The sequence below is a fragment of the Chiloscyllium punctatum genome, chromosome 15 (assembly GCF_047496795.1).
Source record: "Chiloscyllium punctatum isolate Juve2018m chromosome 15, sChiPun1.3, whole genome shotgun sequence".
Taxonomy (NCBI): domain Eukaryota; kingdom Metazoa; phylum Chordata; class Chondrichthyes; order Orectolobiformes; family Hemiscylliidae; genus Chiloscyllium; species Chiloscyllium punctatum.
In genome coordinates this window covers 79,210,838-79,355,016 of record NC_092753.1, presented here as the reverse complement: position 1 = coordinate 79,355,016, position 144,179 = coordinate 79,210,838, and the positions used below count along the sequence as shown (strand labels likewise).

At 42.4% G+C, this 144,179-nt stretch overlaps 1 protein-coding gene across 10 annotated transcripts; it reads left to right on the top strand.

The window, feature by feature from the left end:
* The first annotated feature begins 43,690 nt into the window (after positions 1 to 43,690).
* Positions 43,691 to 126,679, top strand: LOC140486433 (potassium voltage-gated channel subfamily E member 2-like). Of its 10 annotated transcripts, none has more exons than XM_072585559.1 (9): positions 43,691 to 43,778; positions 75,796 to 75,891; positions 77,228 to 77,271; positions 77,765 to 77,842; positions 78,185 to 78,332; positions 97,667 to 97,747; positions 118,707 to 118,793; positions 119,982 to 120,107; positions 125,940 to 126,679. In XM_072585559.1, exons 8-9 carry the CDS (start codon positions 120,076 to 120,078, stop codon positions 126,349 to 126,351), a joined length of 444 nt encoding a protein of 147 aa, XP_072441660.1. In that variant the 5' UTR covers positions 43,691 to 43,778; positions 75,796 to 75,891; positions 77,228 to 77,271; positions 77,765 to 77,842; positions 78,185 to 78,332; positions 97,667 to 97,747; positions 118,707 to 118,793; positions 119,982 to 120,075; the 3' UTR covers positions 126,352 to 126,679. The 10 variants fall into 10 exon arrangements, with proteins under 10 accessions (XP_072441660.1, XP_072441666.1, XP_072441658.1 ...); XM_072585557.1 differs by lacking the exon at positions 43,691 to 43,778 and adding an exon at positions 64,093 to 64,153; XM_072585556.1 differs by lacking the exon at positions 43,691 to 43,778 and adding an exon at positions 64,102 to 64,189 and having other exon boundaries at positions 75,796 to 75,886.
* Positions 126,680 to 144,179: the final 17,500 nt, after the last annotated feature.

Below are 144,179 nucleotides of genomic sequence, written 5' to 3'. Positions count from 1 at the left end.
ATCCTGGCAACATCCTGGTAGATATTTTTCTGAACCCTCTCCAATTTAATAATGTCTATCTAATTGCACACAGTAATCCAAAAATGGCCTCACCAACCTCAACTTAGCATCCCAACCCCCTTAGTGGACCATCTCAAAAAAAAGGCACTACAAGTCTCTTGCCAGTTCTCCAACCAGCAGACGAGACTCACAGTACCTCAAAAAGACTACCCCAGTCTGACCTAGAAACCTAGGAATATTGGGACAGGAGTAAGCCATTCAGCTGGTTGAACCCTCTCTTCCATTCAATTAGATCCTGGATGATCATTTACCTTCATGCCATTTCCCTGCACTAATTTCAAATCCCTAATCTCTTGAACATGCTCCATGACCAAGCTTCCACAGCACTCGGGGATCGAGAATTGTAAAGATTCAACTAGCTTTGAGCACAGGACCTCCTCGTTGTCACTATCATAAATGGTCTGCTCCTTATTCTGAGACTGTGTTTCTTAGTTTTAGATTTACTAGCCACTGGAGAAATCCCACCCATTTCCACCTTGTCATGCTTTGTAAGAATTTTGTAGGATTCAATTAGGTCAAAGTCATATAGCCTACAGTTCAGAGAAAGGCTCTTCAACTCAGAGTCTGTGCAGGTCAATAAACAAAAACCTACCATAACTACTCTAATCCCATTTTCCATCTCTTGACCTTGTATGGCTTGACATTGCAGATGTACATCTAAGTACTTCTTAAATGTGACAAAGATTTTTGCCTCTGCCATGCTTATGTCTCACATTTCCACAGGCTAATTTTTCCTAATACCCCCTATAAACCTCCTACCTCTTATCTTAAACTTGTGCCCTGGTCATTGATCTCTCTACCAATGAGAAAATTTCCTTCCTGTCTATCTATCTATGTCCACCATAATTTAATACATTTAAATCATGTTCCCTCCCAATCTTCTCTGCTCCAAGGAAAATAATAATCTACTCATTCCTTCTTTATAACTAGATCACCTCTCATTCATCAAAACTGTGGGGAATAGTATCCCTCAAACTCCTCAAAGGACAATCCTAGGGAAACAGGTTCCTTTGAACACCTTCTCATGTATGGAATGTGATTTCACTAAAGATTACTTAAGAAATCCATCATTGCCTCCACACTCATCAGTTTTTTTTCTGAAAGGCACTTTTGGAGAAATCCAAAAAGAATGTTTCATTGACACTTTGCTAAAAGACGAATGCAAGTTTGAAATCATTGGAACAGGCCAGCAGGATTTTCATGTGCTTGACTTGGGAACAACTATTGCAGCCATTAACAGACTCAGCAGAGATTTTGTACAAGGTGTGGCTTTTCTCCTCCACCAATTGTGTCCTCCACAATCACCTGATGAAGGAGCGGTGCTCCAAAAGCTAGTGTGCTTTCAATTAAATCTGTTGGACTATAACCTGGTGTTGTGTGATTTTTAACTTTGTACTCCCCCACCAAGACAATGTTAAGCATTTTGTGACATTTACAAGCTTCGATCCACAAGTGAACCCTGGGCAGAAATGCATATGAATTCTAATCACCTCTGGAGCAATAAAACAATGTTCTACATCAGCATTTGAGCAAAAGCAACCAGAAAACAATGCCAAAGAAGGTTATAAATTTCCTTCCATGGAATGCAAACATGTCAATGTAGTCCAAGAGGTCCAGTCCAGCTTTATAGCTTGTAGACTGAGATCAGATAATACAAGTGGTTAACTTGACACACTACATGAACTTGTCAGGAATGCTGATAGATCCAAATAATAGATCCCAAATAGGAATGGGCAAGATGTACGATGTGCAAAGATTGCCATCGGTGCAAGTGCAGATATCATTTCTTTTCCCTTCTTGTGTGAGATGTACTCAGAAAACAGAAAAGGTCATAATTCCATAAACCCTACATCAGGCTATGCTAGACCATACACAGTACATTCGGGATGCATAGACATGAGCACGGAGAAAAAGCAAGCAATTGGCATGTTTATGTTTCTGTTGGCTTGGCATTAATCAAGATATTGATGGACTAATCAAGTTGTGTGAAACATGCCAAAGCAATCAAGGTGCAAGGTGAAAACTGATAATTCCCATGTCCATGGACACATTGAAATCATTGGAACAGGCCAGCAGGATTTTCATGTGCTTGACTTGGGAACAACTATTGCAGCCATCAACAGACTCAGCAGAGTTTTTGTACAAGGTGTGGCTTTTCTCCTCCACCAATTGTGTCCTCCACAATCACCTGATGAAGGAGCGGTGCGCCAAAAGCAAGTGTGCTTTCAATTAAACCTGTTGGACTATAACCTGGTGACTGACTATTTCAACAGGTTTCCTTTTCTGCAACAAATTAAAGATATTGTAGTGAAGCAGATATTTATCACTATGTTCGGTGTGCCTAAACCAAGCATGTCCACTGTGCAGGAAATAGAGCGTCCAACACATTACCTCTTCTCACTACCCTGAGTTGCATGGTCTCATACAATACACTGTTTGTACTGTAAAATCTATGATCATTGATTATAAATGGTCTTACTTTCAGGCAGCTATGTTAACTCTATGAACGAATCCTCTAGGCATTGGTTTATCCTCTTTGGTAGCCCTCTTGTTTGCAAATCTTTTTCCTCACATTCTCACTAGGCAAGTGCATGTGTATGACTCTTTGTTATACAGGACGTCAATGAGCATGCACGTGATTATCACAACTTAAACTAGGTCAAAGCAAATGAATTCCAGATTTTCACATGAACACAAAAATATCATTGTGTCCAGTCAACGTCAAATGACAATGTAATGAGAAACATGCAAATCTTGCAAAGAAAAAGACAAATATCTGAACTAAATATCATCAATCACCCACCACATAAGATAATGAGTTAGATATTGAAGATATTATTCCAAAAAACCTCATGCCAAAAAACAAATTATACACATATATTCACAATGATTGATAGAATAGAATCCCTACAGTGTGGAAGCAGACCATTTGGCTCATCAACTCTCTGAAGAGCATCCCACCCAGATCCACCTCATCCCTGTAACCCTGCATTTCCAATGGCTAATCCACCTAACCTGCATGTCCCTGGACACTATGGTCAATTTAGTATGGCCAAGCCACCTAACCTGCACATCTTTGGACTGTGGGAGGAAACCAGACCAGCTGGAAGAAACCCATGCAGACATGGGAAGAATGTGCAAACTGCCTATAGGCAGTTGTCTGAGGATGGGATTGAACCCAGGTCTCTGGTTTGTGAGGTAGCAGTGCTAACTGCAGAGCCACTGTGTCACTCAAAGAATAGCATAAAGTGAAGTTCCACTACCAAGCTGTAATAACTGTATAAAGACTAGATCTTGTAATATGGTATATCCACCAAAGCATAATCTGAATATATAAAGACAATAGAGAGAAAGTGAGGACTGTGGATGCTGGAGATCAGAGTTGAAAAGTGTGGCACTGGAAAAGCACAGCAGGTCAGGCAGCATCCGAGGAACATAAACTCGGGCATAAACTCTTCATCATGAATGTTGGGAGGTGGAAGTGTCTGAGAGATAAATAGGATGGTGGGGTGGGGCTGCAGACAAGGTAGCTGGGAAGACGATAGGTAGATGCAGGTGGGGGATGTGGTGATGGGTTGAAAGGGAGGGTGGAGCGGATAGTTGGGAAGGAAGATGAGCAGGTAGGACATGTAAGAGGGCGTGCCGAGTTGGAGGGTTGGATCTGGGATAAGATGGGGGAAGGGGAAATGAGAAAACTAGTGAAGTTGATGTTGATGCCGTGTGGTTGGAGGGTCCCAAGGCGGAAGATAAAGTGTTCTTCCTCCAGTCGTCGGGTGGCTTAGATTTGGTGGTGGGGGAGGCCCAGGCTTGCATGTCCTTGGCGGAGTGGGAAGGGGAGTTGAAGTGGTTGGCCACAGGGCGGTGGGGTTGTTTGGTATGTGTGTCCCAGAGATGTTCCCTGAAACATTCTGCGAGTTGATGTCCTGACTCCCCAATGTAGAGGAGACCACATTGAGAGCAATGGACGCAGTGGATGAAGTGTTTGGATGTGCAAGAAAATCTCTGCCAGATGTGGAAGGATCCTTTACAGCCTTGGACGGAGGTGAGGTGGGAGGGTTAGGCACAGGTTTTGCATCCCTTGCAAAATGATTCAGGAATCATTCCTGAAGGAGGGCTCATGCCCGAAACGTCGATTCTCCTGCTCCTTGTATGCTGCCTGACCTGCTGCGCTTCTCCAGCAACACATTTTCAGCTCTGATCTCCAGCATCTGCAGTCCTCACTTTCTCCTCCAGGGATTACTTGGGTGGGAAGATGAGGACCAGGGGGAGTTTCTATCCTTATTGCGGATAGAGGGGTGGGGTTTGAGGAATTTTGAATATATTCATTTGGAGAAGGTTTCCCATTCTTTTAAAGAGAAAATGGGGATGCTGTGTTATGGCACAGGTGGACCTGTAACTTTAACATGACATCGTGACAAGGCAAATTCTATGAGGTATGTTAGTACTCACCTCACCTTCAGTCAATCTCTCTATGGTGTAATACAGCTAGTGTAGTCAGTTGGTATTATGTGTTCAATTACAGTAAGATCAGTATGCCCAGTACCCAGACTATATGAGGTAAAAACAATGACTGGAAACCAGATTCTGGATTTGTGGTGCTGGAAGAGCACAGCAGTTCAGGCAGCATCCAAGTAGCTTTGAAAACGACGTTTCGGGCAAAAGCCCTTCATCAGCTTTTGCCCGAAACGTCGTTTTCGAAGCTACTTGGATGCTGCCTGAACTGCTGTGCTCTTCCAGCACCACTAATCCAGAACCCAGACTATATGTGCAAGCCTGTGATATTGTAGTCATGTAAATGGTTAACCTTTTAAATAAGATAGCTGTGGAGTAAAATTGGAGTATTTCTGGTATGTTACACAGGCTAACACACATAAAGACATAAAGAAGAACATGAGAGTCAATTCAGGTCATTGTGTTCATTCTGGCTGTCTGCAAGAGTAACTCAGCTTGTCCCACTTCCCTGTCCTTTCCCCAAGCCTTCAAAATATTTATTCTTCAGATAATCATCCAATTCCCTTTTGCAAGTCATAATTGAATCTGCCTTCACCACGTATTCTCAGACAGTGCAATCCAGATCCCAACTACTCGCTGCATAAAAGGATTTTTCCTCACGTTGCTGCTAATCCTTTTGCTATTCACCTTAAATTGTTCTCTGGTCCCTTACGCTTCTGACAATGGTTACCTGTTTCCTGTGATCTACTCTCTCCTCGCCTGTCATGATTATAAAGTTTGAGATTAAGTTCATTCAAAGCAAAAACAAATGAATGGACAAATAAGATAACCATCTGAACAGCAGTGATGCATAATGGTGAAAAATACACCACAAGTACACACATAAAGCCCTGACAAATGTGAATACTATTCCTCGTGCTACTCTGATATTAAGAGCATAAATCTTAAATGGAGGAGGCCGATCATGCAGTGCCTGTTTTATGTAAACACTGGGAGTCAATAATTCTGTATTCAGGCTTTAGAGCTACATTATTGGACGTAGCTTTAATTTTCATATGCTGAAGGCATTGATGAATGCAGCACATGATTACTAAGCAGATCTCAGGTTTCAGCTCTGTTGTAAAGAGGCAACACCTGGTAAGAAGCAGCAATATGGCCATTAAATAATGCTTTATTGCTCTCATGACCTGTAATGTATGCTGCTCTTTAAGCTGAGGTGAAAGTGGAATTGTTAAAATGTTCGTATGTTAACTTTTATTTTGCTCAAGTGTGTATAAACAGAGTGGCAATGCAGAGAAAAACAGGTCTGAACCTGTAAGTTATTAAGGGAAAGTATGTGCCAAACAGGAAACAGTTGCTTATTGTAAGGCCCAGTGGTACTTTGATAAGGAGCAACATAAATGTTTAATTTTGAAGTTGATCTTGGCGAGCTATGCTCACTCGTTTTATGTGTTGTGTGAAGCTGCTAATAAAAATAACTACCAGAACCAAATATGTTGTGTTTTAATAAATTCCCTCTTCAAACTGCTCAGCATTCTCAAATGTTAGTCATATTCTGTAATATAGAATTATGGACTGCTTTTATCATTTCACATTAATGGTGGCAGGTGCTAAGATGTGTGATTAAAATGGCGAAGGAGAGATTTGCACTGTTTTCCTGAAGCATTACCACCGTCTATTTTTACTCACCTGAATTCGGAGTTGGGAAAATTGCCCATCAGAGACAAGGAAGAGGAACCAAATTTAAAGGACAGTGTTGCATCCTGATTACATCACTGGGACATGCGCATCATTTTAACCATGGCTTGACTAAGCTCTATGGGACTGGAATTTGTGTGGTCTCTGGGAGTCCAACATCAAGGTCAAAAGTCCCAAGACCTGGTGGAAGTGTCAATAGCAAGTCTGGTTCAGTGATCTCCCAGGAGGCAGGTTTCTGATTGGCTGTTCCTGAGCTCTATGACCAATGAAGGATGTTGAATGGGCTCTTGCTTGGGCCTTGCAAATCAGCAGCTGGAGGCTCTTGTGCCTTGGCAGCCTGACCAAGGTAGGAACTGCTGAGACAAAGTGAAGATATAGATGGTGTCTCAACACAGAGAAACCCTTTAAAGAAATGAAAAAAAACTGTTGCCATTGAAATCTATTTTATCACTGTTTTGTGCCTTCACTTAAGTTAACAATCTCTCTTTGTAATGGTATGTTTCTACCTATTTATAATATATTCAGGCTATTACCCTGAAATTTAGTCACTTCTTTTAAAAATATATAGATATTTCAGATATGACTATTCCTTTATAACTCCATGCTGGCTCTCTCAGATCAGTTCAACATTTTCAAGGTTTTTAGTCACTGTATTCTCAACTATAATTTGAGCAATTTCTCAACAATGGATATTTGGTTAATTGGCCTATAATTTATTAATTTTCCTCTGCCACCTTTCTTAAATAATGGAGTGATGTACCGCTTACCAACCCAAAAAACTGATTCTGGTATTGAGAGAACATTCGAAAGTTCAAGTTAGGATATCCATATTGTTGTCACCTATTTCATTTAAAACCCTAAAATGGAAACTATCAGTGCTTAGAGATTTGTCAACCTTCAATGCTGTTAATTTTTTTGTTACTGGTAACTTGTTTGCATTAGCTTTGTGGAATCCTTGTCCCTGATTCAATAATACTGAATTAAAGGAAAGAGGTTTAGTATTACTTGCGCTAATATTAAAGAGCATTATAAGGCTGCAATTCTACTTGATTTCTTCTGTATTTTAACAGCGCTATGCATGCATGTTACTCATTGCAATACAGAACACGGCACGGTGGCACAGTGGTTAGCACTGCTGCCTCACAGCGCCAGAGACCTGGGTTCAATTCCCGCCTCAGGCAACTGACTGTGTGGAGTTTGTACATTCTCCCCGTGTCTGCGTGGGTTTCCTCCGGGTGCTCCGGTTTCCTCCCACAGTCCAAAGATGTGCAGGTCAGGTGAATTGGCCATGCTAAATTGCCCGTAGTGTTAGGTAAGGGGTAGATGTAGGGGTATGGGTGGGTTGCGCTTCGGCGGGGCGGTGTGGACTTGTTGGGCCGAAGGGCCTGTTTCCACACTGTAAGTAATCTAATCTAAAGAACAAGAAGATAAGGGAACTGAAAATCTAGACAAGACAGCTGAGTTATGTTGGAAACTTTCAGACCCAAGGCTAAAGGTTTGAGATAGCAGCAGCTTGTATGCTGTTGAGAATCATAAATACTGTTTGTCCTAAAAGTTGTATTTTTGAGCAATTGTTTCAAATGAACTTTCTCCCTGCATATGGTCAAATGAATCTTTGCTTGCTGGTACCATGTTGACTTGAGAGTGGTAATATTTCATGGTAGCAATATGTTCCTAGAATAGCTGATATACTAAACCTCTTTCTCTAATGAACATACTGAATGAAAATATTCATTCAGCACCTCCACCGTGTCCTTGTTTCCATTGACAATGTCAATGTTATCATTAATAAGGGGCCCACGTTGCTTCAGATCACTGAACTTTTGCAAATGTTATTTTATGTGGATTTTGATAATACTTGATTCTTTTCATGGCCCATTTTGCAGCTCTTGCTATCTATATTGTTACTCTTTGCTGTTGTTTGTAATTCTGAGTGGTGGTTTGGTGTGGTGGTGGTTTTCACCACAGGAGGTGATCAGTATTTATTACGATACACTACATAACATGTATGGAGATCTTGTGAAATAGTGGGTTCTGTTCCTGTCACTGAGTCAGGAACTCTGAGTTCAAGTCCCACTCCAGGACAGATGACCATTGAAGGTGAGTTTGCTACATGAGCAGACAGATTGAGGATGTCTGCAGGTCCTTTCTATACACACCAATAACATTAAGAGCATTGACAAATAGAATGCTGGAATCTCCACGATCACTATTCATATCTCCAGAGTACAACATTTATAATATGCATGTTGCCACAGCATCTCAGGCTCTGTGAGTGACTTGTAGCATATCATTATCATATTACATGCACAGTGTTCATTTCTGTGTCATGAGGTCATTATCAACAATATGAGATTATATTGATATAAATTAATAAGAGCACATGTAATGTTAAATAACAACTGGGCAACAATAACGTCTGAGAAATTCAATGAATTTGTTCATGAGAAGGGCTGTACGAGTTGGACTGAAGGGTCTGTTTCCATGCTGTACATCTCTCTGACTCCATTACTCTAAGTATGACCAATTTTATTTGTGATGGGAGGATCAGTAAAAAATAGACTACAGGACACTTAATACTCCAGCGGTCATGAACCTTAAGAACGTGGTTTTGCCTCAGGATTTGTAAAACCACAGAAATTTGTAGGTTTACCTCTTGGGAATTTTATCCTGATGAAATCATCTGAAACCCTGAACAAAGGCAACAAAAAAAATTAAAACTGAAAATGGACCATGAGGTGAGCAACATAGAACAATTGTAAAATGAATAGAGTTGCGCCTTTTGCCATGAAAGGCAAGAGAGAACTCTTATTTATAGCTCCAGAGTTTTAAGCTTAATACAAATGAATAATTCCTTTGTCTTTTCTGTGTAAGATTTTAATATATGATTTAACATATGTAAATATCAACGGGTAATTCTGTTTCTGGGAGATCTGGTTCTGCAAGTTTCCATTTCATGCACTGTGACATTGCTAGTGACACTGAGATCAGAATAGCATTCAAGCAACAATAGGTGGAAGATGGGAAGAAAAATGGATAGCCCCTCCATCAATGCATAATTAATCCACACTCATACAAAGGTATGAAGCCAACACACAAACCAGAAGCTGTCTGTTTATTATAACGAAAGTAGTATAGCATGCAGTACCGACTGTGTAACTGCAAGGCTGCTTGCTCTATAGGGGCCCAGTTCATGGGAGACTTACTTCACTTAAATTGAGCCTGCAGTGCTTAAAGCCAGACTGCATTGCTTCAAAGTGAGATATGTTCTGCCAACAGTGTCTGTCGGCAGTGAAAGAAGAAAATAAAGAGCAGGTTTAACCACCTTGTACTAGCAGGGGACAGGCATATTTACTTTTCAGGTTTTACAACAGCATTAAGATATTGTGATGTGGAAACTTTATCATATTACCAAATGCTTCAACTAAGACAAAATTTCAGCAGACAGAGACTTGTCTTTACTGCAGGTTTTGGAGGTCTTTTCCCTACTGACCTCCGAGGATTTCTAAACAGTTGCTAAGTAACCATCAGTACAGGGCTTGTTGTCGCTTCCAATCAGTTTCCCAGCAATCAAAGGAAATTGACCCATCTCTTCTTTCCCTAAATGTCTTACTTGGCTGTTTTTCCAAAGTTACTTGACTTTCTATAATCGGTTTACAGCCCATATTCAACTGTTGACCTCAATCCTTGATAAAACCGTGTTTAATCCAGAAAGTTCCCAAAACAGTTCAGTATCTCCCAGTTTTTCACATATAGACTTTTCTGCTATAATATATGTTGTGTTAAGGTGAATTCACTGTAACGTGGTTGACAAATAGGTGTCACTGTTTCTAAAGTGCAAACATTTAAAACGTGTGTTGGCTGTAACACAAGGATACCGCCAACACTTTAAGCGCTGTTTCTAAAGGACAATTTTTCGACAATGCGGGGTTGCACAAGAATGCAAATATCACATTATACAAGTGTACCTGTAGTTTACAAATATAGATATGTGGTTGCAACATTATCATCCACAAATTTTTAAATTGTCCCCTGTACCATTAACCTGTGCCATGAAGAGCAAAGCTCCCAACATTGACGTCTGGGGAACTTGACTATGTACCTTCTTAGATAAACATCCATTACCCATCGCAATCATAGAGTCATAGAGTCATAGAGATGTACAGCATGGAAACAGACCCTTTGGTCCAACCCGTCCATGCCGACCAGTCATCCCAACCCAATCTAGTCCCACCTGCCAGCACCCGGCCCATATCCCTCCAAACCCTTCCTATTCATATACCCATCCAAATGTCTCTTAAATTTTGCAATTGTACCAGCCTCCACCACATCCTCTGGCAGCTCATTCCATACATGTACCATCCTCTGCATGAAAAGTTGTCCCTTAGATCTCTTTTATATCTTTCCCCTCTCACCCTAAACCTATGCCCTCTAGTTTTGCACTCCCCGACCCAAGGGAAAAGACTTTGCCTATTTATCCTATCCATGCCCCTCATAATTTTGTAAACCTCTATAAGGTCACCCTCCAGCCTCCCATGCTCCAGGGAAAACAGCCCCAGCCTGTTCAGCCACTCCCTATAGCTCAAATCCTCCAACCCTGGCAACATCCTTGTAAATCTTTTCTGAACCCTTTCAAGTTTCACAACATCTTTCCAGTAGGAAGGAGACCAGAATTGCATGCAATATTCCAAAAGTGGCCTAACCAATGTCCTGTACAGCGCAACATGACCTCCCACCTCCTGTACTCAATACTCTGACCAAAAAAGGAAAGCATACCAAACGCCTTCTTCATTATCCTAGCTACCTCCAACTCCACTTTCAAGGAGCTATGAACCTGCACTCCAAGGTCTCTTTGTTCAGCAACACTCTCTGGGACCTTACCATTAAGTGTATAAGTCCTGCTAAGATTTGCTTTCCCAAAATGCAGCACCTCGCATTTATCTGAATTAAACTCCATCTGCCACTTCTCAGCCCATTGGCCCATCTGGTCAAGATCCTGTTGTAATCAGAGGTAACCCTCTTCGCTGTCCACTACACCTCCAATTTTGGTGTCATCTGCAAACTTACTAACTGTACCTCTTATGCTCGCATCCAAATCATTTATGTAAATGACAAAAGGTAGAGGACCCAGCACCGATCCTTGCGGTACTCCACTGGTCACAGGCCTCCAGTCTGAACAACAACCCTCCACCACCACCCTCTGTCTTCTACCTTTGAGCCACTTCTGTATCTAAATGGCTAGTTCTCCCTGTATTCCATGAGATCTAACCTTGCTAATCAGTCTCGCATGGGAACCTTGTCGAACGCTTTACTGAAGTCTATATAGATTACATCTACTGCTCTGCCCTCATCAATCCTCTTTGTTACTTCTTCAAAAAAACTCAATCAAGTTTGTGAGACAAGATTTCCCATGCACAAAGCCATGTTGACTATCCCGAATCAGTCCTTACCTTTCCAAATACATGTACATCCTGTCCCTCAGGATTCCCTCCAACAACTTGCCCACCACCGTGGTCAGGCTCACTGGTCTATAGTTCCCTGGCTTGTCTTTACCGCCCTTCTTAAACAGTGGCACCACGCTTGCCAACCTCCAGTCTTCCGGCACCTCACCTGTGACTATCGATGAGACAAATAACGCAGCAAGAGGCCCAGCAATCACTTCTCTAGCTTCCCACAGAGTTCTTGGGTACACCTGATCAGGTCCTAGGGATTTATCCACTTTTAACTGTTTCAAGACATCCAGCACTTCCTCTTCTGTAATCTGGACATTTTGCAAGATCTTCCATATCCTTTTCCACAGTAAATGCTGATGCAAAATATTCATTTAGTATCTCCCCCATTTTTTGTGGTTCCACACAAAGGCCGCCTTGCTGATCTTTGAGGGGCCCTATTCTCTTCCTAGTTACCCTTTTTTCCTTAATATATTTGCAAAAACCCTTTGGATTCTCCTTAATTCTATTTGCCAAAGCTATCTCATGTCCCTGTTTTGCCCTCCTGATTTCCCACTTAAGTATACTCCTACTTTCTTTCTACTCCTCTAAGGATTCACTCGATCTATCCTGTCCATACCTGACATATGCTTCCTTCTTTTTCTTAACCAAACCCTCAATTTCTTTAGTCATCCAGCATTCCCTATACCTACCAGCCTTCCTTTTCACCCTGCCAGGATAATCAGTTTTGCTTTTATTCAGCTAATTTTATATTAATGTTGCTACTGTCCCTTTCTGAAGAAGGGCTCATGCCCGAAACGTCGATTCTCCTGCTCCTTGGATGCCGCCTGGCCTGCTGCACTTTTACAGCAACACATTTTCAGCACTGTCCCTTTAATCTCACAAACCTTAACTTTCTTCACTTGTCTTCTCCTCAGCACTGCACCAAATACCTTTTGGAAGTCCATTTCAACAGTACAAGCCTGACATAACAGGGGAGCAGTGGGCATGTCCACCATCACCTTCGGAAGCTCTGAAGTTGAGAAAGATCACTAACTCCTTGGGCTGTTTTCAAACTAGTTGACTGTGTCAGTGAGCCTTCTTGTTGGCAAAGTGAAAACCTCATGACCCTTTGGCTCACCCCAACCTAGCAGCAGTACACTACAATCATCAATGTATATGTCCCAACTCCAAAAGTAACAGATGATGCTAAAGAGGAACTCTCTTCCAACACCAGTTTTGTGTTCCCAAAAGGAGACAAGCTGATTCTTCATGATGATTTCAACACCTTTTCAACACAATTTAGAGGGACACAAATCTCTGGAAAGGCCAAAGTGGTGAAGAAGGCATAGGAGAGATAAACCCATCTGGACAAATACCTAAAGCATGGCCTGATTGTATTAAAAACAGAGAGACAATTACAAGACCTCATGGCAATATCTTACACTCTGGACATTGGCACCTGCTCAACTATATCATTGTCTGAATGAAGGACTATAGAAATTTCATATCATCTGTGCCATGACAGGAGCTGGTGACTGTGGGACTGACCACCACTTAATCCAGTTCACTGTCTCCATTAGGGCTTTGAAAAATTTGCTGTCAAGATGACAGTGGAATAGGAAGCTCCACCTGGAATTCCTCCGGTCCTTCTATTTATTTCCAATTTCCTTTTTTTTTTCTTTTTTTGGCGTTTTCCCCTGACATAGAGCAGGCTGAAGACATGGAGTGGAGCGGGCCGAAGGCCTGAGCGGATGGGGATGGTCAGCAAGCTGGAGGCCCGAGCAGAGCAGGGACAGTCAGTGGGCTGGAGGTCTGAGCAGAGCAGGGACAGTCAGGGGGCTGGAGGCCCAAGCAGAGCAGGGTCAGTCAGTGGGCTGGAGGCTCGAGCAGAGCAGGGACAGTCAGGGGGCTGGAGGCCTGAGCAGAGCAGGGACAGTCAGTGGGCTGGAGGCCTGAGCAGAGCAGGGACAGTCAGGGGGCTGGAGGCCCAAGCAGAGCAGGGACAGTCAGGGGGCTGGAGGCTCGAGCAGAGCAGGGACAGTCAGTGGGCTGGAGGCCTGAGCAGAGCAGGGACAGTCAGGGGGCTGGAGGCCCGAGCAGAGCAGGGACAGTCAGGGGGCTGGAGGCCTGAGCAGAGCAGGGACAGTCAGGGGGCTGGAGGCCCGAGCAGAGCAGGGACAGTCAGTGGGCTGGAGGTCTGAGCAGAGCAGGGACAGTCGGAGGCTGGAGGCCTGAGCAGAGCAGGGACAGTCAGGGGGCTGGAGGCCTGAGCAGAGCAGGGACAGTCAGGGGGCTGGAGGCCCGAGCAGAGCAGGGACAGTCAGTGGGCTGGAGGTCTGAGCAGAGCAGGGACAGTCGGAGGCTGGAGGCCTGAGCAGAGCAGGGACAGTCAGGGGGCTGGAGGCCCGAGCAGAGCAGGGACAGTCAGGGGGCTGGAGGCCCGAGCAGAGCAGGGTCAGTCAGTGGGCTGGAGGTCTGAGCAGAGCAGGGACAGTCAGAGGCTAGAGGCCTGAGCAGAGCAGGGACAGTCAGTGGGCTGGAGGTCTGAGCAGAGCAGGGACAGTCGGAGGCTGGAGGCCTGAGCAGAGCAGGGACAGTCAGGGGGCTGGAGGCCTGAGCAGAGCAGGGACAGTCAGGGGGCTGGAGGCCCGAGCAGAGCAGGGACAGTCAGGGGGCTGGAGGCCTGAGCAGAGCAGGGACAGTCAGGGGGCTGGAGGTCTGAGCAGAGCAGGGACAGTCAGGGGGCTGGAGGCCTGAGCAGAGCAGGGACAGTCAGGGGGCTGGAGGCCCGAGCAGAGCAGGGACAGTCAGTGGGCTGGAGGTCTGAGCAGAGCAGGGACAGTCGGAGGCTGGAGGCCTGAGCAGAGCAGGGACAGTCAGGGGGCTGGAGGCCCGAGCAGAGCAGGGTCAGTCAGTGGGCTGGAGGTCTGAGCAGAGCAGGGACAGTCAGAGGCTAGAGGCCTGAGCAGAGCAGGGTCAGTCAGTGGGCTGGAGGTCTGAGCAGAGCAGGGACAGTCAGAGGCTAGAGGCCTGAGCAGAGCAGGGTCAGTCAGTGGGCTGGAGGCTCGAGCAGAGCAGGGACAGACAGGCGGCTGGAGGCCTGAGCAGAGCAGGGACAATCGGAGGCTGGAGGCCTGAGCAGAGCAGGGACAGTCAGGGGGCTGGAGGCCTGAGCAGAGCAGGGACAGTCAGGGGGCTGGAGGCCCGAGCAGAGCAGGGACAGTCAGTGGGCTGGAGGCCCGAGCAGAGCAGGGACAGTCAGGGGGCTGGAGGCCCGAGCAGAGCAGGGACAGTCAGGGGGCTGGAGGCCCGAGCAGAGCAGGGACAGTCAGGGGGCTGGAGGCCCGAGCAGAGCAGGGACAGTCAAGGGGCTGGAGGCCTGAGCAGAGCAGGGACAGTCAGTGGGCTGGAGGCCCGAGCAGAGCAGGGACAGTCAGGGGGCTGGAGGCCCGAGCAGAGCAGGGACAGTCAAGGGGCTGGAGGCCTGAGCAGAGCAGGGACAGTCAGTGGGCTGGAGGCCCGAGCAGAGCAGGGACAGTCAGGGGGCTGGAGGCCCGAGCAGAGCAGGGACAGTCAGTGGGCTGGAGGTCTGAGCAGAGCAGGGACAGTCGGAGGCTGGAGGCCTGAGCAGAGCAGGGACAGTCAGGGGGCTGGAGGCCTGAGCAGAGCAGGGACAGTCAGGGGGCTGGAGGCCCGAGCAGAGCAGGGTCAGTCAGGGGGCTGGAGGCCTGAGCAGAGCAGGGACAGTCAGAGGCTAGAGGCCCGAGCAGAGCAGGGACAGTCAGGGGACGGGGGGCTCGAGCAGAGCAGGGTCAGTCAGGGGGCTGGAGGCCCGAGCAGAGCAGGGACAGTCAGGGGGCTGGAGGTCTGAGCAGAGCAGGGACAGTCAGGGGACGGGGGGCTCGAGCAGAGCAGGGTCAGTCAGGGGACAGGGGGCTCGAGCAGAGCAGGGACAGACAGGGGCTGGAGGCCTGAGCAGATCAGGGACAGTCAGGGGACGGGGGGCTCGAGCAGAGCAGGGACAGACAGGGGCTGGAGGCCCGAGCAGATCAGGGAGAGTCGGGGGTTGGAGGCCTGAGTGAAGTGGGGATGGGTGTTGGATTGGGGATTGGTGTGGGTGATTAGTGGTTTGTGAACCTACACAAACCACGTGTGGAAGACCCCTGCACAGATCAACTGCAGGCCCTTTATGGAAAAGCTGTAATGCTTATCTTTTTAACTTTATTTTCTATTTTTGTAACCGATGCTATCATTTACTGTGAGAAATGTAACTTTTTTTCCATTTTTTCCCCTTTATTTCTCCATTTTGTATCGGCAGTCCATACCTGCAGACTGTGTACATAAGATGGCACCAGGGGGTGTGACATTGTGAACTTTTCACTGTATTCCTGTCCTTTCATACTTGGGTACACGCGGCAATAAAGGATATTCTATTCTATTCATTGTCCAGGTCTACACCTCATACAGATGGGTAGGTAATACTACTAGGACAAAGTGAGGACTGAAGGTGCAGGAGATCAGATCCTGATGAAGGGCTTATGTCCAAAACTTTGACTCTCCTGCTCCTCGGATGCTGCCTGACCTGATGTGCTTTTCCAGTGCCACACTTTTTGACTAAGTAACACTGCTGTCCTGTAAACTATGATCTTCATTTGATTTGATTTATTCTTGTCACATGTACCTAGATACAGTTGTTTTGTGTTCCATACAGGCATATTGTACTGTACAAAGTGCATCAGGATAGCAGAACAGAGTGCAATGTTACAGCTGCAGAGAAGGTGCAAAGAGAACGGGATCAACATTAACATTTGAGAAGTTTGTTCAAAAGTTTGATAACAGCAGGGAAGAAGCTGTTCTTGAATCTACTCATATGTGTATTCACACTTTTATACCTTCTGCCTGATGGAAGGGGGTGGAAATCTGCCTCTTCTGAATTTTAAGAGGAATTTTATCTTCTAAGTTTTCAATATAGCTGTCCGCTTCAGCAGCCAATTAACAAAAAAACAACTGAAAGTCCTTGAGGTCTGTGTGGGCCTGACCCACCCCACTCATGATTTTTTTGACATCTAAAAACAAACACTCTGGGGGAAACCCAAAGCTATTTACAAACTGTCTGCTGGGAGGAGACACCTCGATACCACTGTGACAAAACTCCTCTGCAAGAGAAACAGGCCAGAACACATCTTAAAAGCACAGTATCATCACAGTGGGATTAGACAAAGTCAGCATGGATTAATGAAAAGTTCATAAAGCTTCACAAAATGTGTGAGTTTTTCTGGAACTAAATAGTAGAGTTTATAACAGGGTCCAGAGATGTCATAGAATCATACAGTCATAGAATTGTATAGCATGGAAACAGATCCTCCAGTCCAATTTGTCCATGTCGAACAGATATACTAAATTAATCCAGTCTCATTTGCCAGCATTTAGCCCATATCCCTGTAAACCCTTCCTATTCATAAAACCGATGCAAATGCCTTTTAAATGTTGTAATTGTACCAGCCTCCATCACTGCCTCTTGCAGCTCATTCCATACACGCAACATCTTCTGCCTGAAAACGTTGCCCCTTAGGTCCCTTTTAAAATTTCTCCTTTCACCTTAAACCTATGCCCTCTAGCTTTGGCCTCCTCTACCCTGGGAAAAAGGCCTTGGCTATTCATCTTATCCATGCCCCTCATGATTTTATAAACCTCTATAAGGTCACCCTTCAGCCTCTGACACTCCAGAGAAAACAGCCCCAGCCTGTTCAGACTCCCCCTGTAGCTCAAACTCTCCAACCCTGGCAACATCCTTGTAACTCTTTTCCAAACCTTTTCAAGTTTAACAACATCCTTCTTACAGCATGGCAACCAGAATTGAATGCAATATTTCCAAATGTGGCCTAACCAATGCTCCATACAGCCACAATTTGACATCCCAACTCTCATACTCAATGCAATGACTAATAAAGGTGAGGGTATCAAACGCCTTCTTCACCACCTTGTCTACTTTCGACTGCACCTTGTGGTGTATTTGGACTTTCAGAAAGCTTTCAATAAAGTACCAAACAAGAGGTTAGATTGCACAATCAAAACATGTGGGATTAATGGTAATATAATGGCATAGATTGAGAATTGATTAGAGGACAGGAAACAGAGAACAGGAAGTAATGTACTTTTTTCAGAGTGCAAGATGATAATAATCAGGGTACTACAGGGTTCAGTGCTTTGGTTGGAATTATTCACAATATATATCCATCAATGATTTGGATTGGTGAATACTTTCCAAGGTTGCTGACGCTGAAAATCTAGGCAGGATTGTGAGTTGTGAGGAAGATGTAAAGAGGTTTCAGGATGAGACAAGTTGCGTGAGTGAGCAGATGCTTGGCAAATGCAGTATAGTGTGGACAGGTTCCACTTTGGTAGGGAAAACAAAATGGCAGAGTTGGATTTAAATGGTGTTAGGTTGGTAAATGTTAATGTCCACAGGGATCTGTGTGTCCTTTTACACTAGTCATTAAAAACAAATATGCAGGTGCATCAAGCAGTTAGGAGAGCAAACACTATGATGGCCTTTATTGCAAGAGGTTTGAGTACACGGCAAAGGAGGTCTTACTGCAGCTGTAGGGGTCCTTGGTGAGACGACACCTGGAGTGCAGTTTCAGTCTCTTTCTGAAAGGGGAGATTTACTTGCCAGAGAGAAAAAAAGCAGTGAATGTTCATTAGGCTAATTCTGGGGGATGGCAAGATTGTCATATGAGGTGAGATTAGGTTAACTCGGCCTGTATTCAGTGGAGTTTAAAATAATGACAGAGGATCTAATTGAAACATATAAGGTGTAACATAAAATCTGACTGTACAGATTGGATACGAGGAATATGTCTAAAGAGCCTAGAACAAAGAATCACAGTCTTAGGATATAGATTAGGCCATTAAGTACAGAGATAGGAGACATTTCTTCAACCAGAGGGCTGTGAACCTGTGGAGTTCTCTCCCATTTTAGGCTTTATGCATTACCTGAGTGCCTCTCATGCCTTTGCCTGTTCTAGTGCTCCTCATAGAGTGCTATCCTGGGGGTTGCATTATCCCCAGTGCCAGAGCTGTTTCCTCATGATGCCCAGGTTGTGATGGATAGTGATAACCTAGAAGAATTGGCACCCTCACTCTGCTCCTTGGGAGTATTCAAGATAAGAGATACGTTGCTTTGGTGCTCTCGTGTTCTGTGATATGATGTTTTCTGTAGCAACATGGCTCTGTTTACAGCTTATACAGCCAATACACAATAAATGCAAAATGATGCACAATTTTGGTACCATATGTCCTGACATTTATATTCCATCCTACTTAACTTCCCTAATAATTTGCTACATTACTTGCATGCTAACGTTTTGCAATTCACTTGCCAGGATACCCAAACATCGCTGTACCACAGAATTCTGTAACTGTCTTCATTTAAATAATATGCTGCTTTTCTACTTATACTGCCAAAGTTGATATAGAGTCATAGAGATGTACAGCACGGAAGCAGACCCTTCGGTCCAACTCATCCATGCCAACTAGATATCCCAACCCAATCTAGTCCCACCTGCCAGCACCTAACCCATATCCCTCCAAACCCTTCCTATTCATATACCCATCCAAATGTCTTTTAAGTGTTGCAATTGCACCAGCCTCCACCACATCCTCTGGCAGCTCATTCCATTCACGTCTCACCCTCTGTGTGAAAAGGTTGCCCCTTCGGTCTCTTTTATATCTTTCCCCTCTCACCCTAAACCTATGCCCTCTAGTCCTGGACTCCCCACCCCAAGGGAAAGACTTTGTCCATTTATCCTATCCATGCCCCTCATGATTTTATAAACCTCTAAAAGGTCACCCCTCAGCCTCCAATGCTCCAGGGAAAACGGCCTTAGTCTATTCAACCTCGCCCTATAGCTCAAATCCTCCAACCCTGGCAAAGCCCTTGTAAATCTTTTCTGAATCCTTTCAAGTTTCACAACATCTATCCAATAGGAAGGAGACCAGAACTGCACACAATATTCCAACAGTGGCCTAACCAATGTCCTGTACAGCCTCAACATGACCTCCCAACTCCTGTATTCAATACTCTGACCAATAAAGGTGGAAGTATACCAAATGCCTTCTTCACTATCCTATCTATCTGCGGCTCCACTTTCAAGGAGCTATGAATCTGCACTCCAAGGACTCTTTGTTCAGCAACACTCCCGAGGACCTTACCATTAAGTGTATAAGTCCTGCTAAGATTTGCTTTCCCAAAATGCAGCACCTCACATTTATCTGAATTAAACTCCATCTGCCACTTCTCAGCCCATTGGCCCATTTGATCAAGATCCCTTTGTAATCTGAGATAGCTTTCTTCACTGTCCACTGCATCTCCAATTTTGGTGTCATCTGCAAACTTACTAACTATACCTCCAATGTTCACATCCAAATCATTTATATAAATGATGAAAAGTAGTGGAACCAGCACTGATCCTTGTGGGACTCTGCTGACCACAGGCCTCCAGTCTGAAAAACAACCCTCCACCACCACCCTCTGTCTTCTACCTTTGAGCCAATTCTGTATCCAAATGGCTAGTTCTCCCTCTATTCCATGAGATCTAACCTTACTAACCAGTCTCCCGTGGGGAACCTTGTTGAATGCCTTACTGAAGTCCATATAGATCACATCTACTGCTCTGCCCTCATCAATTCTCTTTGTTACTTCTTCAAAAAACTCAATCAAGTTAATGAGACATAATCTCCCACGCAGAAAGCCAGGTTGACTATCCCTAATCAGTCCTTGCCTTTCCAAATACAGGTACATCCTGTCCCTCAGGATTCCCTCTAACAACTTGCCCACCACTGAGGTCAGGCTCACTGGTCTATAATTCCCTGGCTTGTCTTTACCACCCTTCTTAAAAAGTGGCACCACGTTAGCCAACCTCCAGTCTTCCAGCACCTCACCTGTGACTATCGATGATACAAATATCTCAGTAAGAGGCCCAGCAATCACTTCTCTAGCTTCCCACAGAGTTCTTGGGTACACCTGATCAGGTCCTGGGGATTTATCCACTTTTATGCGTTTCAAGACATTCAGCACTTCCTCCTCTGTAATATGGACATTTTTCAAAATGTCACTATCTACTTCCCTACATTCTAAATTTTCCATGTCCTTTTCCACAGTAAATACTGATGCAAAATACTTGTTTAGTATCTCCCCCCATCTTCTTTGGTTCCACACAAAGACCGCCTTGCTAATCTTTGAGGGGCCCTATTCTCTCCCTAGTTACCCTTTTGTCCTGAATGTATTTGTAAAAACCCTTTGGATTCTCCTTAATTCTATTTGCCAAATCTATCTCATGTCCCCGTTTTGCCCTCCTGATTTCCCTCTTAAGTATACTCCTATTGCCTTTACACTCTTCTAAGGATTCACTTGATCTATCCTGTCCATTTCTGACATATGCTTCCTTCTTTTTCTTAACTTAGTCATCCAGCATTCCCTATACCTACCAGCCTTCCCTTTCACCCTAACAGGAAATACTTTCTCTGGATTCTCGTCCTCTCATTTCTGAAGGCTTCCCATTTTCCAGCCATCCCTTTATCTACAAACATCTGCCCCCAATCAGCTTTCGAAAGTTCTTGCCTAATACCATCAAAATTAGCCTTTCTCGAATTCAGAACTTCAACATTTAGATCTGGTCTATCCTTTTCCATCACTATTTTAAAACTAATAGAATTATGGTCGCTGGCCCCAAAGTGCTCCCCCACTGACACCTCATTCACCTGCCCTGCCTTATTTCCCAAGAGTAGGTCAAGTTTTGCACCTTCTCTAGTAGATACATCCACATAGTGAATTGGAATATTTTCTTGTACAGGCTTAACAAATTCCTCTCCATCTAAACCCTTAACACTATGGTAGTCCCAGTCGATGTTTGGAAAGTTAAAATCCCCTACCATAACTCCCCTATTATTCTTACAGATAACTGAGAACTCCTTACAAATTTATTTCTCAATTTTCCTCTGACTATTAGGTAGTCTATAATAGAACCTCAATAAAGTGGTTATCTCTTTCTTATTTCTCACATTTTTCCAGTTTTAAAACAAGTGCCAGCTTTAAGGCCATTCACTTAATCTTTGCAGATTGTTATGTCCTCTTCGCAGCTAATTCTCATACCTTGCTTTGTGTCCCCAGCATATTTAGCAAAAATATATTTAATTCTTTCATCTCAACCACTGATACATTCAGATCCCAGCACTAATTCCTGTGGCATTTCACATCTTGCTGACCTAAAAATGACCTACTCTCTTCACTCTGTTTCCTGTTGGCTAACCAATTCCCCTATCCATGTTAATATACCAACACCTTCTAGCCTGCGCTTTCGTTTTGTGTAGTAAACTTTGATGTGGTACCTTGTTAACTGCCTTTTGAAAATCCAATTGCAACCATGTATGGAATGAGCTGCCAGAGGATGTGGTGGAGACTGGTACAATTGCACCATTGAAAAGGCATCTGGATGAGTATATGACTAGGAAGGGTTTAGAGGGATATGGGTCAAATTCTGGCAAATGGGACTAGATTAATTTAGGATGTCTGGTCGCCATGGATCAGTTTGACCGAAGAGACTGTTTCTGTGCTGCACATTTCTATGACTCTATGACATCCTGGCATTCTCATTACTTGTTACTTCATCAAAGAATTCATGAATTAGTCAAAACATAGTTTTCCTTTAACAAGACCATGTTGACTCTGCCTGACTACATTAAGATTTTCTAAGTGCCCTCTGTTTTAAAATCCTCAATGATAGATTCTATTACATGCTTTGTGCTAGATTTTAGACTAACTGGCCAGTAGTTTTTTCTATTTCTGTCTGCCTCACTACAATCTTGAATAAACAGTAATGCCAACATAGCCTAACTGGACCATAAGGATGCTTTCTCATCAGAGAGAGAGAGAGAGATGACTGGTGGTAATTTAACCTGAGGTCACCATGCATCAAGCCAGGAGAAATGGTCAGAAGGAGACTCTTTCATGGTAACCTCAGCCATGTCCAGGAATCGAACTTGCTGCTATTGATGCCTCTTTGCATTGCAAGCCCGTTATCTTGTCAACCATGCTGTTTCCCTCATCTTGAATAGAGAAGTTGCATTTGCTATTTTTCATTCTGGTCAAACCTTTCCAGAATTGGGTTCCCATTTAACAGAAAGCAATACATTAAGCAGGGTGGCATGGTGGCTCACCTTGCCAGGGACCTGGATTCAATTCCACCCCTGGGTGACTGGCTGTATAGAGTTTGCACATTTTCTCCGTGTCTCTGTGGGCACCTTTCAGGTACTCTGGTTTACCTCCACAGTCCAAAGATGTGCCGGTTAGGTGGATTAACAATGGGAAATGCAGGGTTACAGGGGATAGGACAGAGGGATGGTTTTGAGTGGATGCTCTTTGGAAGGTCAGTATAGACTCAATGGACCAAATGGCCTGCTTGCACACAGTAGAAATTTTATGAAAAGTCTGCTCAAAATACTTTGAAATGTAAATAGTACAGATAGAACCTTGCAAGGTCTGGGCAACTTGGGCTGTGGCAATTTTGAGGTAGAATGGGACGAGACATCTGGGGGATTGATCTTGACATTAGAAACATCTCAGTCTACCTTTTATGCTTTTGACAAATGGTATGCAGAGATTTTCATGAGGCAGTGGCAAGTTGTCAATGAACAGGAATCATTCCTCGTTAAACATTTTATTGTCAGCCCAAGTCATCTCATTAATAAGTTATTTTCTACCTTACCAATCTCACCAAACAAGCTAGATGTTGAGAAAACTGAACACGGCTATCAGAGTGGGATTTGGTAAATTCACCTCCAAAAGACTTCCATGTCGAACACCAGGCACCAGCATCTAGGGACACACTCAGTAGAAAGGGTGGCACGGTGGCACGGTGGTTAGCACTGCTGCCTCACAGCGCCAGAGACCTGGGTTCAATTCTTGCCTCAGGCAACTGACTGTGTGGAGTTTGCACATTCTCTCCCCGTGTCTGCGTGACAGTGGTTAGCACTGCTGCCTCACAGCGCCAGAGACCTGGGTTCAATTCCTGCCTCAGGCAACTGACTGTGTGGAGTTTGCACGTTCTCTCCCCGTGTCTGCGTGGGTTTCCTCCGGGTGCTCCGGTTTCCTCCCACAGTCCAAAGATGTGCAGGCCAGGCGAATTGGTCATGCTAAATTGCCCGTAGTGTTAGGTTAGGGGTATGGGTGGGTTGCGCTTCGGCGGGTCGGTGTGGACTTGTTGGGCCGAAGGGCCTGTTTCCACACTGTAATGTAATGTAATGTAATGTAATCTAATCTAATCTAATCCAGCCACCCTCATGGCACATCACTGATCCACTTACAAGGCTCTATTGAGCCTCAGTGCTTCACCTTGGACTGCACTGTCAACCATCATTGGAATGCTGCAGCGAGGACACAATGCATTCAGGGACAACCACTGACCTCATGGTCTGGCCCAGGCTGCATCTCTGTACTCTTTGCTTGATGTCACTTACTCTGAGCCTACCTGGATGCTTGCAGTACGCCTTGCATTGCCTAGCTTTGCTTTGTCATTTTACACTTTGTCCACTCAGCTGAGCAATACCAGGCTGATTTTACTTTTGTTACACCTTGCAAGTTTAGTGCAGATGCAAAGGAAGGAAGTTTGGAATGGTTGTCAGCTGGCCTCAGTCAAATCAAGTGAGATAACCATCACCCAGTCCAGAGGCTAGGGCATGGTGAATCAGCCAGTCAGGGTGGTCAGGCTCAAAGGGTCTGCACCTCTCCAGTCCTGGGGGTGGGCCACGACTAGTCCTATTGGTCCAGTGCAATTGCAGTAAGTCATTCAAGAAGCTGTGTAGAGATCAGTCAGGGGTCTGGTCAGGGGTCTGTGCATCCAAATTGATTGGTGGGGTGAATCATGGTCAATCCTGAAGGTCAGCTCAGTGTAAGTCAAGGAGCAAACACTGCTGAGGTAGGAAGTTGAGGAACTCAGTTCTTGGATTGGAGGCAGCATTAATTGGAGCATATATCTGCAGAAATCTTAAGGAAAGTACATTAATAACATAACAGTGTGCATAAACATAAGATATGCCTTGGTTTGCAGCTGATAAGCACACAAGTCAGTAGAATCTATTTCTGGCCAGAATCGCAGCTCTTGTTAGATCATGGTATTTATTTTTACATATGTTCATACAAGTTAGGAGCAGAAATTGTCAGTTCAGTCCCTTGGGCTGTATTTGCCATTTCGTAAGACCATGGTTGATCTGATTGTAACCTCGAATCCACATCCCTGCCCACAAATCCATGTTCCTGCCTCTCCATGATAATCTTCCAATTCCTTCCTTAACAAGAATCTATCGACTTCTGTTTTGAAAATATTCAGGAATTCTCCTTCCAGCAGTTTTTCAGGGAGAGAAACCAAAAGATTCATGACCCTCGAAGAGGAATACATTCTCCTTGTCTCTATTTCAGCCATTATGTTTGCATTCACTTTATTGGTTATCACTTGCTAATTCTGTTTTATTTTGGAAACATTGTTCTCCCAAGTCCAGAAAGACTTTGTCAATTAGGATGTCTAACTTGAACCTTAGTTACACTTACATGTCTGTAACAGAGAGAACTTCTCTTCAACTATCACTTCTCAAGGTTCCTTCCTGCACTGGCAGAATTCTTTCAATGGATCAATTTGATACTTATCATGAAGGATTTGTTTTTCTTATCTCTTTCACAGATTTTTCCACAGCCCAACTGAACTTTACTGGATTTGCCTAATCTCCCAACTAATGCTACTGCATGTAATTAATCGTATGTGTTTATGTCAGATACAGCCACAGGAAGAAGCTATTCAGCCCAACCAGTCTATGCTAATATTCATGCTACACTCAAACTTCATCCCATCTTCTCTCATTTAATTCTATCACTGTAACCATTTTCTCCTTTCTCCCTCATGTAAGAGACCATAAAGTTTTCATTTTTTGGGACTCTGAAGTGAAATGAAAGTAGTACTTCTGTAACTGAAAGACCAGGAGCTCTTTGCAATTTGAACATCATGTGCTGTATATTGTTGAGCTTTGCAATACCATGATGTTTTCTGGAAGCAGTAAGAGGGAGAATTTGATACTAAATGGCACTGAGAATCTTTTGTCTTAATGAAATTCTGCCTGGTAACAGCCCTTTGATTGGTTTGGCTGTCAATGTTAAAAAGCTGTAAATGCCAAGAGCAGCAGAGAACGATAAATAAGCAGACTGAAAGCATCCCTCTTTCCTTCACCCCTCTCCTTGGGCAAAAGACAGAAAATGCAAGAAATTTTAAAGAAAATAATTCATACAAGCTAGGACATAGGTTCACCTGCTCAGCCATCAAATCAAAGGACAATTTTTATGTCAAGACAACAGCGCATCATCATTGAAAAAGTTAGAAGAACACTGTGAGGAAAATAACTTGCTACCTTTTGGTCTGGACTTCTGATCTTTGGAACCTTGTTTATCCTGCAAGTATTCTTTATGTTACATTGTTTGTCCTTTGTCTATATTGATCATTATTGAGAGGGTGTGTATATGGGTTTCTGAAGGGTTGTAGCTCAAACTGCATGAAGTGTTCCAATAAATATATTACTTTTCCCAGTTACTGAACAAACTTGGTGTGAATGACTTTGTCCTCAGTAGCAGTCATTCAGGCAAATGGACCACTTTTGTGGCCACATTTGTGTTTTATCCATTTATACATTTGTGAAAACTTGTGAAATGATTATAAGCTCACTCAATCCAGTTAAGCTCTGACATTCATATTCTTGTCGAGGTTTTCCTTAAATGCTTCCAAAATATTTGCTTCAACTACTTTCTATTATAATTAGTACCCATCACCATTTGAGCAAAAAATTCATCTGGGTTCCCCACGGATTTCTTAGTGACCGTCTTATATTGATGACCTTAGTTATGTTCTTCATAACAAAAGGCAACATTCTTCCTGTAACAACTCCAGTAAAACTTTTAAGTACAGTGTGAATTTCCAGTCATCGTGTTCTAGGAAGGATATTATTAAGCTGGAGAGGGTTCAGAAAAGATTTACCAGGATATTGCCAGGAACATTGGGTTTGAGTTATAAGGAGAGGCTGGAAAGGCTGGGACTTCTTACACTGGAGCGTAGGCGGTTAAGGGATGACCTTTTGAGGTTTATAAAATAATAATAATAAAATAGATAAGGTCAATGGCAGATACCTTTTCACTGATTTTAAGAATGGGGTCATTTTTTTTTTAGGTGAGAGGAGAAAGATGTCAAAAAGACATGAGAAGCAATTATTTTACACAGAGTTGTTCTTGTGTGGGATGAGCTTCCAGAGGAATAATGGATGCAGGTACAGCAACAATGTTTAAATGACATTTAGATAAGTACAAGAATAAGAAATGTTTGGAGGGATATGGACCAAGCACAGGAGGTGTTTAAATTGGGATTATGATTGGTAAGGACCAGTTGGACTGAAAGGTCTGTTTCCATGCTGTATGACCTCGACTTTCAGGCTGGATAGAAAATATATTGTCTGGGGAGCAGGATGGAGTGGGAGCAGAGAGCTCATGCTTGCCTATGCTCCTTTTGATCAAGAAATGGTTAATTTTAATATTTGTTAATAAAGACAGAAAATCACTGAACTGCCCTGTACTGACATTCTTCACTGTAATGAGTACAATAATACATGACAACAAATTACAGATGTTTGATCAAAACGTATGTCAATATTTAAAACCTTGGTTGCTACTAACTATTAACCTGAAAATGGACCAAGAGCTTGCTGACAACTGGGAATATTGGCTAATAATTACCACAAGGACAGTGAAGAGAAGACTTCAGCTACCAAAGGTTAGTAAAGGAATAGATCAACCGAAAAACACATGAGAAAATTGCAAAGTCTTGGAAAGGAGCTTTGTGATCCTCAATGAAAATAGCTAAGGAGAAATCCTAATCTGCAAAACTAAAAATTTTTATTGGTAAAAAGAGAATTCAGGAATATTACCCCAAAATAAAAGGATGTAAAAATAAATTCATGAGAAACACAGAGGCGCATAGTCTGAGAACTTGAACCAGTCTGTCAGGAGAACATTAGGAAATACCTCTTCACATAAAAGGTGATAGATGTTTGGAGTTTTCTTCAACAAATGGCAATGGATTCTAGGTCAGTTGTTAACTATGGAGTTAGGCCACAGATTTGCCATGATCTCATTGAATGGTGGAACAGGCTTGAGGGGCTGAATAGCCTACTCCTGTTCATATGTTCCTATTTACAACAAATAGCAGAAGAACAACCAAATATCAGTAAGGTTTAAGGAGGCTGTCACAGAGTCATAGAGATGTCCAGCATGGAAACAGACCTTTCGGTCCAACCCGTCCATGCCGACCAGATATCCCAACCCAATCTAGTCCTACCTGCCAGCACCCAGCCCGTATCCCTCCAAACCCTTCCTATTCATATACACATCCAAATGCCTCTTAAATGTTGCAATTGTACCAGCCTCCATCCTCTGGCAGCTCATTCGATACACGTACTACCCTCTGCGTGAAAAGGTTGCCCCTTAGGTCTCTTTTATATCTTTCCCCTCTCACCCTAAACCTATGCCCTCTAGTTCTGGACTCCCCGACACCAGGGAAAAGACTTTGTCTATTTATCTTATCCATGTCCCTCATAATTTTGTAAACCTCTATAAGTTCACCCTTCAGTCTGTGTGGAGCATCAGCACCAACCAATTGGGCCCAATGGCTCTAAATTCATATCTTACATATGTTTTGAATTATTAGAAAAAAGTGCTTTAATGAATTCCTCTGATGATACTTTGCATGCCAAAGTCAAAAAACAGCAATATTAATGGTAGAAATGTTGAAGGAGGGGAAAAAGGAAATTCATATAAGGGCTTGAAAGGCTTTGTCTAATGGTGAGCATTGCTGCCTCACAGCACCAGGGATCCAGGTTCGATTCCAGCCTTGAGTGACTGTCTGCGTGGAGTTTGCACAATCTCACCATGCCTGCGTGGGTTCCTCCAGGTGCTCCGGTTTCATCCCATGTTCCAAAGATGTGCAGGTGAGGTGAATTGGCCATGCTGAATTGCCCATAGTGTTCAGGGATGTGTAGGTTAGGGGCATTAGTCAGGTGTAAATATAGGGTAGGGGAATGGGTCTGGGTGGGTTACGCTTCAGAGAGTCGGTGTGGACTTGTTGGGCCGAAGGGCCTGTTTCCACACTGGATGGATTCTAATTCTAATTCTATTGTAGGGATTATATAAATAAAGGGTGATTTGGTGATGGGATACTGGCTTCTGTGTAGTTATTTCGTTAGCAATGAGAGAAAACAACGCAGTCCTGAAGAAAATTTGTTCATGATAGCTTTCTTTGAGTTTGGGTAAGCATTTCTGGCATCATGCCTTTATTTGGGAATCTTGGCTCATTCAGTCATGCCATTGAAGACTGTGAACAGTATGTGGAGAGCATGCATTATTTTTTCTGGACAAATGACATTCAAGCAGATAAAAAGAAATAAGTAATTCTTCTGACTGCTTGTGGACCCACAGCATTTTCGGTTCTTAGTCTTTGTGAGGATTTTAAGCACATGGTAAACTGTTTCTCACAACTGGATACATACCCAATCTTTTTTATAGAAGACTTGCATGCAAAACTGGCAGCGGACAATTGTTATCTTTCATGAAGCTGGACATGAATCTTGCATACCTGTAATTGTGACTAGATGAGGAGTCCTAGAAATATACCACTATTAATACTCATAAATGTCTGTACCAATATACAAGACAGCTATTTGGGGTATTATTAGCGTGTGCCCTTTTCCAGCAGATGTTAGAAAACATTTTACAAGGGCTACCCGAGGTTGCCATTTATCTGGATAATGTGCTAATAACCGGGACGGCCAATAAAGAGCACTTGAAGAATTTGAACATAGTTTCTCTCACATGGGTGTACGCATTAGATGGGAACATGTGTGTTCCAAGAGATCTCCTTGGGCGACAGAGTTGACAGGGTTACATCTGTTGAAAGATAAAGTGAGGGCAATCAAAGGCGTCCTGACTCCCAAGTCTCCACATGGCCTCCATCTTGGCATCCTTATACCTGCTATTAAAAAAAGGTCAGCCTTGGTAATAGTCAGGTAACCAAGATATAGCCTTTATGGAACTGAAGAAGCAACCATTATCTGCTAAGTTCTTGGTTGACTGCAATCCCAAACGAGATGCTGTACTGACATGCGATATCTCCCTTTTCGGTATCGAGGTAGTGTTGGCTCATCAGTGGCCAAAGCACCTCTTTCTTCAGACTGAGAAAAAGAAGAAAAAATACATAAACAGGAGTAGCAGGGCTTTTGGCCGCTCTGAGGACTGGCTCTGAGCAGGCCGGTAAGAGTCCATGTATGCTGCATGAGTAAATAAAGGATGACTTGGTTACAGGATACTGGCCTCCATGCAGTTATTTCAATTATACAGAATGAAGCCAGCAGTGCAATACATGCTGGGAATAATTGGCCAGGTTGGGTGGAAACATTAACCTGATTTTAAAACATGGCTGGAGTACAAGTTTGGGTGTGCAAAGCTAATGGAGGACTGACCCTCAATAATCCTCAAAAAAAAACACCGAAGCACTGGACAAAGTGGAACAAGAGTTTACAAGGAGTAAAAGATGATGCAAAAACTGAGCAATTAACTATCTGGACAGACCAAACAAGTTGAGAGAAGACTCAACTCCGAGACCTGATAAAGGCCTTCTGAAGTGCAAGTGGATTAGCCAGGTCAAATGGGAAAAGATCAAATTTCCACTTGTGTGAAACTCTAAACTAGGGTGTAAGAACCAAGAAAATCCAATCGGGAAATAAGGAAAAATAGAAGGAATGTGGAACTCTCTGCGGAAAAAAATGAAGTAGAGAGCTATGTTAAAAGCAGGGGATGGGCCAGTTGATAGGAGGAGATTCCTATGTGGTATTAATACCAACATAGACATTTTGCTTCTGCTTCTGCTATGTCAGTTCTGTAAAATTCGATGTAAAAGTCTGAATGAACATTCATTGTCCCCAATATTTTATTTTGTAATGTTAATGATTGACTGGGTTGATCTTTGTTCAGCTGTCAGTATGACCCCAGGTCATGTTTGATTTAAGGATTCAAACAGGAGAACTAAATTTTATTTTTTGAACAGGAAACCAAGTTGGATTTTTATTTTGCTTATTTAATTAATAAAGGTTAGTCTGTCTGCCTTAATATACAGTTCCTATATTTAGTAAAAACTACAATCCCAAAGAATTTAATTGGCTTTAATATGCTTTAGAAAAACTAGAGGTGCTGAGGAGCATGTTTTTAAATGCAAGCTTTTTTTAAAGTCAAAGTTTGATTGGCCATTTCCCATCAAGTATAATAATATTCATAGGAGTAGCAGTAAATTGAGTTTCACCTTTGAAGTCTGCGTTAATTCTTGCACCTCATCTTTGATTGTTTCCTTGACAGCTTTCCAGGTTCACCATTAAGTTTAACATTTTTAAAATGTAACCACTGTCCACACTTTGTTTTTTTTTGTTTCTTGGTTTGGTTTGTCTTTTTTTAAACTCTTTTCTTATTGTACTTTCAGATGGCAGCTGTTCACGACCCTATCATTCACATCTCCTTTCAACACACACTTTGTTTCTTTAACAAAAATAGAAATTGCTGGAGAATCTCAGCAGGCCTGGCAGCATGTGTAGAGAGAATGCAGAGTAGACGTTTCAAGTCCAGGTGTCTTCAGTTCTATGGATGCCACCAGACCTGTTGAGTTTCTCCAGCAATTTCTTATTTTTGATTAAAATTTTCAGCATCCACAGTTCTTTGCTTTGTTTTATCTTTACCTGTCTTTTTAGCACTCCTTTTGCCTTCCACCATTGCCTTTATGTCTTTTAATCTCTGAAGTCTTCTAGCCTATCAAAATTGTTCTGGAGGGGATAGATCAGGAAAAACTGTTCCCTTCTTGAAAGGGTCAAGAAATGGAAGTCAACAATTCGAAAAATAAAGCAAAAGGACCAAAGATAGCACAAAGAAATGCACACTGGTGGAGACAGACTCGACTGTGGCTTCTAAGAGAAAAAGAATCACAGGTCTGTGGGGAAAGGGTAGGGTAATGATATTGGTTGATTTGCTGTTGCAGAGAGATGGCATAAGTAAGATGAGCTGGATGGTGCAATCTGTGTTGTAACCAAGCTATGAGTTTTCGCCATCATCTAGGTAAAGAGAAGGGAAGAATATTTATTTTTAATCAACCTATTTGTATATACCACAAGTATGGCACAGGCTGGGAATTAAACCCAGACCTTGGGTCAGCGGTAGGGACATTACAACAATCACAAAAGCCAGGGATAAGTACATCTCCCTAACATTAAGTGTCGGTTCCAAGCTGAGTCATTCCTTACACCTAGGTAATAAGTGCAAAGGACAGCATGTTATCATTCCATACGCACAAGAACTCAAGTTCGGTTTTGTAGGTCAGTTTGATCTGGACAGACTCGCTGTGTGTCAGAATTGGCTCATCAGAAAAGGTGATCTTGTGAAATCTGACCCACACCAGAAAAACATTAATTGAGGAATAGGCTAATAGATAACTAATTAGATTGTCGCTGAATATTTTGTAATAATCACGCATTCTCATCATGGTCTGTAGTTTATCATTTACAGAGTGTCTATTTTTGCATGTAACACAACTTGCGGTATCTTGCATGGCCATTATTATTGTAATAGGTCACTGTCTATGACTACTCCATTGACTTCATTCAACTTGTCTCATTGCTGATGGTTAGAAACAGGAGAAAAAGAGGTTATTAGTTATGAATAATAGTACTTTGTCCTTGCTGTCAAGTTTCACAAATGTTTATCATTCTCTTATACAGCTTGAGGCATTTCATAGCTTCTCAAATAACATGCAATCACTTGCCAAGGACATCCAACATTTCAGTGGCAATAACTCTTGCTTTCACTGAGTTACTTTTAGATGCAATGTGTATTCTAAAGGCATGCAAATACATTCCTTTTAAATGTGGAAGTTGTGACTGTTTGAATATTTTGTGGCACCATAACACCTGAAGCATTTTTTGAAAAGTTGCAAAACATTATGTGTGTAAGACCTAAGCAATAACGGGAAAAACAGTGATATGTGATTAATGTAGAAGAACTTTGCCACAGTGCCTTACAGGGTTTAACAGTGGAGAGATAGAATGTGGGCTGGATGTGGTTAAGGGAGAGAATTTCAGTGCATGGTACACTGAAAATAAAGAGACCAATGTCAAGTCAAAATAATGGAATAATTTAATAAGATCGGGGTCAGAGAAAATTAGCATTTGCAACAGATGTACTGTGGAATTGGAGGAGATATAATCAGGCCAGGAACAATATAAGCTATACATGGTCTGAAATATTAAGTATTTAGGTGTATGCTGTTGTCATGTTATTATGCAATAAACTGCACCATGTGTTAAGATTCACTAGTGGGTAATCCTATTAACCAAACAGGCTGTTCGACTGACTATAGCAAGGAGAATTGGTGACAACACTTTAATAGGCTATTGGTAATTGGTTCTGCACACATTTGCAAGTGATTCATGATAGGATTGCTGCTTAAACTCCTCAAAGGAGCAATGCCAAAAACTCATTCAACTCAGGAGAAAACAAATTCAGAACACAAGTGAGTTTACCATCTTAAAAATATTAACCCTTTAAGAATATTTGGACTATCAGTCAGCAGCTGCTGGGTTGTTAAGCTGACATGCAGTCAGTAAGGTAAAAACAATGACTGCAGATGCTGAAAATCAAATACTGGATTAGTGGTGCTGGAAGAGCACAGCAGTTCAGGCAGCATCCAACGAGCAGCGAAATCAACGTTTCAGGCAAAAGCCCTTCATCAGGAATAAAGGCAGTGAGTCTGAAGCATGGAGAGATAAGCTAGAGGAGGGTGGGGGTGGGGAGAGAGTAGCATAGAGTACAATGGGTGAGTGGGGGAGGAGATGAAGGTGATAGGTCAAGGAGGAGAGGGTGGAGTGGATAGGTGGAAAAGAAGATAGGCAGGTCGGACAAGTCAAGGAGACAGTAACTGAGCTGGAAGTTTGAAACTAGGATGAGGTGGGGGAAGGGGAAATGAGGAAGCTGTTGAAGTCCACATTGATGCCCTGGGGTTGAAGTGTTCCGAGGCGGAAGATGAGGCGTTCTTCCTCCAGGCGTCTGGTGGTGAGGGAGCGGCGGTGAAGGAGGCCCAGGACCTCCATGTCCTCGGCAGAGTGGGAGGGGGAGTTGAAATGTTGGGCCACGGGGCGGTTTGGTTGATTGGTGCGGGTGTCTCTGAAATGTTCCCTAAAGCGCTCTGCTAGGAGGCGCCCAGTCTCCCCAATGTAGAGGAGACCACATCGGGAGCAACGGATACAATAAATGATATTGGTGGATGTGCAGGTGAAACTTTGATGGATGTGGAAGGCTCCTTTAGGGCCTTGGATAGAGGTGAGGGAGGAGGTGTGGGCACAGGTTTTACAGTTCCTGCGGTGGCAGGGGAAAGTGCCAGAATGGGAGGGTGGGTCGTAGGGGGGTGTAGACCTGACCAGGTAGTCACGGAGGGAACGGTCTTTGCGGAAGGCGGAAAGGGGTGGGGAGGGAAATATATCCCTAGTGGTGGGGTCTTTTTGGAGGTGGCGGAAATGTCAGTGGATGATTTGGTTGATGCGAAGGTTTGTAGGGTGGAAGGTGAGCACCAGGGGCGTTCTGTCCTTGTTACGGTTGGAGGGGTGGGGTCTGAGGACGGAGGTGCGGGATGTGGACGAGATGCGTTGGAGGGCATCTTTAACCACGTGGGAAGGGAAATTGCGGTCTCTAAAGAAGGAGGCCATCTGGTGTGTCCTATGGTGGAACTGGTCCTCCTGGGAGCAGATGCGGCGGAGGCGGAGAAATTGGGAATACGGGATGGCATTTTTGCAAGAGATAGGGTGGGAAGAGGTGTAATCCAGGTAACTATGGGAGTCAGTGGGTTTGTAAAAAATGTCAGTGTCAAGTCGGTCGTCACTAATGGAGAACCCATTCAGGGAATGGTCAGACAAAAGCAATACTCCAGCGTAAGACTTCTACCTCAGAACTGGTAAGAGGAAAGACAACATAAGTTAGAAAGCAAGTAAAAGAACTAGTCACACTTGGATATAAAAAGGTTCCAAGAGAAGAAGTATCTGTAGATCTAGTCCTACAGAAGACTTGCAATTAAACTGATGCAGCAGAAGCAACTTTATTGCCAGATGGTAAACTATAACAAGCTCAACAATAACAGTTAAATACTTTTGTTTTTCAAAGAATAATTATCAGCAACTTTCACAGAGATAGTGCTAAGTAAGTAGGATCTCTCAAGTCCCACATAGTATTGATATTGATAAAATTATATTGTTAATACTGTGCTATGGAAGAATTCCACAGAGGATGAATAAGGCCATTCAATACTCAACAACAGAGACAAAGAGCCTATATACTTCAACACATATGTATCAACAGAGTGAAAGTACATTTTAAAAAATGAATTTATGGAATGTGGGTGTCGTTAGTTGCGCCAATGCTTAATGTTCATTCCCAGATGCCTCTGACGGATGATGGTGAATTATCTTCTTGAATCATATGCCTTATGTAGATGCACAATGCTGGAGGGGTTTTAGACTTTCAGGATGCTATGTGCAAAAAGTAGAGATAAGCTGCCGACTACTCAACGGGGGTCAAACCAATGTCCACAGGTTCAGGTCTTGGTAAAAAAAGGGAAAATTACCTATGCTGAAAATCTATGATGCCGTGAAGAAGAGCAGCCATCTTCCCTGAAGGGCATTCATGAGATTTAAGTTCCACAGATAATGCTATGGGGCATCTACTTATGTTAGGATGGGTGAATTCTGCTGAAAAGGGAGTTTAGGTGATTAAGAATTCTCTAGAGAAGATAATTGATCAACTATTGGGTTTAGCAGTCCTCTATGAAGAACAGCCATGAGATGAAAGATCCTCTAGTGGAGAAATGATTTACAGAAGATCAGAATCAAGGTCAAGTCCTCAAGCTAAAGACCAACCAATCTTCTAAGTCTTAAGAGGACACATTCCAGAAGAATTGTGAAACTTCCAGACCACCTGAATTTGTGAAATCAGAGAGTTGGGGGTGGGTGAAATTGAGGGTGGGGGTGTTGATTTGGTTAATGGGATTGTCGTAAATCTAATATAGTTATGTACCTAAATGTCTAACTGTTAAGTATTAAAGGGGGGAGAAAAGCTTGCTTGAGATGTTACACAAAGTAGTGATTTTAAAAGGGTTAATATTTAATTCCATAAGCACCTTGCAGTATGAACAGTTTGCTTGGCAGGCTATTTAACTGTGGAGATCATCACAGCCTTCTCCAGACAGTGGTAGCACTGGTATCTCTGAATGAGAAGGCTGTGGGTTCAAACACTAATTGGTATATCGCCTCAACTGCCATTTCTTTACAACTTTAAGGGCGTGTTACGCTGCTAGGTATACCATCTCTCAGTTGTGATAAAATTATGGCTCTTTATTTCTTTTCAGATATACATAAAAGTCCCCATAGCACTTTTCACATGAAATCAGGGAGCTTCTCCTGGATTCATTTGGACATGTCTTGTGAGACCTTTTCTTGCTTGGAGAATTTTCTTAAAATGAAAGGAGGCAGTAAGGATCTTTCCCTCATGTTGGCTCCCCAATCATTTATTTGCTGTACAAGATGGTGCAACCCAACAAGACAAGTACACAGTGCCAGAGGACACTCAACCCCTCCTACAAATTGATGTCACCAAAACACCTTCCTTAGGGTTATGAGTGAGGAAGTGATGGCTATCTACCCTGTAAGACCATTGCTGTCGTAAAATCTTCACACTTTATCAAGAAACAGACTAATACTTAGAAAACCACAACGACAGTAGTTAATTCTTTAGAATCTTGGTCTTCTCAGTCAGATTGGCAAATTATTGATGCCATTTTCACTAGGGTTACCCAGTCCATTAGATTTGACTGAAGAACTAGATAATTGAAGTGAGCAAAACACTACTTGTCACTAGATAATTGGATTTTCATGAGTATTTTGAGCAACAAGTTCTTCTTCCATAGGCAGCCCCTTGGGATTAAGGATAGCTTTCACTCATTCTAGTTTGATAGCTTCTGAGATGACTAATACATACTGGAAAACCAACTGGAAAGAAACAATGTTCATCGTTGAACACCAAAATAGAACCAATCTCCTGGCATACACACAATAGTACCAGCCTGGGACAGTCTGTTCTATATGCGAGTCTACCCTATAGATATTTTCCTCATCAAACTGTTCAGAGATGTTAGTACACACCTCTGCAGCTGGTGGCACTATAACCAGGCCTTCTGGTCCAGGAGTAGGAGGCCTACTACTGCATCACCATAGGGTCCCTTGGTCTGCTTCTTCTTTTTATCACTAACCTATTTTTCGAACCAATTTGTTTAGAAACATTATTAGCAGGAGACAGTGAGGACTGCAGATGCTGGAGATCAGTCGAGATTGTGGTGCTGGAAAAGCACAGCAAGTCAGGCAGCATCTGAGGAGCAGGAGATTGCCATTTCAGGCATGAGCCCTTCATCAGGAATGAGGCTTGAGCGATAATAGAAAGGGGTTGGGGTTGGGGGGAGGTAACTGGGAAAACGATAGGTGGATGAAGGTGAGGGAGAAAGTGATAGGCCAGAGGGGGCAGTGATGGATGGGTCTGGAGGGCGGTGATGAGTTGGAGACTTGGGAATGGAATAATGTGGGGGGAGGTGAAATGAGGAAGCTGTTGAAATCCACATTTATCCTGTGTGGTTGCAGGGTCCCAAGGCAGAATATGAGCATTCCTCCTCCAGGCATCAGGTGGTAATGGTTTGGCAAGGGAGGAGGCCCAGGGCCTGCACATTCTTAACGGAGTGGGAGGGGGAGTTGAAGTGTTCAACCACGAGGCAGTGGGGTTGGTGGGTTCGGGTGTCCTAGAGATGTTCTCTGAAACGATTCGCAAAAAGACGTCCAGTCTCCCCAGTTCGAGGAGACCACATTGGGGGCAAAAAATGCAATAGATGACATTGGTAGAGGTTCAGATGAATTTCTGACGGATGTGGAAGAATCCCTTGGGGCCTTAGACAGAGGTGAGGGGTGTGGTGTGGTGCACAGGTTTTGCACTTCCTGCAGTGGCAGGGAAAGTCGCCTGGAGTGGGGTGTGGGCTGGTTGGGGGTGTGGACTTGTCAAGGGAGTCGTGGAGGGAATGGTCTTTTTGGAACGCTGTTAGGGGTGTTGAGGGAAATATATCTCTGGTGGTGGGGTCCGTTTGGAGGTGGCGGAAGTGACGGGGAGATGATTCATTGTATGCGGAAGTTGGTGAGGTGGAAGGTGAGGGCTGGGGTTCTGTCCTTGTTGAATTGGGAGGAGTGGTGTTCAAGGGCGGTGGTGCGTGAAGTGGAGGAGATGTGCTGGAGGACATCGTCAACCATGTGGGAAGGGAAGTTGCGATTGTGGAAGAAGAAGGCCATCTGGGTCTTTCTGAGGTGGAATTGGGAACAGATGCGGTGGAAGCAGAGGAATTGGGAATAAGGGATGGCATTTTTACAGGAGGTAGAGTGGGTGGAGGTGCAATCTTGGTAGCTGTGGGAGTAGGTGGGCTTGTAGTATATATCTGTGGTCAGTCGGTCGCCAGAGACAGTGATGGAGGGGTCCAGGAAGGGAAGGGAGGTTGCTGAGATGGTCCAGGTGAATTTGAGGTTAGGGTGGAAGATGTTGGTAAACTTGATGAAGTGTTCAACTTCCTCATGGGAGCATGGGGTGGTGCGGATACAGTCACCGATGGAGCGGAAGAACAGTTGGGGGGGTGGAGCCGATGTAACTGCGGAAGATGGATTGTTCCATTTATCCGACAAACCGGTAGGTAAAGCAGGTGCCCATTGCTACCCCTTTTGTTTGGAGGAAGTGGGAGGATTGGAAGGAGAAGTTGCTGAGCATGTCTGGAGCAGGTGGGACTTGAACCCAAGCCTCACTGTCCCAGGTCTGCTTCCTAAAGGGCCCAGCTGCTGAATTTCAGCTGGACAGGCCATTGCCTGTTACCAAGGGAAGACATACTCAATGAGCTCCCGTGGTGGGCCTTACAGAGGTTATCACATATACAATGAGTGAATTTCAGACTGTGGAATTTCCCTGCCTTGATGAGCTCCTTCTGTGCTTGGCTTTCAGTGGGCTGGGCTCTTGAGTGTTTGGGCCATGCACCATCCTTGGTATCATGTGTTGAGGCATCTTCTTTGCTTTTTCCACCCATTATTTGTTCTTTACACAGCAAGTTTCATGTTGTACAGATTAGACTTCAATTCCTACTGCCAATCCAGGTCAGTATTTCATCTGGAAGGGATTTCTCATATTCAGAATTAGAGTTTTGCCTAGAGAGGGTTGGAGGGGAAACTGAATCCAGAACTGGTATTGAACCAGGCAACCTCTAAATTAACTAAAGACACTGAGATAAAATTTGAATTATTTGAGGAAAAGGATCTTGGATCTAAAAACATGTTATGAGGCAAAATCATCAGACTGATTTTCAATGTTACAAGAGCAAAATACTGGGGTGGATACTAGAAATCTGAAACAAAAATATTAAAATATCAACAGGTCTGGCAACATCTATGGAAAGAGAAACAGAATGTGTATTTCAGATTGGTGACCATTCATTAATTATTTTTTAGATTGATTTTCAGTACTATAGTTATAGTACTATAGATTATAGTTATATAACATCTGTAATAACCAGGAAATTCCACAGACATCGAATGCACATTCTTTCAGATTATCACAATCAATAACCAAAATCAAAATTCAAAGCACCACAAGGACCTTCAAACTTTTCCACTTTCAGTGAAACCTCATAAGACCTTGACGTTTCCAACAGACTGAGATGCGAATAGTTGCTCCATATGTCAGGGAACTTTTCAAGGTGAGGACTGTTCTTTGAATTGAATTGAATTGAAGTTATTGTCACATGTATCAAGGCACGGTGAAAAGCTTTGTCTTGCAAGCAATACAAGTAAATCACAGAGTTAAGTAGCATAGATAATAAATAATACATTAACAGTGACAAAACAAAAACACAGGTGCAGTTGAATGCTAAGAGTTTGTTAGTCCATTCTAACAACAGTAGGGTAGAAACTGTTTTGAAACCAGCTGGTGCACACATTCAGGCTTCCGTCCCTTCACCCTGATGGTAGAGGTTGTAGAAAAGCATTGCCAGGGTAGGATGGATCTTTGAGAATGCTGGCAGCCTTTCCTTGGCAGCAGGCCTGGTAGATGGAGCCTGAAAGGTTGGCAAGGGTATTCACCGTCATGCCAAATTTCCTCAGCTGCCTGAGGAAGAAGAGACTTTGTTGGGCCTTTGTAACCAGTGCGTCCACATGAAGAGTTCAAGAAAGCTTGTTGTTGATGACCACTCCCAGGAGCTTGACAATCTCCACTCGTTCCACCTCTGTGCTGTTAATGTGTAGGGGGGCAAGAGTTAACATCCTTCCAAAAGTCAATAATGAGTTCCTTGGTTTTGCTGGCATTGAAAACTAGGTGGGTTTAATGCACCATTTTTCCAGGTCTTTCACCTCCCGTCTGTGGTCTGCTTTGTCACCATCTTTAAGCTGCCAAACTATGGGATGGACCCTTCACTGATGGGCATTGGGCTTGAAATTATTATAACCTTGACCTTATGATTTTCCCAACATTTGAGAAGGCATTTTAGGTGCTCCTGCCCTGAGGGAAAACAACATGCTCCCAGCCACTTCCTCCTCTCTCATCAAGTATTCAATAAGAATCTTGATTTCCAATGATCCATAGGAACCTAGAACTTCTGAAATTTCTAATAGTTTGAATTCTCCAGCAGAAATGAAAATGTATTCTGAATATCATGAAATGGTGCCAGGATATGTTGGTTTACATTGTATTTGACAGAAGCTGAGACTTCTGCAATTTTCATTTGGGCCTAGGCTCCTTTTCATTTATGAGAAGTCCTCCCAACTGTTGTCACTGTCAGTGGCATCTGGCACCACTGCCAACATTGTTACTTGGTGCATAGCTTTATGCCACAATCATATGGTAGCATTTCTCTTTGTGCCATGAGATAAATGTCTAAATATACCCACCTACCATAGCTTCCACTTTAGCAGCACCTGCTGCTCTTCAACTGCTTTTTTCTTCTCGCTTTCTTGAATTTTATTTGTAGCTGACCCGAAGTCCAGAGCTGACCGATATGACCTCAGTTCATCCCTGACGACAAAAAGGAAAAGAAAGTTTTGCATTCATACAGTACATTCCTGGATATCGCAAAGCCCTTTTATGTCTGATGATGAGCTATTGAAGGTCAGTCGCTTTTATAAAGTAGGAAACGAGAGGGTCTGGGCTCGGAGGAGACGGGAAAATACTTTTCCAACTTTCAAACGTTTGGCTGCTAAACTTTTCTTCTGGAACATTCACTAGATTTATGGAATAATCATTGCTTTTAAATTAACCTTTCTACTCAAGGGGAAGAGGAGACTAGAAATATTAATGAAGATATGGTGACACTGTTTTCAGTTTTAATGATGTAAATGCCCAATTTGGAAAGTCAAGGAAGTCTAATATTATTCACAACAGCAAATAAGATTAAACATAACCACTTTGGAAGCACCTACGCCTGTTCAACTGCATTTTTCTTCTAGCTTTCCTGAATTTCATTTCTAGCACTCAATGTCATCGTCACCACAGGAAACAAGCGTACATGGAATTCATTATTAAGAATTAAACCACTGAACTCATGTACCTATTGTGTTCCTTTATTCCATAATTTCCTTTTTCTTCCAGAATTAGCAAAGCTATTCTGATGATGTCTGTGCTTCATCTACTAACTCCGTTAATGTTTCATAAATCTCTCTTTTCTGAATCACTTACATCTAATTTTATATCAGCATCAGCACCTTTTCGGAAAAAGGGTAGCATCATAAAAGGGAGTTGTTGAACTAGTAATCCACATGTTAGGTGTAGTGATTGAGTTGTGAGTTCAAATCCCATCATAACTTCTGAGGGATTTAAAATTAATTTATTAAATCAGATTAAAATGCCTATCTCTGTAATGATGACAATGAAACATGCAAATTGTAGTAAAAACCCATTTGGTTTTCTAATATCATTGAGGGGAATAGATCTGGCAAACTGACCCAGTTTCGACTACATGCCTCCAGACTCACAGCAAAGCGATTGACTCTTAACTGCCTAATTAGAACTGTCTAGCTCACAATTCTCTCAGTTGCTTTCAAAAAAGCTGCTCTCTTTCTCAAAGTCTGTTAGTGGTGAGCGATAAATGCTGGCCTTGCCAGTCATAGTAAATGAATGAATTGAAAATAACTGGGAACAAGTCTGTTGCTATGTATGAAAAATGCTGTAAGTACTCAGCAGGAGAGAAGTAAGAGTTGAAAAGCGCAATAGATTAGACAGCATCGGAAAAGCAGGAGATTCAACATTTCAGGCATAAGCCCTTCAACAAGAATGTTGGTGGGTAAGGGTGCTGAGAGATAAATAGGAGGGTGGGGCTGGGGCTGGGGGAAAGTTAGTTGGGAAGGCAATAGGTAGATGCAGGTGGGGGATGATTGTGATAGCTTGGTGGAGAGGGTGGAGTAGATAAATAGGAAGGGAGATGGATAGGTCAAGAAAGTGGTGCCAAGCTGGAGGACTGGATCTGGGATAAGGTTGGGGGTGGGAGTGGGAGGGTGGGAGTTACTGGGAGTAGAGGAAGCTGTGAAATTGATTCCGTGTGGTTGAAGGGTCCCAAGGCGGAAGAAAGGCGTTCTTCCTTCAGTTGTCGGGTGGCTTGGATTTGATGGTGGAGGAGGCCTTTAGTGGAGTGGGGGAGGGAGTTGAAGTGGTCAGTCACAGGGTGGTGGGGTTGTTTGGTGCGTGGTCCAGAGATGTTCCCTAAACTGCTCCGCAAGTTGGTGCCCTGTCTCACAAATATAGAGGAGACCACATTGAGGATAATGGACACAGTAGACAAAGTGGGTTGATGTGCAGGAAAATCTTTGCTGGATGTGAAGAGATCTTTTGAGGCCATGGACAGAGATGAGGGGGGAGGTGTGGGTACAGGTTTTACACCTCTTGTGGCACCAAGGGAAAATGCCAAGTGTGGAAAGTGGATTGGTGAGGGATATGGACTTAACGAGGGAGTCACGGAGGGAATGGTCTCTGCAGAATGCTGATAGGGGTGGGGAGGGAAATATGTCTCTTTTGGTGGGGTCTGATTGTAGGTGATGGAGGATAATGTGCTGTGTCCGAATGTTAGTTGAGTAGAAGGTGAGGACTGGGAGGTTCTGTGCTTGTTGCGGTTGGAAGGGTGGGGTTCATGGGTGGAGGTGTGGCAAGTGGAGGAGATGCACTGGAGGACATTGTTGACCACATAGGAGGGGAAATTGTGGTCTTTGAAATAGGATGCTATCTGGGATGTCCTGGAGTGGAATTGGTCCTCCTGGGAGCAGATACAGAGGAGGTGGAGGAATTGGGACTAAGGGATCATGGTTTTATGGGAGGCAGGGTAGGAGGAGGTGTAGTCCAGGTAGCTGTGGGAGTCGGTGGGTTTGAAATAGATCTCCATGTTGAGTCAATCACCCAAGATGGAGGTGGAGAGGTCCAGGAAGGATAGAGGGATTCACAGTTAAGAAGTTTAGTTTTTACTTTAGACTGATTATTAGACCAATTGAGGTAGGCCAGTGCAGCCATTAGGATCTGGTCAATGGTGGATAGCAACTCTGCTGAGGCTGGGTGTCAGTTTTGAATTGGAGAAGGATTCTGTGCTGCAAGCCTGAGTTAGGATCCACTAAGACCTCTTTTTCATTACTTCAGCTGTGATTACCTCCACAATGATAATTTTACAGTTGTGCTTGTGCTTGGGTTTAAATATTTTGCAAAAATGAAGACAATGTATCCATTTTGAGGTTCCTTATTTTGTCTCTCTCTCCCTTTCTTGTACAGTAGGATTACGATTTGCCAAATTACAACCTGTGAGAACCATTCCAGAATCTAGAATTCTGAAGGATGACCACCATTGTATCTATTATTTCTAGGTATCTTTTCCAACAGCCTGCAATGTAAGTCATTGAGTTGAGTGCATTTATCTACTTAAAGTCTCAGTAACTTGTCTACTACTTTTTCAAATCAATATTAATGTCTCACAGATCCTCCTTTCCACTGATCCCTTGATTCTCTATTGTTTCAGGGAAGTTTTTAGTGTTATCTTCTGTGAAGGCAGGCACACAATATTTGCTTCATTTCTCCAATATTTCATTATTCCCCCAATACAAATTCTTGTGACTCCACTTGTTATAAACCCATAATTATTTATGTTGATCTTTTCTATTTTACACACCCATAGGGTATTTTACATACATTTCTATGTTTTTCGCTCGTTTACCCTAATATTCTGTTTTTTCTTTTTTAACCTTTTTCTTGGTCCCTTTTTGCAAAATTCTCCCAATGCTCAGACTTGCCATTTTTTGAGCAACTTTATTTGCCTCTTCCTTTGTTCTAATATAATCCTTGATTTATTTCATTTGCCACCATTGGAATATTTTCCTTGTTGGAATTTTGTGCATTAAATAGAAGTATTTTTATTATAAAATTGGATTAGTTCTTAAATGCTAACTATTGCCTATCTACCACCATACCTTTTAATGTAACTACCAATCCATCATTGCCAGTTTGGTCCTCTTACCTACATAATTTCCTTTGTTTAGGTTTAACACCCTACTTTCTGTTAAAACATCATTGCCAAACTTTTGGAACACTCCATCATATGCTCTTTCTTGCCTAAAGGCTCCATTACACATGATTATTAATTAACCCTTTTCCATTACACAATACTGAATTAATATAATCTGTTCCCTGGTTGATTCCTCAATGTACTGTTCTCAAAAAAAGCATCTTGCATGTATTTGAAAAATTCATCCCTCACAGCATTTATTCTAATCAGGTTTAGGCTTATGTTCTATTTTTGTTCTATTTGCCTTGTTAAATGCACTCTTAATTTCCTGATTAATGCTGTGATTTACCAACAAACAACTCCCCCAATGTTTTCTACCCCTTGCTGTTTCTTAGTTCTACCCAAACTGATTAATATCTTAAATTTTAGAACTTATCTCTAACTATAAAACTAATTTACCCTATATAACAGACCCAACTCCCCACCCTACCATTTCTTCCTAGATTTACAACTTGTGTGAATTTCATGCAGTCTTGCATATACAAGTCCCACATTTGGTTTCCTTGTAGCCATGTTTCTGCAATGTTATCAGGTGACACATAGGAGTTACCAATTAAGCTGACAATTTCATTGTGAATGCCTTAATATTGTCAATTTTTCACTTTAAATATCTCCTTGTTGTATTCTCCTTGATCAAAAGAGCTTAATTTGCCACCCGGCAGCCTGTAATCTTCTCAGATGTGAATATTGCCAGGAGAGTCAGACCACTAAATTAAATTCTCACGCTTTTAGTCAAAATTTTGAATTGTCAATGACACATGGAACCTGTTTTTTCTTGACTGAATCCGCATTGTACCTGAAAGTTCTATTTCTTCTTGAAGTCTCTAACAGAATATTGATTGGTTACATGTTTGAGAAGCATTTAATTACTGCTTTGGATTAAACTATTTCAGAACTATCATAATGTGTCACTAAAGACTTTGGTTTTAACTGAAGAATTCTGATTAAACTTTACAATATAAAAGAACAATCTGACCAGTTATAGCCTTTTGGTATGAGCCTGTATGCGATGGAGAATATATAATTATTCTCGGTTACATATTAAGTGCCTCATGGTACTAAGAAATGTCTGACTTGACAAGCAATTCATTTAATTATTATTTTCTACTAATAGAGATCTGAGAACTTTTTACCATTGTAAGGAACAAACCTTTTACCTTGTGAATACTGAAGCACTCTACTAACACATTTCTTTTGGCCATTTCAGAGTGCAGGGACTGGGGACAGATTATAAAAAGTTGGGTTTTGGTTATGATTGATACGGAGTTAAAAATGAACTGGAAAATGTGTATTTTTCACTAAAGGTCTTTATTATAATTGGAAAACCAAGCTGAAAGCTGAATGTACCGGAAATCATCAAGGCTGAAAGGAGTAGACACAGACTGAAGCAGATCAGCAAATATTCAGAAAGATTGAAAACCTAGAGCAGAAACAATATTACCATCTCTAATATTACCAATATGATTAAAGATTCCCTTTCTGAATTACCAGGCTGCTAGGGGAGCCGATGCTTACGCTATGACAATGTCTCAGTGAATGAGAGTTGACTTGGCATCTCCTGTTGTATAAATTGTTGTGATCATTTGAACATTAGCATTCTTGTGTTGGTCCTGATGAGTACAAGACTAAAAGCTTTAGCAATCTGTCTCTTTTCAGCAAGATTCAAGTTTTGGGTTATGTTATGACATAGGGATAATAAGCCAAGCCAAAACAGCCTCACTATCACTGGATTCACAACACAGTGAGAATAAAGCATTCAATGATCCTCAAATTTGTTCAGTTGTTCCTAACAGATTTTATGAATAACAGATCTTGGACCCATCTTAAGCAAGAGTTCACAATTTATTATAGACAATGAAACTTTAGCAGAACACAAATAAACAACAGATAAACAATCTAATTAACATCTATAATCTAAGCCCAATCTTTTTTGATCCTAACCATCCCCTGCTCACACGCTGACAGACAGAGTTAAGGAATTTATTTTTCAGATTGAAGGCCTGTGACCAGTGGTGTGCCACAAGGATAGGTGTTGGGGTCCTCTACTTTTTGTCATTTTCATAAATGATTTGGATGTGAGCATAAGAAGTACAGTTAGTAAGTTTGCAGATGACACCAAAATTGGAGGTGTAGTGGACAGCGAAGAGAAATACCTTAGATTACAACAGGATCTGGACCAGATGGGCCAATGGGCTGAGAAGTGGCAGATGGAGTTTAATTCAGATAAATGTGAGGTGCTGCATTTTGGGAAAGCAAATCTTAGCAGGACATATACACTTAATCATAAGGTCCTGGGGAGTGTTGCTGAACAAAGAGACCTTGGAGTGCAGGTTCATAGCTCCTTGAAAGGGGCATGGATAGGGTAAATAGGAAAAGTATTTTCCCTGGGGTTGGGGAGTCCAGAACTAGAGGGCATAGGTTTACAATGAGAGGGGAAAGATATAAAAGAGACCTACGGAGCAACTTTTTCATGCAGAGGGTGGTCCATGTATGGAATGAGCTGCCAGAGGAAAAGGTGGAGGCTGGTACAATTGCAACATTTAAGAGGCATTTGGATGGGTATATGAATAGGAAGGGTTTGGAGGGATATGGGCCGGGTGCTGGCAGGTGGGACAAGATTGGTTTGGGATATCTGGTCGGCATGGATGGGTTGAACCGAAGCGTCTGTTTTGATGCTGAACATCTCTATGACTCTATGACTCTAAAATGAAAGAGCTTCGAATTACCAGTTCAACAATGCATACCAGGCCTTCATGAAATCCTTGTATGATAGCTAGTATTACAATCATGTAGAACTGAATATCTTGTTAAAGTGATAGGTTAATGCAAGCAAGTCTTTTACAGACTTTTTACTTATTTCTTACAGACTGAGTTTCTTTTCTCAGAACATTCAACAAATTGATAAATGGAAAGAAATTATAGAGAGCAAAACCAAAAAAAACTGCAGCCCAGAGGCTACTTTGACAAAACTTCCTTCTGTCCAAAACCCACTCAAAGCAAGTTCACTCTTTGTTTTTTGAAAGAATTCAAATGAACTGCGGATGTTGGAAATCAGAAACAAAAACAGAAACTGTTGGAAAAACTCAGCATGTTTGGCAGCATCTATGGAGATAGATCCAGTGACCCTTCTTCAGAACTGTCACAAAACTGAAACATTAATTGCACGGATAAGATTTAGATGCTATAATACATTACCTGTATGTCCAATATGCCATGTAGGAACCTTGGGTTTTTTACTAAGCTAGTGAAAAGGGTGGATATGAGAGCTGGAGGTGGATCAGTGCCTGACTTTAGCAAGAGTGACCATTTTGTTGGGGAATACTTGATAAGATTGAATTCCTATATGATATGAAAGTATTGCTCATTGCAAATGTGTTCACACTGGAATCATATATCACTGCAGCATTGTTGCAGAGTCCAATATTACATATTCTCATTGTGATACATTCTCCAGTGAGGAGGAGAGGTGAAGAAGAGATGGAAGAAGCCAGCAGAGCAAGACCAGGGGTCACAGAAATTGGATGAAAGAAGCCAACAGTCTGAGGAGTGAGGATTCTCCCAGGGAAGATGGCTGCAGCAGGCAGAGATGAAGTTAGAGGCCATACCGTATCAATCATGTGGATAAGACAAACCTGCAAATCACTTACAGCGCTTCACAAGACCGTGCCTTTCATGAGTCATAATAATATCCTTGTGTGGTACAATTGTCCCAGAGATACCATCTAACTGTTTTGGGGGGTCATCCTTTATCTGTAGCATTCAAAGCCATAATGACATTCGCCCTTCTGCATCAGGGTCATTTGAGGCTTCCTGGTTGACATTATCCAGCATTCACACCTCTTTGTGTTACAGTATTTACATGATACTATCTTTCACTGTGTTTAGCAGTTCATTGCATTCAGCACTGACAACATGAGCCAAGTAGAATCATCCAGAATCTTTGCTGCCATAACAGGTTTTCCAAGGGGACAATATATAATGTTGCTGGTTGTAGAATATATTTGGAATGATTGAGTGGTGCTCACTATGAGCTGCAGTTCCTTATTCCCCTAGTCCTCAATGCCTTTGATTGCTGTCCCCTGGTTACTTGCTGCAAGGCACAGCATGGGAATCTCAATCCATTCAGCTAAGCTGACTCTGCTTGATCATATTATGTATTTCTAAATGCTCTGCTATTACATTCTTTATAATAGGCTTGATCTCTCCAAAATCAAGACTCACTCACTCTTCAGATCTTAAAAAATTAATTGAAATGTTTGCAGCACTCATTCAAGGTTCTCTGACCCCGAAGCTGCTGACCTCCATTGCCTTTTCTCTGTCCAGGCTGCTTTGGTCAGGCTGTGAGTTCTCCTCTTTCCATCAGTAGGCATGAGGAGCTCCAGCCTGGGGGAGGGCTTAAAAGAAGTCATTCTGGATTAGTGGTGCAGGAAGAGCACAGCAGCTCAGGCAGCATCCAAGTAGCTTCGAAATCGACATTTCGGGCAAAAGCCCTTCATCAGGAATAAAGGCAGTGAGCCTGAAGCATGGAGAGATAAGCTAGAGGAGGGTGGGGGTGGGGAGAGAGTAGCACAGAGTACAATGGGTGAGTGGGGGAGGAGATGAAGGTGATAGGTCAAGGAGGAGAGGGTGGAGTGGATAGGTGGAAAAGGAGATAGGCAGGTCGGACAAGTCCGGACAAGTCAAGGAGACAGTGCTGAGCTGGAAGTTTAGAACTAGGGTGAGGTGGGGGAAGGGAAATGAGGAAACTGTTGAAGTCCACATTGATGACTTGGGGTTGAAGTGTTCCGAGGCGGAAGATGAGGCGTTCTTCCTCCAGGCGTCTGGTGGTGAGGGAGTGGCGGTGAAGGAGGCCCAGGACCTCCATGTCCTCGGCAGAGTGGGAGGGGGAGTTGAAATGTTGGGCCACGGGGCGGTGTGGTTGATTGGTGCGGGTATCCCAGAGATGTTCCCTAAAGCGCTCTACTAGGAGGTGCCCAGTCTCCCCAATGTAGACGAGACCGCATTGGGAGCAATGGATACAATAAATGATATTAGTGGATGTGCAAGTAAAACTTTGGTGGATGTGGAAGGCTCCTTTAGGGCCTTGGATAGAGGTGAGGGAGGAGGTGTGGGCACAGGTTTTACAGTTCCTGCGGTGGCAGGGGAAAGTGCCAGGATTGGAGGGTGGGTTGTTTGGGGGCGTGGACCTGACCAGGTAGTCGCGGAGGGAACGGTCTTTGCGGAAGGCGGAAAGGGGTGGGGAGGGAAATATATCCCTGCTAGTGGGGTCTGTTTGGAGGTGGCGGAAATGTCGGCGGATGATTTGGTTTATGCGAAGGTTGGTAGGGTGGAAGGTGAGCACCAGAGGCGTTCTGTCCTTGTTACGGTTGGAGGGGTGGGGTCTGAGGGCGGAGGTGCGGGATGTAGACGAGATGCGTTGGAGGGCATCTTTAACCACGTGGGCAGGGAAACTGCGGTCTCTAAAGAAGGAGGCCATCTGGTGTGTTCTGTGGTGAAACTGGTCCTCCTGGGAGCAGATCCGGTGGAGGCGAAGGAATTGGGAATACGGGATGGCATTTTTGCAAGAGGTAGGATGGGAAGAGGTGTAATCCAGGTAGCTGTGGGAGTCGCTGGGTTTGTAAAAAAATGTCACTGTCAAGTTGGTCGTCATTAATGGAGATGGAGAGGTCTAGGAAGGGGAGGGAGGTGTCAGAGATGGTCCAGGTAAATTTAAGGTCAGGGTGGAATGTGTTGGTGAAGTTGATGAATTGCTCAACCTCCTTGCGGGAGCACGAGGTGGCGCCAATGCAGTCATCAATGTAGCGGAGGAAGAGGTGGGGAGTGGTGCCAGTGTAATTACGGAAGATCAACTGCTCTACGTAGCCAACAAAGAGACAGGCATAGCTTGGGCCCATATGTGTGCCCATGGCTACCCCTTTGGTCTGGAGGAAGTGGGAGGATTCAAAGGAGAAATTGTTAAGGGTGAGGACGAGTTCGGCCAAACGAATGAGAGTGTCGGTGGAAGGGTACTGTTGGGGAATCTGGAGAGGAAAAAATGGAAGGCTTGGAGGCCCCGGTCATGGTGGATGGAGGTGTAGAGGGATTGGATATCCATGGTGAAGATGAGGCGTTGGGGGCCAGTGAAACGGAAGTCTTGGAGGAGGTGGAGGGCGTGGGTGGTGTCTCGAACGTATGTGGGGAGTTCCTGGACTAGGGGGGATAGGACAGTGTCGAGGTAGGTAGAGATGAGTTCAGTGGGGCAGGAACATGCTGAGACAATGGGTTGGCCAGGGCGGTCAGGCTTGTGGATCTTGGGAAGAAGGTAGAACCGGGCAGTGCAGGGTTCCTGGACTATGAGGTTGGAAGCTGTGGGTGGGAGATCTCCTGAGGTGATGAGGTTCTGTATGGTCTGGGAGATGATGGTTTGGTGATGGGGGGTGGGGTCATGGTCGAGGGGGCAGTAGGAAGAGGTGTCCTCGAGTTGACGTTTGGCTTCAGCGGTGTAGAGGTCAGTGCGCCAGACTACCACTGTGCCCCCTTTATCTGCTGGCTTGATGGTGAGGTTGGGATTGGAGCAGAGGGATTGGAGGGGTACGCGTTGTGAGGGTGAGAGGTTGGAGTGGGGGAGGGAGGTAGACAGGTTGAGGCGGTTAATGTCCCGGAGGCAGTTGGAAATGAAGAGGTCGAGGGCAGGTAATAGGCCAGCGCTGGGTGTCCAGGTGGATGCAGTGTGTTGGAGGTGGGCGAAGGGGTCCTCGGAAGGTGGGCGGGAGTCCTGATTGTGAAAGTAATCTCGGAGGTGGAGGCGACGGAAGAATTGTTCGACATCACGGCATGTATTAAATTCATTGATGCGTGGACGGAGGGGGATGAAGGTGAGTCCTTTGCTGAGGACTGATCATTCGTCCTCAGTGAGGGGGAGGTCTGGGGGGATGGTGAAAACTCGGCAGGGCTGGGAGCTAAAGAAGTCATTGTTGAACCTTGTAGCCATTCTAGACCTTTTGCCCTTCCCAACACTCTGCTCTTTTCTCTTGATCACTTGCAGAGACAGGCACAGATAGATACTGTAATTAGAGTCTATTATAAAGAATGTAATAGCAGAGCATTTAGAAATACATAAAATGATCAAACAAAGTCAGCATAGCTTTATGAAGGGAAAATCATGCCTGACAAATATATTACAGTTCTTTAAGGAGGTAACAAGCAGGATAGAAAAAGGGGAACAACTGATTACTGCCCACAGCTAATCCTACCCTTGATCATCAACAAACAGATGGAAGGTGTCATTAGCAGTGTTACCAAGCAACATCTGCTTAACATTAACTTACTCAGTAATGCCTAGTTTGTGTTCCACCAGGGCCACTTAGCTCCTGACCTCATTATAGCCTTGGTTCAAACATGGACAAATGAGCTGAATTCCAGAGGTGTGGTAAGAGTGACAGCCCGTGACAACAAGGCCGCATTCAACTGAGTTTGTCATCAAGGAACGCCACCATAACTGGAATCAGTGGGTATTAGAGTCAAACTCTTCATTGGTTGGAGCCATGGAGAGAGTCACAGAGTCATACAGCATGGACAGAAAACCTTCAACTCAACTCATCCGTGCTGACCAGGGTTCCTAAACTGAACTAGTCCCATTTGCCTGCAGTTGGTAGTTATCCCTGTAAATCTTTCCCATCTATATACATGACCAAATGTCTTTAAAACGTTGTAACTGTACTCCCCTCCACCACTTCCTCTGGCAGCTCATTCCATATATGTACCATCCTCCATGTGAAAATGTTGCTTCTCAGGACCTTGTTAAGTTTTCCCTTCTCACCTCAAACATATGCCCAGTAGTTTTAGACTCCCTATGGAAAAGACCTTGGCTATTCATCTTAACTATGCCCCTCACGATTTTCTAAACCTCTATAATATCACCCCCTCAGCCTCCAATGCTCCAAGGAAAAAGGTGTAGCCTATCCCATGCCTCCTTGTAACTCAAACTTTCCAGTATCAGTAATATCTTTGTCAATATTTTTTGTACCTTTTCCTGTTTACTAATGACCGTCCTGTCGCAGGAAGACCAGAATTATATGCAATACTCAAAATGTGTCCTCAGCATTGACATGTACAGTTGCAACTGAAGTCCCAACTCTTGTGCTCAATGGTCTGGCTGTGGGAGGCAAGCGTGCCAAACACCTTCTTTACCCCCTGTCTACCTGTAACTCCACTTTCAAGGAACAAGATACTGCAATCCTAAGTTTCTCAGTTTGCCAACACTTCCCAGGAGCCTGCTATTAACTGTGTAAGCCCTGCCCTGATTTGACTTACCAAAATGCAATACCTTACATTTATTTAAATTAAACTCCATCTGCCATTCCTTTGCCCACTGGCCCAGCTGATCCAGAACCTCCTGTACTCTTAGATAACCTTCTTCACTGTCCACTATACCACCAATTTTGGAGTCATCTGAGCACTTACTAACTATGCCTCCTATATTTACATCCAAATCATTTATATAAATGACGAACAACAGTGAACCCAACACTGATCCTTGAGGCACACTGCTGGACACAGGCCTTCAGTCTGAACAACAACCCTCTACCACCAGCCTTGTCACCTACAGTCAAACCAATTTTATATCCAATTGGCTTGCTCTCCCTGGATCCCATGTGATCTAACTTTACTAATCAGTCTACCATGAGGACCCTTGTGAAAGGCCTTGTCAACGTCTACCGCTTTGCCTTCATCTATCTTCTTGATCACGATTTCACATGCGCAATGTTATGTTGACTATCCCTAATCAGTCCTTGCCTTTCCAAATACATGTAGATTCTGTCTCTCAGAATCCCCTTCAACCACCTATCCACCACTGATATCAGGCTCACTAGTCAGTAGTTCCCGACTTTTCCTTGTGATCTTTCTTACAAAATGGCATTACACTAGCCACCCTTCCGGCACCTCACCTGTGGCTATCGATGATTAAAGTATCTCTACTAGAGACCCCACAATTTCTTCCCTACCTTCTCACAGTGTCCTGAGATACACTTGATGAGGTCCTGTGGATTTATCTACCTTTACGCATTTTAAGATATACAGCACCTCCTCTTCTGTAATGTGGACCTTTTCAAGCCATCCCGATTTATTTTCCCAAGTTCCCTAGCTTCCATGTCTTTCTCCACATTAAATTTTGACACAAAATATGCATTTAGGACCTCACCCATATCCTGTGGTTCCACATACAGAAGGCCTCGTTGTTCTTTAAAGGGCCCAGTTACTCTTTTGCCCTTAGTGTACTTGGAGAACCTCTTTGGATTCTCCTTAACCTTATCTGCCAAAGTTATCTCATGTCTCCTTTTTGACTTCTGATATCCTTCTGAAGTATGTTCCAAAACTACTTATACTCCTGAAGGGTTTTGCTTGATCCAGCTATCTATATCTGACATATGTCTCCTTTTTCTCAACCAGAACCTAAATATCTCTAGTCATCCAGTGTTCCCTACTCCTACCCACCATGCTCCTCACATTAGCAGGAACATATCAGCCCTGAGCTCTCATTATCATGTATTAGAATGCCTCCCACTTGCCAGAAATCCTTTTACCTGTAAACAGCCTTCCCAATCAACCTTTGAAATTTTCTGTCTAATAGCATCAAAATTGGCTTTGCCTCAATTTAGAACTTGTGGAGCAGGCCTTTTTTTTCATAGCTAATTTAAAACTAATAGAATTGTAGTCACAGGTCCCAAAGTGAGATTAGATTACTTACAATGTGGAAACAGGCCCTTCAGCCCAACAAGTTCACACCGATCTTCCAAAGAGCAACCCACCCAGACCCATTCCCCTACATTTACTCCTTCACCTAACACTATGGGCAATTTAGCATGGCCAATTCACCTAACCTGCACATTTTGGTTTGTGGGAGGAAACCGGAGCACCCGGAGGAAACCCACGCAGACACGGGGAGAATGTGCAAACTCCACACAGACAGTTGCCTGAGGCAGGAATTAAACCCAGGTCTCTGATGCTGTGAGGCGGCAGTGCTAACCACTGTGCCACTGTGCCACCCAGTGCTCCCCCATTAACACCTTAGGTACCTGCCCTACCTTATTTCCCAAGAGGAGGTTGAGTTTTTCCACTTTCTAGCAGAGCCATCTACATATTGATTGAAAATGCTTTCTTGAACACACTTAGTAAATTCCTTCCCATCCAAGCCCTTAACACTATGGCAGTCACTGTCTATGTTTGGAAATTTTAAATCCCTTACTATTACAACCCTATTATTCTTACAGCTATTGACAAACTCCTTAAATATTTGCTCCCCAATTTCTCTCTAACTATTAGGGGGTCACATAAGTTGTGATTGTTGGAGGTCAGTCATCTTGGATTCCACCAAGGCCATACATGACCATAGTACAGTGTTCAAACATGGATAAAGGAACTGAATTCCAGAGGTGAGATGATAGTGGCTTCTCTTGAGATCTAGGTTGAATTTGACCATGTATGACATCAAGGAGCCCTAGAGTAAGCAGGAATTGAAGGAAAGATGCGCGCTTGTCATACTTGGCAAAATAGATGATTTTCGTTGTTGGAAGTCAATCATTTCAGCTCCATGGCATCTCTGCAAGAGTTCCTCAGGGTAGTGTCCTAGGCCTGACCATCTTCAGCTACTTCATCAATGACCTTCCCTCTGTCATAAGCCTCAAAGTGAGAACTTTGGCTGATGATTGCACAATGTTCAGCACTATTCATGATTCCTCAGATACTGAAGCAGTCCATCTTCAAATGCAACAAGATCTGGATAATAGCCAGGTTTGGGCTGACAATTGGCAAGTAACATTTGCATCAGACAAATTGGTGGGTGGAGTCCAGAGCCAGGGGTCATAGTTTAAGGATAAGGGATAAACCTTTTAAGACTGAGATGAGGAGAAATTTCTTCACCCAGTGAGTGGTGAGCCTGTGAAATTCTCTGTCACAAGAAGTATTTGAGGTCAAAATATTATTGTTTTTAAGCAAATGATAGATACAGTTCAATCTCTAAAGGGGTTTAAGGGACATGAGGAAGGGTGGCACGAGGGTGTTGAACTCAATGATCAGCCATGATCATTTTGAATAGTGGAGCAGGCTTGAGGGCCTACTCCTGCCTCTCTTCTATGTTTTTTTTATGAGGGAAGTGACACTAAATTGTTGGAAAGGCAAGTGGTGAGGATAACACAAAGATCTTTAGAAAGATATAGACAGGTTAAATAAGTGGGCAAAAACTTTGCAGATGGAATATAATGTGGGAAATGTGAGGTTGTACACATTGTCAGGTAGAATAAAGGAGCTGAATAGTATTTTTAATGGAGAAAGACTGCAAAAGCATGTTGAACAGAGGCATATGGTCCTTGTCTATCAATCACAAAAATCTAGCATCCACATTCAACAGGTAATGGGAAACAGCAACCTACCCAATGGCTATCACTTTGCTGATTCACATGCTATATACTGTCTTTCAAAGGCAGAGGGTGGGGGCCATTGACCTATTCCAAATCTGAAACTGACACTGGTCCACCTCCAACATTCGTCAAATCCCACCCATGGTGTCCAACTTCACTTTCTCCATTTATATGTACTGCAGCCATAATTTCTCAGCTGTGAAAATACGTGTACCACACATAAAATGGACAGAAATGACCTTAATTTCTTCACCCATCCCCTTTACAATGGGATTTACCTTGTTGCTCTCAATCGATAAACATGGCCAAATAGTTTCAAAGAGGAAAGGGCTGCTGATTTGCAGATGAATTCCCCAACCAGACTCAGATCAAGATTTTTTTTTCAAACATCACTGTGCCTGGAGGACCATCAATACAGAGAAAGATGCTCTTTCGTCTGCATGAAACTTCTTGGTCTTTCAGAACAAAGAGCTGACCTCTACCAAGTGTTGCAGACTGGCACATTCCAAGGTCCAGGACTACGTGCTGAGGGATGCAGTAAAGCTTGAGGCAGCTGCTGCTGGGCAAGACCACTGTCTGAGCTCCTTCTACTGAAGTTAAATTGCAGTCCATTCAGTTATCAAAGCCTCACGTGCAAGTGAACATAGTCTCTTTCAAGTAAGAGATTCCTATGGCTTGTGGGGATAGAGTCAACCTCCACTGCTTGTTTGTTTACAGAACCAAACTGTGCTTGTGACTGTGTCTATATATAGATATTTCATGAATAAAAAGTATATTTTTGAATACTCTTACACCAGCTAAATTTTTTTAATTTCAAAAATATACTTTATTCATAAAACATTTTGATGATCTGTACAATTGGTCGTGCCATACATACATAAACATTCCATACAGATATTAAGTAATCATTCGTATATACAGGTCTGTACATTTACTATCCATATATTTAACTTTGCTCAAAGTGAACTAAGAGATAAACCTGCAGGTTTTATTGAGCATTTTATGATCCAATGTACTACCAATGTCTGTTAGGTTGTAGTGGACTTTGTTATTTGCATAGTTTTGGCAAGGAGGATCAAACAGTTATTGTTACTTAGTTCTCCTATATGAGTTCTTAGTATTGAGCTATTTGCTAATAATCTTCAAAAGAACTATTTCTGGACTGGCAAGCATTAAGACAGTTTAATTGTGCAGGGTGAACCAATCAAGCCCCACACTGAGGTTCACTGTTTTCTGTCACGCTCTTGGCACAAGCTGAACTGCTTTATTCAGATGTTAGTTGAAAGTTTCTGGAAATTTACTGAATGTACCTATAATCATTAAATACTTGCCCTGTGCAAAAGATCTTAGTTGAAGCAAATGAACTAAACAAAAAAGTCACTAATTGCAAAAAAAAAATGAAACCCAATTCTGGGCAGAGAAACTATTGAAATCTGCCAAAACCAAAAAGAATCTTTTGCTTAATCAGAGAAAGCACTGATTTCACATCCCATGGCAACACCAAGTGTACAACAGCATTGCTCAAGGGCTAAATTGTCAATTATTAATGGAGGGGGAGATGATGGTGCAGTGGTTTTGTCACTGAGTTTGTAATCTAGCAGGCCCAGGATTTTCAATTTAGATTGAGGTTTTGCAGTCATGTGTACTCAGGTATGGGGTATGAGAGTACAGTAAAAAGTGTACAATGTTGCCACACACAGTGCCATCTTAGATAAAAAGCATGTAGGTCCAAAATCTTCATTACAGAAGTAGAAAAATAAAGAAATAGGTTAAAAAGTTCAGCACTACAGCCTTAGTTTAAAAATGGAAAATACAGAAATAAAGTTAAAAAGTGAAACACAACAGTCCTTTCTTAAGTCATGGATCTGCAGATGCTCCAGGCTTGGCTTACCCTGAGACATCTCACTCTCCCTGTGCTAATGATACAGGATTTGAACCACCACGATAGCTGTCAGAATTCAAATTTATTTGATAATATCTGGAATTGAAAACTTGAATTCAGTCTCAGTAAAGGACCTCGAGACCATTAATGTTGTCAAAACTTATCTGATTCAACAATGTCCTTCAGGGAAGGTAATCTGTCATTTTTAGCAGGTCTGGCCTACATACTTAATGTGGTAGACTCTGAATTGTGTGAGCAAGCCGTTCACTTCCAGGGTAATCGTGGATGGGCAACAAATGCTGACCTTGCCCAGTGATGCCCACACACCATGAAAGGATAACTACTGCCTAAAGAGCAACTCACCTCAAAAAACAACTTGTGCTAAGTATAAATTGATCAAAGTGCTATCATTTGCTGACAGATAAGGATTCAAAATACTGCTGACAAAGCTTCAAAAGGTGTACCAGGATTTTTATGGTGGAGGCTAATGCCTCACGAAATAATTGGGACATTTTTATGAGGACTAAGAATGACTATTGACAGATTTTTATGTGGACATGATAAATCATTTAAAAAATCTCTGACGTTTGTAGGATTTGAGGATTAATCTCCTGAACATTGCAACCTAGCAGGAAAAGAAATCATCGGGCTATTAACTAAGTTATAAAACTTTTCTTCATCAATTACTTTGGATACTTTCATTTGTTGATTATAACAATGTTGGCGACAGCAGAAATGGTCATTTTACTGTCGGAACCATTTGTATAAGTCGAGCACTGAGTTAACACTTCTTTGAATGTTACAGTAAAATCAAGCCGATATAGCTTTAATGCGTAAGGCAGCTCACCTGAATTCTCCTGACGACTGTCCAATTTTAGAACGACTATTTAACTCAAAACTGCCTGGCATAGGTCCTGGTGCATGGGAAAACAAATGTAACAATATAAATAAGATTTGAGGGGGTCTTGGGAGTATTTCGTTCGTAATTACTTGGAGATAAGAAAAGTGAGAGCTTCCAGCAGCTCAGTGTCCCTATGGGATCTCTCTGAATACCAGGGAAGCTAGGTTGGAAGCTTAGAGCTAGAACAAACAGAGTTGTTATCTCTGGTTTGTTGCCTGTGCCATGTGCTGGTGAAGCAAAGAACAAGGAAAGAGTGGAGCTGAACACGTAGTTGCAAGGATGGTGCGGGGGGGGAGGTTTTTGGATTCTTGGATAGTTGGAGTCTTTCTGGGGAAGGTGGAACCTTTACAAACAGGATGGTCTTCATCTGAACCAGAGGGGTACCAATATCCTTGGGGGATATTGGAATGAACCCTGCTGCATTAGTTTAAAGCCCCCACCCCAATTAGCAAATATCCCCCCAAGGATATTGGTACCCCTCTGGTTCAGATGAAGACCATCCTGTTTGTAAAGGTTCCACCTTCCCCAGAAAGACTCCAACTATCCAAGAATCCAAAAACCTCCCCCCCTGCACCATCCTTGCAACTACGCGTTCAGCTCCACTCTTTCCTTGTTCTTTGCTTCACCAGCACATGGCACAGGCAACAAACCAGAGATAACAACTCTGTTTGTTCTAGCTCTAAGCTTCCAACCTAGCTTCCCTGGTATTCAGAGAGATCCCATAGGGACACTGAGCAGCTGGAAGCTCTCACTTTTCTTATCTCCAAGTAATTGCGAACGAAATACTCCCAAGACCCTCTCAAATCTTATTTATATTGTTACATTTGTTTTCCCATGCACCAGGACCTATGCCAGGCAGTTTTGAGTTAAATAGTCGTTCTAAAATTGGAGGTAGGTGAACACCTTGGTGACAGTGACCATAATTCAGTTATGTTCACAATAGCAATGGGCAGGGATAGGTATACACTGCAGGTAAAGAGGTATAACTGGGGCAAAAGAAATTATGATGCGATTTGGCCAGATTTAGGATGTATAGGATGGGGAAGGAAACTGCAGGGGATGGGTACAATTGAAATGTGGAGCTCATTCAAGGAACACCTACTGCCGGTCCTTGATAAGCATATATCTGTCAAGAGGGAGGTAGTTGTCGAGAGAGGGAGCCTTGGTTTTCTAAAAAGATTGAAGCTCTTGTCAAGAGGAAGAAGAAGGATTATGTGAGGATGAGGCATGAAGGCTCAGTTAGGGGGCTTGAGAATTATAAGTTAGCCAGAAAAGATCTAAAGAGAGGGCTAGGAAGAGCCAGGAGGGGACATGACAATTTGTTGGTGATAGGATCAAGGAAAACCCTAAGGCCTTCAATAAGTATATCAGGAATAAAATAATGACTTGAGTAAGATTCAGGCCAATCAAAGATAGTAGTGGAAAATTGTGGAATTGTGGAAAAACATATGTGGAATCTGAGGACATGGGGCAACGCTTAATGAATACTTTTCATCACGATTCATATTGGAAAAGGGAAATGTTAGTGAGAATACAGAGATACTGGTTACAGAATTAGATGGGATCAAGGATGACAAAGAGGAGGTTTTAGCAATTTTGGAAGATCTGAAAATAGATTTGACCCCTGGGCTGGATAGGATTTATCTTCGGATCCTCTGGGAAGCCAGGGAGGTGATTGCAGAGCCTTTGGCTTCGATCTTTATGTCATCATTGTCGACAGGAACAGTGCCAGAAGACAGGAGGATAGCAAATGTTGTTCCCTTGTTTAAGAAAGGGAGTCAGGACAACCCTGGTAATTACAGGCCAGTGAGCCTTACTTCAGTTGTGGGTAAGGTTTTTGAAAAGGTTATAAGAGATAGGATTTATAATCATCTGGAAAGGAAATAATTTGGTTTTGTGAAGGGTAGGTCGTGCCTCACTAACCTTACTGAGTTCTTCGAGAAGGTGACAAAACAGATGGATGAAGGTAAAGTGGTTGATGTGGTGTATATGGACTTTAGTAAGGTGTTTGATAAGTTTCCCCATGGTAGGCTATTGCACAAAATATGGAGTTTCAGGATTGAAGGTGATTTAGCAGTTTGGATCAGAAATTGGCTAGCTGAAAGAAGACAGAGGGTTGTGGTTGATGGGAAATTTTCATCCTGGAGTTCAGTTACCAGTGGTGTGCTGCAAGGATCTTTTTTGGGACCGCTGCTGTTTGTCATTTTTATAAATGATCTGGATGTGGCGTAGAGGAGAGGTTAGTAAATTTGCGGGTGACACTAAGGTAGGCAGAATTGTGGAGAGTTCCAAAGGATGTTGTGGGTTACAGAGGGACATAGATAAGGCACAGAGCTGGGCTGAGAAGTGGCAAATGGAGTTTAATGTGGAAAAGTGTGAGGTACTTCACTTTGGAAGAAGTAACAGGAATGCAGAGTACTGGACTAATGGTAAAATTCTTGGCAGTGGAGATGAACAGAGATCCCGGTGTACTGGTGCATAAATCCCTGAACGTTGTCATCCAGGTTGCTAGGAATGTTAAGAAGGCATATGGTATGTTGGTGTTTGTTGGTAAGGGAATTAGTTTTGGAGCCATGAGGTCATGCTTCAGCTGTACAAGACACTGGTAAGGCTGCTCCTGGAGTATTGTTCTGGTCAGCGCATTATAGGAAGGATGTGGAAGCTTTGGAAAGTATTCAAAGGAGACTTACTGGGATGTTGCCTGGTATGAAAGGAAGGTCTTATGAGGAAAGGCTGAGGGAAAGAAGGCTGTTTTTGTTGGAGAAAAGAAAGTTGAAAGGTGACGGCGTATAAGATAATCAGAGGATTAGATAGGGTGGACAGTGAGAGCGTTTTTTCCTTGGATGGTGAGGCTAACATAAGGGAACATAACTTTAAATTGAGGGGTGATAGATTTAGGACAGAAATTAGGGATAGTTCCTTCACTCAGAGAGTAGTAGGGGCATGGAACGCCCTGTCTGTAACAGTAGTAGTAGACTCGCTGACATTAAGGGCATTAAAATGGGCATTGGATATACATATGGACAATAATGGAATGGTGTAGGTTAGATGGGCATCAGATTAACTTCACAGGTTGGCACAAAATCGAAGGCTGCAGGCCCTGTACTGTGCTGTAACATTCTGTGTTCTATATTCTATGAAGCAGTTGTCTTTAGGGCCTAAGCACAGTGTGGTGATGATGGTGGTGGTGGGGGGGAGGGAGTTGGTTGCAGTGTTGTAGGGTAGGATGAAGGGTAGGATAGTGTGGAGGTCAACAGCTTTGGGATCACATCAATCCAGAGCTGCCACGTCTTCTGTAGCTGTTTCCAAAGACACAAGGAGAAATGCTGCCAAGTTAGATAGTGAATGTTTCTGATATGGAGCAGACTGCCAGAGAGAGTTGTTAATAGCTGTGTATATATTTGATGTTCGAGCAACAATCAACTTCCTCATTCCTCTAACTGAGTAAAATATACATGAGCAGTGCAGCATTTTGGTTGAAGGTTTCTTAAGAGAACTAATAGCAAATAAAGGAGGAGGAGTAAAGAAACAGTTACAAATCTCTGACTTAATCAGTGCAGCATATTTATAGTAGATGTGGCTGGCTCTTCTTACTTTGCCTGACCTTGTAATGCCATTAAACTTTATTGAAGTTCATATTTGTCATGGGCAATACAAGAGAAGGTGAACCGGCAGCCCAATTTGCAACTGACAATTCTTAGTTTCCATTCATTTTCCTGACCTCCTGCTGATTCCATGGATTATATTTGCTCTGACCAGTTGGACTTAAACTATATGTTCACCGAGGAACCGGGAATCACACTTCAGTCATAGGTTCATAGAAATGTGCAGCATGGAAACAGACCCTTCAGTCCAAATTGTCCGTGTCGACCAAATATACTAAATGAATCTAGTCCCATTTTTCAGCATTTAGCCCAAATCCTCTGAACCTTTCCTGCTCATGTACCCATCCAGATTCCCTTTAAAGGTTGTAGTTATGCCAGCCTCCACCACTTGCTGTGGCAGCTCAGGCCATACACTCACCACCTTCTGTGTGAAAAAGCTGCCCATCAGAGCCTATTTTATTTTTCCCCTCCACTTTAAACCTATGTCCTATCATTTTGAATTCTCCTATCCTGGGAAAAAGACTTTCGCTCTCCACCCTATCCACGCCTCTCATGATTGTAGACCTCAATAAGGTCACCCTTCAACCTCCCACGCTCCAGGAAAACAAAACCCAGCCTATTCAGCCTCTCTCTATGGCACAAACCCGCCAACCCTGCAACATCTTTGAAAATATTTTGTATCCCTGACTCCCCATGCAATGAATTGCCTTTCCCAGGCAGGTGGACAAAGGAAGGTGCAAAATTGGGAGGATGGTTTTGTCCACAATTAGCAGTTAGCGAGTGAGTGTCAGTGGTAGTTCCTTGCTTGCACTCACTATGGATGAGAAAAAGTGCAATGATCCCAGTATAGAATAAGACAGCTGGGTTTATTAGTGTAAATGCAGTTATCAAACTCACTGAAGCTGGGAGCCATTGACCCAAATGTAGACAGTGTCAACAAAAGCAATAAAAATAATTTGTTTTTAATAAATCTTGGAAAGGGGCAAACTGAAAAACAAAGTTGTTTGATGCAAAGTGCTTTGAATTCCCACAATGATCACGAAGATGTCTTCAAACTCATCACTGCCAGATTCACAAATTCCATCCGTTCCATCAGCATGATTACCTGCTCTTTAAAAAAAAACAATAAATTTGCTTGTGAATTTCTTGGGGTATCTGGTGGACTTGACAAGGTGTTATAAAGACATCTGAGCAAGGAGAAGGCAGACTAATGCTTCAGTTCTGAATCTCCAGAGGAGTCTGTTGGCTTCCAGCTTGTTGCTGGGACATGTTGAGCATTTCCAGCAGTGCCTGTTTTCGGTTTGAGGTTTCTAACATTTGTGGTCTTTCATTTTAGTTCTACGTCCTATTATTGACAAGGCCACTGTACTGTGGTTTCATGAAAAATGAATAGAATTACTGAATGTGATCCTGAAACATTGGTAAAAATCCTAGTGGGCAGAGATAAATTGGATAGACACCGAAAACAGGCCTGGGGTTTAGGATGTGTGATTGACCAATATTATTTCAAAGTAATGCAGGCATGTTGCCAATTTTATGTTGCCCACAAATTTGAATGATTTCTACATGCAGTTATTGCTAACTGTGCTTGTCATTGCTGCAGGGGGACCCAAGCTGAAACTAGATGAGACTAATTAAAGCCAGCCTGCACTATTTTTGTATTTATTTACAAGGCATGGACATATTAACAAGGCCAGCATTTATTTCCTATCCATAACAGGAATGAACTGCCTCTTCAGCCTCTGCAGTTAATGTAGTAAATGTACACCCACATGCTCCAGGGTGTACAATTCACAGAGACAGTGAAGGAGCAGCAATATATTACCAGGTCAGGCAGGGGGATTGTAGGGGAACCTGGTGGTGTTCCTACGCATCTCCTGTCCTGGCTCTTCTAGATGCTAGAGGCTTCTGCTTTGGAAGGTACTGTTGAAGTAGTTGCAAGGTATCAAGTAAATGGTAAGTTTGTGGTCGAGGGAGTGAAAGCTGAAAGTAATAGATGTTTTATTCTGGATGGTGCCTTTGAATGTTGTTGGGTTGGGCTTATGAATCAAGTAGATAGTATTCCATCATCGACTGATCTTATGACTAGTAGGTAATGCACAGGTGTAGGAGAGTCAGCAGATGAGTGCCTCACCACAGAATTGCCAATCTCTGACCTGCTCTTGTAAGTGAAAATTTATCTGTCTGGTCCAGTACAATCTCTAGTCGAGGACAATTGATCTGGATGTTAAAAATTATATTGATAACCTTCCATTTGTCTGGATGAGTGCCACTCCAACATCAAATTGAAATTAGCAATAACAAAAGTTATTTGTTAATGCACGGCTTGAATATTGCTGACAAATTAGATATTTTGTTGAAGCACTTAGGACAATTCACAAGAAATACCAATGTAAGTGGAAACAATATTTAAACCATCTAAAAGGGAGTGCTGATTGGTTGGCCATCAAGGACATCAACTGGCATCTGTACAGAAAGGATACCATTGACCTACTCAATTTATGCTGTTTTATATCTTCCTTCTCCTCCCTCTTCTAGTTTGGCCTCATATACATGACCTTACCAAAATTAAAGGCTGAATCTTATGGCATGAGAGTTGAGCACACGTTGTGTCAAGGTTGGTGGATTTAATCTTGGAGCAAGACAGTGTGAGATTTCTCATTTTATCTCACAAAGCTCAACATTAATTGGCTTTCCTGTCCCCCGAAAGTGATTATCACATATGATTTCTGTCTATCCTTACTATGTGCTGTTCATGGAGCATCACGCCATTCACAGGAGGTCCCTGAATTGACTCATGATAGAGTAGAAAGAGTGCAGATGGATAGTGCACTGCCTGGCATTGAGTTCCTCACCCTTGTGATAAGATTACCTTGATGCTGACTGCTCCATTAAGGGCCTGGACTGGCATCAGAAGCAGTCCCTGGCTTACTGTGCCAAGCGCCCCTGCTTGAAGGCTATCCCATTTGACTAGACTGAGGACCGCTGACAACAATGGCAAGCTTCCTGGCTTTGTGCCTTCACTAAGTGGCAAGAAAAGAGAGCAGTGATAGTAACCTGGTTTCTCTGGTTGAGGGGGCAATGCCCAAAAAAAGACAAGATAAGATAATACAAGGCAGAGATATTGTGAGCATCCTGGTAGGCCCAGCTAATGAGCATTATGACAGCAAGCAAAGAGCCCAGAGATGCAGCCAATCCAGTCCATGAGCTGTGTACATGTCCCTGAGTGCAAAATGTCCTAGCAGCATCATTACAATGCTCACAAGGTGCAACACTGAAGTGCAGAAGCATCCTGCAAATGGAGTGGAGATGTTCCAGGAAGGATCTTAGAGGCTGGCACATGTTGTATGTCAATGTCTGTGGATGTTGAGTATCCATAGACCATGTCCAAGATGTTGGTGTCTGGTGATCAGTAGGGGAATCCCTTTGGAGCAAGAGATGAATTTAACCTACCAAGACCTGCTTTGGTGTGCATGTCAAATTTTGCCAATGGATAGATTGTGTGGTAAATTTGGCAAGATTGCATCCCATGTCAATTTGAACTATTAGCAAGGTGTTTAAGTGGCAACAATGAATGATAATTGTGAACTTTCTGCTGTGTCATGAGAAATTTGCCACACTACTTGAGTAAAGTGTGTAAGATGTGGTGAGATGATCTCGATGTTAAGGTGGGTCTTGGCTGCCCGATTCTGACACACATCTCACTGTCCTTGTGTCACTCAGACCTTGATAAATTCTGCAACTAATTCTTTTATTTAATTCTCCAAGGATTCCTCCTTATTGAGGGATCCTCTTCACTTCTGACCTGCCTCATCAGTGCCCATCTCCCAGCAGACCTTTTGAAGTTGCAAAACAGCCAGCCCTGTTATTGGGCTTGTGGCATCTATGAGACAGTGAGGTCTGCAGATGCTGGCGATCAGAGTTTGAGAGTGTGTTACTGGAAAAGCACAGCAGGTCAGGCAGCATCCGAGGAGCAGGAAAATTGACGTTTCGGGCCGGAGCTCTTCATCAGGAATTTCTGATGAAGGGCTCAGGCCTGAAACGTTGATTCTCCTGCTCCTTGGATGCTGCCTGACTTGCTGTGCTTTTCCAGCAACACACTCTCAACCCTATGACATCTTTATCATGCATGTCATCCTTAAGTAGATGGCAATTTGAGTAGCATCCAAAAGGAAGCCCCTACTGGGAATGCCAGTCTTGCTGTTGTAAAATGTGGATACAGGCCCACTATTTTCCCCTGGTTTCAAGGCCCTGAGGCCTGCAGGGAAGTCCAACACTTTAATACCCAAAATTGAGGTTAGTAACCCTTAGCAGGACCGAGGGTATATAGCCACAGGAATGCTAACCTTTGAATGACACTTTTAACTAATGCGCTTCCTGCCCTTTCAGGTGGGTGTAAAAGGCATCATGGTAGTACGTTAAAAAAGAAATTGCCCCTGGTGACCTTGGGAATATTTATTCCTCAACCAGAAACCAGTGATCATTATCACATTGCCAGTTGTCGGAGATTTTCGGATGAAATTCAACTACCATTTCAGGAATCACACTTTTAAATGCACACTATTGGCAATGAAGCACTCTTGGACATCCTGATGTTGTGAAAGACTGGATATATACATATTCCTTCACAGCATATTTCATTGCAAATTGCTAATTTCCTTGAATTGATTTTCCTTAGCTGAAAATGTTGCAAACAATTTCATGTGATTACTTGTCCACTCACTTATCTGCCGCATCCATCATAGAAGTTGTGTGAGAACAAAGTATGTTTTTATTACAAAACCAATAATTCATTACAATTGTTGGCTTGTTGTTGAAACCAGTTTGGCAGCTTCATGGTGAGTGTTTTCAGCTGCGTGTGGGTGGGAGAGGTCAGGTGGTTCTGTTTGATCCAGCTTGACTTATGGTACAGGATAAAGTACAGGAGTCCCTTTGATCACTAGATAACATTCTGGTTTATCAGAGAAGAGGAAGGAAAAGGAAGTCTTTTTGTGATCACTGGACAGCTCAATGCATTTTGCTACTGATGAAGTTCTTTGAAGAGTAGATATTATTCTAATACAGGATATTGAGTATAAGAGCTGGCAAGTCATGTTAAAATTGTATAAGACATTGGTTCGGCTGCATTTAGAATACTGTGTACAGTTCTGGTCACCACATTACCAAAAGGATGTGGACGCTTTGGAGAGGGTGCAGAGAAGATTTATGAGGATGTTGCCTGGTATGGAAAGTGCTAGCTATGAAGTGAGGTTGAGTAAGTTAGGTTTATTTTCACTAGAAAAAAGGAGATTGAGGGGGGACCTGATTGAGGTTTACAAAATTATGAAGGGTATAGACAGGGTGGATAGAGACAAGCTTTTTTCCAGGGTGAAGGATTCAATAACGAGAAGTCATGCTTTCAAAGTGAGAGGTGGAAAGTTTAAGGGGGATACACGCGGCAAGTACTTCACACAGAGGGTGGTGGGTTTTTGGAACGCAGGGGTGGTAGAGGCAGGCACGGTAGATTCATTTAAGATGCATCTGGACAGATGCATGAGTAGGTGGGGAGCAGAGGGATATAAATACTTAGTAATTGACCGACAGGTTTAGACAGTACATTTGGATCGGCTCAGGCTTGGAGGGCCAAAGGGCCTGTTCCTGGGCTGTAAATTTTCTTTGTTCTTGTTCTGTGCAACAGCCAATTTGCTCACATCAAAACAACACAAACAGCAATATGATGATTCCCCGATGATTTGTTTTTCTGATGGTGATTAAGGTATAAATATTAGGCAGGACATCACAGATGACATCCTGCTGTTCTTTGAAATATTGCCATGGGGTCTTTAAACATCCACTTAAGGGGAAACATATAAAAGGCAATACTCTGACAGCAGTCTTCCCTCAGTTCTACGTTGCAGTGTCAGTTTTGATTTTTATGCTTAAATCCTGGACTGAGACTTGATTCTATTCGGCCAGCACAGACCTTGCCATTATTACTAGTCACCCTTTTCAAATTCTGAACAGTGGTAACATTTGATAAATTTTATTTGAACTTGCTTCTCCTGTGGTGAGTGTTTATAATATGTTATTACTATTATTTAGGGATTTGTGTTCTGAAGTAGAGATAATTGAGTAAATGGTTTTTAGTTTTGTGAGAGTGACTTATTTTATTCATCAAGAATTGATTTTTTTTAAGCATTGGGTCAAAACAGAATTTCAAATAAATCACATGATTTAAACTAAAAGAGCTACCTGGTGAGATAGTTGCTGAAGTGTTTATGAAGGTGAACTTTTGAGACTCAGAGAAAGATAGATGGAAAGAAATCAGAAGCAACCCTGGCTCAGAGAAAAAGGATCCATCCCAGCAAAAGGCAGTTCAATTTTGGCAATTTTCAGGTGTCAGATCTGGTAAATAGGCTTCAGCTGTTTCAGTATCAAAGTAGATAGGCCTGGAAAAAGCCCGAAGCCATTCTTATGGCTCCATGAGCAAAGACCAATGGGTTAGCCTGAGTCTGCTTATCTTGAGGAGAAATATTACTGAAGGGAATCACAGATGGTAAATGTGCAAAAAGACATTGAAAGGAAAAGTCTATGAACGCATTAGATGATTAAAATTCGAAAGAGTGATACTACATTGGAGTTGAGTGTCTGTAAAGGACTTTGCTGGGAAAAAAACAGTTGAACCTTTTCCTTTGCCACTTATGATACAATCTTTTCTTACTTTCTTCTGTGTGATAAATGTGTGTGTTGTTTGAAAGTACAATGCTGTCTTTTGTGAATGTGATTGACTACTGTGGTAACCAGATTGCAAAAAATAACACTGATGGTCAATCAAGCCAAGTTTCACCCTGGAATCTGATTTGTTCAGTACTGCCATCAACTGGAAGCATAACACTTTCCAAACAAAATAACACTTAGAGTCATTGAGTCATAGAGATGTACAGCATGGAAACAGATTCTTCGGTCCAACCTGTCCATGCCGACCACATATCCAAACCCAATCTAGTCCCACCTGCCAGCACATGGCCTATATCCTTCCAAACCCTTCCTATTCATATATCCATCCAAATGCCTCTTAAATGTTACAATTATACCAGTCTCCACCACATCCTCTGGCAGCTCATTTCATACACGTACCACCCTCTGTGTGAAAAACTTGCCCCTTAGGTCTCTTTTATATCTTTCCCCTCTCACCCTAAACCTATGCCCTCTAATCTGGACTCTCCAACCCCAGGGAAAAGGCTTTGTCTATTTATCCTATCCATGCCCCTCATAATTTTGTAAACCTCTATAAGGTCACCCCTCAGCCTCCGACGCTCCAGGGAAAACAACCCCAGCCTGTTCAGCCTCTCCCTATAGCTCAGATCCTCCAACCCTGGCAACATCCTTTTAAATCTTTTTTGAACCCTTTCAAGTTTCACAACATCCTTCTGATAGCAGGGAGACCAGAATTGCATTCAATATTCCAATAGTGGCCTAACCAATGTCCTGTACTGCCGCAACATGACCTCCCAACTGCTATACTCAATGTTCTGACCAATAAAAGAAAGCATACCAAACGCCTTCTTCACTATCCTATCTACCTGTGACTCCACTTTCAAGGAGTTACCATTAAATGTATAAATCCTGCTAAGATTTACTTTCCCAAAATGAAGCACCTCGAATTTATCTGAATTAAACTCGTTCGGTCACTTCTCAGCCCATTGGCCCATCTGGTCCAGATCCCGTTGTAATTTGAGGTAACCCTCTTCGCTGTCCACTCCACCTCCAATTTTGGTGTCATCTGCAAACTTACTAACTGTACCTCTTATGCTCGCATCCAAATCATTTATGTAAATGACAAAAAGTAGAGGTCCCAGCACTGATCCTTGTGGCACTCCACTGGTCACAGGCCTCCAGTCTGAAAAACAACCCTCCTCCACCACCCTCTGTCTTCTACCTTTGAGCCAGTTCTGTATCCAAATGGCTAGTTCTCCCTGTATTCCATGAGATCTAAGCTTGCTAATCAGTCTCCCATGGGGAACCTTGTTGAACGCCTTACTTAAGTCCCTATAGATTACATCTACTGCTCTGCCCTCATCAATCTTCTTTGTTACTTCTTCAAAAAACTCAATTAAGTTTGTGAGACATGATTTACCATGCACAAAGCCATGTTGACTATCCCAAATCAGTCCTTGTCTATCCAAATACATGTACATCCTGTCCCTCAGGATTCCCTCCAACAACTTACCCACTACCGAGGTCAGGCTCACCGGTCTATAGTTCCCTCGCTTGTCTTTACCACCCTTCTTAAACAGTGGCACCACGTTTGCCAACCTCCAGTCTTCCGGCACCTCACCTGTGACTATCGATGATACAAGTATCTCGGCAAGAGGCCCAGCAATCACTTCTCTAGCTTCCCACAGTGTTCTCGGGTACACCTGATCAGGTACTGGGGATTTATCCACTTTTAACCGTTTCAAGACATCCAGCACTTCCTCCTCTGTAATCTGGACATTTTACAAGATGTCACCATCTATTTCCCTACAGTCTATATCTTCCATATCCTTTTCCACAGTAAATACTGGTGCAAAATATTCATTTAGTATCTCCCCCATTTTCTGTGGCTTTACACAAAGGCCGCCTTGCTGATCTTTGAGGGGCCCCATTCTCTCCCTAATTACCCTTTTGCCCTTAATGTATTTGTAAAACCCCTTTGGATTCTCCTTAATTCTATTTGCCAAAGCTATCTCATGTCTCAGTTTTGCCGTCCTGATTTTCCTCTTAAGTATACTCCTACTGTCTTTATACTCTTCTAAGGATTCACTCAATCTATCCTGTCTGTACCTGACCTATGCTTCCTTCTTTTTCTTAACCAAACCCTCAATTTCTTTAGTCATCCAGCATTCCCTTTACCTACCAGCCTTCCTTAGCACAGCTGTAATGCTATCCCTTATCAAAAATGCCACTCCCCTCCTCTTTTGCCTCCCTTTCTATCCTTCCTTATCCTGGATTGCGTCTTGCGGAGTGAACGATATTTTCTCTAACAAAACATCCTACATCCTACAAATCTTAGAGTTCAATGTTATGAAACAAGTGTGGGACTCTGAGACTAAATAAAAGGATGTATCCATCTTTACGTCTGACCATATAAAAATGTTCATGAAATTTGTTTCTTTTCATTAACAATTCAAGTACTTTTTTCTTGAAATGTTGTCACTATGGTAATGTCTGCAGTCAATCACTGTACTGTAAATTTTCATGAACAGCAATCTGACAGTGAAAGTAACAAATGATTGGTTGAGGCATACGTGTTGGCCAGGAGAATAATTAAGCCCTTGTCATTATTCAAAATTGGACCAGAGGACTTTTTAAAATCCATTGAGCGGGTGGTCAGGGCTTTAGTTTAGTGTCTCATTTGTAGGCTTAGCACTCTGTCAGTATAAGTTTGAGTGTCATGCTAGAATAAGCACGAAATTTATACAATTTGGATGTCAGGAATTAAATATGGAGGGTGGAGTACAGATCAGACAAGACCTAACAACTCAGATAAACATGAATTAAATTTCTACTTTGATAGTTTGAGAATTTTAATTCAATTGGAAAGTTTGAAAATAAAAATTCTGCCTCAGTAGAATTGAACGTGAAACTGACTGACATCCTTTAGGAGTCTCCTGACACTAGGTTATAGTCCAACAGGTTTGTTTGAAATCACAAGCTTTCAGAAGGCTGATCCTTCATCAGGTGAAGTCACCTGATGAAGGAGCAGTGATATGAAAGCTTGGGATTTCAAACAAACCTGTTGGACTGTAAGCTGGTGTCGTATGACTTCTGACCCTGTCCACCTAGTCCAACACTGGCACCTCTACGTCACCATCCTTTAGAGAGGAAACTTGCTGTCCTTACCCTAAATGTGACTCCAGTCCACAGCAATGTGAGGTGGTCTTGCTAGCTCCTAGTGGCTGAAGAGAAAACCCCAGCGTTTTCCCACTGAGGGACAAGGTGTACTTTATTTTTGCTCTTCTTCTGGAGTGTTATTCACGGCACAATGTTTGATGCATTTTTCTTCTGAGAGAGACGATAGGGAGTAATAACGTTATTGGGCTAGTAATCCAAAGCCCAAGCTAATGTGCTGAGGATGTGGGTTCAAATCCCACCATGGCAGAAGGTGAAATTTGAATTCAATACAATCTGCAATAAAGTGCTAATCTATTGGCAGCCATGTAACCACTGTCGATTGTTATAAAAAAGCCATCTCATTCACTAATGTCCTTTAGGGAAGGAATTCTGCCTTCCAAACCTGGTGTGGTCTACATGTGACTCCAGCTCCACAACAATGTGGTTGATTCTGAACTGCCTTCTGGGGAATTAGGGGTGGGTAAGAATTGTTGGCCTAGATAGTGACACCCACATCCTATGAACAAATGAAAAAAATCCTTAGGACAATAGCGAGCCTATGGGAATCCCTCTTTCTTCTGATGGAGTGTGAAATACTTGATTTAGGATCCATTGGAACCTTTTTTGGCACCATTGTGTTGTAAGATAACTGCTGTAAACTAACAGTGAGTGATTGATTACTATGATTTGCCAGTTTATCCTTTATCAACCTATCATGCAACTACCAGATGGACCTTGGACAATAGTTCCTATGTAGGTAAAAACAATGACTGCAGATGCTGGAAACCAGATTCTGGATTAGTGGTGCTGGAAGAGCACAGCAGTTCAGGCAGCATCCAAGGAGCTTTGAAATCGACGTTTCGGGCAAAAGCCCTTCATCAGGAATAAAGGCAGTGAGCCTGAAGCGTGGAGAGATAAGCTAGAGGAGGATGGGGGTGGGGAGAAAGTAGCATAGAGTAGTTGCAGTTTATCTCTCCACGCTTCAGGCCACTGCAACTACTCTATGCTACTTTCTCCCCACCCCCACCCTCCTCTAGCTTATCTCTCCACGCTTCAGGCTCACTGCCTTTATTCCTGATGAAGGGCTTTTGCCCGAAACGTCGATTTCGAAGCTACTTGGATGCTGCCTGAACTGCTGTGCTCTTCCAGCACCACTAATCCAGAAAATAGTTCCTATGTGCTATTTGGAGGAAGAGAACTGGAGGAATGGGCTTATTAACTGTGAGTCAGCTGAATTCATAAATGGAGTATCATTTATTTAATAACTGCAGTTATAAATACTGGTGGAACTTGTCTTACCTAAGGAACAATGCACAGAATGTGGAAAATATGATTCACTGATAAAAAGACATGATAACTTTGTGTGTGATGTAAGCTAACCTATAACCAGCTCATGAAACAGATATGAGATTTCCAACATCACCTCAGCTCCGATTTCTTTTACTTCAGCTCATCTCAAGCCACCACTGAAACCAAATAGCCAATATCAATCATTTTCTACAGTCCAAAATTTATACATGAAGTATATCGGAAAAAGGACCAATATGTTGTTTTCTAGAGCAAAGATCTCTCAATAGTTTCCCAGTGGACAACTTACAACATTGAGAAAGAGTATTGTACTGAGATGGTAGGATTTCTCAAAGTGCAGGGTATCATTGTCTGTATACATGTTCTTCAATAGCACCCTCACATTTTAGTGGTATCTAGTCGGCATGGACTAGTTGGGCCAAAGGGTCTGTTTCTGTGCTCTACACCTCTATGACTCTATGGTGCCATGCTGATCCAGAACAACTTCCAATCACTCAGTGCACATTTCATTCATGACCATTGATGACTTTTGGAGTACTGTGTTGAATTCTGGTCTCCTGCTACAGGAAAGATGTTGTGAAACTTGAAAATGTTCATAAAAGATTTACCAAGATGTTGCCAGGACGAGAGGCTTTGAGTTATAAGGATAGGCTGAATAGGCTGGGATCTTTTTCCCAGGAGTTTCAGAGGCTGAGGGGTGACCTTATAGAGGTTTATAAAATCGTGAGAGGCATATCCAAGGTCTTTTCCCCAGGGAAAGGAGTCCAAAATTACAGGACATAGCTTTAAGGTGAGAGGGGAAAGATTTCATAGGAACCTAAGAGACAACATTTTCACACAGAGGGTGGTGCATGTATGGAATGAGCTGCCAGAGGAGGTGGTGCAGGCTGGTACAATTACAACATTTAAAAGGCATTTGGACGGATATGTGAATAGGAAGGGTTTAAGGGGATATGGGCCAAATGGTGGCAAATGGGACTAGATTAATTTGGGATATCTGTTGAGCATGGACAAGTTGGACCAAAGGGTCTGTTTTCACTTTGTATAACTTAGAGTCATAGAGATGCACAGCACGGAAACAGATCCTTCAGTCCAACTCATCCATGCTGACCTGATATCTCAACCTAATCTAGTCCCATTTGCCAGTATGTGGCCCAAATCCTTCCAATCCCTTCCTATTCATATACCCATCCAAATACCTTTTAAATGCTGTAATTGTACCAGCCTCCACCACTTCCTCTAGCACATCATTCCATACATGCACCACCCTCTGCATGACAAAGTTGCCCCTTAGGTCTCTTTTATCTCTTTCTCCTCTCACCCTAAACCTGTGCCCTCTAGATCTGGACCCCTCCACCCCAGGGAAAAGACCTTGTCTATTTACACTATCCATGCCCTTTATGATTTTATAAACTTCTATAAGGTCAGCCTCCGACGCTCCAGGGAAAACAGCCCCAGCCTATTCAGCCTCTCCCCATAGCTCAAATCCTCCAACCCTGGCAACATCCTTGTTAATCTTTTCTGAACCATTTCAATTTTCACAACATCCTTCCAATAGGAAGGAGACCAGAATTGCAAGCAATATTCCAAAATTGGCCTAATCAACGTCATGTACAGTCACAACATGACCTTCCAAGCTCTATGCTCAATGCTCTGACCAATAAAGGAAAGCATAGCAAATGCCTTCTTCACTATCCTATCAACTTGCGACTCTACTTGTAAAGATCACTATGAACACATGATTCTATGACTGTATCTGGTGTTAAATGTGGCATGTAACTCAGGAGCAGCCTTGAAGTATTTTCTTTAAGGCAATCTTAGTCCATTCACTACTTATTGCAAAAGGAAAATGAAGACTTTTCTAGGATAAGGGTTTTGCAGGCTAGGGCAGAATTTATTACCCATACCTTATTGCTCAGAGGATGGTATAAGTTAACTACATTGCTGTGATTCTGCAGTCATGTGTTGGCCAGACCTGGTAAGGAGAGCCGATTTCCTTCTCTAAAGGACATTAGTAAACCAGATGGGACAATTGACACTAGTTATATGATCACCATTAGACAAGCATTTTACTAAATTCAACTTGGATCATCTGCCATGGTGGAATTCAAACCTATGATCCAAGAATGTTAACCTGGGCATCTGGATTATTAGTCCAGTGATATAACCGTGATGGCACTGCTGTCCTAATGTTACTCTCTGTAAATATGATTCATGTCATGTCTATGACAGTTGCTTAGCCTGTTAAATATTGAAAATAAGTTATCAATGTATGTTTAATAGAGTACAGCCAAGGCATGGTGAATTATACATTCAATATAACAAGTCAGTCAATGCTCTATATTCCTGCTATGAAAACACACAATATTGTAATTTGCTGCTTGTTTGTAACTTTACAGGGCAAAGAGAAATTAGCATAGGCCAAAGAAGATTGTTCCTGACAATCAAATCTGGAGGTTCTTCCTCATGATCTTCTGGTTATAAGAACTGGTGAGGTAATGGCTATATGAGATAGTTCACAGTCTCTTTAGACACTTGCCTAACCTCACTCATCCATTGGTGATGCAGGGTTATCTAGATCAGCAGGATATGGCAGAACTGTCTGATATTAATCCCTGGTCTGTTCCACTCTTGCTGTCTCACATTTGATTCAAGATAAGTTTCCAAACTCAAATTCATGCTGTTATGTTGAATATTCATTTTCAATCTATACCATCACCTGACATCACGCTGTCCCAATCTGTTGCTGAAACGTTCGCTCATGCCTTCGTTACTTTGAGAGTGACTATTTCAAAGCTTTCCTGGCTGCTCATACACATTGTAACCTCTGCACACTTAACGGCATCCAAACTTTGCTGCGCATTTTAACTCACTTCAAGTCCTATTTCCCAAATACCCAAATACCCACATTGACACAAATCAAGCAGTATCTTGGAAGCTTTTATCCTTATTTTAAAGTCCTTCCATGGCTATGTTACTCCCTACCTCTGTAATCTCCTCCAGGTCCACAACCCTCTGGAGATACCTGTGCTCCTCTAATTCTGGCCCCTTGTACTTCCCTGGTTTTAAATGTTCTGTTATTGGTGGCCCTGCCTTTAGTTACCTAAGTCCCGAGCTCTGGAATTCCCTCCCTAAACCTATCTGCCTCTTTACATCACTTTCTTCCTTTAAGATACTCCTTAAGATCTAAGTTTTTTTTGTTATCTGACCTTTATGTTGCTTTGTGTTATACTTTATTTTATAAACACAACCTCTACCACCTAGAAGGACAAGAGCAGATGATACATGGGAATGTCATCATCTGCAAGTCCCTCTCCAACCCACTCTCTATCCTGACTTGGAAATATATTGCTGTTCCTTCACTGTCGCTGGCTCAAAATCTTGGAATTTCCTCCATAATGGTATTTGGGTCAACTTACAGCACATGGGGACTGCTTTATTTCAAGTGGCAGCTCACCACCACCTTCTCTAGAGAAACCAGGGATGGCAATAAATGCTGGCCAGCCAGCAACACCCACATCTCACGAATGAATAAAGAAACAATCATTTGTGCTGAGCTTTGGATGTTTTATTCTATTAAAGGTGTTATATCAATATAGGTTGTTATTAAATTGGTGAGCAGATGTTATCTTGAGAGACAGAAACATCATCCAATGCCCACTGGAAACATCCCATTTTAGTCACTGACAACGATGACATGGTTAAGTCACTATTTCCACCACATCCCTGACAGCCATCAGACCTGTCCAATGTAGAGGAGGCCATTTATTACATTGGAACCTTTGTCAAGAGTGCAAAACTGGTCTCAGGGATTCTCTCATGTCATTGCAGGCTTCTGCTCATAGACTTACTACAATCCGAAGAATCTTTCACAGGTAGGTGGTAAGTGGTCACATAAACCTGGGGAAACATGTGAATGAAGCCTTGTACCTATTTATAGATGTCCTCAGCATAGCCACACTCTCCATGGTCTCTCCACACTGGCCTCAATTTGCTTTGTGCCATTTCCAGTGATTATAGTAATCTCTGATCCTGAGAAACATCTTTTATCCAAAAACGGGACTCTGATGTCCAGCTCCCTCTCCTCACCAGCTGAGGATAAACTTTGAAATGATCCTTCTAGCAACAATTTGATGCTTCTGCATTCAAACTGCTTACCACCTAAGTTTCCTCATGCCTAAATGACTCATCCACCTCTTTCAAACTATCTCCCAAATTTTCCCGATATGGATTTATGTCTCTGGTACTTGTTGGGACAAGTCAGGATTGCAAAACCTCTATTTAATTAAATTAATTTTCGGGGTACTGTTACTACCAGCTGGGAGAAAAATGACAATTAGAACTGCTGTGTTTTCATTCTATTTTTAGCTGTAAAACTAAAGCAAATAGGAGAAAAGAAAAACTATCTTATGTCAAGATGAAGCCAAATGGATAACAAATTTAAAGGTGAGGTTTTGACTCAAACTCTTCTGTAATGTTAAAATCGGACTCAATTTATATTGTTAGTGTGGGAAAGCAGCATGCCTGAAGGACTGGGCTAATGGTGAGAGTATGTTTGGGTTGGGGAGATAGTTTGGAAGCTCTGGATTAAAAGGAGGGTGGAGATGGCCAAGCTAGGAGTCGTGTTATGTAACATACACCTGAACAGAATAGACAACCTTGACACAGACGTGGCCGCCAGTGCTTCACATTGACTCAGCTTTGTGGAACTTATCTAAAAAAGAGAAAAGAGAGAAGAAACAAATGCTGTTGCCATGGCAGCTGTTGTGGTGTCACTTTATCTTGCAGGTTTGCCTTGACCATTGGCTGGATTTGAATAGGCTGGAAAAAATATGGCAGGAAGAGTGCAGTATAAAGCCTGAGCACGACCTGGTCCTTTCAGCTGTTTCCTCATGATTTCCAAATGGCACAAGACTAAAAGTTGAAGAATTGACCTGTGAGTATTTTCTCTCCCATTCGTTGCGCACATTCTTCTCTTTTCAGATGAACATAAAGAGATTACCAATTTGAGGACAGTGTGCAGGGATTAAAAAGACGTGCATTTCTATTGTGCCATTCATGACTTCAGGATATTTCAAAAAGCTTAACAGTCATAGAGTCATAGAGATGTACAGCATTGAAACAGACCCTTCGATCCAACCCGTCCATGCCGATCAGATATCCCAACCCAATCTCGTCCCATCTGCCAGCACCCAGCCCATATCCCTCCAAACCCTTCCTATTCATATACCCACCCAAATGCTTCTTATACGTTGCAATTGTACCAGCCTCCATCACTTCCTAATTTTTTCAGTACAGTCAATAGTTGTTATTTAAGAAACACAACAAGTGCAGAAGCACATAATGAAATACCGCATACAACAATGTGAATGACCATAATCTCATTGAATGGTGCAAACATGCTAAATAATCTGTTTCTGTTTGGAATGATCAGACGGCCTGACGGTGTGACATTGGTTGATGTATAAATATTTGTCAGGGTACAAAGAAATCTTCTGCTGTTATTCAAAATAGTGTTAATGACTATTATACATCCAGGTGGATACGTCCATTATGAAATACAAAATCTCAGACAATGCAACGCCCCCCACAGTCCTTCACTGGAGTCCTAGCCCGGATTTAGCCCTAACAGCTTAAGCATCGAACCCCATAACTTTCTGATTCAGTTGTAAGAAAGCTGCCAACTGAGGTCTATACATTAGCTGGCTTCCTTTGGGCAAGTCTTTCTTATGTATGAACCATGCAAGTAGGAACAAAGGATTAGAGAGAGCGAATAGGAATTGAGAATGTGAGTGAAAGATAAGGGGTGGCTGTGAAGTTTAATGGAGAGTTTCTGGCAAATCTAAACTGTACAAGAACGTGGCAATGAGATAACTGCATGCCATGCATTTTTATCACATTACATTAAAATAGGGAGGTGTCTCACTCTTTGGCACACTTGCTGAATGAATTAAGTTGTTATTTTTCTTATTGTAATCCACTGTGTTGATCTATGCCACTGCCATTACAGAGCACTGCCATCTCCTGGCAAACAACCTCAGACAGTGGTTACATGTGATTAGCTGTTGGAAAGTGGGTTTCCTTCTTCTGGCAACATTTAACGGCATGATGCCTCTCGCAGTTGATCAGTAAGTCAGGACATTGCAATGCTGGAGTGACCGTCAGTTGTGGGAAGGATTTCACTCTGATCATATATTGTTCTCTTGGACTACAAGAGCAAGGCAGCGGCTTGGTGGTTTATCACTGGATTATTAATCCACAGACCCAGGTAACGATCTGGGTACCTGGGCTTGAATCCTGCAGTAATTGAATATATACAAGGCTGAGTTAGGCACGTTTCTGACTGGCGATTACTCTGGCTCCAAACTCTTATATTCTTTCACTCACCTGAGTTGCTTATATGTCGCTGAGGGAGCTGAATTTCTCTTGTTTGAGAGACAACATGTACACTCATTTGAAAACACTGATTTGGTTGACCTGAAATACAGTGTGTTAATGGGATGGAATATAGGCTTGTAATACACTATCTGGTAGCTGCCATACTGGAGCCCAAGATTAAAATTACTCCCTTTCCCCCAGCCCCAACAGCCCCTTACTAAATACAAGCCTTTTTTCAATGCTGTGACTGTTCAAAGAGTGTTACAATGATCTTAAGTATTAATCAAAATATTTTCTCAAATATGCAAACATAGACAGTGAAGGCCTTTATAATTACCTCCTACCTTCCTCAACAAAATGTCCTTCTAATCCAACATATTAAAACATAACATTTTCCCAACTGCTGTTCTGAATTAGGGGGTAATTTCACCACTCCTCCAACATTCCACACTATCAGCAGTGCCTTCTTTCGAATAAAAGGTTACAGTATTTTCAGTCAGACCGGAAAGCCAAAAAAATGTTTTAAGAATGCTTTCAATGCTTTTGATAACATAATTTATCCAAGGACTGTCTGTGTTGAATTAGTTAATCTTAACTTGTGGTGCCTACAAGTGGCATGGCAATGGGTATCATGCCTCAGGCTTGAGAATGTAATTAGTCTGATTAGCTAGAATCTGCATGTGTGTGGGCTGTGGATGATGAGACAACAGACCCAGCTTTCATTCCCGTGTTGGTGGCTAGAGTGTCCATTGTTGTGCATAAAAGGAGGATAGGAATAATCACATTCTACTGAGGAAGGCTAGCAACTTTGGAACCAATCTCAAAAGGTGAGGAGAAAGTCAGAATGGAAAAGAAAATAACTCATCTAGAAGTTTCTTCCTGAGTGGGGGTGGGATGGGGATAACTTTAACCCACAAGATTGGGTGGAACATCTGTTTTAATCCCCACCCAATATTAGTCGCTGTTTATTTGGAAGTAGATTGAACTCAGGTGAAATGTAAAACTAATATTACAGCCAAACCCACCCCAAAGGGTGGATTAGGTTAAAATTGCTTTTGCAATTCAAACCTTACATTGTTTTATATGCTGCATTGTTTAATCCAAACAAAAGAGTCTTTGTACATGATAGAATCTAGGCTGCAGTTAAATCTCATTAGAGAGAGAAAAAATGTTTAATGACAGTGTGAATTGGTAAGCTACAGATCACAATTCCTTGAACACCAACTGAGTAAAAATATGACAACACAGAACAAAGATAACAAAGGAACTTTGGAGAACATGGAAAAAAGGTTAGGTTTTTAACAAAAATTGTAGGATGAATTTTCCACTCGAGTGGCATAGGCAATACAAGAAAAGTGGGAAAATGAGGCGAGAATGAGAAAATCAGACTCTTGACTTTGTGAAAAAGTTCGCAATTTTCCCCTTCATGTTTAAACAACAGTTTCAGAATCCAGCTATTAAGTAGGGAGTATCTTTTTTCTCGGCAAGTGCATTTCATTATTAGTGCAATTTGTTTCTCTTATATGCCACTTTACAATTCTCTTCCCCTACTCTGAGAAACTAGATGGTGTCAATTCACGGCATGAAAGTCAGAGAGTTAGCTTTCCACCTGCTTGATCAGGTCTTTATAAAATTCTGTCTTCACCATACCATCCCTACATGTTTTGTGGACGTTATCCTCCTCCATCCTTCATTCACTCAAGTTGGCATTGGTAAACCATCAATCTCACCACATCATCTTGCCTCCTCCTGATCCAACTGTCACACATCATATTGGCTCTTTAATACATAACTACTTGACTTTGAAGTTTTTTTTATGACTTCCATGTTTCCACTGGGTCACTTTTGATGCAGGGACATGCATGCTTCCCAGGTAGACACACAGGATGCATCTGATGGTTCTTAGCTCACCTTCTTAATCATTCACTTTGTGATTACTTGCAGGCTGCTAGCTGTTATGGCGTCCATTGGTTTTTAGAGATTAGTTGTCACATTGAGGAAACCTGAACAGTCAAGGGTGTGGACTTGTTGCTGTATGTCACTGTGTTACATCATTGACACACCCACAGCAGAAGCCAGCAACTTACCCAACAAACACTTTGCATGTGCTTCAACAGAATGGCCACATTAGAAAGTCAAAAGGAGGCAGATGTTAGTGGGGTAGGGGTAGGGGATAGGATTAAAAGTTAATTGAATTAGTCAGAGAAGGGGCTAATCCAGTACTGGGTTTTTAAAAGTTAATTCAGGGAAATATGGGTGTCAATGGCTATTTCCCTTATTTCCAATCCCTAATTGCTCTGGACAAGGTTCTGGTGAATTGACTTTCCGAACCACTGCAATCCTTGGAATACCCACACTGTTGTTAAGAGTTCCAATTCACCCAGCGACAGTGAGGGAACTGCCATATAGTTCTAAGTCAGGGTGGTGTGTAACTTGGAGGGGAATTTGCAGGTCATGGTCTTCCAGATTGCAGAAGTCATGGGTTTGGAAGTTTGCATATTTAGCATAGCCAATTCACCTGACCTGCACATCTTTGGACTGTGGGAGGAAACTCACACAGACACTGGGAGAATGTGCAAACTCTACACAGTCAGTCACCTGAGGCGGGAATTGAACCCGGGTCTCTGGCGCTGTGAGGCAGCAGTGCTAACCAATGTGCCACCGTGCCACCCAGTGGTTGGGAGTGAATGTTGAAGGTGGTGGAATGAGAACCAATATCATGGGCTGCTTTGTCCTGGATGATGTCAAGTGTTTTGGGTGTTTTTGGAGCTGTACTCATCCAGGCAAGTGAAAAGCATTCCTCTGCACTCCTGATCTGTGCCCTGAAGGTGGTGGATTGGCATTGTGGAAACACATGGACCTCTTAGCATCTGACCACTCTTGTAGCCACAGTATGTATAGAACATAGAATATTACAGCACAGTACAGGCCCTTCAGCCCTTGATGTTGCACCGACCTGTAGAACCAATCTGAAGCCTGTTCCATTTTAATCCAGATATTTATCCAATGAACATTTAAATGCCCTTAAAGTTGGCGAGTCTACTACTGTTGCAGGCATGGCATTCCATGCCCCTACTATATCACCCTGCAATTTAAAGCAATATCCCCTCGTGCTAGCCATCACCATCTGAGGAAAAAGGCTCTCCCTGTCCACCCTATCTAACTCTCTGATTACCTTATATGTATCAATTAAGTCACCTCTCAACATTCTTCTCTCTAACAAAAACAACCTCAAGTGCCTCAGTCTTTCCTCATAAGACCTTCCCTCCATACCAGGCAACATTCTTGTAAATCGCCTCTGAGCCCTTTCCAAAGCTTCCACAACCTTTGTGTAATGCAGGGACCAGAACTGTATGAAATACTCCAATTGCGGCTGCACCAGAATTTTGTACAGCGACAGCATGATCTCATGGCTCCAAAACTCACTGCCTCTATCAATAAAAGCTAACACACCATATGCCTTCTTAACAATCCTATCAACCAGGGTGGCAACTTTCAGGGATCTATATACATGGACACCGGGATCTCTCTGCTCATCTACACATTTCCACATTCAACTCCATTTGCCACCTCTCAGCCCAGCTCTGCAGCTTATCTATGTCTCTCTGTAACTGCAACATCCTTTGTCACTATCCACAACTCTATCGACCTTAGTGTCATCTACAAATTTTCTACCCATCCTTCTACGCCCTCATCTAGGTCATTTATAAAAATGACAAGCAGCAGTAGACCCAAAACCGATCCTTGTGGTACATCACCAAAAACTGAACTCCAGGATGAACATTTCCTATCAACCACCACCCTCTGTCTTCTTTCAGCTAGCCAATTTCTGATCCAAACCACTAAATCACCCTCAATCCCATGCCTCTGCATTTTGTGCAATTGTCTACCGTGGGGAATCTTATCAAACACCTTATTGAAATCCATATTCACCACATCAACTGCTTATCCCTCATTTACCTGCTTGGTCACCTTCTCAAAGAACTCAGTAAGGTTTGTGAGGCATGACCTACCCTTCACAAAGCCGTGTTGACTACCCCTAATCAACTTATTCCTTTCTGGATGATTATAAATCCTATTTCTTATAAGCTTTTCCAACACTTTACCTATAACTGACGTAAGGCTCACTTGTCTATAATTACCTTGGTTGTCTCTAATCCCCTTCCTGATCAACAGAACAACATTTACTATCCTCCAGTCTTCTGGCACCATTCCTGCAGACAATGATGACATAAAGATCAAAGCCAAATGCTCTGCAATCTCCTCCCTGGAATCCCAGGGAATCCTAGGATAAATTCCATCCAGCCCAAGGGACCTATCTATTTTCACACTTTCCAGAATTGCTAACACCTCCTCCTCGTCCACCTCAATGCCATCTAGCCTAGTAGCCTGTATCTCAGTATTCTCATCGACAACATTGTCTTTTTCTAGTGTGAACACTGACAAAAAATATTCATTTAGTGCTTCTCCTATCTCCTCAGACTCCACGCACAACTTCCCACCACTAACCTTGACTTGCCCTAATCTTACTCTTGACATTCTTTTATTCCTGATATACATATAGAAAGCTTTAGGGTTTTCCTTGATCCTATCTGCCAATGACTTCTCATGTCCCCTCCTGGATCTTCTTAGCTCTCTCTTTTGGTCTTTCCTGGCTACCTTGTAAATCTCAAGCATCCTAACTGAGCCTTCACATCTCATCCTAACATAAGCCTGCTTCTTCCTTTTGACAAGAGACTCAACTTCTTTAGTAAACCCCAGCTCCCACGCTCTACAGCTTCCTTCCTGCCTGACAGATAAATACTTATCAGGGACACGCAGTAGCTGTTCCTTGAATAAGCTTCACATTTCAATCATACCCATACCCTACAGTTTCCTTCCCTATCCTATGCATCCTAAATCTTACCTAATCATATCATAATTGCCTTTCCCCAGCTATAACTCTTGCCCTGTGGTATATACCTATCCCTTTCTATCACTAAAGTAAACATAACCAAATTGTGTTGAGAGTGTGTTTCTGGGAGAACACAGGAGGTCAGGCAGCATCCGAGAAGCAGGAGAATCGACATTTCCGGCATAAACCTGCACATCTACCAATGTCATCTATTACATCCATTGCACCCGGTGTGGTCCCCTCTACATTAGGGAGACACGATGCCTTCTTGTGGATTGTTTCAGAGAACATCTCTGGGACACCTGCACCCACCAACCGCACTACCCTGTGGCCGAACACTTCAACTCCCCTTCCCACTCCGTCAAGGACATGCAGGTCCTGGGCCTGCTCCACTGCCAAACCGTTACCACCTGACGCCTGGAGTAAGAATGCCTCATATTCTGTCTTGGGACCCTGTAACCACACCGGATAAATGTGGATTTCAACAGCTTCCTCATTCCCCACCCCCAACATTATCCCACTCCCAAGCCTTCAAAACAGCACTGCCCTCCTGACCTGTCCATCACTCCCCTCTCGGACCTATCACCTTCTCCCCTCACCTTCATCCACCTATTGCTTTCTCAGCTACTTTCCCCCAAACCCCACCTCCTCCCATTTATCTCTCAGCTCCGGCCCACAAATCTCATTCCTGATGAAGGGCTTATTCCCAAAACGTCAGTTCTCCAGCTTCTCAGATGCTGCCTGACCTACTGTTCTTTCTAAGCAACATACTCTCGACTCTGATCTCCAGCATCTGCAGTGCTCATTTCCTCCATAACTGAATTGTGGTCACTATCACCAATGTGCTCACCTACCTCCAAATCTAACACCTGGCAGGGTTTAGTACCCAGTACCAAACCCAATATGGTAAAAACAATGACTGCAGATGCTGAAAACCAAATACTGGATTAGTGGTGCTGGAAGAGCACAGCAGTTCAGGCAGTATCCAACGAGCAGCAAAATCGACGTTTTGGGCAAAAGCCCTTCATCAGGCCTCACCCCTTGTTGGCCTGTCTGCGTACTGTGTCACACATTGGACAAAAACTGACCCATCTAAATTATTTGAAATATAGTATTTCGAGTCAATATTTTGAAAGTTAAAGTCCCTCATAACAACTACCCTGTTAATCTTACTCCTATACAGAACCATCTTTGCATCTATTTGGAGACTTGTAGAAAACTCCCAACAGGGTGACCTCTCTTTTCATGTTTCTAACCTCAGCTCATACTACCTCAGTCGACAATCCTCAAACGTCCTTTCTGCCACCGTAATACTGTCCTTGACTAACAATGCCACACCTCCGCCTCTTTTACCATCTTCTCTGTTCTTACTGAAACATCTAAATCCCGGAACGTGCAGTAACCATTCCTGTCCCTGCCCTATTCATGTCTCCAAAATGGCCACAACATTGAAGTCCCAAATACCAACCCATCTTATTCCGGATGCTCCGGGTATTGAAGTAGACACACTTCAAACCACCTTCCTGCTTGCTAGTGCACTCTTGCAACATCACTACTCTCAATCTCCTGGACATTGGAACTAAATTTAGGTTGCCATGCCCCTGCTGAATTGGTTTTAAACCATCCTAAAGAGCATTAGCAAATACTCCCCCTATGATATTGCAACCCCTCTGGTTCAGGTGTAAACCATCCTGTTTGTAGAGGTCCCATCTACTTCAGAATGAGCCCCAATTATCCAGGGATCCGAAACCCTCCCTTCTGCACCATGCCTGTAGCCACGTGTTCAACTCCTCTCTCTCCCTGTTCCTCGCCTCGCCAACACGTAGCACAGGCAACAACCCAGAGATCACAACCCTGTTTGTTCTTGTTCTAAGCTTCCATTCTAGCTTCCTGAATTTTTGCCTTAAATCCCCATCTCTCTTCTTATCTGTGCCGTTAGTGCATATGTGGACCATGACTTGAGGCTGCTCCCCCTCCCCTTCTAGGATCCTGAAAACACGGTCGAGACATCATGAACCCTGGCACCTGGAAGGCAACACATCAGCAGTGAGTCTCTCTTGTCCCCACCAATCTTCCTATCTGTCCCCCTAACTATGGAGTCCTCAATGACTCATGCTCTGCTCATCTTTCCCTTTCCCTTCTGAGCAAGAGGGATAGAGTCTGTGCCAGAGACCTGTACTCTATGGCTTACCCCTGGTAAGTTGTCCCCCTCAACAGTATCCAAAATGGTATACTTGTTATTGAGGGGAACAGCCACAGGGGATCTCTGCACTGTCTGCCTGTCCCCCTTCCATCCCCTGACTGTAACCCATCTGTCTTTTTCTTGTACTTGAGGTGTGACTCACTCCCTGTAACTCCTCTTAATAACCCCCTCTGCCTCCCGAATGATCTGAAGTTCATCCAGCTCCAGCTCCCTAACGTGGTTTTTAAGGAGCTGGAGTTGGGTGCACTTCCCGCAGATGTAGTCAGCAGGGACTCTAATGGTGACAGTAGTGGTGACATTCTGCAGTAGGAACATTCAACTGCCTTAACCACCATTCCCACTGTTCTAAATTCCCAAAAAGACTTTTGTAAAATAAAGAGTAAAAGAAAGCTAATTACCTTACCGATCTGGCGCACAGAATCTTTTCTTGGTTAGAGGAGGAGAATGGGTGGGAGACACTACCTAAGCAGTGTTTCGGGTAATGCAAACACCCAAATATATTACTTCACTTACTCAGCAGTCCCGTGTCTGGCTGGTTTATTTCACTCTCAGGTAAATGGTAACACTCAAGCTGTAATTGTGGAAGGCTCAGCGATGGGAAGAGGGCTTCTCAGAGAGAATTCTTTCTTGATGGAGATGGTCAGCACCTGGCACATACAAAGCACGAATAGACTTACCACATGTCAGCCCCAGACTAGATGCTGTCCATCTATTGCCGTGATGGACAAGGGCTGCTTCATTGTCTGAAGTGTCATGTGGTGATAAACATTGTGCAACCATTGGCAAATATCCTGGTTTCTGACTTAAAGATGGAGGCAAGGTCATTGATAAAGCAATTGAAGATGGTTTGGTCTAGGACACTAGCTTGATGAACTTCTGCAGAGATATCCTGGAGCTGATGATCAACAACCAAAATCATCTATTTTTGTGCCACATGTGGCTCCAACAAGTGGACAGCTTTTCTTCGATTCCCATTTACTCTGCTTGTATTAAGGATCCAAATCATCAGTTACCATGCAAAGTCATGTGTTTGTTCGGTATGTTTTGGTCAGTTATATGTAATTATTATTGACATTCCTGGCCACTCCAATGAAGACTGATGAAAAGTCATGGCCCATAACTGTTGCTGTGTTTCTCTTGAACATTTCAAATTCCCAGACTTTGCATGTTTTTATTTTGTTAGTTAGGTACTTTCAGATATCTCAGTTGATTTTTATATGAAGAACAATCTCAATTGGAATAAGTTGCCAGCTTCTAAACTTAGATTTTATGTTTTCTTCTGCACTTCATGGCAAACCATTCTCTAACAAGAGTGAGTCTAACAATTGTCGCTTGACATTCAATGGCATAACCATCGCTGACTCCCTCACTTGGGGGAGATACTATTGGGGTTACCATTGACCAGAAATTGGACTGGATCAGCCATGTTAGTACTGTGGATATAAAAGGCTGTGTATTCTGCGCCTCCTGACTCCCCAAGCCCTGTTCAATATCTCCAAGGTACAAGTTAGGACAGCAATGGTAATATTCTCCACTTGGTTGGGCAAATGCAGCTCTATCCACATTGAAGAAGGTCTACACCATCCAGAGCAAATTATTCCACCTGACTGGTACCTATTCCAACACCATAACTGTTGCAAAGTGGTACCAGTATGTACCATCGACAAGATGTACAGAATCAACTCACCAAGGTTCTTTATATGGCACCTTATAAACCCACAATCCGTACCACTGAGAAGGACAAGACGCTTGGGAATGTGACCATCTGCAAACTCCCCTCCAAGTTACACACCATCCTGACTTAAAAATATATCACAGTTCCTTCTTTCTTGGTGGGTCTAAATCCTGGAATTTCTTCTCTGACAGCATTGTGTGTGTACCTACACCACATGGATTACAACAGTTCAAGAAGACAGCTCAGCGCCACCTTCTGCAGGAAATTAGAGATGGGCAATAAATGTTGGCTTTGTCAGTGATTCTCAAGTCCTGTGAAGATATTAAAATAAATAAATAATTGAATTGAGGCAGCTATCCAGGAATTGTGCAACACATGAAGAAAGGTCTTATTATGGTCACAGACCACCTGAACATTGAGTGAAATGACGTCCGGATGACAAGACTGTCAGTGGTCTGAGTTAGGGGCCTCACTGAGTGCCATCTATAACACACTGTACCCTAAGGGAAGCCTGCAATCTGGCCAAACTCCATGATTTTCTGTATTTACGATACCAAACCCAAAGGGAAATGATTAACTCCTCTCTATGGGTAAACAGGGCATTATTCACATCCTTTATGCAGCTGTGTGCTGCGGACTGGGAAATACCAGCCAGATTACCTGATGTACTGTGTGTGTAACAGTTAACTTCACAGCCACTGACCGGGAACAAGATGGTGAATTATTGCTTTAGTTACTGCACCATGGCAAATGGCACTGATAACTTCACGACTCATACTAAGTCTCCTCTGGCACCAGTTTTACATCAGATTAAGGCAGAATGTTCTAGGTCAGTGCACCACCACACCCCCCACCACCCTCACCTTGTGGTGGAGCCTAGAACTTCTGCCTCTTCTCCTTTTTTTGGCTCATGTGCACCCTACTCTTTTGACCTTTGGTCCTTTCTCTGGGCATCAGCTGCTCCCACTGACTGTTTCTGTGACCTCTATGTCAGACGGTGCTATGTATATCTTCTATGCTCCTCTAAATGAGTCACCCTTCAAAAGTACTAAGATTGTCCTTGTACCTGGGTGCAATAATATGTAGAAGCAACAATAGAATGCCCTGGTAAACTGGCAGCTCCGCCTCCCATTTGCTTTGGGAATGAGTACATAATGACAATCCATAAGATGACACTTACTAAGGCAGTAAATACAAACTTGACTCAAAATCTCTAAGGGTTCCTCAGCCCTCCAAAGGAGTACCAAGGCTAGCCAACAAGAACTGCACTAAGGAGAAACTGAGGACTGCAGATGCTGGACATCAAAGTCGAAAAGTGTGGTGCTGGAAAAGCACAGCCAGTCAGGCAGCATCCAAGGAGCAGGAGAATCGACGTTTCTGGCATAAGCCCTTCATCAGAAATTAGGAATCTGCACTAAGAGCAGATCTGGTTTGGTATCCACAATGGGTTTCAGATAGTGGGCATTTTGACTGAATTGAGGCAGCTAATCAGTTCAATTGTTAGCATCGCCTGCGAACTGTACTTGCATGAACTGCAGCTTTCTCCATATCCACTTCTGTTAAAATGGAAAAAAAATGATCTTGGGGGTGGAACTTAGGTTTCCTGACATTTTCAGGGGAACTTACAGACGATGGTGTACCCATGCATCCTCTGCCCTGGCCCTTTTAGGTGGGTGAGGTTTTGAGTTTCGAAGGTGCTGTTTGAAGGAACCTTGGAGAATGTCTGCAGTGCATTTCGTGGATGGGCACACAAGGCTCTCACTGTGTCCCTCTGGTGGAGGAATGTATGTTTAAGATGGGGTGAACTTTGAAAGTTGGTTGGGGTGGGTGCCAATCATGGGCTGCTATGTCTTTGCTTGTGCAGAGCTTCATGAGAATTGTTGGAGCTGCACTCATCCAAGCAAACGGTACACAGTCAACAAAACATGTAAGGTGAAACTGAACACATTTATCTTGCTTGTTCAGATGAACCCTGGTTTAGGTTGAATTAACGTTGCTCTATAAAAATCCCCTTCAACTTGCACTCAATGAGGAATACAAATTATTTCCTAATATTCTTTAAAATGCTTCTGAAATAAGCCAATGGAGATTGTTGGGCTTTAAAAATGTCTAATTTCAGTTATTTGTACAGAAATGTTTGGGATTCTCAATGACTATTTTGATCTTCCTTTTAAAATAATTCTGAAGGATTTGATTCTGGATTATGTCATGTTCAATTTATTTGGACAACATAATGTTTAAACATTTATTTGTGCATTAGCTTTGTTTGTAAATGCTTATCCCCCGTTACAACTCTATCATAACATATGACTTCAGAAAACTGGGGGTCAAGTTTCAGTAGCTTTATATTGCATGTAATAGTATTACCAATATAGAGTGGCACCAAAATAGCAATGTTAGACTGTCTTTATATTCCTAATTATGTTAAGTGGGATTTGATAGAGGTTTTGACAGAATAACTAAGAAAAAATTGTATGAAGAAAAATTGACAATCCAAGGAAATTGTTTCATTTGACTGATTCGTACAGAACCAGTGGATTTATTTTTACAAACAGAGTTGTAAGAATTTGGAATTCACTACCTGAAAGGGTGGTGGAAGCCATTTTAAAAGCAACTTTGCAAAATAAATTATTTAGATTTTGAAGGGAGAAAATGCCAGTGCTACTGAGAAAGCAGCAGGGCAGTGGCACTGATAGATACGGAATAATCTGCAAAGATGGGTCAAATAGCCTTCTCTGTGCTCTATCAATCTATGATTCCATCAAAATGCAAGCTTCAATTACAAAGTGGAATGGACAGAATTTTAACTATGTGTTACTCAAATAAAACTATGCTGTGAGCTTATCAGCAGAATTGGAACTTTGTACACTAGCAGTCAGACATATACAAACATTTTCACATTTATAACCTTGAACTTTGAATATGAAAATATTTCCTAACTTTCGGAATTACAAAGGTTCATGTAGATAGTTTGAAAGTGACTCCCTTTATGAATGATTATGGTGATATTGTAAGGCAAAATCAAATCGATTTGAAGATCAGAAAAAGCATTTCTTAATCCCCGATGATCTTCCCAGCATTTCAGAAATAACCTAAGAATGCACAATACTATCTCATTTTTTGCAAAAGCACATTGTTGCATTGATTAAAGACTTCATTTATGTCATGGTCTTGTGATGTGAGATCTGTTCCCAGTTGTTTCACAATCATTGAGTTATTATTCATAACAGATCAATTAGAACCACTACAGTATGGAAGCAGCCCATTGAGTCCACACTGACCCTCCAAAGAGCATCTCACCCAGACAGAAACCCCTATTCTATCCCTGTAACCTTGCATTTCCCGTGGCTAACCCACCTAACCTGCACATCCATGGACATGATGAGCAATCTCTCATGGCTAATCCTCATGGCCCGTACATCTTTGTAACTGTTGGAGGAAACTGGAACACCCAGAAGAAACCCACACAGACACAGTAAGAATATGCAACCTCCATCCCAAGGGTGGAATCAAACCTGGGTCCCTGGAACTGTGCAGCAACAATGTTAACCACTGAGCCACTCTGTCACAATTAGTGTCACAAGCTTGATTTGAAGATCTGACCAGTCATTACAATTTTGTTGACCAATCCTATGACTTTGGAGGTTCATTTTGTCAAATGAAATGCCTTTTTTGTTGGTTTTTCTATACTTACATGAAGGCTTAACTGATCCCCAAGGTTGTGACAGGCTGTATGTAAATGCAGGCCTTCCTTTTATGTGAGGGACACTATGACCATGGGGATGTGGTTGAATTTTAACCTCCCAAAGCATCGGGTTTTGGGTTGGTTGGATACAAATATAATAGAGGGACCCAATCCACCTCAAATGCAGCCACACCTGATTTTAATGGATTGGGGCTTGGGGAAAGTGGGGAGGAGGAGACCAATTGCTTTCAGGAGGTGGTCAGTTGTTGAAACACTTTAAGGAAGCTGCTTCTCGCTGTTGAAACAGTGTTTTTTTTCCTGTTTGGCCTGTGCCTTCCTGATTTAATGAAAATTGTGAGAGGAAGTGAGAAGGGTTTGACGTGTAAGTGTCTCTGCATTGCCTCTGGATCACGCACAATGATGTTTCATCCTCCCATCACCAGCATCCCTAGACTAGCACAGCAGTGTAAATCATCCCGTGAACTTATGCACATAACCACATAGAGTCATAAAGTAATTGAGATGTACAGCACAGAAACAGACCCTTTGGTCCAACTTGTCCATGCCGACCAGATATCCCAACCTCATCTAGTCTCATTTGCCAGCACTTGTCCCATATCCCTCTAAACCCTTCCTATTTATATACCCATCCAGATGCCTTTTCAATGTTGCAATTGGACCAGCCTCCACCACTTCCTCTGACAGCTCATCCCATACATGTACCACTCAATTCTTATACTCAATGCTCTGACCAATAAAGGAAAGTATACCAAATGCCTTCTTCACTATCCTACCTACCTGCAACTCTACTTTCAAGGAGCAATGAACCTGCACTCCAAGGTCTCTTTATTCAACAACACTCTCTAGGACTTAACGATTAAGTGCATAAGCCCTGCTAAGATTTGCTTTCCCAAAATGCAGCACCTCACATTTATCTAAATTAAACTCCATCTGCCAGTCCTCAGCCCATTGGCCCATCTGATCAAGATCCCGCTGTAATCTGAGGTAACCTTCTTTGCTGTCCACTACACCTCCAATTTTAGTGTCATCTGCAAACTTACTGACCATACCGTTTTTGTTAATATCCAAATCATGTATATAAATGATGAAAAATAGAGGACCCAGCACCGATCCTTGTGGCACTCCACTGGTCACAACCCTCCACCACCACCCTCTGTCTTCTACCTTCGAGCTAGTTCTGTATCCAAATGGCTAGTTCTCCCTGTATTCCATGTGATCTAAGCTTGCTATCTAGTCTCCCATGGGGAACATTGTCAAACACCTTACTGAAGTCCACATAGATTATGTCCACAGCTCTGCTCTCATCGATCCTCTTTGTTACTTTTTCAAAAAACTCAATCAAGTTTGTGAGACATGATTTCCCACGCACAAAGCCATGTTGACTATCTCTAATCAGTCCTTGCCTTTCCAAATAAGTGTAAATCCTGTCCCTCAGGATTCCCTCCAACAGCTTGTCCACCACAGACATCAGGCTCACCAGCCTAAAGTTCCCTGCCTTCTCTTTCTCACTTTTCTTATGTAATTGTACCACATTTGCCAACCTCTCCAGTCTTCCGGCACCTCACCTGTGACTATCGATGATACAAATATCTCAGCAAGGGGCCCAGCAATCATGTGCCTAGCTTCCCACAGAGTTCTAGGGTACACCTGATCAGGTCCTGGGGATTTATCCATCTTTATGTGTTTCAAGACATCCAGCACTTCCTCTTCTGTAATATGGATATTTTTCAAGCTGTCACCATCTATTTCCCTGCATTGTATAACTTCCATATCCTTCTCCACAGTAAACACTGATGCAAAATACTCGTTTAATATCTCCCGCATCTCTTCCGGCTTCACACAAAGGCTGCCTTGCTGATCTTTGAGGGGCCCTATTCTCTCCCTAGTTACCCTTTCGTCCTTAATGTATTACTAAAAACCTATGGATTCTTCTTAACTCTATTTCCAAAGATATCTCATGTCCCCCTTTTGTCCTCCTGATTTCCCTCTTAAGTATAATCCTACTGCCTTTATACTCTTCTAAGGATTCACTCGATCTATCCTGTCTATACCTTACATATACTTCCTTCTTTTTCTTAACCAAACACACAATTTCTTTAGTCATACAGCATTCTCTATACCTTGCAGCCTTTCCTTTCACCCTGACAGGAATATACTGTCTCTGGACTATCGTTATCTCATTTCTGAAGGCTTCCCATTTTCCATCCATCCCTTTACCTGCGAACATCTGCCCCCAATCAGCTTTTGAAAGTTCTTGCCTCATGCCGTCAAAATTAGCCTTCCTCCAGTTTTGAACTTCAACTGTTAGATTTTGTCTATCCTTTTCACCGCTATTTAAAAACTAATAGAATTATGGTCACTGGCCCCAAAGTGCTCTCCCACTGACACCTCAGTCACCTGCCCTGCCTTATTTCCCAAGAGTAGGTCAAGTTTTGCACCTTCTCTAGTAGGTATATCCACATACTGAATCAGAAAATTGTCTTATTACGCACTTAACAAATTCCTCTCCATCGAAACCTTTAACACTATGGCAGTCCCAGTCTATGTTTGGAAAGTTAAAATCCCCTACCATAACCACCCTATTATTCTTACAGATAACTGAAATCTCCTTACAAAGTTGTCTCAATTTCCTGCTGACTATAGTTGCAATCCGAATAAGATGATCAGCCCGTTCTTATTTCTCAGTTCCACCCAAATAACTTCCCTGCATGTAATTCTGTGAATATCCTCCCTAAGTACAGCTGTGATGTCATCCCTTATCAAAAACACCGCTCCCCCTCCTCTCTTGCCCGCCTTTCTATCCTTCCTATAGCATTTGTATCCTGGAACATTAAGCTGTCAGTCCTGTCCATCCCTGAGCCATGCTTTTATAATTGCTATAATATCCCAGTCCCATGTTCCTAACCATGCCCTGAGTTCATCTGCCTCTCCTGTTAGGCCCCTTGCATTGAAATAAATGCAGTTTAATTTATCCGTCCTACCTTGTTCTCTGCTTTGTTTCTGCCTGTTTGACTCAGTTCTGTTCTCAATTGTACCAGTGTCAGATTGATCTCTTTCCTCACTATCTCCCTGGATCTGACACCTCCCTCCGCCCCCCCCACCCCCCATCCACCGCCCCCCCCCCCTCCCAACCCCCCACCCTTGGAAACCATCCTTCTTGTAGAGGTCACTTCTATCCCAAAGAGCTTCCAATGTTCCAAAAATGTGAATCCTTCTCCCACACACCAGCTCTTCAGCCACACATTCATCTGCTCTATCCTCCTATTCTTATTCTAGCTCATCACACTGGGAGTAATCCAACTATTACTACCCTTGAAGATGTCCTTTTTAAATTTATGCCTAACTTTCTATATTCTTCCTTCAGAATCTCATCCTTTTCCTTTCCTATGTTATTGGTATCAATGTGTATAATGACCTCCTGCTGGTCCATCTCCCCTTTGAGAACATGTGCCTCTGGCGAGAGAGTCCCCTAACATAATCGATCACTTGGAACCTAATGTACGCCTCATTACATTAGAGCCAGTCTTGATACCAGAAACTTGGCTGTTTGTGCTACATTGCTCTATTCCTGATGAAGGCTTTAGCCCGAAATGTTGACTTTCCTGCTCCTCGGATGCTGCCTGACCTGCTGTACTTTTCTAGCACCACTCTGACCTAAACTCTGGTTTCCAGCATCTGCAGTCTTCACTTTTGCCCTGTTCATGCTACGTTCCCCTGAAAGTCCATCACCTCCTAAATTTTCCGAAATAGCATACTTGTTTGAAATGGGGATAGCCATAAAACACTTCTGTACTACCTACCTACCTCTCCTAACTTTCTTGGAGTTAACCCATCTACCTGACTGTATCTGCTGCTTTTTTCTCAACCTATAACTGCCAACCATCACACCTCCTAGCTCTTGGAAATTCTTCACTGCCTTTAACTGTTGCTCCAACCAATCCATTCGATCTGACAGTATTTGCAACCAATGACATTTAGTGCCGATACAATCCTCAGTAACCCTTAAACTCTCCTGAAACTCCCACATCCAACAAGAAGAGCATTTCACTCTACTAAGGCCATTTTGCTTCTTCCAATCTACAGACCCAAAAAATAGCACTGTCTTATTGTTCCACAAAATATCGCTCCAGGCTAACTTAATACTTATGGCTTATATTTTTAAAATTCAATCAAGAGACAGATCCTAATAAAAACATATAATCAAGAAAGAACTCACTCTACTCACTATTGTAGATTTACAGCAAGGCTATACTTAAAACTATTCACTTATCTGTTTCTGTGCTGTGACCTTTCCTGAACAGGTTCCTCCAAGACCAGTTGTGAATTTCACTGTTTGGTAAGTTTTCCTAGACTCCGATGTCCAGTGATACATGAATTCAAACAGCAAAGGCAATACTGCACAGATTCACTGTTGTGTCAGTCAGCACTGTGGTTTTCTTTCTCTCTCTCTCCCTTACAGACCATGTGCTTGCTGTCTGTGTCTGTCTTTCTCCCTTTTAAAAGTGCTGTTATTTTGACTTTATTTTTCCAAAGTTCCAAAGTAATTGCAACAGCATATAAAGCAGTAATTGCTGCTCTTGGAATTTGAGGAAATCATCTCCAACATCTAAAATACCTCAAAAAAGGAGCAGTGTGTTACAGCCAGAAATTTTTCCCTTCCTCCATCTTGGATTACCCAGGATCCATCTCTCATCCACTGATCATATCTCACTTCTCCAACCACAAGTCCTCTCCAACCACAAGTCCCCTCCCCACAACCAACATCTTACTTTCCATCAATGACCAACATCTCACTCCTTACAGTCTCACTGTTCCTAAACGCCATTCCACTCTATCTGACTTAGCTTTTTTCTGACTGTCACCTTGTTGCTGATAACTCCTTCTGTGATTCCCAACACCGTGAGTAGAGCCCATCTTCCTGCATCTACCATCTCCCCTTTCTTACTCCTTCTCGATCATCTCCTTCTGCTGTACACAGACCCACTTGACAGACACACAGACTGTCAGTCCATTGGGCTATAATGAATACACCCAAAAGTCAAAATCTGTAAGACCTTCAGGAAACCCATTCACAACTGCTTCCTCCCAGCTGTGAATACACAATGCCTAATTATCATTATCAATGGACCAAATAATGTTTACTCAAAGACTTCAGAGACATTTTTCTTGTGCATTTCATATTGTCTGTTTTTTTATGTTCTGAAGAATAATAATATTAGGCTGGAAACATTAAATCTGTTTGTCTCTCCACAGATGCTTGCAGAACTGTTGAGTTTCTCCAACAGTTTTTACTTTTATTTCAGATCCCTGGTATCCACAAATTTTATTTTTATTTTCTTGTCCAGTATGTTCTTAAATTATGTTCTGAAGAAGGATCACAGCACTCAAAACTTAATTCTTTTTTCTCTTCATAGATGCTGCCGGAACTGCATTGATGCTGACCAGATATTCTACACTAATCCACGTCCATTGGCCAGCATTTGGCCCATATCCCTGTAAATGCTTTCTATTCATTTACCTATCCAGACACCTTTTAATTGTTGTAATTGTACCAGCCTCCACCACTTCCTCTGGCAGCTCATTCCATACACACACCACCCTCTGCATGAATAAGTTGCCACTTAGGTCCCTTTTAAATATTTACCCTCTTACCTTAAACCTATACCCTCTAGTTTTGGACTCCCCTACCCTGGGGAAAAGACATTGGCTATTCACCATATTTATGCCCCTCATTATTTTATAAACTTCTATAAGGTCACCCCTCATCCTCCAATGCTCCAGGGAAAATAGCCCCATCCTATTAAGCCTCTCCCCCGATCTCAAGCCCTCCAACATCCTTATAAACCTTTTCTGAATTCTTTCAAGTTTCACAATATCTTTCCTATAGCAGGGAGACCAGAACTGAATGCAGTATTCCAAAAGGGGCCTAACCAATATCCTGTATAACCACAACATGACCTCTCAACTCTCCTATACTCAATACACTGATCAAGCATACCAAACAGCTACTTCACCATCCTGTTTACCTGCTCTGCAGCACCCACAGCTCTTTGTTTTGTTTTATGTTCTTAAATGATGCTGTGACTTGGAACAACCTGAAATTATATAGTGCTCCTAACATAGTAAAACGTCTTAAGGTGCTTCACGTGATCAATATCAAACACAATTTGACACTGATCCACCCAAAAAAGATAGCTAAAGCTTGGTCAAAGAGAGAGGATTTAGGGAAAGACTTAAAAGAACAAAGAGAAGCTGGGAGGTTTAGAGAGGGAAATCCAGAGTTCAGAGACTTGGCAATTGTAGCACAGAATTGTGCAATGAATAATATCAGAGCTGCTCAAGAGACCATAATTGTATGAGTACAGAGATCATGCATTCTCTATGAAGATGGGATATCATTAGAGAATCAGATGCATCTTAATTTACAGTTCTAACAGATAGTTTAAAAAATTTATACATAATTTGTTACAAAGACACATTTCTGTAAATTTAAATGTAGGGCACATTCAGAATACCTAACCTTTACTAATCGCAAACTACAAATTAGATGGCCAAAGAAGAATGCATACTGCTTTCCCCTTTGTATCTTACATCTCGTTTACAGAATTAAAAATCACACAACACTAGGTTATAGTCCAAGCTTTTGGAGGGCTGCTCCTTCATTGGTAGCTAATGGGGCAGTATCATAAGATACAGAATTTATAGTAAAAAATCAAAGTGTCATACAACTGATGCACAAACCTAGATTGCTGTTAAGTCTTTAATCAATTAGAATGGGTTTGCACTTTTCGATTGATTAATGTGAAACTCTCAGAACTTCTTTTAAGTCACAGTCCCGAGATAACTGAAGGTTTTATAAAAAAGGTGACCTCTCAGCTCAGACAGTGCTTTAAAGGTGTGAGGTTAGGGTCTGTCTGTATCCTAACCTTGAGTCAGACTGGCTCTATTTCCAAAGTAGGAATTGATAAAATGTCACCTGGACTGACTGCCCACAGATTGTCTGCTTTTTGCTCAAAAGAATGTATCTGCAAATACAAATTCACCCCATAGACTTAAATGTGTGTGTGTGAGGGAGAGAGGGTGTGTGTGTGTGTGTGTGTGCGTGTGCATGTGAGAGTGTGTGCACATACTTGATAGAGTGTGTGCTTGAGTGTGACGGATCAGCCATGATTGAATGGCGGAGTGGACTCGATGGGCCAAATGGCCTTACTTCCACTCCTATGTCTTATGGTCTTATGGTCTTATGGAATATATGCCTGTGAGAGGGGTGTGTGTGCGCGCACGCGCACACACTGTGGACATTGGGGGCAGTCTGTTTAGGGTTAGGCAGCTGTTTAAAGACAAGAAATGGAACCGAAGGGAAGATCTCAGTGAGGTGCTCATCCTCATCGATAATGTCTTTGCAGCCTGTAACACATTATCAATGAGGATTAGCACCTTGCCAAGATCTACCCTACACCTCCACTTCTCACTTTTAAACAACTGCCAAACCTTAAACAGATAATTGTTTGCAGCAAACTGCCCAGCCTTCAGGACAACATCGTACAACCTTGTCATGGCAACCACTGCAAGACATGTGAGAGTGTCGACATGGATACCACATTACACGTGGGGATACCACTCACCATGTACACGACTCATGTGACTCGGACTACATTGTCTATCTCATACGCTGCAGGCAAGGATGCCCTGAGACATGGTGTATTGGCGAGACCGAGCAGACACTGTGACAACATATGAATGGATTTTGCATAACAATCACTAAACAGGTATGTTTCCTTCCAGTCAGGGACATTCCGCTTCAGATTTTCGGGTGACCATCCTCCAAAGTGGACTTTGGTATACACAGCAATGCAGAGTCGCCAAGCAGAGGCTGATAGCCAAGTTCGGTACCCATGAGGAAGGCTTCAACCAGGATCTTGGGTTAATGTCACATTATAGGTAACCCCACTATACTATACATTCTTACATGCACACACACATGCACACTCTCACACACTCACACAGACCCTCTTTCATACATACACACACTCTCTCAGACACACACCCACACCACACTCATATTCACACACACATCCTCTCACAGGTTTATACTCTGTCACACTCATGCACACACTTTATCAAGCATGCATACATGCACACACACTCTCACATGCACACACACACTCTCCCTCTCACACGCACAAACACATCGAAGTCAATGAATGAATTTGAATTTGCAGCTACATTCTATTTTGTCCATATGACATTTTATAAATTCCTACATTGGAAATAGAACCAGTCTGACTCAGAGTTGGGATAGAGACAGACTCTAACCTCACACCTTTAATGCATTGTCTGAGCTGAAATGTCACCTTTTTCAAAAATATAACCTTAAATTATCTCTTGAAAGGAGTTCTGGGATTTTTGTATTAATCAATTGAAACCCACATCCCCATTCTAAGTGATTAAAGACTGAACAGCAATCTAGGTTTGTTTAATACATCGCATGAGTTGTATGACACTTTGATCTTTTACGATAAATTCGGCGTCCTATGATCCTGCCTCATTGGCTACCTGACGAAGGAGCAGCACTCCGAAAGCTTGTAGTTCCAAATAAACCTGTTGGACTGTAACCTGGTGTTGTGTGATTTTTAACTTTGTCCAACCCAGTCCAACATGGGCACCTCCACTTCCTGTCTACTGAATGCTTGTGTTCGTTTGTCTTTAGATTTAATGGCGTAACATTACCATCTTGTGGCAATGGTGAATATAGCAGCTATTTCAATTGGAAATTCAAGTGCAGCAAGAGATAATAAAATTTGACACACCCCAATGTAGAAACTACCCTTCACAACGTTTTCAAATGATGCCTAACAATATGACGTTATCCTGTTACTTTTTTTCTGAACACTACTGTTAATCTAGTTAATTCACATAGTGGAGCACCTCCTTTAGAGAGAAGAATTTCATACTTTGCTTGCTCAAACTGTTAACAATAGCATCCAGGTCAAAATGACTTAAAGTCTCTCGTCAAAATGAATTTGTTGAACTTTAGCTCTGAGACTGATGTTGTAATTGCTCGAATACTGATAAGTGGTTGAATAACACTGAGAAGAAAATGGCCTACTTACTTTTCTTTAAGCAAAAATAATTCAAAGCCAAACCTTCTACTCATTTTGGAGCAACCCTGTGGCATGGGCTCAGCAAAGTAAAAGCCGATTAACCCTGCCTCCCACTGGGAAAGGGACTCTGCCTATTTTGTAATACCAGACCAAATTCTAACAGAAAAGTGGGTTGTGGAGATTGTTGGAGTCTCTAAAATCTGTGTCCAGACTCAAAATTGCCTCCAATACCCAACACCCACACACCATCCATTTACTTTAACAGGGGATCAATGTCGAGGGAGTAACATGATTCAAAGAGGCAAGTTGTAATTTTCAGGAAGGCAGGGAGGCTCAGCGTCTTGCAGATTCTGAAATATATATCTGAGGAAATCGTAATGACACAACGGCGTTTGTATATTCAAGAAAGTGATAGATACATTGTAGGATGTTAAAGGCGTTAAGAGGTCTACGGAGAAAGAGGGGATATGATACTGAGATAAAGGATCAGTAATGATCACTGGACGAGCAGACACGAAGGACAAAATTGCCTACACATGCTCCTAGTTTCTATGTGTCTATGTCATTTTGTGTCTTGAGATCGCTGACTATCCCATCACCCCCAGGCCCAACTCCCTCACCATCGCCAGGCCTCAGCTGCCCCTTTCCCACACACATCACCCCAGGTCTGACTCCCTTATCATGGCTAGATCTCAATTGACCCTCCCTATATCAGCAGGTCCCCTCCCCTCACCCCAGCCCCCAGAAGCCTTGGCCTCCCCCACCCCCTGGGAGAAAGTGAGGACTGCAGATGCTGGAGATCAGAGCTTAAAAAATGTGTTGCTGGAAAAGCGCAGCAGGTCAGGCAGCATCAAAGGAGCAGGAGAATCGATGTTTCGGGCATAAGCCCTTCTTCAGGGCTTCCTGTTCTCCTGTTCTCGATTCTCCTGTTCCTTTGATGCTGCCTGACCTGCTGCGCTTTTCCAGCAGCACATTTTTAAGCTCCCCCACCCCCTGCCCAATGCCCAGACCCTGACCTCCCGCTCCCATCACACTGCCTTCCAGGGCCTGGACTCCCCCACCCAGGCCCCATCAATGCATGGTTTAAGATTTGTCCCCCCCCCCCCCTCCACACCCCACCTCACCAAACCCCAGAGAGGGAGGGTCAGAGGGCCATAGCTGCAGCCATGGACCATTCTGTCAAGGAGCTGCCCATTTTCCATGAGAGACATGGCAGCTGTGATCACACATCACTTTTAAAAATTCCTTCTTGGGGTGCCTTTAAATAGCAGCACCCAGCTGGAGAAGGGGGGCTGGGGGAAGGGAGCTGGCCAACCTTGGGCACATCCAGTTGATCTTCTGGCACCCCATCCTGACATGATCTGCCTCCAGGAGGATCATTCAGCTAGGCAGACCTCAGGAACCATCGGATTCAGGGCCCAGAAATGGTCGATCATTGCTAGTAAGAGTGTCCTGTTCTCAACTTGGTCATTTTGCTGGCTCTTCATGGTACCACTAGATGGAGCACTTCACACTGACAGCATTTTGACAGCACAAAAGAAACAGCAGAAGTATCAGTGCAGGTCCCCACATTCACACAGTGGTTTTAGAGATGCCACTTCCCCAGACCTCTCCAGAAATGGTGGCCTAGTGATATTATTACTAGACTATTCATTCAGGGAAAGCACAGCAGGTCAGGCAGCATCCGAGGAGCAGGAGAATCGATGTTTCGGGCCAGAGCCTTTTATCAGGAAAGGGTCTGGTCCGAAACATAAATTCTCCTGCTCTTAGGATGCTGCCTGACCTGCTGTGCTTTTCCAGCAACACACTCTCGACGCTGATCTCCGGCATCTGCAGGCTTCACTTTCTCCTATTCATTCAGGGATCCAGGTTTGAATCCCATCATGACAGATGGTGGAATTTGAATACAACAAAAATCTATAATTAAGAGTCTAATGATGACCATGAAACTGTTGTCAATTATATTTTAACACAATCCTGTGTTCCCAATCAGTGTTGCTGATATCTCTGCAATGTTGAGAACTCTGCAGAGACTGGGAAGAAGGCCCATGCCCCTTGAAGCTGACACATTCTCCCAGTCGAGCAAGTAAGATTCCATCAGAGTGTAAACCTGCTGAATTACATTCATACCACACTGCATTTAGACTCAGTTCTGTAAGATTTGCATATTGACCTCCTGATACTTACAATGCCAATATACTGAGTGGCTTATTAGGCCATTTCTGAGAGCAATTAAGAGTCAAACATATTGCTGTACGTCTGGAGATCTATGTAGACCAGACCAGGTAACGACAACACACGTCCTGGTCTCTGTTACTGAGGCTAATTTACAATTCCACATATTATTACTCACTAGCCACTGTGGTGGAATTGTGACCAGAACACGTTGTAGGTCTTTGAATTTCTTCTTATATGCATTCATGAGACGTGTGCATCCCTGACTAACATTGATTGCTGATCACAAATTAGCTTGAGGAAAGTGCAGTTCATGTGCTGTAAGTAGCCCTACAATACTGTTAGGGAGGGAGTTCCAGGATTTTGATTCAGTGACATCAGAGGAAGTCTGATATAATTCCAGTTCAGGATGGAGAGTGGTTTGGGGTGGAACTTGCAGTTGGTGGCATTCGCATTGTCTATTGTCTTTCTCAGGCAGAGGATGTGGATTTGGAAAGTGCTGCCAAAGGAGCCTTGGCGAGTTGCTGTAATGCATCTTTTATATGGTGCACACTGTGAATGGATGGTGAAGGGAGTGAACGTTGAAGTTGATGGATGGGCTGGTTTATCCTGGCTGGTGTTAAGCTTCTTGAGTGTTGCTGAGGTGGCTGCTATTCAGACAAGTGAAAACTATTCCATCACACTCCTGGCTTTTGATCTCTTGATGGCAATTAGCAGTTGGCGAGTTAGGAGCGGAGTTACTTGCCACAATATAATCTGCGTCTGATCTGCTCTTGTACTCATGGCCAGTCCAACCCAATTCTGACCAGAAGGATTGCCCAGGATTCTGGATTAGTGGTACTGCTGCCTGAACTGCTGTGCTCTTCCAGCACCCCTAATCCAGAATCTGGTTTCCAGCATCTGCAGTCATTGTTTTTACCTAGTTGATTATTGCCCAGGATGTTGATAGTGGGAGGTTCAGTGACAGTAACACAATTAAATGTTAAGGGGTAGTGGTTAGTTTTTCTCTCATTATTGCCTGGAACTTGTATGGTGGTTCTACAATCCAGTGGCATTTCCATTGTATCAATGTCCCCTCCGCAAAGTTTAGATTAATATGAATCTTCAGCATGAACTATGGTTAAAGATAATGTCAGAAACCCAGGATAGAAGATCACTAGACTACAGCGAGAGCACAAGACAGTTGGGTTAGTTCAGGACTACAGTGCTGAATAAAGTGCTGGCAATAATATCAATGAGGCAGGGACCCTTTTCTTTACTCCAAATGGCTCCACTATTCATAAATGAGACAAACAGAAAACATCAAATTACACTATTAATTATTCTGTTTAAAATTCCTTGTACAAAACATAAGTCAGATCAGGCCAAGGCTTCGTGTAATTGTGTGTGTATCTCGCAGATTGTCTGTCAGCATTCCCTGAGGGCTATGCTTTGGAATTAGGAGCTCTGCAATAGAATGGTGTGGATGGCTTTAATTTTCCATCTTTAGAAAAGGTGGCAATGTGCCTGAGGAGGGTTGCAACCTTTAGCTTATACTGTGGGATTTTTTTCATTCAGCCTACCTTCTGATCGTAGATCACAGGTAATGGCAACGAAAAGGATACTTTTTGCATCTAATCCAATCTCCTAGAAAGAATAGCAAATTCTGTCCACATAAGAATTTGGTGGTGTAGTTTCTTTTTAGTGCTCTGATGACAGGAGCCTGAAAGATTGATGTGGGAGAAGTGGGTTTTGGCTAATGGAGCAGTGGCAATTTTTCTGGGTAAAGTGGGATCTGACCCAATGGGACAGTCTCCACCTGAACCATGCTGGGGATGGTGTTCTTACCAACTACATACATGGGAAGTTGAGAGAATATTAAACTAAGTACTGGAGGCAAGGGGTCAAATTTGGGACGATGTAGGAAATTCAAGAGTAGTCATGACCAAACAAAAAGATATTGATCCAAATATCTGAGATAAATGACTGTGACAGGAAGATATGGAGACTATGAATTTGAGACTCAACTAACAGATAAGACTAGAATTAACAAAGACAGTAAAGGAGAAAAACTAAAGGCTCTGTATCTACTGAACTTATGCAACATATGAAAGAAATCAGCGTGCAAACAGAAAGAAAGAAATACAATCTAGAAGCCATTACAGAGACCTGATAAACTGGACTATAACCCAAATACTGAAGAATACAGGACATTTAGGAATGAAATCAACTAGGAGAAAGTGAGGACTGCAGATGCTGGAGATCAGAGCTGAAAAATGTGTTGCTGGAAAAGCGCAGCAGGTCAGGCAGCATCAACGGAGAAGGAGAATCGACGTTTCGGCCATTTAGGAAAGAAAGGAAACTCGGAAAGGTAGAGGATTGCTCTGATAGTTAAAGATGGTAATAGCGCAATAGAGAGGGATGACTTAAATTCAACCAAAATTTGGAAACCATTTGGGAGAAATGAGGAACGATAAAGGCAAGAGGTCACTTGTGGGAATTGTCTACAGTAACAGTAACCACTACTTTTCCTGAGATCCTTCCTCCCTTCCATTTCCTGATTCATCCCTGCTTCTGGGATGTTACATGTGTCCTCTATAGTGAAGCCTGATGAAGAATACCTGCTTAATTCATCTGTAATTTCCTTATTTTTCATGGTTAATTCTCCAGCCTCACTTTTTGTGGGATCAAATTCACTTTGTTAACTCTTCATTTTTAAATATTTATGAAATCTCTCCCTGTCTGTTCTTATATTTCTAGCTAACTTTGTTTGTAATCTTAGTTTTTCTTGCAAAGACTACATATATTAGTTTTCTGCATTTTTGATTGTGGACTGAAATGGAAAAAAGACTATTTTAAAAACCAAGGATTGTGGAAGAGATAATGGCACTTTTTAAAAGCAGGTTGCTGACACTCATTATAGGTACTGTTTACACTGCTGCTTGCAAAAGCAACAGGGGTTTGAGGGTGGGGGTGGAGGTACACAAGATAACTGCAGTTGAGCTGGAGTCAGAAGGTATGTACAAGTACAGATCCAGCTATGAACACGTAGCTGATTGGTCTGGAGAAACATGGCCAGTCATCGATGCCAAAGACCTTCTGTCTTTCAACAAGGTTGCTGAGCAGCTTGTGGGTATGAGCATGATACACAGGAGACTTTAGATCCATCGAAAGTGCAGTGCTGTCTTTTCTCTGCAGTCAAAAGCATCTGAAGCCAATAGACAATAGACAATAGGTGCAGGAGTAGGCCATTCTGCCTTTCAAGCCAGCACCACCATTCATTATGATCCATGGCTGATCATCCTCAATCAGTATCCTGTTCCTGCCTTATCCTCATAACCCTTAATTCCACTATCCTTAAGAGCTCCATCCAACGCTTTCTTGAAAGTATCCAGAGATTTGGCCTCCACAACCTTCTGGGGCAGAGCATTCCATACACCCACCACTCTCTGGATGAAGAAGTTTCTCCTCAACTCTGTTCTAAGTGGCCTACCCCTTATTTTTAAACGGTGTCCTCTGGTTCGGGACTCACCCATCTGCGGAAACATGCTTCCTGCCTTCAGAGTGTCCAATCCTTTAATAATCTTATATGTCTCAATCAGATCCCCTCTCAGCCTTCTGAACTCAAGGGTATACAAGCCCAGTCGCTCCACTCTTTCAGCGTAAGATAGTCCCACCATTCCGGGAATTGACCTCGTGAACCTACGCTGCACTCCCTCAATAGCCAGAATGTCTTTCCTCAAATTTGGAGACCAAAACTGCACACAATATTCCAAGTACAGTCTCACCAGGGCCCTGTACAGCTGCAGAAGGAAGTCAGTTTATTTTCCCTCATCAGTTGCTGTAAGCTGTAGCTTTTAACCAATAAGTCAGAGGCTTTATACGTTGGAACCAGTTTTTCTGTGCCAGTGAAATATCTGGGGAAGAGAGATCGAGGAACAGTATGTCCTTGAAAGACAAAAGTATTGTATCAGCAAACCCTGTGGTTAGGGACCATTAAATTGCCCTCCCAGCCTTTCACTCCCATAACGCCTATGTTTGTTTTTGTCTGTCTATGTCCATCTCTTTTTGTGTGGGCGGAGGAGATTTATAAAGCTGATTTTAGCTTGTAGAATTACCGTACCTACTCGAGTAACAGTCACATTTTTTTGACTACATTTGAAGGTTAAATTTATGGGGTCAGGAATTACATGGATACTACTTTCCAGGAGCTGAAATTCATGCCTGACAAAATTCATACCGTACTATTAGCATAAGTCCAACTGATCTGCAAACAAATGAGAAAAAAAAATTATGGTAGTTCTGAAAACCTGGAGGGGAACTCGACAGCCAGCGGACAGGAATACGAAGAGCAGAGCAGAATAACCGGCAGACTGGAAACTGGAGCGGGACGTGATGGCCAGCACACTGACTCAAACATTAATCGGTTATCTGAGAAGAACTAGGGTTGACGTTTACACAAGGTATATAGAAAATTCCTGGTTATTTGACCGAAAATATAGGGGGTCGACTTTTACGTGAGATAGACTATTACTTGAGCTGTATTTCTGATGAAGGGCTTTTGCTCCTCCGATACTGCTTGACCTGCTGTGCTTTTCCAGCACCACTCTAATCTAGACCCTGGTTTCCAGCATCTGCAGTCATTGTTTTTACCTATATGTCAACAGTGTAATAATGATTTACCAGTGACTAGACTATTTATTTGTAATAAATAGTTATTCTTGTTAAGTTCAGAAACTTGGTCACTACTTTCTATTAATCTGGAACTGAAAAAGATAGGTAAATTGGGAAATGTTGCCGACTTTGATAAAATCTTTTTGTGATGACTGGAATGCGTGAGGTTTGATTTCAAATATATACCCTAGTGTATTATAACATTCCTTCCTTATTAGTTTTTTTAATGTCAGTCTTTACTTTTTTTAATATTCTGTCCAATGTTAAGACCCAACACCCATCTTTGCTTAATTATATGCTATTGTTCTTTAAGCTTGATACTACCTTTAATTTCTTTTAATTAACAATGGATCGCAGGTTCCCTCATTGGAATTTCTCATTAGAATGCATCTAATTTTTGTAATCTCAAATATTTATTGAAACATCAGCCACTGCATCTCCTAATCTTTTTTATAGATTTTCTATTAGATTTAGATTTTATTGTCACATGCACTTAAGTCTGAAAGTACAGGAGTACACTGAAAAGTATATAATGTCACCACACAAGGCGCCATCTTAGGTACAAGTACCGAGGTACAGAATCAAAAGAACCAGGTAGAAAGAAAGAACAAAGTTAAAAGTTAAACATTGCAGTAATTCTTTGTATTAAGTAGAAAAATAAAGAAATAGAGCTAAAAGTCAAACACTATGGGTTGATCAGAAGTGCGTGGCCATGCTGGGACTACACTTCCTATAGGTACTTAATCTCCTCCTCTTTGCCATACTTTACCCACACAGTCTGTTCCAGGAGCAGCACACTGGGCCTACCACACTACCACTGAAGTAACCGCTGCCTCTGTCGATCCACTTGGATTATTGATTCGGGCCTAGCATGTTGCCGCAGTGGACTGCCGTCGACCACAGATGTTGCCCTGCTGTTGAAAGCCATTAACCACTGCCACAGCCTCAAGTCCTACGCTGGGCCCAACAACATCAGAGATGTTGCTGGTTGGCTTTTGCTATCTTTGCTTTTATGTCCTCATAATTACCTTTTTTTAATTTGAAAATAATCGTCTTGGCTCCATCCCCCTCCCTCAAACTATGTCCAATTTAATCATATTATGATCACTATAACCAAGAGATGTCTTCACTATGGACTCACTATTTAATCCCATCCCTTTGCACAACACAAGGTCTAGTATGTTCTACTCACTGGTTGACTAAGAATGAGCTGTTCTAAGAAATTATCTCAAAGCATTCTTGGAACTCTGCTTTCAGGGTAACTTGGCCCATCTAATTTTTCTAACCTATATTTGGAATAAAACCACAAGTATTTTTGCTGTACCTTTGCGAAAGTTCCTATTATATTTTCCTTTATACACCAACAAACTGAGTGGCAACTGTTAGGAGATTGTATATAAATCCCACAACTGATTGATAAACTTTATCATTTTCGTTACCTCTAGCTTTATCTGCTGATTAACTCTTAGATTTGTACTCTCTATCCCTTCCTATCACAGTTGGTTCATCATTTCCTCATTAGTACATTTCTCTCTTGCCTTCTATCTACTCTTTGATTCATCACATATTCCCATATTTGATTCATTGCTCTCACTATTTAGATTAAAGTCCTCTTCACTTCCCTAGAAATGCAACTCTGTCCCATACTAACCTCAGCATAGTTCAGATGGAGCCCATCTCAAAGGCTCAGATCCCACTTCCCACAGTGCAGATGTGAGTACCCCATTTCATCCACTACTCTCACACCAGGCTCTGAGCTGTGCATTCATTTCTCTTATTTATTCAATCCAGTTCACATATGACAGGTAATAATCCAGAGATTATGGCACAGAATCACATAGCAAGGAAATAGGCCCTTCTGTTCTACTTGTAGAAGGTATGATCTAGTTGGTCGATGAAGGAATGAATCCGGTTGGTAGCTGGAAGGGAGGGTTGATCAGAGAATTGGGAGGGAGGGGGAGGAGCTGGAAAGGGAGTCAGGGGATGGGAAGGGAGGTTATTTGAAATTGGAGAACTCAATGTTGAGTCTTTCTGGCTGTCGGCTGCCTAGGCAGAAGATCGGGTGTTGTTCCTCCAATTTGTGGTCTGCTTCACTGTGGCAATGGAGGAGGCTGAGGATGGTCATGTCAGAATGGGAGTGGGAAGGCGAATTAAAATGAGCAGTGACCAAGAGGTCAGGTCAGCTCCTGTAGGCCAAGCTGAGATGCTTGGCGAAACATGCCCTGAGTTTATGTTTGGTCTCCCTGATGTAGAGAAGACCACATCGAGACTACCAGACTCAAAATTGGGTTCTCCAATTTCAAATTATCTCCCTAACCATCTCTCAACTCCCTTCCCAGCCCCTCCCTTCCATTCCTCTGACTGACCCTTTCTTCCAGCTACCAACCGGATTCATTCCTTCCACTGACCAACCAGATCGTACCCTCCACCTGTGTTCACCAATCCCCATCTTATCACCCTGCTATCCCCGCCTTTATCTGCAGCTCCTTTTACACCCACTCCCAGTCCTGAAGAAGGGTTTCACCCGAAATGTTGACTTTTACACTCCCTGATGCTGCCTGGCTTGCTGTGTTTTTCCAGCCTGCTGCTGATCTACCTTGGATTCCAGCATCTGCAGTTTTTTTGTCTCTAGTAGTTTAAAGGACCAGGCTATGTTCAAATCGCTAATACAGCAGCATGTGGACTTGAAATTCATTTATTTAATGTTTTAATAATCTGGAATTGAGAGCATGTTTTAGTCAGGGTGAACACATTAATGTTGTTGATCGTTGCAGAAACCCATGAATATCCTTCAGTGAAGGAAATCTGCCATCCTTACTTGGTTTGGCCTACATGTGATTTAAGACCCACAGCAATTTGGTTTACTCTTAATCCTGCTCTGAGGTGGGCACTCAGTTTATGTCAAGAGCAATTAGGGATGGGCAACATATACTGAGCATATACAATGACATAATAAAATGAAACATAGCACCAGTTCCTCAGAGTATTCAATTTAGTACTGTTTGAAAAGAGGCAACTTTTAAATAATTCATTGGATGAGGGCTGTTGAGGGTCAACCACATTGCTGTGGGTTGGGGCCACATGGAGGCCAGACCAAGTAAGGATGGCAGCTTCCGCTCCGAAAGGATATTAGTGAACCAGATGTGTTTTCCTCCAACAATGGATTTACAAACATCATTAGACTCTTAATAACATATTTATATCTAACTCAAACTCCCACCATCTGCCAGGGTAGGATTTGAACCCAGGTGCCCAGAACATTTTCAGGCTAGTGATAATACCACTAGACCATCACCTTCCACTCAGTTCAGCTTTCCAAATGCTACAAGGTGATGATCCTATGTTTCAAATGAGCCTAACTCCTGGCCGTCAGACTGATGTAAAAACCAGTGGCCAGGTTTCAAATCAATGCAAAGGAGCTTGAAAAATTTCTGGGGCCCAAACATTTCTTGCTTTAACATATCAACCAGTAGGAGGAGGCTGACCCGTTCAATACTGGGAGGTGAGAATCAGGGCAATGAATGTGTGGCATGAAAATGGGCAATTATAGACTTGCAAGAATGTGGATATTGCTTCCATGGGTTGGTTGAGAAAAATAACATAGATACATTAAGGGCAAGTATACGAAGAATATGCAGTCAGAAAAGTTGGGTGGGAGCAGAAGCACTATATGAATATGTTAAGCAAAATGGCCTGCTTCAGTGTCGTAAATTCTATGCAATTGTTATCTGCTGTAGAACTGAAGAATCTTCATAGAAAAATGTAACCTTATAAGGAGTTGAGAACTGGTCATTCAAGGACTCTTTCCATTCTGGCTCTGATCCCATATAGCTCCTGATTTCTGTCATGCAAATTACAAAGGGTCATTCCTTACACTTTTGGCATCGCTGTATTTCCTTTCAGTGTGGTTTAGGAGCTGGCATGGACCATGCAGCCAGCTCATGTGAAAATGTGTTTATGATGCCCTTATGAAACTTTATACAATTGTATAAGTTTGCCAAAGTGTTCAATTTAGGTCCAGGCTGAAAGGGTGGCAAATTCTGAAAGGCACCATTTTATGCCATATGTGAGCCATTTACATTGCATTTACATAGTGCAGAGCTGAGGGGTCTCATTAGTTTCTGTATTTGTTCCCTGGTCCTGGCGCAGGCTTCCACCTCAGGCTATATATGTTGAATATCATCCCCTAACAAGAGTGCCAGGACATGCCAACAGGGTAACTCTCCATGTGCCCACCTTGGCAACCCTCCTTTTCCATCCATCAAAAAGTACACCCATGGCTCCATTACCCACCTCCACATTTTATTTGCTGGTCACTTTACTTTTGTTATGTATTATTTTCAGACCACATGTAACCTTAGTACTGACAGTCCAAAAAAGTGCTTTTCAGAAGTCAGCCAAAGCATTCTGATCATATACAACAATAACTAGTGCTTATAGAACATCTTTAACATAATGAAACATCCTGTGGGTGGCTTGTATGACAAGACACATTAGAAGATAACTGGACCAGATGAGCAAAAGGTTGATGAAAGAGGCAGATTTTAAGGAGGGCCTAATAGGAGGAAAACAAGGAAGAAGAATGAAGAGATGAGTGGAAGTCATTCTTAAAGCTTGGGTTATAGGCAACTGAAGGTACCACAGCCAGTGGTGGACAAATTAAAACAGAGAATGCAAAAAAGGTGAAAATTACAGAGGGGCATATATATCTTGGGAAGGTTATGAGGCTAGAGGAGGTTACATAGACACAGCAGTTTTGACCATGATGGATTTGGAATCAAAGATGAAAATTTTCAAATGAAGCTGTTGTTTGACTTGGAACCAGTGCATGCCAGCAAGCAAAGGGTGATGGGGCATTGACTTACTATGAATGAAGACTTGGTAGGAGAGCTTTGATCAGCATCAATGTTGGAGATTGGGGTGTATTGGAGCAGCTGAATCTAGAGATGTTACAATCAGCCACCCCCACTGAGGTTGCTGTCTTTGTTATAGTTCCACACAGGATGATCCATATCCTTAAAAGTCTGTGTGATGTTGCTGTAGCTTGCAAAAATATATTTTGTCCTGGTTTCTTTTAAGAGAGGGATTGAACAAGAGGTGGTAATGTAAATAGCTTGTGAGGCCTTGGGTACTTTTTTAAAATTTGGAACAATTGAAGCAGCCAGGATGGATGTGGCCAGCTCTCACAGACCAGAAGTTCTTTTTTTTTTAACTTTTAGATTCAGCAGAAGCTGCGAGAGTTTTGAGGAAGAAAAAGCTATTTTTTTCCTTCTCTCTAGAAGCTGGGTTTCTCTTTTTGCTGCAGGCACTGCATGTGAGAAAATCTGATTTCTGAATTGGCCTTTTTGCCAAGGGGTGTGTTTATGGGATATTACTATATTAGGGTCAAGATTAGGGTGGTTTTGGAAATGCACAACTGGTCAGGCAGCATCCGAGGAGCAGGAAAATCGACGTTTTGGGCAGGAGCCCTTGATCAGGATTTCTGATGAAGGGCTCCTGCCCAAAACGTCGATTTTCCTGCTCCTCGGATGCTGCCTGACCAGTTGTGCATTTCCAAAACCACTCTAATCTTGACTCTAATCTCCAGCATCTGCAGTCCTCACTTTTACCCTGTTACTATATTGGGACAGTTAATTAGTAATAGTTACTATTATTCAGTTAAATTCTCAAATTGAGTTAAGTTGTTCTAAATTTTGTTTGGTTATATTTTAGCTATAGTGTTTGAATAAATTGTGTTTTGCTTGACGCCAAGTAATTTGATCAGTTGAATCACATCTGGAACACAGCACTTTACATTTGTCTTTCAAATAAGTAAAAGTTAAGGTCTAGGCTAACTTCTTAAAATATTTTGAGGGGTTTCTGGTTGGGTCCATAACACCTGGCTGAGGAGGGATGAGCCGACTCCTCTTTATTCATCCATCACCTTGGTTGGTTGCACAACGAGTAATTTACAAAGGATCTCTCCACTTATATTATAAATAAATTCATAATGATTTTATGTTTGAAAAGAAACCAAATTACCCAAGATTTCTTGAATTAACAATAGAGAGTGTTTACTAATTTCTAAATGCTAAACTGATGCAACACATATAGATTAGAAATCAGAGAGGTGTCCAAAAGGTTGAAATTTTTTTTTTAAGGATGCACAAATTAGTCTCTGAAATCTTCGTGAAGAGTAGATAGTTGAACTTTGCAGCTGTTGCAGTGGAGGTTCCAGGTAACATACTAACACCGCCATCCGCCATGACCAGAGCCTCCAAGCCTTCCGTTTCTTCCTCTCCCGACATCCCCAACAGTACCCTTCCACTGACACACTGATTCGTTTGGCTGAACTGGTCCTCACCCTTAACAATATCTCCTTTGAATCCTCCCACCTCCTCCAGACCAAAGGAGTAGCCATGAGCACCCGTATGTGCCCCAGCTATGCCTGTCTCTTTGTCGGCTACGTAGAACAGTCCACCTTCTGTAGTTACACTGGCACCACTCCCCACCTCTTCCTCCCCTACATTGATGACTGCATAGCACCACGTTGTGCTCCTGTGAGGAGGTTGCGCAGTTCATCAACTTCACCAGCACATTACATCCCAACCTTAAATGTACCTGGACCATCTCTGACACCTCCCTCCCCTTCCTGGACCACTCCATCTCCATTAATGATGACTGATTTAAGCATTGGCATTTTTTACAAACCCATCGACTCCCACAGCTACCTGGATTACACCTCTTCCCACCCTAACTCCTGCAAAAATGCTATCCCGTATTCCCAATTCTTCCGCCTCTGCCGTATCTGCTCCCAGGAGGACCAGTTCCACCACAGAACACACCAGATGGCCTCCTTATTTAAAGACTGCAATTTCCCTTCCCATGTGGTTGAAGATGCCCTCCAACGCATCTCATCCACATCCCGCTCCTCCGCCCTCAAACCCCACCCCTCCAACCATAACAAAGACACAACCCCCCTGGTGCTCACCTTCCACCCTACCAACCTTCGCATAAACCACATCATCTGCTGAAAATACCGCCACCTCCAAATGGACCCCACCACCAGAGATATATTTCCCACTCCACCCCTTTCAGCTTTTCGCAAAGACCATTCCCTCTGTGACTACCTGGTCAGGTCCACAACCCCCAACAACCCACCCTCCCCAGCCACTGCAGGAATTGCAAAACCTGCGCCCACACCTCCGTCCTCACCTCCATCCAAGACCACAAAAATGCCTTCCACATCCATCAAAGCTTTACCTGCACATCCACCAATGTAATTTATTGTATCCGTTGCTCCTAATGCGGTCTCCTCTACATTGGGGAGACTGGACGTCTTCTCGCAGAGCGCTTTAGGGAATATCTCTGGGACACCCCACCGCCTCGTGGCCCAACATTTCAACTCCCCCTCCCACTCTGCCGAGGACATGCAGGTCCTGGGCCTCTTCCACTGCCACTTCCTCACCACCTGATGCCTGGAGGAAGAACGCCTCATCTTCCGCCTTGGAACACTTCAACCCCAGGGCATCAATGTGAACTTTACCAGATTCCTCATTTCCCCTTCCCCCACCTCACCCCAGTTCCAAACTTCCAGCTCAGCACCAGCCTCATGACCTGTCCTACCTACCAATCTTCCTTCCCAACTATCCACTCCACCCTCCTCTCTGACCTATCACCTTGAAACTCCCCATCTACCATTTGTACTCTTTGCTACCTTCCCCCAACCTCCTTTCTGACCAATCACCATCATCTCCACCCCCATCCACCTATTGTACTCTTTGCTACCTTCTCCCCAGCCCTACCCCCCTCCCATTTATCTCTCCACCCTGGAGGCTCCCTACCTTCATTCCTGATGAAGGGCTTTTTCCCAAAATGTCAATTTTCCTGCTCCTCGGATGCTGCCTGACCTGCTGTGCCTTTCCAACACCACTCTAATCTAAACAGCTGAACAAATGGTTTTCAGGATTCTTGTTTTTGTGTACTTTGTCCTGATTCCTTTTTAAACTGATTTGCAGCATTTCAAATGACAGAGGTTCTCCTTTTACAAGAAAAAGTAGGATGATTGAGGGATTGCTCTTTGACTGTGACCTTCATAACATGCTAACACTTCTAGTCATAGAGATGTACAGCCCTTTGGTCCAACCCGTACATGCCGACCAGATATCCCAACCCAATCTAGTCCCACCTGTCAGCACCCGGCCCATATCCCTCCAAACCCTTCCTATTCATATACCCATCTAAATGCCTCTTAAATGTTGCAATTGTACCAGCCTCCACCACTTCCTCTGGCAGCTCATTCCATACACGTACCACCCTCTGTGAAAAAGTTGCCCCGTCGATCTCTTTTATATCTTTCCCCTCTCACCCTAAACCTATGTCCTCTAGTTCTGGAGTCCCCGACTCCAGGGAAAAGACTTTGCCTCTTTACCCTATCCATGCCCCTCATAATTTTGCAAACCTCTATAAGGTCACCCCTCAGCCACTCCAGGGAAAACAGCCCCAGTCTGTTCAGCATCTCCCTACAGCTCAAATCCTCCAACCCTGGCAACATCCTTGTAAATCTTTTCTGAACCCTTTCAAGTTTCACAACATCTTTCCGATAGGAAGTAGACCAGAACTGCACACATATTCCAACAGTGGCCTAACCAATGTCCTGTACAGCCGCAACACGACCTCCCAACTCCTGTACTCAATACTCTGACCAATAAAGGAAAGCATACCAAACACCTTCTTCACTATCCTATCTACCTGTGACTCCACTTTCAAGGAGCAATGAACCTGTACTCCAAGGTCTCTTTGTTCAGCAACACTCCCCAGGACCTTACTATGAAGTGTATAAGTCCTGCTAAGATTTGCTTTCCCAAAATACAGCACCTCGCATTTATCTGAATTAAACTCCATCTGCCACTTCTCAGCCCATGGCCCATTTGGTCAAGATCCTGTTGTAATCTGAGGTAACCCTCTTTGCTGTCCATTACACCTCCAAATTTGGTGTCACCTGCAAACATACTAACTGTACCTCTTATGCTCACATCCAAATCATTTATGTAAATGTCAAAAAGTAGAGGACCCAACACTGATCCTTGTGGCACTCCACTGGTCACAGGCCTCCAGTCTGAAAAACAACCCTCCACCACCACCCTCTGTTTTTGAGCCAGTTGAAGCCAGTCTGGTATTTAAGAGATTGTTCGATCCCACTCGTACACTCCAGTAGAGTTGAAGCTTGATTTTTAATCCTTGTTCTTGTACATTCTTCAAAAGGAAAAACATCATGTTTCTGCAGTTTGGGACACCAACTACACAAAGTGGATTGCTTTTGAATGTGGAGTCATCAACCCTGCTTTATCTTTATATTTATCACAGTACAATCTGTTTGAAGTTTCTTTGACATCTTTAGGTGCTACATTTTATCAATACAAACACTTTTTTTTAACACTTGCAGTTATTGTCTGTGTAGCAGTTCTCTTGTGAAAAAAATACATTTTGGAATTAAGAGCTAAAAATGTCCATAGTACTTTGGGGTTATAACCCTTGGTTATGGTAGGGTTTTAGCAGCATATGATCTGAGACGGCGGGAGGGGGTGGCGAGGTGTTAGGGCAAGGATATCATTGACGATGAGCTGGTTCAGGAGTAATGGACACTCTTTAAACTATATCTTTCTTTATTTTTCTTATTCTTAAAATATTCAAAATGGCACTGAAACATGGCGGGACATAGTATATTTTACTGTTTTTCTCACTGAAAAATACATACCACAATAATAGCTTTCAGTCATTCAATGTCAGGCACTATAAGGATCTAATACATGGTCTTAGTGATGAAACAAAGATGAGATCAAAAGCTTACTCTAGGCTTAACTGTGATACCAAGTTTGTAAAGAGAATGGCTTAAACTCAGACTGTTACCGGGGATATGGGCAGAAACTAGCTATAGAAATTAGAGAATAGAGATTGGAATGGGGACAGAAAACAACTTCATCAGTGTTCTCAATACTTAATTGGTCTTTATCATTTATCACAAAGGTGATGCAATGGCAACACCACTGGACGAGAGATCCAGCTGCCTGGACTAATTGTTGTATTATTATAAGGTTCTACACACAAAAAAACTTGAAAGTTAAAGTTTTGCTGAGCTTAATCGAATAGCATTTTCAAAGAGTTAATACAGGTATGCTGGGTGAGTGGCCAGCAACTGCACTGAACATTTTATGATTCTAGATATGCACTGCATCTGAATAACAATCAGGGCTGGCTGATGCTCCCACCCCCCCCTCCACCACCCCTCCAATCTCCTTAGTGAAGTCATACTGAGGCCAAGATGAGAGGCCAACTAACTCAGTAAAGAAGACAAGGATGAGTCTAAGCCTCTTTGTTCTCCATGGCTCAGCAGCAAACAAGGTGGTGTATTTGCTTATTAGAGCTTGTGTAATATTTGATAAAACAGTTGGCAGCGGATTAGACATAACTAAGATATGTTTATCATGCAGTAAGTAATTTTTGATTTGTTTATAAATGAGTTTATCAATCCCTCTCATTCAAGGTTTCAAGGTTACTTGCTGGAACAGGTCACTTATATACGACAACAATTTTGATATTGCTTCTGATTTTAAGCTTCTAGGTCTTCCTGGTAAGTAGCTGTTTCAGTAATGAGTGAATATCACTTATATTTTCTTGATTAATTGTAAAATCTACACAGATTTTTACATGAGAAAAAAGTTATGTCTATTACACCTTTCATTATATTTATTTTCCTTGTTAATTTTATGGTTATTATTTAATTCCTTTTGAGATAATTTTTTTTTGATTTTAACAAAATCAAAACTCAACAAGCACCATGTCTGTAATCTCAGTGTTAAGCTATTACTAAAACTGCCGAGTAAACAGGATGTTGTACCATATTGTACAGTCACTATATAACTCCCGGCTATCATACAGTTTTATTACTTTATTATTTGGAAAAAAAATTGTACTCTGAATAAACTAATAGGTCTGTTTAGGTCTTCATAAATGTTTAGACCAAGGGTGTTAAAACAACAGTCAGTGGGTTATAATATCTCGCTCCAAACCCTTACAGTAAAGCCCAGGGAATTGAATTGCCATTTATGCTTTAATTTCCTACTGGCTAGTTTGTTCTTTTACAATTCTATTTATCTTAATGCTGCTTTTTAAATTATGGATACACTATACATTAGAAAATCATGTTCAGCACACTTTAATTGGAATGCTGTAAAAATGCTAATAAAGCAACTCTCATGATATCAGGACATTCCGTAACCTTTCGCAGACCATTAAATTCTTTCAAAGTGGAGTTGTTGCAGTGTAGAACAGAGTGGCCTGTAACTTATACATTTCCGTGCTACATTAACAGCAGATGTAAGTGACCAATCTTATTCAATGATGGTGGTTGAAGGTTAGTACTTGCCAGGATGCCAGCAGAGTATTCCTCTACCGTTCCATGAACTGTGACATGGAATCTTCTATATTTACTGCAATGAAATGGCGGAGCCTCAATTTAACAGCTCGTCTGACAATTTGATGAATGTGACACTTCTTCCAAACTGCACTGAAGTGATATGCTCAATTAAATGCTTGTGTTTATCATTTTGCGCTTTATCCTCCAATCTTTTGATTCAAAGGAAAGAGTGCTCCTGCATGCTGAATAGAACATATAGTCTTTTAGTCTTCACTTAGACGAGCACAAAATCTCTTCCTACGCAGGACCACAGATTTTATTTGACAAACCTCTTTCTCATTGAGGAAGCCTGGCTTCTGATGTCAGTGTTAAATGTTGTTTCATTTTATTTGTTCTGTATAGGTGACCCTTTCAAAAGTGGGGAGAGAAAGTTGGAGTAAAGATGGTTTTGGTTTAGTACCCAAACCATCCTTATCAGAAACAGGAGGAGGACAGCATGGATAGGACAAAGGTGTCAGCTGAGGAAATGTAAGTGATGGTCATTCTCAATGATTCTGGGAGTAATTGTGTGGGTCTGAGTTACACTACTAGGAAGCTCCTTGTACTAAATGATCCCAGTCAGAGGACTGGCAAGGAAACCATAGTAACTGTGTTCCTGGGATGTGAATGAGTTCAATTAGTCAGGGTTCGCACTCTGAGCAGAGTCATAGAGTCATAGAGATGTACAGCACGGAAACAGACCCTTCGGTCCAACTCGTCCATGCCGACCAGATATCCCACCCCAATTTGGTCCCACCTGCCAGCCCCTGGCCCATATCTTTCCAAACCCTTCCTATGCATATACCCATCCAAATGCCTCTTAAATGTTCAATTGTACCAGCCTCCACCACTTCCTCTGGCAGCTCATTCCATACATGTACCACCCTCTGTGTGAAAAAGTTGCCCCTTAGGTCTCTTTTATATCTTTCCCCTCTTACCCGAAACCTATGCCCTCTAGTTCTGGACTCCCCCACCCCAGGGAAAAGAATTTGTCTATTTATCCTACCCATGCCCCTCGTGATTTTATAAACCTCTATAAGGTCACCTCTCAGCCTTCGACGCTCCAGGGAAAATAGCCCTAGTCTAGTCAACCTCGGCCCTGTAGTTCAAATCCTCCAACCCTGACAACATCCTTGTAAATCTTATCTGAACCCTTTCAGGTTTCACAACATTCTTCTGATAAGAAGGAGACCAGAATTGCACGCAATATTCCAAATGTGGCCTAATCAATGTCCTGTACAGTCACAACATGACCTCCCAACTCCTGTACTCAATACTCTGACCAATAAAGGAAAGCATACCAAATGCCTTCTTCACTATCCTATCTACCTGCAACTCCACTTTCAAGGAGCTATGAATCTGCACTCCAAGGTCTCTTTGTTCAGCAATACCCCTGAGGACCTTACCATGAAGTGCATAAGTCCAGCTAAGATTTGCTTTCCCAAAATGCAGCACCTCACATTTATTTAAATTAAATTCCATCTGCCACTTCTCAGCCCATTGACCATCTGATCAAGACCCCATTGCAATCTGAGGTAACTTTCTTCGCTGTCCACTACACCTCCAATTTTGGTGTCATCTGCAAACTTACTAACTATATCTCTTATGCCCACATCCAAATCATTTATATAAATGATGAAAAGTAGTGGACCCAGCACCGATCCTTGTGAGACTCCACCTGGTCACAGGCATCCAGTCTGAAAAACAACCCTCCCTCACCACCCTCTATCTTTTACCTTTAAATTTATAATGCGCCAAAGGTTAGTGAGTTTTGGGAATATTTGTAGCTCAGGTTGAGGTTCTGGATATAGGTTTGCTCGCTGAGCTGGAAGGTTCATTTTCAGACATTTTGTCACCCTACTAGGTAACTTCTTCAGTGACCCTCTGGCCAAAGTATTGCGGATGATTCCTGCTTTCTATTAATATGTTTGAATTTCTTTGGGTGTGTAATGTCACTTCCTATTGTGATGTCATTTCCTGTGGCGATGTAATTTCCTGTTCTTTTTCTCAGGCGGTGGTAAATTGGGTCCAAATCAGTGTGTTTGTTGATAGAGCTCTGGTTGGAATGCCATGCTTCTAGGACTTCTCTGTTTGGCTTGTCCTAGGCTGGTTGTGTTGTCACAGTCGAAGTGGTGTCCTTCCTCATCTGTATGCAAGCATTTTAGTGAGAGGGTCATGTTGTTTTGTGGCTAGTTGATGTTTATGTATCCTGGTGGCTAGTTTTCCACCTGTTTGTCTAAAATTCACAAACCAGGAGTCCACCTCAGAACCATAGTCTCGATACCTGGAACACCAACTTACAGATTGGCTAAGGAGCTACACCAAAGACTAAAACACTTAGTAGAAGACTCACGCCACTCCATCCACTCCACCCAAGAATTTCTGAAGACCATGAAAGACACAAAGACAGAAGAGAATGAAATAATGGTCTACTTTGATGTAACAGCCCTGATCACATCAATCAACATCAACCTAGCCAAGGAAACACTGACTACACTACTAGAAGACCCAAAGACACATACACCAAACACCACTAACTTCATCAGCAAGGACAGTATTGTCAGGCTAGTGGACCTATGCCTTACCACCCACTCAACCTTCAATAACAAAACCTACAGATAAACCAATGGAACACCCATGGGATCTCCGATATCAGGGTTCTTAGTAGAGACAGTAATACAGATATTCAAACAAATAGCTCTGCCAACCACCCAGCCCAAACTTTTGGGTCTGTTACGTGGATGACATCTTTGTCATCACTAAATGAAACAAGTTAGGGGAAACCTTCAAGACCATCAATAGTATCCTTATTGGCATAAAACTCACTAAAGGGGAGGAAAACAACAACAAACTGCCATTCCTAGATGTCACAGTAGAGCGAACAGCCAATGGGCAACTTCAAACCAGCATCTACAGGAAGACAACATATATTGAACTACAGAAGCAATCATCCCAACACCCACAAAGGAAGCTGCATTAGAACATTATTTCAACGAGCCACCACACACTGCAGTACAGAGGAACTACGCAAAGCAGAGGAAAATCACCTAACCAGTGTATTCAAAAAGAATGGGTCCCCAATGAACACAGTCGACAGATCTCTCAGCAACTAACACAAACAAGCAGACAAAATGTGTCCAGAAACCCTAGCCACTCTCCCCTACATCAAAGACATCTCAGAAATGACTGCCAGACTACTTAGACCCCTTGGCATCATGGCAGCCCACAAACCCCACCAACACACTAAAACAGCAGCTAATGAACTTGAAAGACCCTATACAGACAATAAGCAAGACTAGTGTCATTTATAAAATACCGTGCAAGGACTGTAACAAACACTACATTGGACAAACAGGCAGAAAACTAGCCACCAGGATACATAAACATCAACTAGGCACAAAACGACGTGACTCTCTCTCACTAATATCCTTACATACAGATGGGGAAGGACACCACATCCATCCTAGGACAAGCCAAATCGAGACATATACGAGAATTCCTAGAAGCATGACATTCCAACTGAAACTCTATCAACAAACACATCGATTTGGGCCCGATTTACCACCCCCTGAGAAAAATCTCAGGAAATGACATCACTATAGTAAATGACATCACCACAGGAAATGACATCACTAACCCAAAGAAACCCAAACAAATAAATAGAAGCATCCACAATGCTTTGTCCAGAGGCTCACTGATGATGTCACCTAGTATTAGATTTTAGATTACATTACATTACAGTGTGGAAACAAGCCCTTCGGCCCAACAAGTCCACACCGACCCGCCTAAGCGCAACCCACCCATACCCCTACATTTACCCCTTACCTAACACTACAGGCAATTTAGCATGGCCAATTCACCTAACCTGCACATCTTTGGACTGTGGGAGGAAACCAGAGCACCCGGAGGAAACCCACGCAGACACGGGGAGAACATGCAAACTCCACACAGTCACCTGAGGCGGGAATTGAACCCGGGTCTCCGGCGCTGTGAGGCAGCAGTGCTAACCACTGTGGTACCGTGCTGCCCACAAAAAAAATCAGTTTTTTATGCGTAATTAAAGCCTGCACTGCCTTTGAGCCAGGTATGATGACGAAACGTATGAAAATGAGCCTTCCAGCTCGGCAAGCAAACCTACATCCACCAAAGGTTAGTGTTATGGCTACCTTAGAAAATATCTCAAATTGGGAAACAGACTCCCTTTAATCAACACTGGAGATTGTGCTGCTGTAAATAACTGGGATTATTTTACTGCACATCATTTATATTTTATAACCATGCTCCATCCACTGCATTTTGTCAGAGAAATCATTCTGACAAGCTGGGGCAGATTGTATCTGGGTCCACCTCACAACAAGACTGCCTACATCTCCAAAAGACAATAACATACTTGGGATTCATACAGTGCAGCTTTCATACAGTGCAGAAGGGAGTATTCAGGCCCATGTGCTGATGTTGGTACTTTGAAAGAGTAATTTAGTTAGCCTTCTTCCTCCGCACAGTGTTACTCACTTTTTCCTTCTTAATAAGTCAAATTGCCTTTTCAAAGTTACTGTGGACATTTTCTTACAAAGCAGTACTTACAGGACTGAAAGAGGCACTTAGTCCAACAAATCCATGGTTATGTTTGTGCTCCACATGAGCATCTTGCCAGCTTTCTTCATCTAACCCCATGAACATATCCCTTTATTCTTTTCATCCTCATGTAATTATCTAGTTTTCCCTTGAAGATATCTCTGCTACTTATCTCGATTTCTACCTGTGGTATTAACATCTACATGTTGACTGTCCCTGGTTAAAGAGATTTTTTTTTACTTTCACCAGTCCATTCCAGATGATTATGAAGAACTCATTGTGTTAAAAATTATTTCTCATCATCTCAACCCTGATACTTTGTCAACTAATTTCTCCAGTGGTGGAAGTAATGTTTTTGCCCCTGTTTATCAGTATTTGGAAATGACATATTGCAAAAAAGCTCATGGATCAGCTAGGGTTAGGTAGGTAGGTATGGTGTATAGTGTAGCTCAGTTAGCTGAATTAGCTGGTTTGTATTGCAGAGTAATGCCAACAGCTTAGGTTCAATTCCTGCACTGGCTGAGGTTATCATGAAAAGCTCTCCTTCTCAACCACTTCCATTGCCTGAGGTGCGGTGACCCTCAGGTTAAATCACCAGCAGTTGTCTCTTGCTAATAAGAGAACAGCCCTCTTGGTCTGTTTAGATTAGAGTGACTTTACATTTTTACTGAGTGCTGTGCTTACTTGTTTCAAATTTATTTGCTCTATTTACTAGCCTTCTTGTAATTTTCTGATCATTATATGTAATAATTACATGTTGATACTTGGGTGATACATTCCACAGTATAGAAAAAAAAGACATACCATTTCAGCAGTTTTGCAAAATGTCAGCTCACTGCAGAGTCACTGTGGTCATAAAATAAGCTCAATTAGTGTCTCCATTGTCCCCATTAGAGAAAAACGTATGTGAGATCATAGAGTCATAGAGATGTACAGCACAAAAACAGACCCTTCGGTCCAATTGGTCCAATTCTAAATTAACCTAGTCCCATTTCCCAGCACTTGGCCAATATCCCTCTCCACCTTTTCTATTCATTTCCCCATCCAGATGCCTTTTAAATGCTGTAATAGTACCAGCCTCCATTACTTCCTGTGGCAGCTCATTCCATAAATGTTCAATCTTCTGAGTGAAAAGCTTGCTCCTTCGGTCCCTTTTATATCATTCCCCTCTCACCCTAAACCTATGTCCTCGAGTTCAGGACTCCCGCACCTCAGGGAAAAGACATTGTCTATTTATCCTATCCGTGCCCCTCATGATTTTATGGAACCTCTATAAAGTCAACCCTCAGCCTCCGATGCTCCAGGGAAAACAGCCCCAGCGTATTCAATCTCTCCTTTATAGCTCAAACCCTCCAACCCAGGCAATATCCTTTAAATTTCTTCTGAACCCTTCAAGTTTCACATCCTTTCTTATTGGTTCCACAGGTTGGCGCAACATCGAGGGCCGAAAGGCCTGTATTGCGCTGTAATGTTCTATGTTCTATAGGAACGAGACCAGAATTGCACACAATATTCCAAATGTGGCCTAAGCAATAGCCGCAACATGACCTCCCAACTCCTGCACTCAATACTCTGACCTTTAAAGGAAAGTGTACCAAACGCTGCATGTAAATGAATGGAAAGTAATGGTGTCCTCATGCGTTATACATTCCATGTGAATTTTCCATGTTTCAGTGAGTAAAACAAAACTGAGGAAAAAGGATTGAAATACTAATCAGAATTTCTTGTCAATTTCTTTTTCAATAGGACAGGTGCAATGGAAGCTTTTAACTCTAATAGCTCAGAACTGTCGAATATAACCCTCATATTTGAAAAGTTTTTCATTGAGTTTTACAAAGATTATAAGGCTCAACAAAAGCAGGCAGCGGCCTTGAATAAAACACTCCAGGAAGAAGAATTTCAATTTGCTTATTTGTACATACTGGTGATGTTTGGTATCTTCACCTTCATTATCATAACAATACTGGCCAGCACTGTACGATCCAGAAGGCAAGAGCACACGGAAGACCCATATCATACCTACATAGTGAATGATGCCAGGAAATGGAAGGGACACAAGGCCTTAAAATCTGACTTCAAGGAGTTCTATATCAATGAAAATGTAATCAAGACTCTGCAGAATCTGTCGGACCAAGATGACACTGTGACAGTCCAATAACATTATGGCTCGCAACAAATGTTTCTTGATGAAGAAATAATTCCTCTTACAAGATAAATTGAAATATAAAATGTAGATAACACTATTTTTCTGCAATCACTCTTTCTTAAGAGCAATGAAGATCTTACCCTTTAATAAAATCTCTTAATGAGGAACTATGTGGACTGCCACCCCTCAGTTCTATTGTAAATCATTTTGTATCAGATCTGTTCTGGTGACTCATATCTCTCTCACATATTCTGCTTTTTTTTTAAAAAACGCAGATACGTGGAGACAGCCAAATAACAAAAGTTTAGGGTAAAACGTCCTGTTAATGCATAATGTGCTAACATGCAAATAAAATGATTGATTCTTACAAACATGATGACTCATTTTAAAGAATTTAGTGTATCGTCATCCCCAAATCTGAACTTTTGAATTCCTTCACTTTATTTTGATTCTTATTACTCTGACAGTCTAACTGGCATATTAGTTGGTCTGCGCATCTAATACCTACATCCACTATTTAATACTGCAAAACTGAGAGATTCTGACACCAACACATTCACCACCGCTTGTGACCAATACAATGCTCTTTCTTTGTTCTGAATCTGCATCTTCTTTCTCCATCTGCTTATTTCATGTTTGAATACTCTATTATACTGTTTCAATAAGTCTTTGGCATAGTGGTGCTTGGAACAGCACTTGAAACATCAATCGACTAGAATCTTTCTGGGGTTTTGAAAATTCCAAATTCTCTTTGATTCTCAAAATTATCCATTGCATTTTTGTTCCCATTTCACTTATTTACTGTTTTCCTTTTCTTACTGCTCACTACAACCTGGACCTAGATGGGTTTGAACAGCCTATATAAATAGTATCCTCCAATCTCCATCGCTTTGCCAATTTCCCCCTCTGTGCCAAAAATGTTACTGAAGAAATAATGCCTTTCAAGGAATTGCTTTGGTGCTGGTGCTGCTGACATTTGCTCTTGCAGTGTGCATTTATCTGCACATTTAATTTTTGCCAAAATTAGAAGTCGTTCCAAACTTGAAACGTTTGCAAGGTCTAACAAATTAAATGTCAGCACCAATGGAGGAACGTCGAGATTAAATTTCTGCATATGGTCTCCACTCTTTCCAAACTCGTCAAAATCTGACAATGCCTCATGAACAGTCGGTAAGTCATCTTTTTGATAAATGTCATCAATGACAGCTGACAATCTGCCCAAAGCTTCATCAAGTTTCAAACCATCAGGCTCCAATTCTAAAAAAAATGCTTTGCGTCTTATCCTGCATCTATATGGGAGCAAAAATGCCAAGGCCATATCTTATTTCCTTTTTAGTAGAGAACTAGCCCAGGTCCATATGGTTACTTCATTCTTCACTGGTCATACAGTTCACATTCAGGAAACAGATAGGTTGGGGCTATCAAGTCCAGCTGCAATTATGGGGTTAAAATGGTTATTGGATGCTGAGATTTCAAAGTGCAAACATAACAAAGCAACTTTATTGCAGTCATGGGAGTCAGCAGTTTGTTGCCAAAAACAACATCACAAACACATCTCCTGAGGACCTCCTATGGGATGATTGGTGTTTAACACTCACTTAGATACTGTAAGTTTGGTCTGGATAGACACTCAGTGCTGATGAAATTAACACCTCCCATCAAGGTGAGATATACTGGCTGCCAAGCTGATCTTTATGTGAAAGTTTTCTCTCCTTCTGAGATAGTGGTAAATGGAACAAAAACGGAAACATTCTGAAGAAGGGCCACTGGACTCGAAATGTTAAGTCTGCTTTCTCTCCACAGATGCTGCCAGAACTGCTGAGTTCCTCCAGCAATTTGTTTTTGTCCTTGTATCCTGCTATGGAAAGGATATTCTTAAAATGGAGAGGTTCAGAAAATATTTGCCAGATTATTTTTGAGAATGAAGGGTTTGAGTTGTAACAAGAGGCTGGATACGCTCGGACTTTGTTCAGTGGAGCTTAGGAAGTTAAAGGGTGACCTTATGTAGGTTTATAAAATCATGAGGGGCATCGATAAGGTAAATAATAAAGGCTTTTTCTGGAGGGTGTGGGAGTTCAAAATTAGGCAGCATATTTTCAAGATCAAGAAGAAAGATTTGAAATGGACTTGAGGAGCAACTTTTTCACACAGAGGGTGGTTCGTATGAGGAATGAACTGCCAGCGGAACTGATAGATGCAGGTACAGTTACAACATTTAAAAGACATTTGGACAGGTACACGAATAGGAAAAGTTTGAAGAAGGGCTAATGCCCAAAACGTCAATTCTCCTGCTCCTTTGATGCTGCCTGACCTGCTGCGCTTTTCCAGCAATACATTTTTCAGATATGGGCCAAACACAGGTAAGTGGGACTATGTTAGATTGAGAAATCTGGTCGCATGGGCAAATTAGATCAAAGTATTTGCTTCCTGCTGTATGACTCTATGACTGTCCAGTCCTTTACACATTTTAATGCGAGCTCCTTTCAGTTTTCTCAGCTCAAGTGAATACAAGCCCAGTTGACCCAATCTTAACACTAACTACTTGCTGCACTTGCAGCAAGCCCAAGGACACCAAATCCATTTGTACATCATTTCCCACCCTCTCACCATTGAAATAATACTCTGCCATTCCACTTTTCCCATCAAGATGGATAACCTCAAACTTTATGTTGTATCTGCCATGCATTCGCTTACTGAGTAAACTTATCTCAATCATCTTGAAGCCTTTTTACTTTCTCCTCACCACTGACAGTTCCTCCTAGTTTTGTGTTGTTTTCAAAATTAGTGATTTTACATTTCATGCCAAATCATTGGTACATGTTATAGATATTTATAGCCCAAACACTGATCCTTCTGACATCCTACTACCAACAGTAAAACTCAATAATTGATTCAGTGATATGAGTGTCATTGAATGGCAAGGAGAAATAGTTTGATTCCCTCTTCTTGGAGATAGTCATTGCCTGGCACTTCTGTTTGAGAATGTGAATTAACACTTACCAGCCACAGGAGAAAGTGAGGACTGCAGATGCTGGAGATCAGTGACGAGAGTCTGGTGCTGGAAAAGCACAGGCGTTATGCCCGATGTTTCAGGCATAAGCCCTTCCTTCGACTCTCCTGCCCCTTGGATGCTGCCTGACCTGCTGTCCTTTTCCAGCACCACACTCTCGATACTTGCCATCCCCAGCCAACATGTTATCCAGACCTTGCTGTATTTGGACAGTTTACAGACTGTTTTGGTGTGGGTGGGCGATGGCCTAGTGGTATTATCTTGCGTCTGTTCATCCAGAGCCCCTCAGGTTTGAACTTGGGTTTAAATTCTGTCATGGCAGATGGTGGAATTTGAGTTCAATAAATATCAAAAATTAGGAGTCTAATGACGACCCTGAAATTGTCAGGGAAAAAAACCCCCATCCGATTCACTAATGCTCTTTAGGGAAGGAATCTGCCTTATCTGGTCTGGCCCATTCATCACTCTTGCAGAGATGTCCTGCGGCTGCTCCAATGGGCCATTCATGACTCCAGCTAGTAAAAGGTTCTCTCATTGACCTGAATATGTTAGAGCTCCCAGGCCAGAATTGGACAATGATGCTTTGATGTCAACGGCTCTCATTTTCATCTCATCTCTTGGGTTCAGCTGTTCTGTGCATATTCGTACCAAGTAGTTTTACAAATGGAGGTGTACGGATTCATTAGCTGACTGACAGCAGTAAGTGATAATAGGCCAGAGGATCCCTTGCCCCTGTTTTACCCAATATCATGAGACTTCATGGGGTTCAGACTTAATATAAAGGACTCCACAATTCCCTTCCAATTGTATACCCCTGTGCCAACAGCTCTGCTGGGTCTGTTCCACCGGTGGCACAGGACACATCAAGGAACGGTGATGACCTTGCTCGGGGCGTTATTTGGAAGGTATGATTTGGTGAATCGGATTATGTCAGGTGGTTGCTTGATTTGTCTGTGGAACAGCTTTCAAAATTTTCATGTGAAATATTAATAAAGCAAATGTCAGTGTTGTTTATATTATTCTCAATAACTCTGTCTAATTGATACAACTGAGTAGCTTGCTGAATCACTTCGGAGGGTAGTTAGGAGTGAGCCAGATAGCCTTGTGCTTGGAGGCACATGTAGGCCAGGCAATGTAAGGATGGCAGCTTCTCTTCCCTAGAGGGCAGATAGGTTTCTATGGCAATCAACAATAGTTGAAGGGTCACTATTACTGTGACTAGCTTTCCATTCCAGAATTAATAATTGAATCGAAATTTTACCAAGTGCTAAGGTGGCATTTGAACTTGTGTCCCTAGATGACTGGCTTGGGTGTTTAGATTGCTTATCTCGTGACGTCACCACCTTTGCCCTCCATTTTGAAAATCATTGCGTTCAAGTAGGTGGCTCACCATCACCTTCTCAAGGGCAATTGAGATGGCCAATCAATGCTGACCTAACCAACAACGCCCATGTCCTCTGAATGAATTAAAAATGAATCACTACCTGGAATTACTCATCAGATAGATTCCAGAACTTTGCACACAGAGCAATGTGTTTTGAATGACAATAACATTTAGATCTCCAAACAGGGCAGTAAACCTTTAAAAAGTAATTGCACATCATTAGAGAGATAAATGAGACAATCACCATCCTGGATAAAAGGAAACAAGATCACTTCAGCTCGTAGGGCCATTGTAATGAAGAATCTGAAATAGCACCATAGAAATCAATAAACAAATATCCAAACTCAGAGTATAGTACTCAATAATAAATTGAATTGGATTTTCATTTTACAGGCTTGGTTTAAAGGTTTTATAAACATTTTTATAAATCCATTTTACAAAAATGTTACATTTAACACCACCAATTTCTAAATGATTTGCATCATTACTATGTTTTAAAATCATTCAACCACAGATTCAAAAGACACTGTGAAGAAAAGTTGAACTGCTGTGAAGTCCACCTCAAAATCTCATTTGGATCTTTTTTAAAATTTAGTCTCAGTGCACCGAGATAAGGAGTCAAAATGTCAGCATAGAGCCAAATAAATTTTTCAATGTCAACCACTTAATTGTGCAATTGAGTTACTCATTGACTTAATATAACAAACAGACCGTTACAAAGGTCTTGAGTCTGACGTGTCACTTTGAAAGTTCCTTGGAGGTGATATGTACGTCCACATGATAATTATCAACTGTGCTTTAGCTCACATGTCACGTGTGAAGCTCACAGCTCTCAGGTCCTCTTTATTACCTATTTATATAGGGTTGCTATGCAAAGAATTGCATAATGGGAAGTGAAACAAAGATAGATCAATAAGCCAGCAAATTTTCCAGATATTGGCAGAGGATTAATGACCAGAAAAGCACTTGGGGTCAGTGATTTGGATGAGAAATTATAAGATCATCATTTTCTGGGATTGTACTTTCAAAAGTCATGTGACATGAAGGAGGTTGTGTGACCTGTGCTGATTGCTGTCTCCCTGGGTGATGAGGCTGTTAAAGCTTAAAAGAAGGTCTGGATTGCTTTACTGGGACAATTGATATAAAATATTCATACTTGAAGACACTGGTGAAGGCAGTTGTGATGCCATTAGGTAGCAAGTGTCAAAAATATTAGATTGTAAATAATTGTGCTTTGAACTATCCATTGAGTTCCAAAGGTGAAAGAGGGTGGCTTGGTGGCACAGTGGTTAACACCGCTACCTCACAGCACCAGAGACCCAGGTTCAATTTCTACCTCAGGCAACTGTCTGTGTGGAGTTTGCACATTCTCACTGTGTCTGCGTGGGTTTCCTTCCATAGTCCAAGAATTGCAGGTTAGGTGAATTGGCCATGCTATATTGCCCATAGTGTTAGGTGAAGGGGTAAATGTAGGGGAATGGGTCTGGGTGGGTTGCCCTTCGGAGGGTCGGTGTGGACTTGTTGGGCCAAAGGGCCTGTTTCCACACTGTAAGTAATTTAAGTAAATAGTTGAAGAAAATGTCATGGCCATCAGCTGTAAGAAAGTCCAATGAAAAAGACATTGTCTTATTGAGTAAAGGTTTTCTGTAATAAGGCTAAGTGTACCAACCTCCTGGCATATCCAGGAGACTACGGAATCTCTGCTCAATGTCCCTGCAGCTATTAAAAAGCAGATTAGGAGATTGCATCACTGTGTGGACTCAAGCTCAAGTTGAGAGTCAATGGACAAAGGGAGAAGTACAGAACAATGAGCCAGCTCAAGCCCACCCAGCTCAGAGATTTAGTTCCTAATGAAGCAAGCAATTAAATGAAACGAAACTGTCTGAACTTGTCACTGCCTGCCTAGAAAATTCATACCTCCCAGTTCAGTACCTAAAAGCTTAGTGGCTCCCTGAACTGAAGAAAAAAGCCCTCCACCAGGGTTTCTGAGATTCAAGGTAAGAAGGGGCACTGTTTCTAACTTCTCACTCCTTGAAACTTTGAAAAATGTTCCATGAGAAACTTTACTCAATGAGTCTTAGAGGTATGCTTTCCTTTATTGGTCAGAGTATTGAGTACAGGAGTTGGGAGGTCATGGTGCGACGGTAAAGGACATTGGTTAGGTCACTGTTGGAATATTGCATGCAATTCTGGTCTCCTTCGTATCGGAAAGATGTTGTGAAACTTGAAAGGGTTCAGAAAAGATTTACAAGGATGTTGCCAGGGTTGGAGGATCTGAGCTACAGGGAGAGGCTGAACAGGCTGGGGCAGTTTTCCCTGTAGCGTCGGAGGCTGAGGGGTGACCTGATAGAGGTTTACAAAATTATGAGGGGCATAGATAGGATAAACAGGCAAAGTCTTTTCCCTGGGGTCGGGGAGTCCAGAACTAGAGGGCATAGGTTTATGGTGAGATGGGAAAGATATAAAAGAGACCTCGGGGCAATTTTTTCACGCAAAGGGTGGTACATGTATGGAATGAGCTGCCAGAGGATGTGGTACAAGCTGGTACAATTGCAACATTTAAGAGGCATTTGGATGTGTATGTGAATAGGAAGGGTTTGGAGGGATATGGGCCAGGTGCTGGCAGGTGGGACTAGATTGGGTTGGGATATGTGGTCGGCATGGACGGGTTGGACCGAAGGGTCTGTTTCCACGCTGTACATCTCTATGGCTCTATGACTTTATGACATCACTGAAGTAATTTGGTCAAAACAGCACAGCTGCTCACATAAAGATGACCCAGAAGAAAGCTCGCCTAATATTTCTAACAATTATTAACAGAGCTAAAATAAAACACTCATATATTAAATATTGGTTTTATTGTGCACAAGTTTGTAAACAACAATTCAAAATCAATCAATTAAATCATCATATTCAGAGAACAGAAATTCACGGAATAGCTTCTCTCTGAATTGGCAACCATTAAAGGTCAAAATTATCGATGCTCGAACAAATAGTCTACGTGGCCTTGCTTTTACTCCAGCTTGATTTTAGGCAACTGAGTGCTGAGGTGATTCAGATACTAACCCCGATCTCCTGATACGGATTAACATTACACTAGCTGACATAACTGAGGGGTAAGATTGGACTTCAGGGGCAAATATAATTTATTTTCAAATTCCATTTATTACATGACAGCATTATTTCGGCACAGGTTGCTCTGATGTAATAGATCTTATATGGTAGGTCCATCTCCTTTGAGGTCCAAAGTTATTCTGACCAAATCCAAATGTTATTGTTGTACAGGGTGGTGTTTAATGCTCTCCTCAACATTAACCCTTTAAGATGCTTACACTGAAATCTCAGGAAGGTAATGGTTTAGTGGCATTGTCACTAGACTAATAATCTAGAGACACTGGTGATAGATTTGGGGACATAAGCTTGAATCCCACTATTGCATATCAGCAAATTTGAATCAGTGAAAATCTGGAATAAAATAAACTAACCTAATGGCGACCATGATTGTTGATTTTTGTAAAAACACATCTAATTTACTAGTGTCCTTTAGGGAAGGGAATTTGCTATCCTCATCAGTTCCTGATGATATGTGACTCCAAAAACACTCTGAAAGGGCCCTAGCAAGCCAGCCAGCTCAAGTGGGAACCAAGAATAGGCTGGATTGACCCCGCTAGTGATACCCAGATCCCATGAATCAATTTTTAAAAAACACAGTATGCACCATCTGCCAGCAGGGGGAGCAAGGCATACAGATGGCACTGGGTCAACTTGCAATCTGCATCCCTCATTGTTCAACACCCTGATGCTTAGCTCCCTCTGTGTGAAAAGGTGTCAAACACTTTTTTAGTACTGGGTATGCCAGGGAGGTGCAACATACAGACAGGGTTGTTGCTTTAAATTCCCAGAGAGTAGGCTACCTCTATGTTTTGCGTTCTACATTTCATGGGCCTTTGATTAATGTTGTTCCCCTTTAACAACCCTTTGGACAATATCCCTCACTCACAGATGGAGTCATTTTCCCCCCTCCCACTCTGAGTGGCCTCGAACAGTGCACACTGTCGATTTCCAGCACAATGGATGATGACACTGAGTGCTCCTCTTCCAGCAACTTCTAGTGTCAGCCTGACCGTGTCAATAAGCTCCCCAGATATCCACATCTCTTTCTTAGTAGATCATCCCATTAAACACATAGGCTTCAACTGAAGCATTGTGAGCTCTGAGGGGGACGGTGTGGAACTTCTTGAAGTCATCGGCAGTTCTGTGGAGTGGGAGGATAGGTGATAGCGGAAATGCAGAAAACGGTGAGCTGTTACATTTTGGTAGAAATGACATGGGGAAACTGTATAAAATAAAGGATGTTATTCTAAAGGATGTGCTGCAATAGAGGAAGTGCTTGATGAAGTGCTTTTGCCCGAAACATCGATTTTCCTGCTCCACAGATGCTGCCTGACCTGCTGTGTTTTTTCAGCACCACTCTAATCTTGTACTAGAGAAACCTGAATATAAATGAGCATAAACCATGAAAAATGGAGAATATGATTACTTGAGTATGTGATATTAAAGTATGTGATATTTTGGGCTTTATAACTGGGGAAATAGAACATGCGGAACCTATATCAGACATTAGTATGGCCCCCATTGGAGTATTGCATCTTTTTCTTGCTATCACACTTTAGGAAGGATGTGAATGAATTGGAGAAAGTGTAGAAGAGGTTTATGAGCGTGAGTCCAGAGATGAGAAACTTCAGTGTTGAAAGCAGATCGGAGAAGCTGAAACTGATTTCCTTCAAGAGGAGTTGAGAGGTCTGAGTGGAATAGACTGTTCCTGTTCATGAAAGGATCAAGAATAAGACAGCACAGATTTAGAGAGATCAAAAGAAGTAAATATAATGTGAGGAACCAGCTTTATCATCCAATCAGTGGTTCAGATTTAGCACAAAGATCCCCAGAAGCGTAGTCAAGGCAGGTTCAATCAAAGCATTCAAACAGGTATTCATGATTACGGGTGGTAATAAGAGATAGTATTCATTTGAAGAGCTTATGCAGGCTCAGTAGGCTGAATTGCCTCCTATTTAGATTACTTACAGTGTGGAAACAGGCCCTTTGGCCCAACAAGTCCACACCGACCCTCCGAAGAGTAAGCCACCCAGACCCATTCCCCTACAGCATGGCCAATTCACCTAACCTGCACATTTTTGGACTGTGGGAGGAAACCAGAGCATCTGGAGGAAACTCACGCAACACAGGGAGAATGTGCAAACTCCACACAGACAGTTGCCTGAGGCAGGAATTGAACACAGGTCTCTGGCACTGTGAGGCAGCAGTGCTAACCACTGTACCAGCGTGCTGCCCATAACAATCGGTGATTCTGTGACCTTTCACCACTTCTAAAACTAAGGAACCTGACGTGAAATTAGACTATCATTAGCAATAAACACATATACATTAAGTCAATTCTTAGAATTCAGCGTCTTGTTTCTCTAAGTCTCGAAGTTGGCTCTGAAATATGAAAGTCACTGATGGCGGCTGAGATCAATGAATTTGTGATTCTGTGTGATCAAGTCGATGCAGAGGGTGACCAACATCATGGACACTTACTGGATAACAAAATATATCCCCATAATTTTGTCCTTAAAATATCTGGCACCACTCACAATGAAATGTCTTGTTTTCCAGTTTGTGTTGTCATCTTTTATGCCCAGATGATGTTCCTCAATGCTTTACAGTTCAGGACAGGATACTTGTTAAAGCTCCCAGGTAAGGGGAAATGAAACTGGTTCAACATTTTTACTCAGTTTGTTTTAACACGGTTAATTTGAATAGGGTCTATTCCTTTGTAGATTTATTTCTTCCAGTGTCAAATAAGCTTATATTATAAAAATTAGCTAATTTAATCAGGCTTTCAGGAGTTGACAAAAAGAGTGAGTTTATTCGTCATGGCACGTGAGAAAAAATACTGCCACAACACATATAGACAGAGATTCAAAATAAGAAACAAAAACCAAAAGAACTGTGGATGCTGTAAATCAGAATCAAAAACAGAAATTACTGGAAAAGCTCAGCAAGTCTGGCAGCATCTGTGGAGAGAAATCAATTAACATTTTGGATTGAGTGACCTTCCTCAGGATTCTGTTCAAATGTTACAATGGAGAATATACCTACATTTCGAGAGTCAGAAATTAATAAGACCATGAGACCGTAAGACATAGGAGTGGAAGCAAGGCTATTCAGCCCATCGAGTAGACTCTGCTATTTAATCATGGCTGATGGGTGTTTTAATTCCACTTACCTGCACTCTCCCCATAACCCTTAATTTCTTGTGAGATCAAGAAATTATCAATCTCTGTCTTGAAGACACCCAACGTCCCGGCCTCCACTGCACTCCATGGCAATGAATTCCACAGGCCCACGGTGGCACAGTGGTTAGCACTGCTGCCTCACAGAGACGCGGGTTCAATTCCCGCCTCAGGTAACTGACTGTGCGGAGTTTGCACATTCTCCCTGTATCTGCGTGGGTTTCCTCCCACAGTCCAAAGATGTGCAGGTTAGGTGAGTTGGCCATGCTAAATTGCCCATAGTGTTAGGTAAAGGACTACATGTAGGAGTATGGTTGGGTTGCGCTTTGGCGGGTCGGTGTGGACTTGTTGGGCCAAAGGGCCTGTTTCCACACTGTAAGTAATCTCTAATCATTCTCTGGCTGAAGAAATATCTCCTTATTTCTGTTCTAAATTGACCCCGTCTAATTTTAAGGCAATGCCCAAGGGTCCTAGTATCCCCACCTAATGGAAACAACTTCCCAGCATCAACCCTTTCTAAGCCACGCATTATCTTGTAAGTTTCTATTAGATCTCCCCTCAACCTTCTAAACTCTAATGAATACAATTCCAGGATCCTCAGCCGATCATCATATGTTAGGCAAAATCAGGGATAGTTAGCTTGGATATGCTAAAGGGATTACGTGTTTGACAAATTTGATCAAACCAATACTGAACACTTTGCCTGTCTCTTGCTTTCGAAAAGAAATGGCAGTTTACAAGGGACCTGGGATAGCTTTGCTTTAAAGGAAAAGAACTAAAAGTTTTGAAAGGACAATCCCAAGTTAAAAGAAAAAGCTCTTCGACCAAAAGAGTGGCACGGTGGCCTCAGTGGTTAGCACTGCAGCCTCACAGCGCTAACGACCCACATTCAATTCCCACCTCAGGCAACTGTCTGTGTGGAGTTTGCACATTATCCCTGTGTCTGCGTGGGTTTCCTCCCACAATCCAAAGATGTGCAGGTCAAGTGAATTGGCCATTCTAAATTGCCCGTACTGTTAGGTGGGTTAGTCAGGGGTAAATGTAGGGCAATGGGTCTGGTGGGTTGCTCTTTGGAGGGTTGGTGTAGACTTGAGGGACCTGTTTCCACACTTTATGGAATCTAATCTAAAAAGAGGGGGGAGGGGGAAGATCAATGAAAGAAAGTGATTTTCTATATTTAAAAGGTTTACCTTTTCACATTTGTCTCTTGGTTTTGCCATTTTGCCTCTCAAAAAAGATGCAAAGACAAAGAGAAAAGGCGCATGTCACATCACAAATTAATCTTTTCCCGTCCAATGCCACCCACAGGAACAAGATATCCATTGGAGTCGTGCCATGGTTTTGTTGGTCATGGGGTCAGATGGTGAGATGTGGGCTATGACTTAAGAGATATTTCACTGACTATACATGATACACAGTTTCTAATGAATTCTTGTGTGTGCTAATTGAATACTGGCCGCCAAACTGCTTCACAGGATTGTTGTTTCATTTTAATGCCAGGTGATGTCTTTCATAGTCAAGGTTCAACATCTACTGCTGTAATGCTTTCAGAATGACTGCTTGAGTTGTGTGTGTGATGTAGTTGTCATCAATACAAGTTCACTTCATATTCCGTAATGCGGGATCAATTCTTCCTTTAGATACCAAGGCCCCTGGGTTTTAGGCTCTGCGTGACTTTCTGCAGCGTGAGGTCTGTCTTCACTTCAGATTTATTACAATGTCTCGTGAAATACCGACCGCCTCCTATTTGGTTTCAGTTTCAGTTATTAGCAGCGCATTACATAACCCTTGGGAAAGTGAAGACGCAATAGTTATGAATGGAGCTGGATGACTGTCAACTCAAGAGGTCTCATTCAAATGAGAAATCAGGGTGTTCGGAGCATAGCATTGCTTTGAGGAACATCTCCATCTGGCACTGTGCCACAAACAGTCCCTCAGCATTGTGTAAGATGTGTATGGGAGCAGATCTCTGATCAGCTGTTGAAGTAGTTGAAGCACTGCATATCTCAAAGGGATTCCCCAATATGCTCATGTCAAGAAGGCAAACTGCTGTAGCTTAGAGCTGATGGTCTCAGTTATATCATTCAAAGCATATTTGAGAAAACAAAAAAGAGCCTGGGTTTGGTACCTCTGCCAATATGTGCTTTGCTACAGTGGGAACTCAAGAATTCACATTCATTCTGTCAGGGGCCTCCCGTCGCCCTGCCCAAACTTGAATTGATACTCTTGCAGTTCCAAACTGTAAAGAAAGCGTAGCATAATACACCAAAACAGTTTATGATTAAATGTCTCAGGACAGATTGAGTGGGATAGGATTCTCTAAACACAGATGAGTGAGATTGGCTCAATTTACAGATTGTGTTATCCTGCCTTTCCAAATTGACTTCCTCCTGCTATTCAGGTTGGCTGCTTCACTAAATGTTTCCTGCAGGCTCTTGTGAACAAATTACCCTCTTCTAGAACAAAAGCATTTGTGTTGGGTGTCACTGAAGGAGTCAGTAACACCAGCTTGGTGTGACATTTGATTCTCCTGCTTTCACTTCTTGGGCACTTAGAGCATAAGGGGTCACATACACTTTACATTACTTTCTTCAGCATAAAGAGCCCTTGAAACACAAATGTGCATGGCAGAAGTATGCATTGTGTTGCATTGGCAAGCAATTACAGATGTGAGCAAATGCATGAATGATGAACAGTGATCAATAGTAGGCATGTGCCTGAATGAGGTTCTGCTGTCTGTCGATCTGCCACTCCACTGTTCATTCAAAGTTCACAGTATCAATTGCACTCACCTCACAAAGAGTCAACGATTGCATTTTGCAGAATCCTCCCCTGTCTATCTGCAACAAGCACCACTTGTAATGTGAAGCAAAGAGATACAAAAGCACCAAAAAAAAGTTTAAAGAGAAAATAAGTTCTACTTTCAGTGCCACCATTTGTGAACATGTAGCTGTTAGCAATGATTTTCCGTCATACTGAGAGTCATCGAGTCAGAGATGTACGGCACGGAAATAGACCCTTCAGTCCAACTCACCCACGCCGACCTGATATCCTAACCTAATCTAGTCCCATTTGTCAGCACTTGGCCTATATCCCTTGAAAGTTTTCTTATTCATATACCGATATAGATGCCTCTTAAATGTTGTAATTGTACCAGCCTCCATTACTTCTTCTGGCAGCTCATTCCATACACGCACCACCCTCTGGGTGAAAAAGTTGCCCTTAGGTCCCTTTTAAATCTTTTCCCTCACATTCTAGACCTATGCCCTCTAGTTCTGGACCCCTACCCTATCCATGTCTCTCATGATTTTATAAACCTCTATGCATTAACCCGATGCTCAGTGTTTCATACTTTATCGATATAATCGCCAACATGAGAAGCGTGTTATAAATGAAGAAAATTAGGATATCTCTATACTTTACAAATGATGCTCAATTCATTGCCCCTTTTATGTATTAAGTTTTCAGAAGGGACCAAAGAAAGAATCTTTTCCAGACAAATTCACTGTTTTTCGCTTATCAACATTCATCTTTACCTACGTTGATCTAGAGGAGAAACATCGCTGATACATCACACACCCTCAGTTCATGCAGATACCTTCCTTGGTCATTGAATCAGGTTGTCATGCCATTTTGGGTATAAATCAAATAAATCTTCATTTAAATATTAAATTAATCTTTAAGGGCATCTGATGTTAATTGTCAGTAACTATGTGGGAATTCACTTGTGCTCCAATAAACTGGAACAAACCATGGAGAATATGTTAGGAGATAAATGCTTGTGCTATGTTTGTCTGTAACTAAACTTTATAAATATGTGGAAATCTTGGCTCCAGTTCAAAGCTGTTATACCTGGTTCCCTGAAGTAGAACATCCAGCAGATCTCTTAAGAGATTTTCGCAGAGGGAAAACTAATCGTCTGAATTTAGTGGGCTAAGAAATTCAGGCATCATGTCCTGGTAGAGTCATCAAAGTAAACTAATGAGCTGACTTCAGTTCATAGGGAAAGGTGAATCCTGAAAGCAAAAGCAGCATTGGGACTGCAATGCAAATTACTCCCATAATGCAAAATACATATAAGGTACATAACCCAAAAATCAAGATTTATTTTCTGATAAAATAAATACATGCCTTATTCAGTGATGGAAGTTCTCATGTTTGTCTCCGACATGTATCAGTAAATAGTATCATTCCATAAAATGCTACAATTAAATTGAGAATAGATCAACACTGAATTGTGCAACAAATTAAGTTTCATGATATTCAACAGTTATCTGGTCGTTTCAAGTAGGTATTTAATGGTTCTCCATCTTTCTTATGGATTGCTTCCTTATGTTGTTTTGAGCTCTTGGAATTTTGGGCATGCTTTAAATTATGTGGAAATGTTGGGTGCCCTTGTCTACTTCTTTAACACTTGTGTTCACTGCAGGTTTTACTGCATATTTTGTCTCAAAAGCTTTTATCTGCATATAAACCTATCAGTTGTCATCTTGAAACTTTGGTAAGGTAATATTTTAACATAGATATTAAACCTAAGCTGATGAAGACATTGAAACAGCACAAAACTCAAATTCATGCAAATACATTAATTGTGAACTAAAAGATAAGAACTAGACCTATCAACATCCTTCAGACACCAGAACAAAAACAAAATCTGCGGGAAAGGCTCAGTAACTCAATCACAGCATCAGTGGCTCAGTGGTTAGCACTGCTGCTTCACAGCAACAGGGTCCCAGGTTCAATTCCAGCCTTGGGCAACTGTCTGTGTGGAGTTTGCACATTCTCCCATGTCTGTCTGGGTTTCCTCCCACAGTCCAAATATGTGCAGATCAGGTGAATTGGCTGTGCTATATTGCCTGTAGTGTTAGATGGTAAAAACAATGCATCAGTCAGAGGGAAGGAAAGCTACTCTTTGGAGGGTCGGTTTGGGCTGAAGGGCCCATTTCCACACTGTAGGGAATCTAATGATCTGTGGAGAGAAACAGGGTTAATGACCTGCCAGAGTTCTGATGAAAGGTCATTAACCTGTAATTTTAACTTGGTTTCTTGCTGAGCTTTTCCAGAATTTTATTTGTTCTTATTTTCAATTTCTAGTATCTACAATATTTTGTTTTAGTGCTAATGTCCTTCAGACATTGAATGAATTATTTTACTATATTTAACAGCTTAATCTTTTGCATCTTGTAGGTTGTTGTGTTCTTGCCATTTAGCAGGATCTAGTTCCAATTTAAACGGTGACAATTATTAACAAGGGTTGACTGATTTACTTCTGGATATTAAAGCAGTAAGTTTCCATAAATTCATTTATCTGCCTACTAGTCTTGAGAGCAATTAATTCCAGAAAGTGCAATACTTGTGGGTCAGGACAATGGGGAAAAAGGAGGGAGGAACAGAAAAACAATCACTAGAATTAGAGATGAGAAAGTGGAAATGGAGTAGAATTTAAGTTGACAGGTCCTCTTTTGGCTTACATCACATGATCCCAAAAGATACGGCTGCAGAAATAGTTGGTTGTAATCTTCCAAAAATCTCCAGATTCTGGAAAGGCCTCAGCAGATTGGAAAACCACTGATGTTGAATGAAGAAAGGTGGGAGGCAGAAAGCAGGAATCAGCTTGTGTAATATCTTTCATAGGCAAAATGTTTTGATCTATGAAGAAGGAAATTATAGAAGGGCACTTAAAAAATCATCATAAAATCAGGCAGATTCAATGTGGTTGTGTGAAAAGGAAATAGGAATAAGTATGGCAATAAATGCTAACGTAGTCAGATCCATCCACATCCTTGAGTGAATAAATAAAAACTACTTGTTTGACTCACCTATTAGAGCTATTTAAGAAGTAAAAAAAGCACAGGTGATAAAGGAGAACCTGTAGATGAGATGTACTTGGACTTTCAAAAACTTTCAATAAGATATGATATCCAGGGTGGTTGCACAAAACAAGAGCTCATCATAATTACTTTACTGTATGGACAGAAGAGTCAGGGTAGGGATAAATTGGTCATTTTTGGGTTGGTAAGCTGTAATTATTTCAGTAGCACAGGCATCAGTGTTGGGGCTACAACTGTTTTCAATCTACATCATTACTTGGATGAAGTTGCCAAATGTATGGTAGCTGAATTTGCTGTTGGTTAGCAAAATAAGCTGTGGGGGCAGGTGTTGAGTTCACAAAGGATTTATAATACAAAGTGAGTCTGCAAAAAAGACAGAGTAATATAGCGAAATGTGAGGCTTGTTCTCTTTGGCAGGAATAATAGAAAAGCAGTATATAATCTGAACAGAAAAAAACTGAAGGGCTCGCTGGTACAGAAGAATCTGGGTTTTCTGGTACATGAATTAAAAAACATTATCATGCAGGCACAGCAAGTGATTAAGAAGGCAAATGTTTTTATGTGGATTTGTTGCAAGGGAGCTGAATATAAAATCAGCAAAATGTTTCTGCAGCTGTACATTGCATAAGTGAGACCACATCTGGAGTATAATGCACAGTTTTGCTCTCCCAACAATGAAAGGATATAAATATATTGGAAGTAGTTCAGAGAAGATTCACTCAGCTGGCTCCTTGCATGAAGGGATGATCTTATAACAAAAGATTGACCAAATGGCTATACCCACTGAAGTTTAATAGAATGGGAGGTGGAGGCAGCCACATTTTATTAAAACCATATAAGGTTCAGAGAAGATTGCACACAATGGAAGCTGAGGGATGTTTCCCCTTGCCGGGGGAGTCTATAAGGAGAGAACAGTAATTAAATATGAGGGATCTCTGATTTCAGACTGAGTTGAGGAGAAGTCTTTCTTATTACAGGGCCAGTTTTTTTTTTGCTGGAAAACAATGGAGGTTTAATCCTTGAATATATTGAAGACAGACTTGTGATTGATAGGGGAATTAAGGCTTTGGTGGGGGTCAGGGAGGTGGTGGGGGGTGGTGTTGGAGGGTGGGCTCATGTATAAGAAAGCAGAGTTGAGACCACAATTCTTGGTCTTATTGAACTGCAGGTTTTGCCATGGAACAGAAAAAGGTACATTCTGTGCAATGTTTTCTCTACCAACTTGGAAATGGATTCCTCCATGGCCTTATCAGTGGTAGTAAGCTGTCTGGCAAGTTAGCCATTGTACCCTGCATCTTGACATATATTCTTCTGGTTATTAT

What these genes read in the sequence shown, in the direction of transcription:
- LOC140486433 (XM_072585565.1), top strand. Translation starts at nt 120,076, where the DNA reads ATGGATAGGACAAAGGTGTCAGCTGAGGAAAT. An exon ending in AAGGTGTCAGCTGAGGAAAT is followed by an intron (nt 120,108 to 125,939) that starts GTAAGTGATGGT and finishes CTTTTTCAATAG; the next exon opens with GACAGGTGCAATGGAAGCTT.